The sequence below is a fragment of the Oncorhynchus nerka genome, linkage group LG28, assembly GCF_034236695.1.
Source record: "Oncorhynchus nerka isolate Pitt River linkage group LG28, Oner_Uvic_2.0, whole genome shotgun sequence".
NCBI classification, from domain to species: Eukaryota; Metazoa; Chordata; class Actinopteri; order Salmoniformes; family Salmonidae; genus Oncorhynchus; species Oncorhynchus nerka.
Window position 1 is genome coordinate 80,004,245 of NC_088423.1, and position 140,884 is coordinate 80,145,128.

At 43.3% G+C, this 140,884-nt stretch overlaps 6 protein-coding genes and 1 pseudogene across 7 annotated transcripts; 5 read left to right on the forward strand and 2 right to left on the reverse strand.

Annotated features, from left to right (window-relative positions):
- Positions 1–9,686: 9,686 nt before the first annotated feature.
- LOC115112829 (complexin-3-like) lies at positions 9,687–18,657 on the forward strand. The gene is made up of 3 exons (XM_029639825.2): positions 9,687–10,190; positions 14,244–14,331; positions 14,626–18,657. Exons 1-3 carry the CDS (start codon positions 10,033–10,035, stop codon positions 14,848–14,850), a joined length of 471 nt encoding a protein of 156 aa, XP_029495685.1. The 5' UTR covers positions 9,687–10,032; the 3' UTR covers positions 14,851–18,657.
- Positions 18,658–19,755: 1,098 nt separating this feature from the next.
- LOC115113750 (growth arrest-specific protein 1-like) lies at positions 19,756–21,927 on the forward strand. Its single transcript, XM_029641712.2, has one exon. The coding sequence runs from the start codon at positions 20,572–20,574 to the stop codon at positions 21,319–21,321; it is 750 nt and encodes a 249-aa protein (XP_029497572.1). The 5' UTR covers positions 19,756–20,571; the 3' UTR covers positions 21,322–21,927.
- Positions 21,928–26,395: 4,468 nt separating this feature from the next.
- On the reverse strand, positions 26,396–37,001 carry LOC115112769 (serine/threonine-protein kinase ULK3-like). Its single transcript, XM_065013162.1, has 16 exons — positions 36,865–37,001; positions 36,521–36,661; positions 36,213–36,333; positions 35,810–35,905; positions 35,321–35,464; positions 35,017–35,099; positions 34,463–34,618; positions 34,224–34,329; positions 33,990–34,030; positions 33,730–33,832; positions 33,314–33,378; positions 32,983–33,061; positions 31,943–31,983; positions 28,897–28,944; positions 28,700–28,763; positions 26,396–27,666 (listed from the first exon to the last, which is right to left on the reverse strand). The coding sequence occupies exons 1-16, from the start codon at positions 36,961–36,963 to the stop codon at positions 27,650–27,652; spliced, it is 1,404 nt and encodes a 467-aa protein (XP_064869234.1). The 5' UTR covers positions 36,964–37,001; the 3' UTR covers positions 26,396–27,649.
- Positions 37,002–37,749: 748 nt separating this feature from the next.
- Positions 37,750–50,719, forward strand: LOC115113751 (threonine--tRNA ligase 1, cytoplasmic-like). Of its 2 annotated transcripts, XM_029641713.2 has the most exons (19): positions 37,750–38,103; positions 38,455–38,544; positions 38,723–38,910; positions 39,158–39,281; positions 39,370–39,494; positions 39,645–39,762; positions 39,931–39,995; positions 42,285–42,363; positions 42,459–42,605; positions 44,060–44,158; positions 44,375–44,541; positions 44,858–45,020; positions 45,240–45,377; positions 45,517–45,594; positions 45,814–45,914; positions 46,264–46,368; positions 46,543–46,615; positions 49,622–49,736; positions 49,979–50,719. In XM_029641713.2, exons 1-19 carry the CDS (start codon positions 37,765–37,767, stop codon positions 50,125–50,127), a joined length of 2,463 nt encoding a protein of 820 aa, XP_029497573.1. In that variant the 5' UTR covers positions 37,750–37,764; the 3' UTR covers positions 50,128–50,719. The 2 variants fall into 2 exon arrangements, with proteins under 2 accessions (XP_029497573.1, XP_029497574.1); XM_029641714.2 differs by lacking the exons at positions 46,543–46,615; positions 49,622–49,736; positions 49,979–50,719 and having other exon boundaries at positions 46,241–46,328.
- Positions 50,720–50,894: 175 nt separating this feature from the next.
- Positions 50,895–56,553, forward strand: tm2d3 (TM2 domain containing 3). The gene is made up of 6 exons (XM_029641715.2): positions 50,895–51,036; positions 51,341–51,436; positions 51,566–51,726; positions 51,869–52,043; positions 53,782–53,857; positions 55,052–56,553. Exons 1-6 carry the CDS (start codon positions 50,931–50,933, stop codon positions 55,215–55,217), a joined length of 780 nt encoding a protein of 259 aa, XP_029497575.1. The 5' UTR covers positions 50,895–50,930; the 3' UTR covers positions 55,218–56,553.
- A 3,275-nt stretch (positions 56,554–59,828) lies between these two features.
- Positions 59,829–65,571, reverse strand: LOC115113753 (la-related protein 6-like). The gene is made up of 3 exons (XM_029641716.2): positions 64,742–65,571; positions 62,697–62,895; positions 59,829–62,067 (listed from the first exon to the last, which is right to left on the reverse strand). Exons 1-3 carry the CDS (start codon positions 65,470–65,472, stop codon positions 60,952–60,954), a joined length of 2,046 nt encoding a protein of 681 aa, XP_029497576.1. The 5' UTR covers positions 65,473–65,571; the 3' UTR covers positions 59,829–60,951.
- A 15,240-nt stretch (positions 65,572–80,811) lies between these two features.
- Positions 80,812–139,880, forward strand: LOC115113754 (leucine-rich repeat-containing protein 49-like; annotated as a pseudogene).
- Positions 139,881–140,884: the final 1,004 nt, after the last annotated feature.

Sequence of the window (140,884 nt, forward strand, 5' to 3'; positions counted from 1 at the left end):
AATCAAATAAAGATTCATATCCAATCGACATTATGATACCCATGGTTTTCTATTCATGTTAAAGCCTCCTGACCTCCACTACCATTTAAAATGTCTTCATACTCATGCTAAGCCCCAACATAATGTGTTGCTTATATGGTAGACAGTGATGTAAGTGGAAGGCCCAGTTTTAGCATCGTGACCCAGAATGTAGTTTAGCACCTAAAACACGAACCTAAGGCGTGTCAAACATGCTGTCCATGGGCTGTGTGCAGCCTGCCATGATGTAACACTAACACCAAGCAACACTTACCTCTTGGATTATTTCAGATTTAATGTTGGAGAAACAACACTCCACACAATGGAATTAGGTCATTCCTAGCATCAGATAGTTTTGTTCAAGCACCGCAGGTGAAAAGTGAGTGACCCTCTGGACAATTGCCTTCATAGAAATGGTCCCTTAGGCAAAGTAAGTGACAGCCCTGCACTAGCTGATGACTGCATATACTCATTTATGTAGAGCTCCAAGCAAATCTCCCTGAACCATTCTATTGTCTGCTGCTGCAGTCAGTAGTTACATGAGGATTTTAAGCCCTCGTCTGAGGAAACAAAGGTGTGACATCTGTTGAGGATCAGAAGGGATGGCTGACATACAGGAGTCTCTATCCCATCGTTTGGTAATCCTAAACACCACCACCACCTGACTAATCCGGAGAGATGGATAGCATGGTGCTCTCTGTCATGTTCACTCACACTAATCACTGGAAATGCTCAAGTCACATTTAGTGAGCAACACGTTTGCAGGTGATTTCCTACCTGGAGGATAAGGATACTCTGTGTGTGTATTTTCACTGAACTAAACCGTACCAGTTAATCAGAATATGGGAAGTCAGAGGGGAGATGGTTCCTTGGGTACGACATCTACCCCCTTCACACTGAACTGTGGTTATGTCTCAGAGGTCACAGCAACCAAGCCCCTCAGCTACAGCTCCATCCGCTACACTGTGACACACAAACACAGAAATAGGCTGATCCAGGCAGGCTGAGGCTGAGGCAGGGCCAGCTGTGCCCTCACCCAGACAGGCCCACGCAGTTCTGTTGGGGTTTGTGTGTAAAGTGCTTGTCCATGCGTGCTCATTATATAAGGGTTTGTGTGAGACATTTTCATTAACGCACTCATGGGTCACATCTATGCTTTGCATTTAGCTCCATTGGTCATTTTCACAGAACATTCAATCTAATGGAAACACTTGAGTAAATGAGGGATACAAAGTATATTGAAAGCAGGAGTGGTTCCTGAGTTAATTAAGCAATTAACGTCCCGTCATGCTTAGAGTCATGTATAAAAATGTTGGGCAGGCCATTATTTTGGGTACCATGGCTATGCCCCAATATAATGACAATCCCTCCATCCACAGGGCACGAGTGGTCACTGAATGGTTTGATGAGCATGAAAATTATTCAAACCATGCGCCATGTCCATCTCAGTCACCAGATCTAAACCAAATTGAACACTTATGGGAGATTCTGGAGCGGTGCCTGAGACAGCGTTTTCCACCACCATCAACAAAACACCCAACGATGGAATTTCTTGTGGAAGTATGGTGTCACATCCCTCCAATAGAGTTCCAGACACATGTAGAATCTATGTGAGTATATAGAATGTAGAAAAGCTGAAGCAACATGCTGTATCAATATCAGTATCCTCCTCCACGCACGCTCATGTGACATGGCCTGCAGTAGAATGGATGCCCCTGGAGACCCTCAAACACCCTGGTCCCACTGGTATCTGCAGTCTATATATTGTGCGTCTGTATAATTGACATAATGTATATTAATATGGGTCTGTATTGAACCTCCTTATCCAGGGCTGAATGGTGACTCATGACGAGCAGTGTGTGAGACAAGACGAGACCTGAGCTGTGAACAGAGAGCAGGTCCTAGGAGAACACTTGTGCTTAAATAAGAAACATCTCCTCACGGTGTCAATTCTTCTTACATTTTACACAGATTACAATTCGATCATACTTATTTGGAAAGTTATAATTCAATTTACTTTACAGTGCCTTGCGAAAGTATTCGGCCCCCTTGAACTTTGCGACCTTTTGCCACATTTCAGGCTTCAAACATAAAGATATAAAACTGTATTTTTTTTGTGAAGAATCAACAACAAATGGGACACAATCATGAAGTGGAACGACATTTATTGGATATTTCAAACTTTTTTAACAAATCAAAAACTGAAAAATTGGGCGTCCAAAATTATTCAGCCCCCTTAAGTTAATACTTTGTAGCGCCACCTTTTGCTGCGATTACAGCTGTAAGTCGCTTGGGGTATGTCTCTATCAGTTTTGCACATCGAGAGACTGAAATTTTTTCCCATTCCTCCTTGCAAAACAGCTCGAGCTCAGTGAGGTTGGATGGAGAGCATTTGTGAACAGCAGTTTTCAGTTCTTTCCACAGATTCTCGATTGGATTCAGGTCTGGACTTTGACTTGGCAATTCTAACACCTGGATATGTTTATTTTTGAACCATTCCATTGTAGATTTTGCTTAATGTTTTGGATCATTGTCTTGTTGGAAGACAAATCTCTGTGCCAGTCTCAGGTCTTTTGCAGACTCCATCAGGTTTTCTTCCAGAATGGTCCTGTATTTGGCTCCATCCATCTTCCCATCAATTTTAACCATCTTCCCTGTCCCTGCTGAAGAAAAGCAGGCCCAAACCATGATGCTGCCACCACCATGTTTGACAGTGGGGATGGTGTATTCAGGGTGATGAGCTGTGTTGCTTTTACGCCAAACATAACCTTTTGCATTGTTGCCAAAAAGTTCAATTTTGGTTTCATCTGACCAGAGCACCTTCTTCCACATGTTTGGTGTGTCTCCCAGGTGGCTTGTGGTAAAACTTTAAACAACACTTTTTATGGATATCTTTAAGAAATGGCTTTCTTCTTGCCACTCTTCCATAAAGGCCAGATTTGTGCAATATACGACTGATTGTTGTCCTATGGACAGAGTCTCCCACCTCAGCTGTAGATCTCTGCAGTTCATCCAGAGTGATCATGGGCCTCTTGGCTGCATCTCTGATCAGTCTTCTCCTTGTATGAGCTGAAAGTTTAGAGGGACGGCCAGGTCTTGGTAGATTTGCAGTGGTCTGATACTCCTTCCATCTCAATATTATCACTTGCACAGTGCTCCTTGGGATGTTTAAAGCTTGGGAAATCTTTTTGTATCCAAATCCGGCTTTAAACTTCTTCACAACAGTATCTCGGACCTGCCTGGTGTGTTCCTTGTTCTTCATGATGCTCTCTGCGCTTTTAACGGACCTCTGAGACTATCACAGTGCAGGTGCATTTATACGGAGACTTGATTACACACAGGTGGATTGTATTTATCATCATTAGTCATTTAGGTCAACATTGGATCATTCAGAGATCCTCACTGAACTTCTGGAGAGAGTTTGCTGCACTGAAAGTAAAGGGGCTGAATAATTTTGCACGCCCAATTCTTCAGTTTTTGATTATTTGTTAAAAAAGTTTGAAATATCCAATAAATGTCGTTCCACTTCATGATTGTGTCCCATTTGTTGTTGATTCTTCACAAAAAAATACAGTTTTATATCTTTATGTTTGAAGCCTGAAATGTGGAAAAAGGTGGCAAAGTTCAAGGGGGCCGAATACTTTCGCAAGGCACTGTATGTAGAGGAGGCTTTGAAGTTTGGCAGCCAGGAGATTTGAAACTACCCAGGTGGGTCTGTTAAACCAGTGACAGAGTGCATTGAGACATGATCAGTCTCTCCTAATCCATTGGAAAGTAGGGCATGCTTCTTGGTGTCAGGCGTGCTGCGCACATCATGATGCAAAAGTTGTTGATTGAAGATGCACCTCATACTGTATCTATGGAGAGTATACATTTCACATTTTGGGGATTTAAGACAATGAGAGGGTGGAGAAAGAGAGAAAGGAGGGAGAGAAGGGGGCAGAGAGACAGAGAGAGGGAGGGAGAGAAGTGTCACGGTCGTCATAAAGAGGAGACCAAGGCGCAGCGTCGTAAGCGAACATAACTTTTAAAGAGAGAGCACTGAACAGAACTAAACAAAACGAACCGTGAAGCAATATGGCTAGTGCAGAACAGGCAACTAAACATAGAATAACAATCCACAAAATAATCAAGGAATATGGCTACCTAAATATGGTTCCCAATCAGAGACAACGATAAACAGCTGCCTCTGATTGAGAACCAATCTAAGCAACCATAGACATATAAACCCCTAGACTAGAAAACCCCATAAACATATAAAAAACCCTACACAATACAAAAACGACACAAACCAACCTTGTCACACCCTGACCTAACCAAATAATAAAGAAAACAAAGATAACTAAGATCATGGCGTGACAGTACCCCCTCCCAAAGGTGCAGACACCCGGCCGCAAACCTAAACCTATATCGGAGGGTCTGGGTGGGCATCTAACCTTGGTGGCGGCTTTGGTTCTGGACGCCGCCCCCCTTCTTTACTCTGAGTCCGCTTTTGTATCACTGACCCGTGGATCATCGTCTGAGGCTCTGGACTGCGGATCCACGCCGTAGGCCCCGGGCTGGGGACCGTCGCTGCGTGGATCATCGCCGGATGTTCTGGACTGGGGACCGTCTCTGGAGACCCCGGACTGGGGACCGTCGCTGGAGACGCCGGACCAGGGACCGTCGTTGGAGGTTCCGGACCGGGGCCCGTCGTTGGAGGTTCCGGATTGTGGCCCGTCGTTGGAGGTTCAGGTCTGTGGCCCGTCGTTGGAGGTTCCGGTCTGTGAACTGTCGCCGGACGCTCTGGACTGGGTACTGTCGCCGGACGCTCTGGACTGGGTACTGTCGCAGGACGCTCTGGACTGGGTAATGTCGCCGGACGCTCTGGACTGCCGAGGCGCACTGGAGGCTTGGTGCGTGGTGCCGGAACTGGTGGTATCGGGCTGGAGACACGCACCTAAGAGCGGGTGCGAGGAGGAGGAACAGGGCGTACTGGACCCTGGAGGCGCACTGGAAGCCAGGTGCGTGGTGTCGGCACTGGTGGTACTCGGCTGGTGACACACCTCGGCTGGTGACACACACACACACAGGGCGAGTGCGGGGAGGAGGAACAGGACGTACTGGACTGTGGAGGCGTACTGGAGGTCTGGAGTGTAGAGCTATTACAACCCGTCCTGGCTGGATACTTATTTTTGCCCTGCAAATGCAGGGCGCTGGCTCAGGACGTACTGGGCTGTGTAGACTCACTGGAGACACAGTACGCAAAGCCGGCGCAGGATATCCTGGTCCAAGGAGGTACACTGGAGACCAGGAGCCGGCACACTCCTTCCTGGCTGGATGCCAATTCTAGCCCAGCCAATGCAAGGAGCTGGAATAGAGCGCCCCGGGCTAGAATAGCGCACTGGAGACACCGTGCGCTCCAACTCATAACACTGTGCCTGACCAGTAACACGCTCCCCACAGTAAGCACGAGGAGTTGGCCAGCTCCTCATATCGTCGCCGTTCCTCCCGTGCTATCTCCACCTGCCTCCATGGTAGGCGATCCTCTCCTGCCAGTATTTCCTCCCACGTCCAGGATCCTTTACCGTCCAGTACTTCGTCCCATGTCCATGCTGTCTGCTCCATCAAACGCTGCTCCTCCTTTTCATGCTGCTTGGTCCGTTTATGGTGGGTTGTTCTGTCACGGTCGTCATAAAGAGGAGACCAAGGCGCAGCGTGGTAAGCGAACATAACTCTTTAATTAAAGAGAGTACACTGAACAGAACTGAACAGAAGTAAACAAAACTAAACATAGAATAACAACCCACAAAATAACCAAATAATATGGCTACCAATCAGAGACAACGATAAACAGCTGCCTCTGATTGAGAACCAATCTAGGCAACCATAGACATATAAACCCCTAGACTAGAAAAACCCCATAAACATACAAAACCCCATAAACATACAAAACCCCATAGACAATACAAAAACAACACAAACCACCCTTGTCACACCCTGACCTAACCAAATAATAAAGAAAACAAAGATAACTAAGGTCAGGGTGTGACAAGAAGAGAGAGAAAGAGAAAGACAGGATCTGTTTCCAAATTTTTAAATAATATTGTCTTAATGACGACCCCTACAGTAGAGGCCTACAAACACACTTAGGTCTAGAAAAAGGACCCATTCTGATCTCTAATTGGCCTCATGAATTTGTAACACCATATCTTTTCCTGTACTGTGGTGTATGGAGATAGGTTAATGACCTGGCGGAGGGCATGGACAACTGTTTATTGAGGTTTGTGCAAATTCCTTTCAAATGCAATTACACACCAGTATGCCTGCAGGAGCTGCTTATCTCTCTCTCTCTCTCTCTTGCTCTCTTTCTCTCTATTTTGCTCTCTCTTTCCCTGAGCAGCAGACAACTGCCCACCCCCACTGCATATCAAATCAAATCACATTTTAGGTGTAGACCTTACAGTGGTGTAGACCTTACAGTGGTGTAGACCTTACAGTGGTGTAGACCTTACAGTGGTTAAGACCTTACAGTGGTGAAGACCTTACAGTGGTGTAGACCTTACAGTGGTGAAGACCTTACAGTGGTGAAGACCTTACAGTGGTGTAGACCTTACAGTGGTGAAGACCTTACAGTGGTGTAGACCTTACAGTGGTGAAGACCTTACAGTGGTGTAGACCTTACAGTGGTGAAGACCTTACAGTGGTGAAGACCTTACAGTGGTGTAGACCTTACAGTGGTGAAGACCTTACAGTGGTGTAGACCTTACAGTGGTGTAGACCTTACAGTGAAATGCTTACTTACGAGCCCCTAACCAACAATGCAGTTTAAAAAAAATGTGGATAAGAATAAGAGATAAAAGTAACAAGTAATTAAGCAGCAGTAAAATAACAATAGCGAGGCTATATACAGGGGGTTACGGGACAGAGTCGGGGGGCGTGTGGGGGGGGGGGGGGGGCAATGCAAATAGTCTGTGTAGCCATTTGATTAGATGTTCAGTAGTCTTATGGCTTGGGGGTAGAAGCTGTTTAGAAGCCTCTTGGACCTAGACTTTGCGCTCCAGTACCGCTTGCCGTGCGGTAGCAGAGAGAACAGTCTATGACTAGGGTGGCTGGAGTCTTTGACAATTTTGAGGGCCTTCCTCTGACACCTCCTTGTATAGAGGTGCTGGATAGCAGGAAGCTTGGCCCCAGTGATGTACTGGGCCGTTCGCACCACCCTCTGTAGTGCCTATAGTTTCCATACCAGGCAGTGATGCAACCAGTCAGGATGCTCTGTATGGTGCAGCTGTAGAACCTTTTGAGGATCTGAGGACCCATGCCAAATCTTTTCAGTCTCCTGAGCGGGAATAGATTTTGTCGTGCCCTCTTCATATGAGACACATGTTTATGTGCGCTCAGTGGAAAACAGATAATATTCCTTAATCCTCATAAATATTTTAATAAAAATAGTATTAGACTATACTACACAGGACAAATGAGTCAAAATAAATCATAAGTGATGTATAACTCGAAATAGGATTGCCTTATTTCATAAACTCAGCAAAAAAAGAAACGTCCCTTTTTCAGGACCCTGTCTTTCAAAGATAATTCGTAAAAATCCAAATAACTTCACAGATCTTCATTGTAAAGGATTTAAACACTGTTTCCCATGCATAAACAATTAATGAACATGCACCCATGGAATGGTTGTTAAGACACTAACAGCTTACAGATGGTAGGCAATTAAGGTCACAGTTATGAAAACTTAGGACACTAAAGTGGCCTTTCTACTGACTGAAAAACACCAAAAGAGAGATGCCCAGGATCCCTGCTCATCTGTGTGAACGTGCCTTAGGCAGGCTGCAAGGAGGTATGAGGACTGCAGATGTGGCCAGGGCAATAAATTGCAATGTCCATACTGTGAGACGCATAAGACAGCGCTACAGGACGGACAGCTGATTGTCCTCGCAGTAGCAGACCACGTGTAACGGTTGTCGTCTGGAGATAGAGAGGAGGACCAAGGTGCAGCGTGGTAAGTGTCCATATTTTAAATATTTTAATGAACACTGAAAACAAAACAATCAACGAACCGTCCTGTAAGGTGCACACAACACTAAACAGAAAATAACCACCCACAAAACAGGCTACCTAAATATGGTTCTCAATCAGGGACAACAATTGACAGCTGCCTCTGATTTTTTATTTTACCTTTATTTAACTAGGCAAGTCAGTTAAGAATAAATTCTTATTTTCAATGAAGGCCTAGGAACAGTGGGTTAACTGCCTATTCAGGGGCAGAACGACAGATTTGTACCTTGTCAGCTCGGGGATTTGAACTTGCAACCTTTCTGTTACTAGTCCAACACTCTAACCACTAGGCTACCCTGCCACCCCAATTGAGAACCATACCAGGCCAAACACAGAAATAGAGAATCATAGACAAACTAACATAGACAACCCACCCAACTCACTCCTTGACCATACTAAAACAAAAGACAAAACAAAGGAACTAAGGTCAGAACGTGACACCACGTGTAACAACACCTGCAACAGGATTGGTACATCCGAATGTCACACCTGCGGGACAGGTACAGGATGGCAACAACAACTGCCCGAGTTACACCAGGCACAAACCGACTGTCGCTGGACCAGACAGGAATGGAAAAAAGTGCTCTTCACTGACAAAGTGCGGTTTTGTCTCACCAGGGGTGATGGTCGGATTCGTGTTTATCGCCGAAGGAATGAGCGTTACACTGAGGCCTGTACTCTGGAGGGGGATAGATTTGGAGGTGGAGGGTCCGTCATGGTCTGGGGCGGTGTGTCACAGCATCATCAGACTGAGCTTGTTGTCATTGCAGGCAATCTCAATGCTGTGCATTACAGCGAAGACATCCTCCTCCCTCATGTGCTACCCTTCCTGCAGGCTCATCCTGACATGATCCTCCAGCATGACAATGCCACCAGCTGTACTGCTTGTTCTGTGCGTGATTTCCTCCAAGACAGGAATGTCAGTGTTCTGCTATGGCCAGTGAAGAGCTCAGATCTCAATCCCGTTGAGCAAGTCTGGGACCTTTTGGATTGGAGGGTAAGGGCTAGGGCCATTCCCCCCCAAAATGTCCGGGAACCTGCAGGTGCCTTAGTGGAAGAGTGGGGTAACATCTCACAGCAAGAACTGGCAAACATGGTGCAGTCCATGAGGAGGAGATGCACGGCAATACTTAATGCAGCTGGTGGCCACACCAGATACTGACTGTTACTTTTGATTTTGAACCTCCCCTTTGTTCAGGGACACATTATTCCATTTCTGTTAGTCACATGTCTGTGGAACTTGTTCAGTTTATGTCTCAATTGTTGAATCTTGTTATGTTCATACAAATATTTACACATGTTAAGTTTGTTGAAAATAAACACAGTTTTGCTGAGTTTATGACAAAAGTGCATTCGGAAACCCTTGGATTTTCACAACAACAAAAAAAGCGCACAAAATGACCCCAAAGACGCACTGGCATCAAAACCATACAAAACAACTAGTAGACACCGTAGTTGAATCGTCACGTGTGTCTGTCTCTGCCGTCCGTTGTGAACGTGAGGAGTGCGTGTCATACTCAATAGTGAGTTATAATAAGAAGGCGAATCACCGGAACCCACGTGTGGTGCTAGGTTGCATCGTGAAAGCACATTCGTAATCCAGCGATCCGTGGGATTGGGCAAAGGGGGTGGAGGTTGGGTTAGGAAAAAAACACGATTGGTAGAGTTGAGAGTAAAACTTGTTGGCTCAGATATTTGTGCAGCCACGTCCTCTCTCGCTAACCTCCCCACTCAACGCGGAGCTGTCCATTGGCACTTGTGCTGAAACGCGTCTATTCTCAATCGCTCACTGCGGTGCACGACGGAGTGTCGAGAGTAAAACATTTGGATGACTGTATTGGTTTTTTCCATATATTTTTGAGACACTTCGGTGGATATCCATTGATTTACTCAGCTTTCATCAAGAGCGCATCAAAGGTCCACGTTCTGACTCGGTCGGTTAACGGACTCTTAAGAGGGAGAAAGATGGCTTTTATGGTGAAACAAATGGTGGGAGGGCATGTGAAGAACCTGACCGGGGGTTTGACTGAGGAAAAGCCCGAAGGAGAGAAATCGGAAGCCGCAGCGGCAGGAATGACCCAGGAGGAATTTGAACAATATCAACAACAGTTAGAGGAGGAAAAGTAAGAACAAACCCAAGTTTATCGATCCATTTGAATAGCCTATATATTTTGAAAGGGTTGCGTACTATAAAGCAGCGTTTATTCTGTGTAATGTCCAATGTAAAGACGCTGCTGAGCGCGTTCCTTTACAAGACCCAGTGCGCCATGCACTATTTTACGCATCAGTGGGATCCACGGCGTGCTCTCGAGCTCACCACACAGCTGCTACACTCGATACATGAGTTTTCTTTCAGGTTTCAAGAATTAGACTATATGGGACGGTTTTCCATTGGAATTCTTGCAATAGCCTAATACAGAAACAAAAATGTGTCAGTAATCACAGTGAGTTTAATGCCCAATTATACTGTAAAACGGCTCGTTTCCCAATAGGCATATACTAATGCTTCAGGTTGATACGTGTCCTTAGATTCATTCTAGAACATAAATTCAGTTACCTTTATGTCCAATGTATCTCAAAATGTATTGAATATCATCCTCAATGAGCTCTCCAAATAGTTTTCCACATTTCTTGCATGTCCCTGTGATGTCGGCCTCCATCTTCATTTTGTTCACAAAGAGTAGACACCGCAACAGAATAAATGAGTCTGATGTGAGTATCTCTATTCGTGAAATGTATTTTTATCTGGGTATAACAAAGAAACCCATCGCCATAGCCATAGACTGTCCTCTGTCCATATCATAAAACATCTGATAATTTAATTGACTTTACTCCAAACTCCCCTATGTGAGAGGAGAATATGTCCTCAAGGTTTGAAACAGATGACTCTACAAAAGCTCATAGATCTGAAAAAATACAAAAAAACACACAAAAAATGTGTCTGATCATGTGCAGTGCCTCCACACACACCTGCATCTATATGTAAGGTATACTTCATTAAAAAGAAATGTGTTTTACTACAGAGCACTACCCTGGCTTACGGTCACATGGCTCCAGGCTCCAGGACAAACAGCCTGTTTACTGTTGACATGTCAGACATGGTGGAGCATCCACTGACTCCCCTCAATCCACAGCCCACTTTGACCTCAATCCCATACCATCATACATTACACTGGGTTTCAGGGGAGGTGAGCTATTATAATGTGGCTACCGCCATACAATAGATCATAGCACAAAGTCTGGTGTCATTTCTCTGTATAATCCAAGGAGAATAGGGTTGTTGGAATGGGGTTGTTTGTAGTGGCATGTCATATATAATCATGTTATCAGGCACAGGAGTCACAATGACATCCCCTGGTTATATGATGCCCTTGAGAGGAGAAGACACAAGACTCGTCATCTCAGTGCCATCAGGTGCTCTACCATTGGCTCTCACAAAGCACTGGTTTATGTGCTGCTGTGTGGTGGTTTACATGCTCATGTTCATTCACAGTGGGCAAGATAACAGTAATGCCACTGTGAATATACACTAAGTGAACAGAACATTAAGAACACCTGTTTCTTCCATGACATAGACTGAAAGCTATGATCCTTTATTGATGTGACTTGTTAAATCTACACCAATCAGTGTAGATGAAGGGGAGGAGACTGGTTAAATAAGGATGTTTAAGTATTGAGACAACTGAGACATGGATTGTGTATGTGTGCCATTCAGAGGGTGAAAGGGAATAACAAAATATTTAAGTGCCTTTGAATGGGGTATGGTAGTAGGTGCCAGGCGCACCAGTTTGTGTCAAGAACTGCAACACTGCTGGGTTTTTCACATTCAACAGTTTCCCGTGTGTATCAACAATGGTCCACCACCAAAAGGACATCCAGCCAACTGTGGGAAGCATCCCTGTGGAACACTTTCGATACCTTGTAGAGTCCATGCCCCGACACATTGAGGCTGTTCTGAGGGCAAAAGGGGGTGCAACTCAATATTAGGAAGATGTTCTTGATGTTTTTTACACTCAGTATATATCCCCTCAGGGCCAGCCCTAGCCTTTTGGGGGACCAAGGCGAGATTTGGTTGGGGGGGGCCATGAATTTTGCCATGAATTGTCCCCCCATTTTTCCATTAATTATTTATATGATATCTGAATGAGTGTCTAACAAAATTAATTGGGGCCTCCTGGAGGTCAGGCCCTTCGTGCCAGGTTGGTAATTCGGCCATGATTACTACAAGTTTAGATAGCTAGGTTGACTAATTTACCAATCTAAAACATATTAGCTGACATGGGCTAATTGAGTGACTGTCAGTGACTGACATAACAAGAGGTGACCACCTATGTTGCTTATGCCCAGGGCTGGCCCTGTATCCCCTGAATGATAGGGATATGGCCTTGTCATTGGCTATCCACATGTATCATGCCATTGTTTACAGTATTGTATGTATGCATTATGATTTCATGCTGTAATTCAGACCACACTGTTGGCATGATCACATAGGTCACATGACGTCACCTTGGTTCATGGAGTCTACTTCGGAATGTTTGGTGCGAGGTGTAGGTCTAGTCTTGTCTTTTGAAAGAGTTAAATCCTATTCAGGTGTTTATATCACATTTTCAGTGATTGTTTTAATCTGATTATTGGACAATTAGGGACCAAGATTATTTGAGTAATACTAAGAGGGCTACCATGGATAACACAAACTGTCTCTTGTCTGCCCTCTGCTGGAGTTACCAAATGGGTAGTATTGCAGTATTGCTGTACGTGGTGGTGAAGTATAAATATCTGATTTACATAAGACTTGCGGTATGATGATATTTGTATGGTGGTGTAGAGTGGTGTTGTCCTAGGTTCTGGATTGGGAGGGTGTATAGTTCTATAGAGTGGTGTTGTCCTAGGCTATGGATTGGGAGGGTTTAGAGTTCTGTAGAGTGGTGTTGTCCTAGGCTCTGGGTTGGGAGGGTGTAGAGTTCTGTAGAGTGGTGTCGTCCTATGCTCTGTGTTGGAAGGGTGTAGAGTTCTGTAGTGGTGTTGTCCTAGGTTCTGGGTTGGAAGGGTGTAGAGTTCTGTAGAGTCGTGTTGTCCTAGACTCTGGGTTGAGAGGGTGTAGAGTTCTGTAGAGTGGTGTCGTCCTAAGTTCTGGGTTGGAAGGGTGTAGAGTTCTGTAGAGTGGTGTTGTCCTAGACTCTGGGTTGAGAGGGTGTAGAGTTCTGTAGAGTGGTGTCGTCCTAAGTTCTGGGTTGGAAGGGTGTAGAGTTCTGTAGAGGGGTGTGATCCTAGGTTTCTGTGGGCTCACTAAGTTGCAGCTGTAGAAGTAGATGAGTGCTAGTCAGTCAGTGAGTCAATGCCGCTCTATATCCCAGAAGTCTGAATATAATTCCCCAGTAGAGCAGTGGACCGGCAGTAGACTGCATCTGGGTCTCACTGCAAGATCACAGCCTCTCTCTCTGTTGTTCTCCCTCTCTCTGCCTCCCTCCCTCCTCCTCTACCCCCAGGTGTTACTGCTGCTTGTCCACCTTCTGATGGCCTAGACTCTTGAGTCAGAGAGCAGCTCAGCAGAAGGCTCCCTGTGTTCTTTTGTTTCAGCCCTCACTATGAGATCCACAGTGGTATAAAAATCTATTATCGTCACATACACCAGATAGGTGCAGTGAAATGTGTTGTTTACAGGGTCTGGCATAGTAGTATGGCGTCCTGGAGCAAATTAGAGTTAAGTGCTTTGCTCAAGGGCACATCGGCAGATTTTTCACCTTATCGGCTCAGGTATTCGAAGCAGCGACCTTTTCATTACTGGCCCAACACTCTAACTGCGATGGCTGAGCTATGTGGTTAATAGTAACCAATGAATTTGTGCATTTGTGATACATCGCATTTCAAACAAATCTAACAACGTTCCATACTAAATATCATGACATGTTTATATTACAAAAAGCCTTATGGATGAATTAAATTATCATTATAGCATCTGTCCTCACATCGCCACTAATGCCGTTAAATCCTTTATCCTTCAGTCGAATTGTGGAGGTGGAATGAAGGAGGCATTTGTTATGAAGCATCAACTTGAGTAAGGACTCGAGATTATACCACCTTTGCAGATGTTGTGTGTGTGTATGTGTGTTTGTGTGATTACATGCAGCGACACTATTTAATCCGCTGTTAACCATTTTCTCTCTGGTTTTCCCCAGGCAGGAACGAGATGCTAGTTTTGCCCAGAAGAAAGCTGAGCGGGCAACAGTTAGAAGTCACTTCCGGGACAAATACAGACTGCCAAAGGTACATCCATTACTGATTCTGCATATTTCATTCAAGCATTTTCTTACTACATGTTATTGCAGTTATTACAGGGTCAGATCTAGGTTGTGTCCTTGAAGCAAAAACACCATCCAAATGTGCTCTGTTTGTACTCTCTTTATTTTCTCCCTATGTCTCAATCATCTAATTCCTCTCCCTTTCCTTTGCCCTCGCTCCCTACACCCTCTCCCACTGGTGTGTGTGTGTGTGTGTGTGTGTGTGTGTGTGTGTGTGTGTGTGTTTTGTGTGTCTGTCTCCACTGTGTGTGCGACCCAGAATGAGCTGGATGACACTCAGATCCAGCAGGCGGGGGATGACGTGGAGCTGCCCACAGAGCTAGCCAAGATGATCGCTGACGACAACAAGGAGGAGGAATCCAAAACGTCTGTCCTGGGCCAGCTGACCAACATCCAGAATGTGGACATGGACCAGCTGAAGGACAAGGCCCAGGCCACACTGGAAGACCTCAAACAGTCTGCTGAGAAGTGTAATCTCATGTGATCTGGCTGGCTGACTGAATTCCTGCTCTCTCTCTCCCTCCCTTACTCTCTTTATCTGTACAACAAAGGATCTATGTAAGATATCATGTGATCTATGATCATGTACAAACGTTGATAGTCATGTTGCTTTGAATACATACACATACAGTCAACACTGCCTCACACACACAAACATACTGCAGCAGCTTCTGGCCAAGGAATCGGAGTAAACACTGTCTAAGCTGTGGGGGAATCAGAGTAAACACTGTCTACGCTGTGGGAGAATCAGAGTAAACACTGTCTAAGCTGTGGGGGAATCAGAGTAAACACTGTCTAAGCTGTGGGAGAAACAGAGTAAACACTGTCTAAGCTGTGGGGGAATCAGAGTAAACACTGTCTAAGCTGTGGGGGAATCAGAGTAAACACTGTCTAAGCTGTGGGGGAATCAGAGTAAAAACTGTCTAAGCTGTGGGGGAATCAGAGTAAACACTGTCTAAGCTGTGGGAGAATCAGAGTAAACACTGTCTAAGCTGTGGGGGAATCAGAGTAAACACTGTCTAAGCTGTGGGGGAATCAGAGTAAACACTGTCTAAGCTGTGGGGGAAACAGAGTAAACACTGTCTAAGCTGTGGGGGAAACAGAGTAAACACTGTCTAAGCTGTGGGGGAAACAGAGTAAACACTGTCTAAACTGTGGGGGAATCATTGTAAACACTGTCTAAGCTGTGGGGGAATCAGAGTAAACACTGTCTACGCTGTGGGGGAAACAGAGTAAACACTGTCTACGCTGTGGGGGAAACAGAGTAAACACTGTCTAAGCTGTGGGGGAATCAGAGTAAACACTGTCTACGCTGTGGGGGAAACAGAGTAAACACTGTCTAAGCTGTGGGGGAAACAGAGTAAACACTGTCTAAGCTGTGGGGGAATCAGAGTAAACACTGTCTAAGCTGTGGGGGAATCAGAGTAAACACTGTCTAAACTGTGGGGGAAACAGAGTAAACACTGTCTACGCTGTGGGGGAAACAGAGTAAACACTGTCTAAACTGTGGGGGAATCATTGTAAACACTGTCTAAGCTGTGGGGGAATCAGAGTAAACACTGTCTAAACTGTGGAGGAAACAGAGTAAACACTGTCTAAGCTGTGGGGGAATCATTGTAAACACTGTCTTAAGCTGTGGAGGAATCAGAGTAAACACTGTCTTAAGCTGTGGAGGAATCAGAGTAATAGTCTTATGCCAAAGACCCTTTGCAGAAAACCATTTAGACAATGGCACAAAGTATATCAACTAGTCATATTAAGTGTGAGACTAAATCACACTTTCTTGTCTTGGGACCACATTCAGTACATTACAAACCAAGTGTCTGTTATATCTATTGCAGGTGTAAGTGTATTTGCAGTTAGCCTGTTCTGTAGTCCATCTAGTCTATGGTCATTAACTAGTTGGGGCCTTGTTAAGAGACAGCTCATCTAACCTTTCAAATCTGGCCTTTAACCTGTCCTCATATTGACCCCTGACCTCTCCATCTCAGTGCTGTTTTGTGCCGGTGGTTTGGTGTCGTTTAGCTGCTATGATATGTCAAGTGCTGTCTTCGAAAATGTCATCCTTTGGCTGAGTGCTGGTCATAGTGTTTAATAAGTACACAATACTATGAACATACAGTGGGGCAAAAAAGTATTTAGTCAGCCACCAATTGTGCAAGTTCTCCCACTTAAAAAGATGGGAGAGGCCTGTAATTTTCATCATAGGTACACTTCAACTATGACAGACAAAATGAGAAAAAAATATCCAGAAAATCACATTGTAGGATTTTTAATGAATTTATTTGCAAATTATGGTGGAAAATAAGTATTTGGTCAATAACAAAGTTTATCTCAATACTTTGTTATATACCCTTTGTTGGCAATGACAGAGGTCAAACGTTTTCTGTAAGTCTTCACAAGGTTTTCACACACTGTTGCTGGTATTTTAGCCCATTCCTCCATGCAGATCTCCTCTAGAGCAGTGATGTTTTGGGGCTGTTGCTGGGCAACACGGACTTTCAACTCCCTCCAAAGACTTTCTATGGGGTTGAGATCTGGAGACTGGCTAGGCCACTCCAGGACCTTGAAATGCTTCTTACGAAGCCACTCCTTCGTTGCCCGGGCAGGGTGTGTTTGGGATCATTGTCATGCTGAAAGACCCAGCCACGTTTCATCTTCAATGCCCTTGCTGATGGAAGGAGGTTTTCACTCAAAATCTCACGATACATGGCCCCATTCATTCTTTCCTTCACACGGATCAGTCGTCCTGGTCCCTTTGCAAAAAAACAGCCCCAAAGCATGATGTTTCCACCCCCATGCTTCACAGTAGGTATGGTGTTCTTTGGATGCAACTCAGCATTCTTTGTCCTCCAAACACGACGAGAAGAAAAGTTATATTTTGGTTTCATCTGACCATATGACATTCTCCCAATCTTCTTCTGGATCATCCAAATGCTCTCTAGCAAACTTCAGACGGGCCTGGACATGTACTGGCTTAAGCAGGGGGACACGTCTGGCACTGCAGGATTTGAGTCCCTGGCGGCTTGGTGTGTTACTGATGGAAGGCTTTGTTACTTTGGTCCCAGCTCTCTGCAGGTCATTCACTAGGTCCCCCCGTGTGGTTCTGGGATTTTTGCTCACTGTTCTTGTGATCATTTTGACCCCACAGGGTGAGATCTTGCATGGAGCCCCAGATCGAGGGAGATTATCAGTGGTCTTGTATGTCTTCCATTTCCTAATAATTGCTCCCACAGTTGATTTCTTCAAACCAAGCTGCTTACCTATTGCAGATTCAGTCTTCCCAGCCTGGTGCAGGTCTACAATTTTGTTTCTGGTGTCCTTTAACAGCTCTTTTGTCTTGGCCATAGTGGAGTTTGGAGTGTGACTGTTTGAGGTTGTGGACAGGTGTCTTTTATACTAATAACAAGTTCAAACAGGTGCCATTAATACAGGTAACGAGTGGAGGACAGATGAGCTTCTTAAAGAAGAAGTTACAGGTCTGTGAGAGCCAGAAATCTTGCTTGTTTGTAGGTGACCAAATACTTATTTTCCACCATAATTTGCAAATAAATTCATTAAAAATCCTACAATGTGATTTTTCTGGATTTTTTCCCTCATTTTGTCTGTCATAGTTGAAGTGTACCTATGATGAAAATTACAGGCCTCTCTCATGTTTTTAAGTGGGAGAACTTGCACAATTGGTGGCTGACTAAATACTTTTTTGCCCCACTGTATATGAACATAGAGTACTTGGTAGTTGTCTGAATTGTTGTTGTATCACTAAGTAAAGATGCAGGTGAGAGCGGGAGAGGGGTTTGTCAACCTTATTTAGTAATATACAATATATATTTATTTAATACAGTGGTTCATGTCTTGTAATAGTTGAACAGTCCTTTTGTGACATTACAAGTAATAGCATTAAGAAGAAAGGATGGTGAACATGCCTTAGTCGCTTGTTTTATGTGATAGCTACTTTGTGCATTCTTGTCAGTTCCATGAAGCAAAACAAACAAGTGTGAATATAATGAATTCTTACTCAAGTCTTGCAGAGCCTTGATCACCTATACATATCTCTCTGTGTGACCTGCAGTGGTACTTTAAAGCCAACAACAAGAGCTTCTTTCATTTCCAGTCACCCTATGGGGTGATTCAGGTTGATCTCATGATGATATTTCAGGAAGAGACGTGTTGTTCATGATGTTTCTGTTTCCTGTCCATTCTTTGCTTCTTTTACATCATCTTTGTTGTTCAGTGCTGTATGAAACGTATTGATTTTTGACTGACTGTTGAAACCATAATAAACAGATTTTTATGATGTATGCTTCATGTTTCTCCATTTGTTATCCAACCAGTCTGACCATCTGGTCAGAAACTCCAGGACGGAAGATTTCTAACATATAATTTACAGTAGCCATCGTTTGAGGCTATAAAACCAAAACCTAATGTCCTGAACACTAGGTGGAGACAAAAATACAACCTCATCGGAATGTTTGTTGATTAATGTTGAATTAATGACAAAACATAATTTAATCCAAAATCCATATTAGCCCCATATCAGATCAAGGTTTATTATCATGAAATTATTATCATTACAATACTGATAGGCCAAATGATTATGTCACAGTTGTTATAACCATTGTTATAACCACGTTCTTAAGTTAACCTTTATAATGATGTTATTATTTTTTTATTATAACCATTATTAGTGGCAACTTTACCTTCCAGTGAAGTCTGATAATAAGCTCAGCCATCTGGCCGAATCAAAGGCTCTTTGCAAAAGTGTACAGTGTTTTTCAGAGAGAAGCCAGCCAGCAACTGCTTTGTGACATTTCTAGACAGCCCGGGTGTCGTTACGGGTTTTTCCAATCGCTTTTTTCAAAACACGTTAGTTAGCATTTGAATAGCAGAGAAGCCTGAGCTATTGGTAGTTTTCAAGTGCGGTGTGAAAGGGGAGAGGTGTAAAATATATTGATGCTGAAACCCACCTCTATTGATAGGCGCAGGGCGTGAACAATCTTCAGCCTAGAAAGACACTGTGCCACTGCATGGCCAATCTGACACAATTGGGGTGAAACGGGCCAGAAAATACTATTCTCTTCCATTCTGTTCTATCAATCAGGGCTTAAAAACTCACTAGAAAGAAGAGCGAGAGGGAGAGGGAACAGGGCGACAATTAGTAGAACTTTAAGTGAAACCCTCACTGTGCGACGGTTTTCATAGAGGTTTCCCTCCTCGAGTTATCGTTAAAATGGAACAGATTTGTTTTTTCTGCACTTAAAAGTGGAGCAGTGGGTGCAGATGTGAGCTTCTAGCAATGGAATGCTTTCTGTCGACTGCTAGGGGGCTTGTGTGCCCCCACACTCAATACCTCCCCAAACGTTGACGTGTTTTGTAAAGGGGACCACACAGGTCGTGAGTTTCATTAAATTTATAAACATTTTATTTTTCCTGTATGACGAGCAGATTGCCAAAAACTACGTTGCTATAGAAATGAGTCCCACGAACTCCTCAATGACGACCAATCGTTGACCAGGATTGTAAATGGGAGAGGGGGAAGGAAAACTATCCTTTCTTTTTCTGGAAAAGGAGGGGTGTTGCGGGGAAAAGATTAACGAAGCGTGAAGCGTAACTGCAAGAGAGGGACAAAGACACATAGCGGGAGAAAATGCGACAGTGAGAAGAGGCAGTCCTAATGAATTCAACCAACATAGTATGGAATACAGAACACGGAAAATATGAACGTTTTTTAAAGCCAAGAAAGTTGGGCGTATTTTGAAAACAGGAGTAAAAAGAGTTATGCTTTCAAACGAGGGCATGAAATGTGGATAGTAGGTGTCCGAACTTTGGACAGCGCATATGGTCACTTTTTGTTCCTTTTTTACTGACACGACTGTGACAGTTTTGCGGAGGATATTGTTGCTTTGTGGGGTAGCTGAATCAATGCAAAGGATTTCAACATTTTTACTCATCCGTTCCAGACTGGATTCATTCACACTCATAAAACAGACTGTTATTCCACAACTGTCACGAGTGTATTGGAGAGACAGAGGGACATCTTTAGGTTTGTAGCTAGGCCTACTATACACATTTATGTTTGGACCATAAACGCCTCATACTAAATGGGTTTATTAGTTACATTACGTTTTAAATTCATCAAAGACTTGGCTGTCCCGCACTAACTGGAGAGAAATATGCGCATCGTCGAACTAGAGCTCTCTCCAGCATGAACAGTTGGTGCAGCGCTCTGGCGCTCTTCTCATCCGTGCTGTTGGCGCTAGATGCCCAGTTAATATGTTGGCAAGCCCTGCTCCGATGCCATGAGGAGGCAGACTGTGAGCTTGCATACAGCCAGTATCTAGCCGCCTGTGAAGGAAACATTAGAGGCACCAGGAGGCAATGCCCCAGCCACTGTATCAACGCGTTGATAAGACTGAATCACACCCGCAATGGACCTTACCTCGAGAGGTGTGACTGTGGTCAGGACATGGAGTGTAGGGATGCAAAGCGGGCGATTGAGCCATGCCTCCCCCGGAGGTATCCTGGAGACGCGGGGGGGATAGGATGCACAGAGGCCCGTCAACGCTGTGAGGAGGACACCGGCTGCCACTCCTCCCTGACAGCCTACTTGTCTTACTGTGGGCAACTCTTCAATGGCAGGAAATGCTCGTCCAGGTGCAAGGCCACAATACAACAGATGCTATTCATCCCAAATGGCATGCTACTAAACCAGTGTGTGTGCGACGGGGTGGAAAGGCCGTTCTGTGAGGTAGTCAAGGAGAACATGAGCAAACTTTGCCAGATTGGAGACCACAGTGTTATTTCAGACCAGGCAGATATGGACGATATGTATGAGGATGAAGACTATGAATCGAAAACAGAGGAGATATGTCCTCCTGACTCAAATTCTAGTTCCCTGCAGTTGTCGAGCTATATGGCCTTATTATGCATCACTCTTGCACGGATATTCTATTGAGAAATGAATGTGGTCTTTTGAAAGTGACCTGTTGTTGTGACAGGGATGGGTCCAATCTAATGAGCACGTGGGTTTGGTGTAGTGGAATACTATGTGCTCCTAGCTCCTATGGGCCTAATGGATTTTTCATATTTTTGATGTGATGCCTTAATCTGGGACACAATGATGGTCAGGACATTCAGACCACCAATTCAATTAGCAAACTAGGCCTAGGCTACTCATGGAATATCCTAGGTCGAAACTGTTCTGGAGTGTAAAGATCCATAAAGTGATTGTTTAAGGAGAAATGAACCAAACTTGACGTCATTGTAACAATACTCCTCATTGGGCATTGCATCCATTACTTCTGGGCTACCTTTTAAACTCTTGTGCCTATTTGTTTAGTTTCGTCTCAATGGTCCTTGGAGTGTGGCTTTATTAAGACTTAAGATAAACATTGGACCAGTCCAGTTTCTGTTTGCTTTCCTCTCTATTTTAGGGGCCTCTGCATTGTTGCAGCCATCACACTTCAAATATTTGTGGGGAACTGCCAGTGAACAGACAAGGGTTTAGAATCAAGTAGGCCTAGTTAAATTAACTGAAGTGCCTCTCCAGCAGCCCCCCTACCCCCCATGACACATCCCCCACTCTTGATAGTTTTATTTAAAATGTCCCCCCACTCTCCCCCTTTAGGGACCCCCTTTCTTTATTGAAAGCAAGAAGTCACCCATCTCCTTATAAACTGGCCTCTACAAGATGAATGTGGGCTTATGATAGACTTATATGGACAAAAGAAGAGGCACTAGTGTTTTTTCTCAGAAAAAAATGAAATACCAGTTTATTACTATGAACAGCAGTACATAAGCTACTTGTTAATAGGCCTAGTTTAATTTATTATGCATTTCATATAAAGTGTAATGGGTTCCTTTCCAGGACAGAAACATCCTTGACAGTTAGCCTAGATATTTAGTAAGAAGGGAAAAAGCTAAGAAGTTATTGTATTATTTTTTAATGAAGCTAATCCTTCCCGTGTCTTGTCATTATCTTTACAAGATGTCACTTGAAGTTTTTCTAAACTAATCTTTGTTTTTGTCATGATCGTCAATGTCATTTATTTTTTATTTCACCTTGTTGGGTAGATGCTGGTCCATAGGGAAATGTAACTGTCATGTTGATGTTAAATTATATATATATATATATATAAAAAATAAGGAATCTATCTTTTACATTTATATGTCATATATTAATGCTGTAAATTAGTGTCCAATTTGTCCGTTGTGACTTTGCAGTCAATACACCACCTCATGAATAATATGGCAGTTGTTTACATGTACAAAAACAATGTTTTTGAAACAATTCTGCAGGTAGATTTGTCATCTCAACCAGTGTGGAAAGAAATAATGGATACTTGTTATATATGGAAAATAATTTATGTAATAAAATGATTATGTGTGAGTCAAAAAGTCCAACTGTTTATTTGACATCCTGTATGTTATTCAAACGTAGGAATGTTTCCCAACCCCCAACTAAATAAAACATCACACCAAAACTATCAGACCTAAAGTATAGGCAAATGTAACTGCTGGAACTAGAGAAGAAGACTGGAATGTTCAATAAGGGAAAAATGTCATGTTGGATCAGGCTCCAAAGTCACGTGTCGCCTGAAAATGTGCCATTGCCAAGCAAAGCTAAAGGACTAGCAGACATTGAATCAGTTTGAATATCTACTGTGTTGATCTTTGAAATGATACACTTGCATTTCTGGTAGTCCTGGCAATAGCACCTTTTACATGAAAAGACAAAACAGGACCTCTCACTACTGTCTTCTCATATCATCCATCTTCTCTGGAATTTGTAAAAACATTTTAGAGACACGTATTTAGAACAGGGTGATTGCATCTAATTGAATGCCTCCGGTGGCTTCTGAAAAGTAACTGTGTGACTGCTGTGTACCCTTCATAATACCAGCATTGTGTAATACTTTAGGGATCAGGCCCAGTGTAACTGAAACCCAAGCAGGAATGTTAAGTGTCTGGCTGCACAATACATCTTATTTGGAAGAGAAGGCCAGGACTCTCTGTGCTCTTTGAGACATTTCAGGTTTAAGTTACTGCTTCCTTTGACACTGTCTTGGAAACTACCAGGTAAATTGTACCTAATTACTTGTGTGTAAATGGCACTTTCTGTGTCAGTGTTAAAAGGTCAGTCACGACTCTTGAGAATGCAGGATTGTGCATTTGGTCGTTTTGCCTTACAGTGCTTCTCAGTTCTCTTGGTCTTCAATGACCTTTTCAGAGAAATAACTATGGAAATATAGCACATTAATGAATGTATCATTTTTATAACACAGTGAGAATGCAATGGGTGTTTCTGTGTCTACTAATCTCCTAAATCCTGCTAATAACATTTTAGGTAGGTTAGTAGGTAAATATAAATCTTTGGCACAAATAGCTCATAGTAATAATTATTTATTTACAGGTCCTTAACAAACTGTATGGAAGTGTTATGTAATCTAAGTTTGAACGAGTCAAGATGTGGAATTTGAAGTCATGACAGGAAATCTGTTCAATTCATAGTTCCTTTGACAATAGACTGACCAAGTCGTCCCCTTCCCATCTTCACCTAAATCAAATTTGATTGGTCACATGCACAGAATACAACATGTGTAGACTTCACAGGGAAATGCTTACTTACGAGCAAGTATTTTGTTTAGAAAAGAATGTAATTCTCAACAGACTTTAGATTGTTAAAAAGTGCATTTAGAAGCGGAAGGGAGGGAAAGGGATTCTGTATAGTTGAGGTAAGACCCTCCTAACTTGGCTCAGCCAATCTGTCTAACCATCGCCATGCATCTCAAAGTTGTCCAACTCTAACTCACCCTCCTTCAAATCCCCCACTCAGCTTCTGGGAACAAAATCAAAACAAACAGAAGCAGGGGAGCCTTGGGGTGAGTGGGGGACGGCAGAGGGAGGATTTACAGAGGCTGCAGTGTGCTGGAGCCCATTTTCTAAATTATCTTTATTCAACGTTTCTCTGAAACAAACCCCTGCCTGCCCCCAGGTCTAGGAGAGGGGGTGACACAGGGATTTAGGGGAGAGTTTTGTCTCATCTGTACAATGTTCTATTCATGATAGCAGTCTACCCACAGTGAATGGTTGATGTGTGTGTGTTTGGGGGTTGGTAAATTGAGGGGTCTTTAGTTCCTTACGGATTAACCCCCCCCCCCTTATAACTTTAGCTGATGTCAATACAGCTCCACCGTCATCCCATTAGGAGTACCAACAGAGGCTGATAGAGACCCAGGAGAGGGGGAAAGGGTACAAGTGCTCATGATGGAGCTGAACTGAAATGGAGGCCAATTAAACCCACAATGCCACAGGGCTGTTGTTGGTTGGTAAGGGGGTCAGAGGGGTAAAAGGCATAGTGGTTGACTATTCAACATCCTCTTATAGAGTATACCTCCATCTCTACTGGTGCTCCTGCCAGTCCTCTACACGCCCAGCTACTCTGGACTACATTAGGGCTTCCTCGCCTTACGTTATGGAAATGAGCCAGCTGTGTCCTCAGGAGAGGGAACCAAATGGTGACTACATGGCCACGAGACAGCAGTGGGCCTCCAACAGGCAGTGACAGACTCACCAAGACATCCATGAAACCTTACACTCAGACCACAATGTTATTTGACCCGAACTACAAGTACAGTGCCTTCGGAAAAAGTATTCAGACCACATTACTTTTACCACATTTTGTTACGTTACAGCCTTATTCTAAAATGGATTTTAAAAAAAAATCCTCATCAATCTACACACAATATCTCATATTGACAAAGCAATTAAAAAAAAAAAATGTTGGTAATTTATTAAAAATAAACTCTGTCAGGTTGTATGGGGAGTGTTGCTGCACAGCTATTTTCAGGTCTCTCCAGAAATGTTCGATCAGGTTCAAGTCCAGGCTCTGGCTGGACCACACAAGGACATTCAGAGACTTGTCCAGAAGCCACTCCTGCATTGTTTTGGCTGTGTGCTTCGAGACGTTGTCCTGTTGGAAGGAACCTTCACCCCAGTCTGAGGTCCTAAGCGCTCATTCTGGAGCAGGTTTTCATCAAGGATCTCTCTGTACTTTGCTCTGTTCATATTTGTCTCGATCCTGACTAGGCTCCCAGTCGCTGCCTCTGAAAAACATCCCCAGCGCACGATTCTGCCACCACCATGCTTCACTGTAGGAGGTTTCCTCCAGACGTGACACTTGGCATTCAGGCCAAAGAGTTCAATCTTGGTTTAATCAGACCAGAGAATCTTGTTTCTCATTGTCTGAGAGTCTTTAGATGCCTTTTGACAAACTCCAAGCGGGCTGTCATGCGCCTTTTACTGAAGAGTGGCTTCCATCTGGCTACTCTACCATTCAGGCCTGATTGGTGGAGTGCTGCAGAGATGGTTGTCCTTCTGAAAGGTTCTCCCATCACTACAGAGGAACTCTAGAGCTCTGTCAGAGTGACCATCAGGTTCTTGGTCACCTCCCTGACCAACGCCCTTCTCCTCCGATTGCTCAGTTTGGCAGGGCGGCTAGCTCTAGGAAGGAGTCTTGGTGGTTCGAAACTTCTTCCATTTTAGAATGGAGGCCACTGTGTTCTTGGGGATCATCAAAGCTGCAGATTTTTTTTGGTACCCTTCCCCAGATCTGTGCCTTGACACAATCTTGTCTCGGAGCTCTATGAATTCCTTCGACCTCATAGCTTGGATTTTGCTCTGACATGCACTGTCAACTGTGGGACCTTATATAGACAGGTGTGTGCCTTTCCAAATAATGTCCAATCAATTAAATTTACCACAGGGTGACTCCAATCAAGTTGTAGAAACATCTCAAGGATGATCAATGGAAACAGGATGCACCTGAGCTCAATTGAGTCTCATAGCAAAGGGTCTGAATACATATGTAAATAAGCTATGTCTTTTTTTGTGTGTGTCCAAAATGTCTAAAAACCTGTTTTCACTGTCATTATGGGGTATTGTGTGTAGATTGCTGAGGATTTTTATTTAATCCATTTTAGAATAAGGCTGTAACATAACAAAATGTGGAAAAAATCAAGGGGTCTGAATACTTTCCAAAGGCACTTTAATTTATGAATACAGGCCATAACAACACATTACATACCAATTTTATTTCAATTGAATCAGCCTTTTACGGTAATAAATAATTTATAAAATCATACCCATACAAAATGTCTCAACAAAAACAATACACAATTGTCAGTTCTCAATTCGACAGACATTTCTTTCCAATCCCTTCCTTTTCAGTTACACCATTCCATTTACTGATTAAACAGCAGATCACCCCCTATGGTACAGTATATTCACAAATACTGAAAGTTCCCTTGAAAGTAGATTCATGCACACAACCTGGCTCACTGAAATCAAACAGAAAGGAAAAGACCCACAACAGCAGTAACTGTTAACCTGTCACCAAAAGTCCTTGGCAGGCTACTAAAGCAGGCTGAGTTGTGACGCACGCCTTGACTTCACAGTTGCTACTGTATGCCTTCATCCTGACCGGTGCCAACCCAAAAGTAAATTAAAGTCTACAGAGTAAATAAGGCTGCAGCCGCACCTCTCCAGTTTTCCTCTCATAGTGGTAGAGGCTGCTCCATCAGCAGAGAGAGCGTGGTGAGACTGTGGTCAGGCCACAGAAAATGGATTTAGTTTGTTTGTGTGTGTGTGTGTGTGTGTGTGTGCGCACGCGCGTGTGTATGTGGGGCGACAGATGCCAGAAGAGCTTTCCCAAATATGAATGATACATTTTGATAACTCCCATCAGTTACAGACTACAAACTTGCTATGCTGGGTAGCCATTCTGAGTTCAAGTCGCCATCTATTGTGCAACTACAAGCATTTGAGACTCATTATTACTCTTATTCATCCTGCAACATAACACAACAACATGATACAGCACTAGTTTATCATGACAGTACAGTATTAGCATACAAGCTGTCCAGCCTTTCCATATGAATGGTTAGGCAGGAGGGCTTTGAGGCTGAGCAGTGACTGGAGACTCTGACAGTCTTCTGTGTTGTGTTGGTGAGGGGGATGCAAGGCTGACAAGCTGCTAGTTGAAGTCCAGGCAGAGTAATAACAGGGTAGATTGACGCCATTGCCTCCATTTCCAGGCTTTCTCATGTTTGTTGGGAAACAACAGCCGTGCGATGATTGAGACTTACGAGTAGGGTGACGCGAGACTACTGAGGCCATGGCCACAGAGGCCTGAGGAATTCCTTAGCCTGACCCGTAGAGGTGCAGGGGTCTGGTGCTCCGCAGGCACGATGGCTCCTCTCTCTGGTTCCTACTGCCAGGCTGGCTCACTGCACACAGCATGCTGAGGAGGGCGAGCATCGACAGACAGATGTGTTAGAGACTGGATTATCATCATATAGACATGGCTTACCTCAGTACTGATCTGTAAGTAGATTTCTGTTGAGTAATTAAGATTTCCAATGTATTCAATACACATGGCAATAAAAAGGTATAATGGCTGTATTACTGTGCTGTATTATGGGACAAGCTCAGAGACTGAGGCTGTCTACCAAATGGCACCCTACATAGCTCACTACTTTTGACCGGGCTGAACTATGTATGGAATAGGGTGGAATTTAAGATACAGTTGAGAGCATTAGGCCTAGACTTTACTGCTTTGTTTGTAGTTAGCGTAGTAGTAGTAGTTTAAGGTCACCAGCCAGACAGTCTTGGGCATTGCTGTGACCCCTCCAGCTGGAGAGCTGCCAACATGACATGGCTGACTGTGGCCGCCGGTGTGTTAAAATAACAGCAACGTAACAAGCCATGTTTATGAAACCTGAATCTGTTCCAAATTCATTGAACCCCCTTTGCACATAATTCCTCTGGAATTTCTAACTCGAAACAGGATATTGTCTGGCTCTACTATATTTCAACTAACTCCCTCCCTCGCAGCTAGTGTGCGTGTTGTCCATGTGTGTGCGTTGTGCATTTGTGTGTGTTATGCATGTGTGTGTGTAGTGACTGGGGGGAGTTCTTCTTCTTGGTTCGATCCAAGTCTCGCTTTCACAAGGTGGGTTTTATAAGAGGTCAGAGAGCAGAGCAGCCCAGCGCTATGCAAGACTGAGCTGAAATCAAAGATCCAGACGCTCCCACGGGGAGGCCAGCATGGTAAGAGAGCGGCTTGTGTTTAACTAGTGGAAAAACCTCCACTGAAGGGAAATTTCATTACAGGTGGACATTTTTCACTTAACCCCTGGTATATCCCACTGACCAGTCTACATAGCTGCAAGCCCCTCTGCTGGGACGTTCTGTGACGCACACCCCTACACCAGCACGTACACAATATCTAAGGGGAAATGTGAATACTATGCTACCCTCACAGGGATACTCACAACTTATCACAGATTCTGATAGAGGCTCTCTGTCCATTGAGACATCTTTTTGGGTCTCCAGCATCTGAAAGACACACAAAAGATGATACGACTCAAAATCATGGACCAAAATGTTTGCTTGGGATTAAACACACTGAGATACAAATACAAACCTACAGGGTTTATATCTACTAAAGTCAAGTCATTGCCATTCTTACCTTGATCTGTTCTTTGAGGTATTCAGCTCTGGTCATTAGGCTCTTGATCTGCAAAGTGAGAGGTGGTGTTAAGTATGTAATCCATCTACAGTCATCCACATTCTCCTTTCTATAACGTCTGGTGATGATGATGAGGGTAGACCAAGGTGGATGGCCTCCTATAATGACCTTTTAAAAAACAGATCTGTTGTGGTAGAATAATCATCCTGACCGAGACAGAGGCGGCTGCATCCACCCAGACTCCCAACATTTTATATCATATTAACCTCAGCACCAAGGCTGTAATACTATCAAATCACACCCAAAGTAAGATTACAGATGTAAAATAAAATGTATTAACCTTCCAACTATTTCAAGGCTGGTGTTCTTACAGTTGAAGTCGGAAGTTTACATACAGCTTAGCCAAATACATTTAAACTCAGTTTTTCACAATTCCTGACATTCCATCCTAGTAAATATTCCCTGTCTTAGGTCAGTTAGGATCACCACTTTATTTGAGCTTTTATTTCTTTCATCAAGTTTACATTGCCTTTAAATTGTTTAACTTGGGTCAAACGTTTCGGGTAGCCTTCCACAAGCTTCCTACAATAAGTTGGGTGAATTTTGGCCCATTCCTCCCGACAGAGCTGGTGTAACTGAGTCAGGTTTGTAGGCCTCCTTGCTCGCACACACTTTCAGTTCTGCCCACAAATCTTCTATAGGATTGAGGTCAGGGCTTTGTGATGGCCACTCCAACACCTTGACTTTGTGGTCCTTACGCCATTTTTCCACAACTTTGGAAGTATGCTTGGGGTCACTGTCCATTTGGAAGACCCATTTGCGACCAAGTTTTAACTTCCTGACTGATGTCTTGAGATGTTGCTTCAATATATCCACATAATTTTCCTACCTCATGATGCCATCTATTTTGTGAAGTGCACCAGTCCCTCCTGCAGCAAAGCACCCCCACAACGTGTTCTTCGGCTTGCAAGCCTCCCCTTTCTCCTCCAAACATGACAATGGTCATTATGGCGATACAGTTCTATTTCTTTCCCATCAGACCAGAGGACATTTCCCCAAAAAGTACAATCTTTGTCCGCATGTGCAATTGCAAACCATAGTCTGGCTTTTTTATGGCAATGGCTTCTTCCTTGCTGAGCGGCCTTTCAGGTTATGTCGATAAAGGACTCGTTTTACTGTGGATATAGATACTTTGTACCGGTTTCCTCCAGCATCTTCACAAGGTCCTTAGCTGTTGTTCTGGGATTGATTTGCACTTTTCGCACCAAAGTACGTTCATCTCTAGGAGACAGAACGCATCTCCTTCCTGAGCGGTATGACGGCTGCATGGTGTTTATACTGGTGTACTATTGCTTGTACAGATGAACATGGTACCTTCAGGCATTTGGAAATTGCTCCCAAGGATGAACCTGACTTGTGGAGCTCTACAATTGATTTTCCCATGATGTCAAGCAAAGAGGCACTGAGTTTGAAGGTAGGCCTTGAAATACATCCACGGGTACACCTCCAATTGACTCAAATGATGTCAATTAGCCTATCAGAAGCTTCTAAAGCCATTACATAATTTTCCAAGCTGTTTAAAGGCACAGTCAAATTAATGTATGTAAACTTCTGACCCACTGGAATTGTGATACAGTGAATTATAAGTGAAATAATCTGTCTGTAAACTATTGTTGGAAAAATGACTGGCGTCATGCACAAAGTAGATGTCCTAACCGACTTGCCAAAACTATAGTTTGTTAACAAGAAATTTGTGGAGTGGTTGAAAAATGAGTTTTAATGACTCCAACCTAAGTGTATGTAAACTTCCGACTTCAACTGTATATGATAAGCCCAGGCATTTTGAACTGGGAATTACAGCCCTGAGTTAAGAAAGGCTGAACTGTGCTCAAGAGATGAACCAACACACATGGAGACCATTCCTAGCTGCAGTCAGGGCTCTTTGTGTTCTCACACACATGCTTTCGATCTGCAGTCCTCCCCAGCATTCGATTATTACAGCCGCATCTGAATTTACTTAAGCCAAGCGCCCATAAAACTTCAAATAGGGAGGTCTGTGAGCCCAGCTTTAAATCTCTCTCCCTCTGGGGTTTGTTGTTGAAACATTGTTGTGTGTTGTTGACCTGGTTCCTTGCAAAACAAATGCTCAAAACATGAAAGAATAACTTTCCTTCACCACTGAATATTAAATACAGTCAAACTAACTGAAGTAACTGTTGTAAGAGTATACCTCTCCAACTAAATGTCAAGGGAAAGGCTTGGCTATTTCACCTGACCATTGCTAGTGCAGTGGATACCATTATAGTGTCATATGACTGATATATATGTACACCAAACTGCAGTGTTACTGATCTATTACGTTCGTAGCTTTTATTCAGAGAAACATTCACGTGACTACCAGAGAATGCTCCTGGGTGTTGTGTCCCATATATAGCTGTGCTTGTTTGGTCTCAAAAGACCTGTGTGTGTGTATGTCATCAGGTGCTCTGTGCTGTTACGGCGAGCACGGAACCAGGTGCCTCCTCACCCCCTCACCTCACATTCTCACCTAAACCCTACCATCCACCTCACCCCCAGTAACTCACCTAAACCCTCTCATCCACCTCACCTCCAGTAACTCACCTCACATTCTCACCTAAACACTCTCATCCACCTCACCCCCAGTAACTCACCTAAACCCTCTCATCCACCTCACCTCCAGTAACTAACCTCATTCTCACCTAAACCCTCACCTCCAGTAACTCACCTCACATTCTCACCTAAACCCTCTCATCCATCTCACCTCCAGTAACTCACCTCACATTCTCACCTAAACCCTCTCATCCACCTCACCCCCAGTAACTCACCTCACATTCTCACCTAAACCCTCTCATCCACCTCACCCCCAGTAACTCACCTCACATTCTCACCTAAACCCTCTCATCCACCTCACCCCCAGTAACTCACCTCACATTCTCACCTAAACCCTCTCATCCACCTCACCCCCAGTAACTCACCTCACATTCTCACCTAAACCCTCTCATCCACCTCACCCCCAGTAACTCACCTCACCATGGAGCAGCTCTCTCCGGCACCCCTGGGCTTCAGCTGGAAGACAGACATAGAGGGGGAGGAGAGGGAGAAAGAGAAGGAAGGGTGGGTGGAGGGAATAGAAAGAGATGGATCACTGCTCTCCCAATCACCATGTTTGCACAAGAGTGGGTAATTTACATAGCCAGTTTGGTTGTGATAGCCCACTGAGGCTCAGGGGGAACCCTTGAAACTGAAGCAGCCCTTCTTCAATTAGCCTGCCTGAGGAGGAGGGGACAAATTCTCCAGCAGCAAGGCATTCTGGGAAGGGAACATAATCAACCATAGGCTATAGTGACACAAAAGGGACAATGTTTTCTCCCACTATCCCCTTGGTCTCACTGACGTGCCACGGTCCCGATCCCCCTGATCCATCAGATGATTTAATGACTCAAGCAGTTTCTTCTCTATTAAGACAATCGTTTTTATTTGTTTCCAGTGTGTAATAACATTGAGAAATGAACTGTTGGGCTCTCAATGGAAACCAGATGGCAGCGAGTGGCTCTATACCACACACAGGGCGCTGGCATCAGGTCTCATCCAAAGCTCAAAGCTACATCTGGCTCCAGCATCATCCCCATCCCGCCTGCCTGCCTCGCCTCCCTCCACCATTAGAACCATCTCCCAGATGAGGTTATGTAGAGTCAGGGCTAATAGAGACCAGCCTAGAGGAGTCTAGTTCACATACAGACACTGAGCCAGAGCGCCGAGGAGAGGAGACCATTATGGGCCACCACCTCTCTTTAATAACAATAACAGCCAGCCAAAGCTGAGGGCTGGGGACACAGCAGACACTCAGGGCAGGCTCTGCGGCAGTCTCTGATGTAATAGCCTCTTAATTCTGGAGATTGAATTACTATGTTACTCCCGGACTCCCTGCAGGGTTGTAAAATCACACCTGTGTTTGTTAGAGTCCATGCAGCAGACGCTGTATGTGGCATAGATGACTGACTCATTGTTTTCCACATCTAAAGGACTAATATAGTCTATGTGGGATTTTCAGTGAGCTGACCTTACCTGCCAGGGCTAGCAGTAGTTCTCCCAGACTCTGCTGGTACAGAGCCAGTGTATCATGGTCCTCTATCCCATTCTCTTCCTGGAATGGAATACAAGTGTGTTATGAAAAGGGAAGACGTCCCACTATTGCATAGCAGTCCACTCTCAAGAAAGCCCCCAGATCCCATAGCTACAGCCTTCACTATAGCAGCAGCCTTCAATCCATCCTGCTGTAGACAGCATCTACAAGCCACTACCACCCTCCCAGCTCTCTCACTCCTCTCTGGTAGTCTCCCCAGAGCTCCATCATCATGCCCTGCCCTGCTCATGGTACCCAGTCCCCTCAGCTTACCATGGCGATGGCTGTAGATGCCAGCTCCAGAGCAGCCAGCATCCGTGGTTGGTCTCGGGACATCTCTGAGAGGGGGACAGACAGAGAGTAAGGGTTGGACCGGAGGCCTTCTCAGAACATCTCCTCTAGGTACTTCAATACCCAGTTACACTTGATAACGTGCTCCTTCTGGGTCTTATGAATGTGTTATCAAGTCCTTACGAAGGTTCCCTTCAAATAAAGTAGGGTTTAAATTAGGTCCTCTATACAAGGGTCATGAAATATGGTATTTAAAAATATATATATATTTAACCTTTATTTAACCAGGTAGGCTAGTTGAGAACAAGTTCTCATTTGCAACTGCGACCTGGCCAAGATAAAGCAAAGCAGTGTGAACAGACCACATGATGTACAACGGGTAAAGTTAGCTGTATTACCTCTCAGGATGTCTCTGGTGGACTTGAACTGCTCAAAGCAGAGGCTGTTGTCTGCAGACACCAGAGCTTTCAGCTCCTCTGCCCTGGACACGTACTGACTAACCTGCAGGAACGGTTTATATTGCTGTCATTCACTTCATTCTATGATGTCATCCATAGCATGTGTTTTTCATCCATGCCATATGTTATTCAAATCATTTCAGTCCAGCCTTTGGGGTATGAAAATACAATAGACCAAATATACTGTGTGTACTCTGTACCTTTTGCCTAAGGGCATCTTTACGCAGTCTGTCTGTCTCATCTGGAAAGGGGAGAGAAGATACATTCCTTAGACAGTTACCAATAGTGTTCTGATTATGTAATCTCCAGTTCTGTGAGCTTGTATCACTTTTCAGTTGATGTTGGACTGTGGTACGGAATTAGACATTATATAGATGAGAGACCTGAGAGAAGTTGTTATTGTGGCAGGTAGGGGCTGTGCGTGTTGCTCTTACAGTGAATGGCGGGGACAAAGTGCTCTAGTGAGCTGCAGTACAGAGACAGAGCAGCTGATCTATCCCCCTCCTGGTCCTTCTGAACAGCTTTCAGGACCAGATCCTTCTGCAAGAGGAGACAGACAGCGAGTCACACCAATACTCCTAACTCTTTCTCACACACCTGCATGCACCCGCACACACACACACACACACACACACACACACACACACACACACACACACACACACACACACACACACACCCCCAGGCTCCCTGCGTTGGGCATGTGCTCGAGGTCCACCCAGGGGTGGGAGAAGAACTGAGTGAAGGTGAGGCGGGTGTCAGGGTCCCTGTCCAGCAGCCGCAGCAGTAAGTCCCTGCAGTTCCTGGACACTCTGGCCCCTGCAGGCAGCTGGGACACACAACATAACCAGAGGACCACAATGATTTTATAAGAAGTTGCAAAACATATATTGTGTTATCCTTGATGATTTTAAATGCAGCGTATCCACTTGTGGCTGGAGTTATATATATATATATTTTTTAATTGTCTAATAAATTATTTCTATCTTCCAACTAATTACACTCTGTCCTGACCACTGGATTGAGGAGGAGACTGTAGAACCTATTCTGGCACAGGAGTGTCCCTTCCAACAAGAAAGCACTGTGAGATAAGATTTATTGAGCAAGTGTGCCACCCTGCGGTGGCAAATATACTCACAGGGGAAAGAATGATTCTTCTAACAGCAGTCACAGAATGAACAATCATTGCTACCACACATTTCTTTAGATAGATGTAACAGAGCTTACCTCGATGGGCTTGTCACTGCGGATCTTCTCCTCCAGTTCAGCATAGGATCTGGAGGCAAATGGTGCCCGGCCAAATAGTGTCTCTACATACAGAAGTAAGAACAACAAATAAATGATAAGAGTAAGTGAGAAAGCAATATAAACTTAAACCATCTTTGGTATTCAAAGCAGTAACGTTGAAGTTTGATGTCACTGAGATGTCTGGTTTGTGCTTAAGAGAGCATAGAGTGTTCTTGAGGGGATAGTGTTCTATTTAATTGCACGGAGAGATGAGATAGTTATCCATTTAAATCTGTGCTCTTACCATACAGGATGACTCCCACAGACCAGAGGTCGACCCTGGAGTCATACTGCCGTCGACACACCATCTCAGGGGCCATGTAGAGAGGAGAGCCCCTCAGAGCACTCTGCTCATCCCACGGAGACATGTAACTCGCAAAGCCAAAATCTGACAACAGCATAGGGCAAAAATGTTTCAGTGCAAAGTGCACTAGACTAGCCTCAGTCAAGACTGTGATACACCTGGTAATACTTGTAGTAGCATTACAAAATCCTCTAATGCATGATTCAGTGGTGCAACTGTTGCATTCCATCATTTTAAACGTCACAACTGAAAAGTGCAGAGACGGTGCCACCAATAACCTCTGGCATATTGGCACTGCTATGATTTCGCAACTATGATTCATTCCACAGTTCCATGGTGATGAAATGCAAGAGATGAATAAAGATAGAAATGTGACCATAAGGAATACTGTATGTAAGTGTGATTGTGGCACTTGCCAGTGTGCTGTACCTGCTAGTTTAAGAACAGAACCATTGAGCAGAATGTTCTGGGGTTTCAGGTCCAGATGGGAGATGTTATGATTATGGAGAAACTGAAGAGCGCAGGCTGTTTTCAGACATGTAGCAAGAGAAGAGGGAGTAAGAGAGAGAGAGTGCCTTATTGCTGTTGGTCCCACCATTTTTTGTTATATGTATACTTTGACAATGTAAGTCATTTAACTTGGCAAGTCAATAAAGTCTTCTGAATTGAATTGATTTCAGTGGGAGAGAGGGAAAGAGAGAGAGATAGTGGGACAGAGAGAGAGAGAGAGAGAGAGTGGGAGAGAGAGAGAACTGCTCAACATCATTAAATAGTGCTCTAAAGAATGTAGGTTACTTATACCCAACGCACCACTGACTCTGGCGTGACTCACCTATCTGCTGCAGGAAGAGCCGAGCCACCCTCTCAGGTAGCAAGCGCCTACTGTGGATGAAACGGGACAGGTCCCCACCAGAACACCACTCCAGGATCAGATAGATGTTTTCACTGTCCCACTGACCAATGGCAGAGAACACGGTTAGACTCAATTCCCTCAGACAAGGATATGAAATGTAGCCTGCTGAGTCCCAGATCAGTTTGTGCTGTCTTGTCTGACAAGCAATGTGGGAGTCAGGTTAGCCTGTATGAAATGTACTTATATGAGTGGGAATGGGCTGATTAAATATTAAACTGATTGTAAACCTGGAAGTCCTTCAGCTGAACAATGTGAGGATGGCGAACAGTTTTCAGGATCTCTATCTCAGTCAGCAGGTTCTCCATAGACACCTTGTTCAGAGTCTTCTTCCCAACCACCTTCACTGCCACCACCTCCCGGTTGTCCCCCTGCACACACAGATCCAGTAGACTGAACAATGATCTAGTCTGGGACATGACATCAGTTTGGAAGCCAAGGCTACAGGGCAAGTCTCAAAACTCTTAATTTCTATTAAGGAAGTTGCTACTATTTACTTGTGTTGTTTATGCAAGTAGTTGGGCTTATAGGCTAGCTAGTAGCTAGCTAACTCGGTCTACAACGAATGGCGTACCTTTCTGTAAGCTTTGTAAACTGTCGCATAGGTGCCACTGCCCAGCCTCTCAGTGAGAATGAAATCAGCTAGTTTTGGTGGGGCGAAGCTCGAAGCCATGATGATGATGTTCACAGTTGCATCAAAGTTGCTGCAAAGTGCACTAGAACATATATAGAGGAAGTTAGTCTCTTTCATTCAAATATACCTACAAAATAAATGCTCAACGTTACATCTGACCAGACTGAAGTGAAACAGGAACGACAACAATAATGGCTGTTGCAGCTAGGTGCTAGCTTGTACAGTACTACATATCAATTGTTTTTGAACTCAGCCCGTCTTCTATACTTCTCAGAAATGTGTATATTTAGACAAATATTTACCGTCATTCATAAATACTGCCGAATTTGCAGAATGATTCTTCTTCTTCACAGTTGTATTGACAGACTACACCTATTGGTGTACAGGGTATTGACACCAAACATATTTAAATTTCGGAACTCCTTCAGTTACATTCAAATCACATCCATACACACACTCCAGTGCCTGTGAGTTGCAGAATGATAGTTTACATTGCTAGCTAGCTCCACTGTGAACGTGCTGTCGTCGTCAGCTGATCAAAACACGTCGATGCTCCAAACCATGGCACATTGTTCTACTGCCCTCTACCGGTTTGATATTTAATACTCGGCCTTATCTGTAAAGGCAGGCCAGAGAAGACAATCTCACATTTATTGAAATAGTAATCAGTAATTGCTACAGTAAAACTCTTACTATGTATGTGGCTTTTACAATAGCAGCATCAAGCCGACATTAACTGACTGTTCTAAATGTGAAAGTTACAACACAAAACTAAAGCTCAAGAGGGCGCTATGACTCCATTCCCTGTTGATGGTAGGAAGACCCTATTCCCAGTTGCTGATGAAAGAGAATAGTAATTTAAAGATGGCGGAGTGCATGGCAGCACGTTTGACCGCGCAAGAGGAGCAGATAGAGCTCCTCACTCGGGAATTTAACCTCCTACGAGACGGGCTAAATGGTGGTCCAGAGGTCGCCAGCATTATCGCCAGTTCTCCGGAGTTGGAGAGCTTACGGAGCGAGAATGAGAAGCTCAAATTTCGTCTCGTGCACCTCCGCCGGGGTCTCCAGGAAGAGCTCGCCCTGGAGGGACAGGGCAAGAGGGTCACAAACAAAGGCCAGGAGAAGAAGACGGGGAAAGAACAACAACAGCCAAAGAACCGCAATTATGATAATAATAAGGTAGCTAGCTAACCACCTTAGTGCATGTACATTGTGTGGCTGTTGTATGTAGCCTGTAGCTTCCATGGCCACAGTCATAATTATGCCTAAACCCCGCCCATTTATACAATTTATCTTAATTAACATTCGATTTTAAACCTAACCACGTTGCCAACCTTTTGCCTAACCCTCCCCTTGGTCTCGAAATTGGTTGACAGCTCTGTGTGTAGTCCCCTGAAAATGCTTATGGAATATAATATGAATATAAGACAAAAGATACTTGTGGTTTACACTAAGTGGAATGTCAATGACACTATTTGCATGTTTTTGCTCACCAATAAACCAAACTTTTGATTTTGCTCCTCTGTGCAGGCAGCAATCCATGAGACCAAACCTGTTGTTGATAAGAACAACAAGAAGGAGAAGCCAGAGAAAGCACAGGGAGGGTGCAGTGGCAGAGAGGTAATGATTAGGAACATTACCTCCCCAAAGGTTCAATATCCTTTACATCTATTCTAGAAGTCCCATGCATGCAATCAAGTGTTCCTTCAAAGTTGTGCAATATCCTTACCAATACCCAAATAATTCCCCCCAGCTTATTTCCCTAAATTCCTATAAATCACCATGTTACTCTTTCCAGCTGAAACCGTGGCCTGGCTACATCTCAGACCGCATGCGGCTGTATGAGGAACTGAAAAAGGAGAGCGATGCCCTGCTGGCCAGGAGAGCAGCAGACAGCCAGCCCATCACTGTGGAGCTGCCAGATGGATGCAGGGTGGAGGGTCAGGCCTGGGTCACTACCCCCTACCAGCTGGCCTGTGGCATCAGGTGAGGGATCTGGAGCTTATCTTGGACCATGATATCCCTGTCCCATATCTTTTTTTGTGCTGTGCAGTCAACTCATATGGCCATTGTCATGGCAAAAACGTCCATAGAAGTTGGCAGCATAGACAAATCTGGGACAAGGAGGATCATGATGTTACTGGGAGACATCAGTTGCACCCCTCTCTTTGCCATTGTTTGTAGCAACACATGAGAACTATGTGGTGATGGTGGTATATCGTATTTCTCTCAGTCAGGGCCTGGCTGACAATGCAGTGATTTCCCAGGTGAACGGGGACCTGTGGGACCTGGATAGACCTCTGGAGAAGAGCTGCTCACTGGAGATCCTGCGCTTTGACAATGACGATGCCCAGGCTGTGAGTATAATGTGCCCTCTGGGCTATCATACTCTCTATAGTCTTTGTTCTTGGAGGTAGTAACAGATGTTTCCGCTCCTTGTTTCAGGTGTACTGGCACTCCAGTGCTCACATCCTTGGTGAGGCCATGGAGCGTTTCTATGGAGGCTGTCTGTGTTATGGACCACCCATTGAGAATGGCTTCTACTATGACATGTTCCTCGATGGACCCCAGTAAGCATCTATCATTGTTAAGAAAAACAGGCTTCCAGTCTTCTTTGTAAAGTAATGAGCAGAAATGATACAGAGCTGGTGTAGTGAGTAGCCTATGACAGGTGTGTTGTTACGGAAGGTTCTGTTTGATCTGTGTCCTGTCCTGGCCAGGGGTGTGTCGAGTACAGAGTTTGAGTACCTGGAGGCGCTGTGCAAGTCTGTGGTGAAGGAGAAACAGCCCTTCGAGAGGCTGGAGGTCAGCAAGGAGACCCTACTGAAGATGTTCAAGGTGAGATGAGGACCTCTGCACTACATTGGCATCTCTCCACCCTCTGGTGAAAGATTGTAGCTCGATTATATAATGTGTTATAGAGGTTTCTTTTTCATTGGGGTTGTGAGTAGATTGGCAGCAATTGGTATTTATTTTTTTCCTATCTGTTTGCGTCCATATTTTCAGTACAACAAATTCAAGTGTCGCATTCTGAACGAGAAAGTCACCACACCCACTACAACAGTCTACAGGTAAGCAGCTCTTGATGTTTAGTTGTAAATCACTGAATATTATTTGGTGTACAGAAACTATTCAGAAGACTGGTTTAACATGTTGGTGAAGAACAAAAATAGGACTGCACTCCGGTAAATTAACTTACATTTTTATTGCTGCACGAATGTTTCGGGTATGAGCCCTTCAGCGTGCAAGGCAATTAGCAATCAATGTCACACCAAGAAGACCACACAGGTGGGCATAATTATAAATTCAGCCAGTATTGGCCCAATCAAGAGATTCCAGCAGAGGGAGCTGTGGGGGAAACATGACAATCAAATAGAGATCTATTGACATGCAATACAAATACATGATGTCATTACCTACATTTTTAGCATATTTATAACCTACTAGAAAAAAAACAAGAAAAAGACCATTCCTCATTAAAGGCCTGCTGGGGCAAGAGTGGCCAAGCTGTCTATCCAATATGTCTCTCATTGGAGAGGTAATTGATTTCTATCTCCTATCCTATGTGGCGCTTTCACCAATTCAATGCCCATATAAAGTAAGGCACTTAAGTTCATGATTATTGCTGTTGAAATTTCTGGCAACAGGTAATTATTTTTCCATCGTGGTTTCGAATGGAGCTCTCATGCTCACATATCATTGTCTTAAGTTCATGTTTGGTCTTACCCACAACATTAAAGTCACAGGAACACACTTAAGGAACACACTGCTTTTTTTATTAGGCAAATCTGACCGTACTAAACAATCCTGTAAATTTGAGTCTCTTATAGCCAAACCTCGGGCGGGATTCAAACTAGAGGTCGACCGATTAATCGGAATGGCCGATTTCAAGTTTTCATAACAATCGGAAATCTGTATTTTTGGGCACCGATTTGCCAATTTTTATTTATTTTTTTATACCTTTTACTTAACTCGGCAAGTCAGTTAAGAACACATTCTTATTTTCAATGATAACCCACCGTTTCTAGGCTAACTGCCTTGTTCAGGGGCAGAACGACAGATTTTCACCTTGTCAGCTCGGGGGATCCAATCTTGCAACCTTATAGTTAACGAGTCCAACGCAATAACGACCTGCCTCTCTCTCGTTGCACTCCACAAGGAGACTGCCTGGTACGCGAATGCAGTAAACCAAGTTAAGTTGCTAGCTAGCATTAAACTTATCTTGTAAAAAAAAAACAATCAATCATAATCACATGGTTGATATTGCTAGATATTATCTAGCGTGTCCTGCGTTGCATATAAGTATCTGACTGAGCGGTGGTAGGCAGAAGCAGGCGCGTAAACATTCATTCAAACAGCACTTTCGTGCGTTTTTCCAGCAGCTCTTCGTTGTGCGTCAAGCATTGCGCTGTTTATGACTTCAAGCCTATCAACTCCCGAGATGAGACTGGTGTAACGGAAGTGAAATGGCTAACTAGAGGGACGGAAGCTATACTGTTACACTGGCAATACTAAAGTGCCTGTAAGAACATCCAATAGTAAAAGGTTAATGAAATACAAATGGTATAGAGGGAAATAGTCCTATAATTCCTATAATAACTACAACCTAAAACTTCTTACCTGGGAATATTGAAGACTCATGTTAAAAGGAACCACCAGCTTTCATATGTTCTCATGTTCTGAGCAAGGAACTGAAATGTTAGCTTTCTTACATGGCACATGTTGCACTTTTACTTTCTTCTCCAACACTTTGTTTTTGCATTATTTAAACCAAATTGAACATGTTTCATTATTTATTTGAGGCTAAATTGATTTTATTGATGTATTATATTAAGTTCAAATAAGTGTTCATTCAGTAATGTTGTAATTGTCATTATTACAAATAAAATTAAAAAATTGTCCGATTAATCGGTATCGGCTTTTTTTGGTCCTCCAATAATCGTCATCGGCGTTGAAAAATCATAATCGGCCGACCTCTAATTCAAATGGCTTTACCAAAGCTAGGGTCGCTGCGTAATATATGCAAATGTCTATTAACCACTTCCTTGATCAACCTTGAAATGGGACTGAAGGTCAACACAAAATTTAAGAGGGAGGAGAGGGATTCCTTTGACGTGGTTGCAATAATGCATTCCATTCAGTTTGTCTTAACGGAATTGTCCAATAATTCTTCTTCATACCCTCTTGTTTTGAAATCCTTCACATAAATCTTTGTAATGTACATCAAATTCTAAATCGGTCACAAATGTGCCTAATGCGAGGGATTTGTCTATAATATATTATGGTAAACTGTTTTTTGAATGAATTTGAAGACCCTCACTGGTCCATGCCCTGCTAAAATTAGTTTTCTACTGTTTTAGATGTGGGCCTCTGATTGACCTGTGTCGTGGGCCCCATGTAAGACACACAGGAAAGATTAAAGCCTTGAAGATCTACAAGGTATGTGATGCACACACAGACTACAATATCCAATCACTTCTTAAGGTGAAAAACAGTGTCATAGTATCTCCACTCCATTCCTGTAATATTGACAGAACTCTTCTACGTACTGGGAGGGCCGTTCAGACATGGAGACCCTTCAGCGTATCTACGGCATCTCCTTCCCAGACTCCAAGATGCTGAAAGAGTGGGAACGCTTTCAGGAGGAGGCTAGGAACAGAGACCATCGGAAGATTGGAAAGGTTAGTCCTCACTGTGGGGGGGTCACTTTGGGGGTTGACTGAGGAAGACAACAAGTTGGTTTAGGTGTTTTGGTTTTCTGAACACAGCCATTGAAATAGACCCTCAATTAATATAATGATATATTATGTTCATAAATACTGAACAAAAATATAAATGCAACATGCAACAATTTCAAAGTTATTGTTGAATTACATTTCATATAAGGAAATCGGTCAATTGAATTAAATGAATTATGCCCTAATCTATGGATTTCACATGACTGGGCAGGGGCGCAGCCATTGGTGTGACTGGGAGGGCAGAGGTCCACGAACTGGCCCATCCAATCAAATTATTTTTTTCCCCCACAAAAGGGCTTCATTACAGACATACTTTTTGGGGATATTTTATTTCAACTCATGAAACATGGGACCAGCACTTTACATGTTGCGTTTTTATATTTTTGTTCACTTTTATCCAAAGTGAGTTACAGAACTGTCAACATTGAAAGTGACAAATCACTCTAATTTACTCTGTATTTTACAAACGGACCTAAAGGTGACAGCAAGCTTCAGTTCGGCTGGTGGCTAGACCTTCGCTTGGAAAATGAGAAAATAGTGGAAATAGTACTGTTTGGCCATTTTGAGACTCCGTAGCCAGTAAACACCTCCACATTTTCAGAATGAATCTAAGAAAACTAAAGAAATCTGTTATTCATTTTGACGTTTTTGCAGAGGAGATCTTGGTTGTGCAATTTTACATCTAACTAAGATGTTTTGGTGCAATGTTTCTCAATGAAAAAATTTACATAAAAACGAGTCATCTCTAGTTGAATGACGACAGACTTTATTGAAGAATCCCTAAAGTTGACCACTCATGGACGAAGGGACGTATACTTTGGCTTTCGAAGTTCGGCTGCCCTCGAAAAAATGTTGTGTGCCTGAACAGCCGAAAAAACCCGTACCGAACTCCAAAACTAACACAAACATAATATCTGTGTGGATGCTTTAAGCTCTGTGTGCTTACTGTTGTTGCTTGGTTGTTCCTGTGGGCGGTGCTGTGTGTCTAACTGCATGATGTATCAGTGAGTCATACTATGTGAGCTCCAGCTGGTCCTCAGGCAGGCTGGATCTATCCTCCCTGCGGGAGACACAGATGGCAGCAGCCCCACAGCCTGGGCACAACTGATTACAACACTGATCTCTATGTTAAACCATGGAGTCATTGGTGCTTTTATTTTCATTGTTGTTATCCAGGGGGACAAAGTCTAAAGTAAATTTTAAACATGTTACTCCTATGATGGTGTGATCCTTTTCGTTTAGAAGTAAAGGACATGTCTGTGGGTGTCGTTCATGGACAGATTTGCTGTCATTTGATTTAACATGTTCCCAACAGAGAGGAGGAGCTGCCTCACTATCTGTAACTGTCAATCTGTGAAGTCTTTAAGCTTCCTCTCTGTTTCTCTACTGTACAACAGGAACAGGAACTGTTTTTTTTCCATGACCTGAGCCCTGGCAGCTGCTTCTTCCTCCCGCGTGGAGCCTACCTGTACAACACACTCACTGACTTCATCAGGGTAAGACGAGACCAACCAGCCTCAACCACCTACACCTGGTCACAGCCAAAAGGCAGAGAAGCAATCTGTCCATCTTCTGCCAAGATACAACAATACCCACCTGTAGAATTTCCAATTACAGCATGTTCATGGACTACTTTGATGCTTTGTAACTGAAAGAATGCTGAAGTTAAGTACCACTCAGTCTTGCTGTGATCTGGTGAATGTACTTTGCAGGAGGAATACTGTAGAAGAGGTTTCCAGGAGGTGGCCTCTCCTAACATCTATAACAGTAAGCTGTGGGAGACTTCAGGCCACTGGCAGCACTACAGCGACAACATGTTCTCCTTCCCAGTGGAGCAGGACGTCTTTGCACTGAAGCCCATGAACTGTCCTGGACACTGGTAGGTACATTCGTTGGTTATTGGGACAATTTCCCGGACATGTGTCAAGCCTGGTCCTGGACAACAAAAAACTCTGTGGCCTTGTGGTTAGTGTCCTCTCTGAGATTGGAAGTTTCAGTTTAATCTCCGGCCAAGTTATACCAAAAACTGTAAAAATGGGACCCAATATGAAGGTATGATGGTTTATAAGGAAGGGACTATCCAAGCATTTATGTAACCTTAACTTCTCCCATTGCTTCAACTGCATATCTTCTCATCCATCACCCTCTTTTTCCGTCCACCTTCTCCTGGATCCTCCCATCCTCTTCTATCTCAGTCTGATGTTCAGCCACAGACCTCGGTCATGGAGGGAGCTGCCTCTGAGACTGGCTGATTTCGGGGTGCTCCATAGGAACGAGCTATCAGGGACACTGACCGGCCTTACGAGGGTGCGCCGCTTCCAACAGGATGACGCTCACATCTTCTGCACCATGGAACAGGTAGGTGACCAGACCAGCTATAGCTATTGAAGAGGAACATCTTATTAAAGTAGCTAGGTACCAGGGTTGGGGTCAATTTCAAATCGGGAAGTAAATGGACATTTCTGTTCCAATTTTCATAATTTTTTCTTGAAATGGAATTGACCCCATCCCTGCTGGGTACTTAACCTCCTTGCCATTCAGATGACCCCCTCTGTATTCCCTTTCTCTCTCCTGCAGATTGAGTCTGAGATGAAGGGCTGTCTGGACTTCCTCCGCTGTGTCTATGACGTCTTTGGCTTCTCTTTCCAGCTGCACCTTTCAACCCGTCCAGAGAAGTACCTAGGAGATATCGCTGTCTGGAACCAGGCTGAGAAGGTACAATTAAACATGCGTGTCCATAAAATATTCCTGAAATGTTGCATAAGGAAACACACTTTTAAAGAAAGAATGACTTGCACGAAATGACCCAGGATATACTTGAATTGTATGTTAATTGATTCCCTCTGTTTGAAAGCAACTGGAGAACAGCCTGAATGAGTTTGGGGAGCCATGGAAACTAAACCCCGGAGACGGTGCTTTCTATGGGCCCAAGGTTTGTATTACAGCACCTGATATTTCCTTGCTATACATTTTCTTCACCCTTGCAATTAAATAAGGTCTAGAATTCTCAGGAAATCAATGTAATTAAAGGTTTGTAGCTATTATAGCCATGGATATTTCCCTGATAGATATTGCATTCCCACTTCAATGAAATAAGGTCTAAAACTCTCAGGGAGGAAAACCATGTAATACTTTTGTTGTGCCATTTCAGATTGACATTAAGATCAAAGATGCTATTGGCCGGTATCATCAATGTGCAACCATTCAGCTGGACTTCCAGCTTCCTATCCGCTTTAACCTGACCTTTGTGGGGTGAGTGAGTCACCTAATCAAACTAGTCGTGACACAATGCTGAGTCTGTATCCTGTTATAGGAAGCAAGTTTAGTCATTAATCCCTCCTTCAGTACGAGTTCTCACCTGAATACTTTGTACTAGACAGTTGATTTAAAAGTCCTTTAAAGTTGGATTTTTAATTAGGTAGAGAACATTATGAAGCTGTAAATAACTGTATAAATTATATTCAAAAAGATGTTGGACCGGTAAGACATCTTGATGAGACTAACTTCTACAAATAAGGTAGAATAAATAATGGTTAAATGCGTAGTTATAATTGAGCATGAAGTGGTGCTTCATATAGATGTTGAATCCTGTGACATGCAGAAAGGACGGGGATGACAAAGCGAGACCGGTCATCATCCACCGGGCCATTCTGGGCTCTGTGGAGAGGATGATAGCCATCCTCACTGAGAACTACGCTGGGAAATGGTGAGTAGCAAAGAGGACCAATGAATTTGTTGAGTGTTACATAAAATGCAATCATAGACTGGAAAATAAGTCAGATAGATATAGATGTTTTTTCTGCTCTTAAATGTCTTCACTATGTGTATATATAGTGTTTTGATTTGCTACTTATGCAGCCATATTGTGTTTCTTCTCCAGGCCTCTCTGGCTGTCCCCACGTCAGGTGATGTTTGTGCCTGTCAACCCTACCTGTGAAGAATATGCCAAGAGGGTAATCCGAGCCTTCTATTTCTCAAACTTGTCTTCCTTTCATATTTCTACAGTTTATGATCAGGGCCGGATTAAGAAATCATAGGCCCTCCCCCTTCCCGGCACACAATTTTCTGTAAACAAATCTGTGTACCAAGATGCAAATTGAATGTGTGGTAAATTTAGTGTTGAAGAAAAAGCCTCTTTATAATAGTCATAACGTTTGTCATGTGGCATAGGCTACAGTTGAGCAGAGGCGTTTTTAGGATTTCCACACAGTGACATTATTTTTTTATCAGGGTCTGAAAAAAATCTGCCTTTTACATGACAGAAGACAACTGAATCTTTTTTAATACCACACAAATGACCAAAATGAGTGGCTACTCTGACAAACTGAGATCATGCCGGTCTTGAATTCAAACAATAACCCAGGCCAATGAAGCGACACACAGATTGTATAATATTAGGAGGAAATAAATAAATAAAGTAGGCTTCTAAATAACATATCCAGTGACTCAACTAATGAAGATTAAACCATAAGCTACTCACAGTGATTGGCTATTGCCATGACGAGCACCGGCTATCTCAAGATGAGCTACTTTGAAAAACAGTGCTGCTGTTCGCAAACAATTAGCAGTTGAGAATAATTTGTTTGTATTGGTTCTACAGATTAGTCTTCTCTTTTCACCAGTAGGCAAACTATGTTTTTCCAGCAATTGTATTTTGAAATCTGCAAAAGGCAAACCGACAGCTGCAACCAACCATAAAAATATAATCTATAGATGGCAGTTCCCATTAGTCAGAACTGGCATCCATTGCTAGTGCACCCATGAGTTTAACAGTCAAATTGCCAGGGTAAGAGGTTATAAACCCCTTCTATGGATTATGTCTATGGCCACAATGCAAAAAGCTGTATATTTGGTGCGCATGCTGACCAAACTGCAGAATTCCTGACTGTAGGCATACCAGTAAATACCAAAATAAAGGAAACACTTCAGTAAACAAGAGATTCATAGTATATGATATGGTTTGGGGTGCAGTTTCTTTTTCATGGTTTATGTCCACTTGTAAAATCTATGCCAAGGCACATTGAAGCTGTTCTGGCAGCTTATGGTGGCGCAACACACTTATTAAGACACTTTATGTTGGTGTTTCCTTTATTTTGGCAGATACCTGAATGTACATGTGATAAAAATAAATCCTGTTATTTTTTTAAACTATTGATCCTCTATGGCTGAATTATGCTCTGTGGTGTATTTTAAAACATTGAGAGCAGCTCCTGTGGTTGGATAAAGTATAATTTAAAGAAAAAAAATAGCGGCGTGGACCAGTCAGTATCTGGTATGTGTAACTGACAGTTAGACTTACAGGTTATGTCGTTGTCTTTTGTTTGAATTGTTGATAATTCTGACTAAAACTACAGAATAAAGCCGCCAGTTAAAATCAAGGAACGGTTGTGCTCGTGGTTACTGAAGGGAGCTACAGTATGACCACCATTTGCCTCATCCAGTGCGACATCTCCTTTGCATAGAGTTAATCAGGCAGTTGATTGTGGCCTGTGGAATGTTGTCTCAGTCCTCTTCAATGGCTGTGAGAAGTTGCTGGATGTTGGCCAGAACTGGAACACTGTCGTACACGTAGATCCAGAGCATCTCAAACATGCTCAGTGTGTGAGTATGCAGGCCATGGAAAGCCTTTAGTCCCCAGCACAAGGTGGACCTGTGTAATGATCATGCTGTTTAATCAGCTTCTGTCAGGTGGATCAATTATCTTGGCAAAGGATGAATACTAACAGGGATGTACACAATTTGAGAAACTTTTTGTGCGTATGGAAACTGTCTTGATCTTTTATTTCAGCTCGTGAACATGGGACCAACACTTTATATGTTGCGTTTGATATTTTTCTTCAGTGTAATATTATTATTTTTAAATGCCTCTTACAGGCTTGGGCCCAGCCCTGACTCACCCAATTGACCAGTCACATTTATTTATGCAGTTACCCAATAAAGGCAGGGGCCCCCAGTTACCCACATGGGCCCCTTACCTCCTCTCCTTCCCCGTCTGTCAGAGCGGCAGCAGCAGGCTGTCAACACTTATTGAGAGCGGGCTGATGAGTCCTATTGTGGTTGGCGGTTGTAGTAAATATATTTTTTAAATGATGCATGTATAATATACAAGACCATGGTGCTTGCCTACGGAGCTGTGAGGGGAACGGCACCTCAGTACCTCCAGGCTCTGATCAGGCCCTACACCCAAACAAGGGCACTGCGTTCATCCACCTCTTGCCTGCTCGCCTCCCTACCACTGAGGAAGTACAGTTCCTGCTCAGCCCAGTCAAAACTGTTCGCTGCTCTGGCCCCCCAATGGTGGAACGAACTCCCTCACGACGCCAGGACAGCGGCGTCAATCACCACCTTCCGGAGACACCTGAAACCCCACCTCTTCAAGGAATACCTAGGATAGGATAAAGTAATCCTTCTCCCCCCCCCCCCCCTTAAAGATTTAGATGCACTATTGTAAAGTGGCTGTTCCACTGGATGTCATAAGGTGAACGCACCAATTTGTAAGTCGCTCTGGATAAGAGCGTCTGCTAAATGACTTAAATGTAAATGTAATATACTCAGTATATTTTCTTAGTTTTTTGTTTAAAAAAATATTTGCCTCTTTCTTTTTTACCTTTATTTAACCAGGCAAGTCAGTTAAGAACAAATTCTTATTTTCAATGACGGCCTAGGAACAGCGGGTTAACTGCCTGTTCAGGGGTGGAGCGACAGATTTGTACCTTGTCAGCTCGGGGGTTTGAACTTGACACCTTCCGGTTACTAGTCCAACGCACTAACCACTAGGCCCCCATGGGCCTGGGCCCAGGGGCTTCAGCGCCGGGAAGCCCCTGAATTAAGCTGGCCCTGTTCATGATGCTGCACATTCATCATTGTCTATCATTATATGAACCTGCATGTCTGTTGCCAGTTCCATTTTATCAGTTCATCTTTGTCATTTTTTACTGAGTGGTAATTCTGTCCTTCAGATGTGTAAACAGTTTGTGGAGGCTGAATTCATGGCAGACGCTGATCTCGACTCCAGTTGCCTCTTAAACAAGAAGATCCGCAATGCCCAGTTAGCCCAGTACAACTTCATCCTGGGTAAGAAGGATTACTATAGTAGATTTTTTTTTTAGGCATTCATATATTCATGACTTTCACTATCACAATGTTTCCTAGTAAATCCCCTCATATTTTCAGATTTCTTTCAGCTGCCAAAAACATGATTTGTATTCATCACTACTGAAATGTTGTTGAAAATGCGAATGTGTTAGGGCAGCTGTGTGTGTTGTGATTTGGCAGTGTGGGGACTATGAGCTACTTTGTGCTTTGTGTCTTGGCAGTGGTCGGTGAGAAAGAGAAGCTGACTAACAGCGTGAACGTACGTACGAGGGACAACAAGGTTCATGGAGAGCTGTCTGTCTCTGAGGTGCTGGCTCGCCTGACCCTGTTGAAAGAGTCACGCTGCCGGAACGCTGAGGAGGAGTTCTGAGGAGAGAGAATTTTCTTTCACAAAAGAATAACAAATGCAAGAGGTCTGTGTTAGAAGTATAAAGATGGAAAGGGGTAGATTAAATGTATTGATATGTTTGAAAATATAATATATTTTCTACTCACTCGACAGACCCTTTCTGTATTGTGGGTAGTTTAATATGTATGTTTCTTTGATTGTCTAATCAATTTGAAAGAATAGTGCAGGAAGTGAGAAACGATATTGGGGATCATGTATTTGGTACAGTAGTGCAGGGTTTCCTAAACGTGTTTTTTTGCCATAGCACCACACAACCAATTTATCAATTTATTTGAATCAGCTGTGGCAAAAACCAAAAAGTGCACCCATAGGGGGGCCCCAGCACAGAGTTTGGGAAACCCTGCAATAGTGTATGAAAGACCATGCAATAATCTATATATTTTTTAATACTAATCTGAAGGATAGAATGTGGATGAAAGAAGATGTCATGAGAATATTATTTATTGGGTTGTTGAAAGAAGGTTGCAATGTAAGCCAAATAACACTTTTGGGAAATATTAAATAAAATCATGATGTAGCTCTGTCCTCTTGTTGGAATAAAATACTGCCTCAACGTTTTGCCTCCCCTTCATTATCTTATTATTCATTGGAGATGAAAGTAATTTTTATCATTATTCTTCATCTGACAAAAAAACACATTTGACCCTGTTGAGGTCTCTGCTCTTGAATAATCTTGATGTCAAGAAGTAAATTCATGCGTCCCCTTTAAATTGCCCACATTTGTGGGTGGGTCATTGGTATTGAAGTTGATTTACGTTAGCACAATGGCTACAGTCAGTCAGATTTGGTCATTTGAGAGAAGACGCTGCCTAAAAGCCCATGGACTCATAATATTGTTATTTTTGGATCCATGTTTGCAATGTGTAAATGGTAAGGCTATGTATATCCCAGGGCTAGGCTTCATCTGGGATTATTATTTTTTCGATGCTAGTTAGCTAGCACAGTGGTTAGCTGGCGTAAGGCATTACATTAGCTAGCTAATAAGAACGTATGGCTAACATCCACACAATGGTAGACCGCAGGTCTATACAGACGCCTGACAGACAATTTACTGATCCTACTGTAATTTATCTGGCAAACTAGCTAATGTACAATTGCTCCAGCAAGCTGTGTTTATTACCTTGTTAGCTATAACTGCTAGCTACATGATGCGCCAACCCCCTCTGTCTTCCAGGGTACCTGAGCTCCCCACACGTGGGCCAGGAGCCCCCTTACAGTCGAGATGCTCAGCCAGTCATCACCAGCCCGGTGGTTCCTGCTCCATCATCTGGTAAAATCTCCTCCCCGGCCTCGACCCATGGGGTGTTTTTATCATGTTGACACTGACAGCGCCTCTTTGGTATGCTGTTACTGAATGAAGTCCATGGGACAACCTATAATCTTGTGAATTATTTTGCAGCATCTCCAACTGATTCAGACAGCTATGCTTCCAAATGCCCCAGTGGGGGTCAATGCAACAGACTGCCTGCTGACTGCATCAACTGCAGCTATCACCACAACTGTAGCTATGGCAAACCAGCGTCTTTCTCTTGCAAGGCCAAGAGAGGAGTCCACTGCACAGTGAGTTCATTTCGCCAGTTGGACACAGATTGTTCTTGACAAAGAACAAGGAGCTCCATTTACAAAGAAAGTATGTAATTGTAGCACTTTGTCATTGTGCTGTTGATGCTTCAGTATGCTGTTTATTATTCTCTGCTTGCAGGTGGAGTCGGGGAAGCAGCAGACCAACTTCTCCCTGTCCATCACGTGCCAGTTCTGCTGGCAGCTGGACCTGTCTCAGTACAGGTGCTCCAACTCAACCAGCTGTATGACCGTTGCCTGTCCTCGCAAACGCTACAACGCCACCTGCCAAGTACTGGACCACGTTCACTGCTTAGGTATACACTTACTGTACAGTGTGTCTGGTTCATTATTATTCAGATACATACACACCCCTCCATATGTATTTGAACAGTGATAAATTAAATAAAAAATGCTCTATACTCCAGCATTTTGGATTTGAGATCAAGTGTTTCATGAGGCAACAGTCCAGAAGTATGTCACCTGTTATTTGAGGGTATTTTAATACGTATGTTTTACCATTTATAAATGAAAGCACATTATGTATGTAGTCCCACCCATGTGAAGTCATAAGTATTTTGAGAAAAATGAAGTATTTGATCCCATATTCTTTGCATGCAATGACTACATCAAGCTTGTGACTCTACAAACCCCTTGGATGCATTTATAGTTTATTTTGGTAGTGTTCTGGGTTATATTTTGTCGAAAAGTAACAATGGTGAACGATCATTTTCTTTGTAGATAAGATACTTCTGAACACAGTTAATCCTGATAATGCCATTAAGAAAAATCATGAATGAATCATGAATAATGAGTGCGATGCCATTCAGAGACAATAAAATGTGCCAACCTTTACCAATAACAGGAGAGAATAGTATTTTTCGGGGGGTATGCTCTTTGTGTCTCTAACCTTCTCACTCATCATTATTCATGATTGAGTCAAGATTATCTATAATCATGTTAGCATCCACATGAATGTAGAAGTGTTCAGAAACATCTTCTATTCTTACTTACAATAAAAGTGACTCCAAAATGGCACAAGACATTATTCACCATTCAGTTCCTGTTGGGCAAAACAAACGGCAAATGCATCCAACAAGATGTAGAGTCACAAGCTTGATGTAGTTTTGGCGTGCAAGGAATATGGAGCCAAATTCTAAACTTTTGACTACACTATAAGTTAATTTGTCAAAAATCCTTTGACTTCTTCAAATGGGGGGACTAGTTACAGGAAGCGCTTTAAGACCGATATGTATGAAAATACCCTCAAATAAAACATTCTATCTAAAATGCGCTAAATGCTTCACTGTCCAAATGTGTATGGAGGGAGTGTATACTGTCCAAATGTGTATGGAGGGGAGTGTATACTGTCCAAATGTGTATGGAGGGGAGTGTATACTGTCCAAATGTGTATGGAGGGGAGTGTATACTGTCCAAATGTGTATGGAGGGGAGTGTATACTGTCCAAATGTGTATGGAGGGGAGTGTATACTGTCCAAATGTGTATGGAGGGGAGTGTATACTGTCCAAATGTGTATGGAGGGGAGTGTATACTGTCCAAATGTATATGGAGTGGAGTGTATACTGTCCAAATGTGTATGGAGGGAGTGTATACTGTCCAAATGTGTATGGAGGGGAGTGTATACTGTCCAAATGTATATGGAGGGGAGTGTATACTGTCCAAATGTGTATGGAGTGGAGTGTATACTGTCCAAATGTGTATGGAGGGGAGTGTATACTGTCCAAATGTGTATGGAGGGGAGTGTATACTGTCCAAATGTGTATGGAGGGGAGTGTATACTGTCCAAATGTGTATGGAGGGGAGTGTATACTGTCCAAATGTGTATGGAGGGAAGTGTATCCTGTCCAAATGTGTATGGAGGGGAGTGTATACTGTCCAAATGTGTATGGAGGGAGTGTATACTGTCCAAATGTGTATGGAGGGGAGTGTATACTGTCCAAATGCTTATGGAGGGGAATGTATACTGTCCAAATGCGTATGGAGGTGAGTGTATACTGTGCAGTGCATTCATTAAAACTGTCTTTTGTTCTCAGGTAAAAGAGTATTTCATAAACGTTTGTACTGCAACTGGACAGGTGGGTACAAGTGGTCGACAGCACTGGCACTCAGGTAAGACTCCTGCACAAGCACACCGTTAAGGGCAGGCTGAAACAAAAAAATGAATTATCTGGTTGAAAACAGCCTGTGTGGCATCGATGTTAGTCAGAAGCATTTATTTTGGTGCCAAAACTGACTACAAAGTGTAAATAGGACAACATTTTAAGTCAGTATTTTACAAAACTGAGATTTACGGAATCGAGAACAACAGCGTTTTCCTTGGGTTGGGTTTAGATTTCAATTCTGTCCACACAGGACCGCTGTCTGGCATGGCTTGCAGTACTCAAATCATCCAGAGTATAGGTACACGTGTGCTGCAGTGCACGCTACCCAATCGTAGCAGCAGAATCGAACTACAGCCCTGCCCATTTCTTTACAGTCAGCAGAACTATCAATAATTTACAGTGTTGTGTTGAAAGAACAAGGCTTGTTCATTATAAACTAATGTTTATACGTTTGTGAACTAATGTTAGCATCACAAACACAACTGTCATCAAAGATACTCTAGAAAGGAGGAAATGCATAATGCACTGAGCTTGGAATTCTTGACCAATCACGTTATTGTTGTAATGCTGTGTTACGCTGTTGTTAAGCCGTTCGTCACGCAATCCTTTGTTGAAAGTATAGTGGCTGTTTGGGATATTTTAGCTACGGTGACTGTAGCGGGACAAACAACAATAGCGGCCAGGGTACGATATATCTAACAGAACCACATCCCCAAAACACATATTATTTCATAATGAGTAGCAGAGAAACCCAGGGGAAATCGGTGAGTTCAGCCCCCCTTTAAGACCACCCCACCTGTGTTATAGATTTCTAATAGTTTCTTTGGGTTTCTTATACTTTGAATCTTTTATAAAACATCTTCATCCTTGAAAAATATTCATGAAAATCGTCTCATTTGTAAAGTAAATGAGTGACTTGGGAGCACAACAGTCACTCATCTCTTAAGGACAAAAAAAGCCATGATGATGAAGGTTAAAAACAGCGAGTGTCCGTCCTACCGCCTCTGACAACAGAACATCAGCCGTCATTTTATTTTAATTTCCAGACGATTGTACACATCGACTTGCCACCCTTTGTCAACACCAAGCAGGCTTACGGCTGACATTCAATGGTGCGCCTTCCCGCTTAGATGTCTTTGTCTTCTATGCTCTTCACTGTTACCAGTAGAATCCCAGTTGTTATTGTTGTTTCTATCTGCAGCATTACACTAGGTGGATTTGGGGCTGACCGGTTCTATCTAGGCCAGTGGAGAGAGGGTCTGGGCAAGCTGTTCAGCTTCGGTGGCCTGGGCATCTGGACCCTGATTGATGTGCTGCTGATTGGAGCGGGCTATGTGGGGCCAGCCGATGGCTCCCTCTACATCTGAGACCTGTGATTGATGCCCACTCCACAGGCATGATGGTTGTAGGGTTGATACCCTCTCTCATTTCAGTTTAGACTGTCTGACTGTAAAGATCCACTCCATGGAGATGCCATCCCATTATCACACCATCTGCTTGCCTGAACTCCCACTGTCTGCAAAGACTGACTTCTTGTCCCATCTGCCACCAGTGCAGCTTCACGGTCAGCCTTGTCAGGTCCGCCTCTAGATCATCAAGCCCAAGCGTCCTTCACTGATATACTGTAATACAAGCTGCACTGAGCATCGTTTTGGAGTTATTTGATTAATGGTGGTTAGAGTTGGTCAGGCTGATATGGACTGACTGGAGAATGGAAGGTAGGCACAGTTGAGCAGTACTTACTCACTGCATGGTCATGCATAGGAGACCATTAACCATGGCTATTGAACACAAAATGGAGTTATTATTATAATACCGATAACAGAAACAAAAGGTGCTTGGAAGAAAAGCAAAGTTTTTCTTCCCTGCAGTTTTTGTAAAAGCATGTGGCACCTGCTAAGTGTGATGGACGGTTATGTGCATCGGTGGATAGCAGATCAACCTTTGTGTTCTCTCTGCAAACCAACTAGAAAAAAATACTTGAACGGTTATTTTCTTTGGAGTGTTTCATTGCAACATGAATGTCAGGTTGCTTGGTTGAAAATGTGGTTGGGATATAGATTTGGGGAAATGACATGGTGGTTATTATGGCTGGGGCTTATATTGTGTATTTATATTTATTGCATTGTGGATGTGCAGCACCAGGAGGCTGTTGAGGTGAGGATGGCTCATAGTAATGACTGGAACGGGGTGAATGGAATGGCATTAAACACATGGAAACCATGTGTTTGATGTATTTGATACTATTCCGCCCCACACATTACCATGAGCACGTCCTCCCCAATTAAGGCGCCACCAACCTTCTGTGATGTGCATATGTCAGATTTCAGCATTACATGGCATTGCACTACAGCTCTGCATGCCCAAAACACACAATCTGTTCTCGTAAAGCTGTGCAGGCTTCAACTAGGTCGCGAACTGGTTCAGAATGGTTTTAGTACTAGTTTTCAAAGTACTTGTACAACACTTTTTGTTCTTCATGTAGCTTTCATGATATTATTGTTCATCGCTCAATCGCCCAGCCCAAATGGTTACGATATGTAGCCTCCCATATCCAGAGCTTGAGTACGTGTGCTGCACAAACTGGTAACCTATACTTCTGGTGAAAATGTGTTCATGTTCTGGATTTTTTTTAAACAATTGGAACACTGTAATGACAAAGATGTTTAAGAAAATTGTAAATATTAAACATGTGAAATGTTATTGAGCTTTGTGTCTTATTGTGTTAGTATTGTCTAGTATTATAAGCATACTTGAATAAACAAAATCATCTGGTCTGTAATTTCCATGATGATTGACTTTCATCTCTGTGCTTTTTCACACAGTAAAATGCCCTGCCTCATTGTAATGATACTGTGGCACATCTTTGATACAGAAAGAGAAGCTCACTCCCGTAATTCAACATCTCACTGACTAATGGTTATGTGAATACATACACCATATTACATACAATACCTTCTGCATTGGTCCTAGCATTGCTAGCATGTGTTAGCGCTTCTCATTGGCTGTTCTGCAGTAATTGTCTGTATACGCTCCTCACTCCCACATCACTTACTGTTATGTACCACCTCCAACAGAATGTGTTTGGCCCATTAATGTTTGAGCCGAATCGACTGACCGCCACCTCTACATTTTGGCTGGCCAGGCTAACCAGTTAGAATAATAAATGCCAGTCATCCTCAGTATGCCACATATCTCACTGAGCATGAATACAACCTGCAAGAAATAGTTTCATATTGGGTTATGTATTGTTAACCAAACACTTATCTCAACGAGTAGCATCTCAAAATACAACAGAAATAGAAGCACCATATCACCTAGTCATTTCCGATAAAAACATAAAAATACTGTCCAATCGATGATAAGAATCATGGATGCTATACTAGACAATCAGTGCTGAACAGAACAGGGTGATTCTTTAATTAAATAAAAGTCTTACTGGGTTAATTGACATTTATGGAAACATATTGTGAATATCATTACTCCTATGAGTACATGTGAGTTCTCTTAAGTAATAGGACAGCCATTTGCATGTTCAAATCCATTGAGAGTTAACAATGCTAGATGAATCAGAACACAACTTGCATTGTAGTGAAATCCCCTATGATTAGTTTAGAATTGCTAATCGTGAGTGATGAAGACAAAAGATTGTTCATTCATTCCCGTCTTATGCAATAAACAATTAGTTTGGCATCATTTCACTGGATCTCCCAGTAACAGCAGTAGGCTACTGGTTCCTAGGATGTTATACAGCATACTGAACAAAAATATAAACGCAACATGTAAAGTGTTGGTCCCATGTTTCATGAGCTGAAATAAAAGTTCCCAGAAATGTTCCATAGGCACAAAAAGCTTATTTCGCCCAAATGTTGTGCACATCCTTGTTAGTGAGCATTTCTTCTTTGCTAAGATAATTAATCCACCTGACAGGTGTGGCATATCAAAAATCTACTTAAACAGTATGATCATTACACGGTGTGCCTTGTGCTGGGGACAAAAGGCCACTCTAAAATGTTTAGTTTTGTCACACAGCACAATGCCACAGATGTCTCAACTTATGGAGTGTGCAATTGACATGCTCACTACAGGAATGTCCACGAGAGCTGTTGCCAGATCATTGAATGTTCATTTCTCTACCATAAGCCGTCTCCAATGTCATTTTATAGAATTTGGAAGTACGTCCAATAGGCCTCAACCGCAGACCACATGTATAGCGTTGTGTGGGCCAGCAGTTTACTGATGTCAACGTTGTGAACAGAGTGCCTCATGGTGGAGTTATGGAATGGCCAGACAACACAATTGCATTTTACCAATGACCATTTGAATGCACAGAGATCCTATAAAGAGATACTGAGGCCCATTGTCGTACCATTCATCTGCCGCCATCAACTCATGTTTCAGCATAATGCACCTCCCCATGTCGCAAGGGTCTGTAGGTTTTAGGTTTTATTTATTCGCACCAAAGAAAAGCGAAAGACAAAACAGTACCAATAAAAACTGGTAAAAATGGTGTGCAGGTGCAGTTAAAGCCAAAAAGAGCTTGTTAACCACACCACAAATATAAGTTCAAAAAAAAAGTTTGTTCAATCAGTTAAGCCAAGTATATGAATTATAATTGTACATAATATACTCAGTAACCAAGAAAAAGTGTGATTATGTGAGTTAGGCTACATAGAGGTATTATTTGGTAGTTTGGTTCATCAGGCTGACCAGATGAGGTTTTGGCAGTGTGAAGAAAAGAATGAGTATGGTACCTCAGTTAATTCTCTATCATATACAATGTGAGGTGTGGCAGTGGGGAGGGTGAAGGTTATTGCAGTGTCGTGTTATATAGACATAAAGATTGATTTCAGAATGAACCTAGATGAATCCATTGAAGGGTTTAGGTAAACTGTCTGGGAGGTACACAATTCCTGGAAGCTGAAAATGTCCCAATTCTTCCATGGCATGAATACTGAGACATATCACCCATTGAGCATGTTTGGGATGATCTGGATTGACGTGTACGACAGCGTGTTCAAATTCCCGCCAATATACAGCAATTTCGCACAGCCATTGAAGAGGATTGGGACAATATTCCACAATCAACAGCCTGATCAACTGTACGTGAAAGAGGAGTCTCGCTGGAGGAAAATGGTGGTCCCACCAGATACTGACTGGTTTTCTGATGCACGCCCCTAATTTAAAATGTTAAGTTCTGTGACCAACAGATGCATATCTGTATTCCCAATCACGTGAAATCCATACATTAGGGCCTAATGAATGCATTTCAATTGACTGATTATGAACTGTAACTGTTTAATCTTTTTATCACTAGTTCTGACTTCCAATAGTCATACAGTAATAAGTTGATACATGTAGTATCTGTACCCTGATGAAGCTGGATGACATCTGATTTCATAGCATCTCAGCGAGATACTGGATTTGCTTCAGACCTTTATGGTTGCTAAGGAACATTTGAAAGCAATACCAATTAGATCCAGCTATGTAACAGACCTGAAAAATAGCCTGTGTTATAAAATCTGACTGCAATCTGTAAATTACCCAATTTTGCAGAGAACACTGGTATTGATAACTCCAAGCTTTCTTCCAGCTCATGCACTTACATTTACATTTAAGTCATTTAGCAGACGCTCTTATCCAGAGCGACTTACAAATTGGTGCATTCACCTTATGACATCCAGTGGAGCAGCCACTTTACAATAGTGCATCTAAATCTTTTAAGGGGGGGGGGGTGAGAAGGATTACTTTCCTATCCTATCATCTGTGCAGTCAATCTCATGTGATAATGGTGGATCATTGTGGAATGTAGCCAATAAGCCACTTTTGTCAGTCTTTTGCATGTGATGGGTATTCATTTAAATCTTACACAATCGTGTAAGCTAATAAACACTTGACCTTGCGTTAGGAAGGGGCATCAATCCAATTCGGCCTGTGTCCCTAATCGAAAGGAAATTAAAATGTTGCCACAAGCCAAATGCAATTTTAGTGATTTATTTTGTACAATAAAGAAAATGCACTGCACATTACCCCAGCTCAGATGTCAAGGCAAGCGTTCAAGAGCATCTGCATTTTGCACACTCAAACCTGAACATTGCATCACTCATATACCCCACTACCAGCATGCTACACACTGATTAACCCAACGTAGCAGGCATAAAAGCAATGCCTGAAACCAGATCCCCTACATACTGGATCTTGACAAGAAAAAAATTAAATTAAATAAAATAAGTGTCAGGGGAGTTTCTCTTCTACACTGTTCAACCAATCCAGTACATGTGAAGGAGTTAAGATGGAGTGGCATCTTGTTAACATCCAAAAGCGGAAGTTGTGTCACAGGCCCTTTCCATTTCGCCTGGAAACCAGAACATCCAGTTGTTGGGGACTCGGCAAAGGCTATACACTGATAGAAACAGATTCCAGCCAAGGAAGGGCTCCCCCCCCCCCAGTATTTTTCATTTTTGCAGAGCTAGGAGTGGAAGCAAGTTAGGCATCCAGGAAACATAACTCAATTAAAAAGGGGAAAATAAAAAAGTAGTCCATGTGAACTGTTCAACCTTCTGGCAGGGAAAGTATGGCCACAGTTTAAGGAGCAAATAACATTGATACTCACAATAGACAAATATAGCAAAAGGCATATGGCGATATCCACACCATGTGCCCATAACACTGTTCACACCATCCATACAAAATGTTATGAGATTTTACACACATACTTTAAGACTGAGGACACTGGAAACTTTCCAATAAAAAAAAAAAGTAAAATAGGATTACCGGAGTACATCTCCGCCCACCCCATGCACAACTCCTCAGATGGCAATGGAGGTGTCAAATACAGTACTCAACTTTGAATTTCATAAACTCAAAATATATCTCAAATATTTCATAAATTAGGCATCACCATGTTTTTAAACAAAATATTGTATAAAAGTATAACAAATACTGACAAAACTCCAAACTATAACAGAACAAATCTACGATCATTCAAATGTGGGGTGGGGGATGAAGAATGTCAATGTAGTGGCCAAAGGACTGGGTCAAATCTCATCGCTGTACTCAGTGTACTTCTTTAGAACTGGGGGCATAGGGGGGGTCTGAGTGTCAGGTTTGGGTAGAAGCAGTCTTCTCTCCCATCTCAGCAACACCAATGGACACACCACAGTGAAAACCACGTGTTCCATCAGGCCCACGCGGTAGACGCATTACACCTGGCGGAAGCCCGTCTGCGCCCTGGATCTTTCGACCCAGCATGGGGCTCCCTACTGGGCTGCTCTCCTGGGAGGCCACCTGCCTGCGCCTCTGGACCCAGGGGCTACCGGACGGCGTCAGGCTGCTGTCTGAGGAGTAGTCCGCCCAACGTCGCCCAGCCTCAGGGCTTAGTCTGCCCTCACTGGCCAAAGGAGACTTATGGGAGTGGGGAGACTTGCGTTGGGAGCATGGGCTGGCCCGGGGGCTCGACCAGGGGCTGGTGCGTGGGGACACAGCTGGGCTCAGGTGATTGTTCTGGAAGGCGGCACCCCCTCCAGTGGGACTTAGCTTATTGACAGAGCAGGATTTGCGGGCCAGTCTGGGGGAGGTGGGGTTGCTTTCAGTATCTGAGGAGCTACAGGCAGAGTCGTCGAGATACTGAAGCTCCCGTACCCGACTGTTGAGTGAGTGGCTCTTCCTCATTCCTCCTCCCTCGTCGCACTGACGCTGATCTTTGGGCACCTTCTTCTTGGGAGGCTTGGTGCCGATCAGGACCACCTTCAACCCCAGAGACCCTGTCCCTTCATCGCGGACCACAGCCTCGTTGGCTTTGACTGCAGCCTCCACCTCCTCATACTCCACGATGGCACACTCCTCAGTGCCCAGCTGTGTGTAGCGGCCACTCAGCTTCTTCAGGTCGGCTGGCAGGTCCTTGCCAGGCTTCAGCACCCTCACAGAGGCAATGGCTCCATATGTTCCAAACGCTTTCAGCAGCAGCTTCATCAGTTGTTCCTGTTGGGTAGTGCCGCCCTCACGCCCATCGCCATCCACACCCTCCATCGCAACCCCCAGCTCTGGCCAGCTCTGCAGCTCGCTGAGTAGCAGCATGCGGCTTGGCAGAGACTCGCTGGAAAAAACGGGCACTGTTGATCTGCGACGCACTTTGCGCCCCTCATCGTTTAGCTCAAGTATTGTCGAGTGGCGCAGAGCATATGCAGTTGTTCTCCAGTCTCGTGTCAAGTGCTTCACCTGGGAAGAAAATAACTTTGTTAGAGATGATCGGAAGCAAAAGTCAGTACTTTTACAGGCAGCATCCTGTATGATAGAACTTTCTTGGTTTTATCATACAGCCTGAAAACTAAAAAGCCTTTGTTCTGATAGCAGTATGATAACATAAGCAGCCACAGATCCAGAATGAGATTCTATTTCTATGTAATCAACAGCTATCAAAAGGCAAATCAAGTTACTGGCTACTACAGAAGTGTTTAACAGTTCCTAAAATAAAAAAAATTAAAATGTAAATACAGCAACATAGTGCCATTATTGTTAGCTCCTCTTAGAAACGAAATAAACATTTACAGTATTCATGCAGCTGTGAACATTAGAAATTAAACCAGTAGAGGACAGAAACAGATCTTATTCTTGGAAGTGTATACTAAAAAAGGAAACCGCTAAAATCTGAGTATGTTTGAGCCTCATTTACACCAGATGGTCCCGCCTCCAACCCATGTGAGAAAGCACTTCCTAGCCCCAACGGCTTGCCATATTGACACTAGGAACAGCTGTTGCGTTCAGTTATACGAGACCCCAGGGTATTCAATTGATATTCCAATTTCAAAATCAAGAAACCAAACTGTCAGCAGGAGATCAAACATTACCTTCTTGAAGGAGGTGAGCAGTTTGACACTGACGAAGCCCAGCTTGTTGCGTCGGACGTGTTTGAGCAGGAAGGCATCGTGTTCCAAGTTCTCATCCGACAGGTAGTACTCGATCTGGGCCACCAGCTTCTGGGTCAGCTCTGGGTCTGGGGGCTGCCAGCTCTCCTCCTCCAGCTCCCCACCACTCGTGCCAGCGCCACTGAGAAAGAAAACAGTTAACATGCCAGTTCACAAAGACAAGGCAGGAGCTTAACCGATTTGGCAGGAGAACTGATCAAAACAGCCTCAGTCATTACCCATAGACACATCCTTGAAAGCACTGCCATCTTGACTCTTTCCTCATTTCATTTTCAGATTCCTCCTGTGACAGTAATGACAGGCTGCCTAACCACAGTGTGACCGCAACACCACAGGGTGTCCCGCCAACATGAACAGAAATCATTAAGACCTCTCCATCTGAAGAGTGCAGAGTCACTGATCTCCACACTACATCCCACAGGGACAGGGCTATTTACCATATCAGCCAGATTTTAAAATCAAACAATGCAGTCATTTACTGCCTACAACACCAAATCAAAGGTTTAATCAAAGCTCTATTGACAGAGGGCTTTAAAACTTGCACAGGTATGCCAGGCTGGCATCTCCGGCTGTGATAAGAGTGAAGTTCTGAATGACACTACTGTGTGGATGAGTCATCCTCCTCACACAGCGATCCCATCCCACAGGCTAGGCAAGCCACTGGTCGAACACCCCAGACAGAACAGACAACGTAATGATCACAGCATCCAACCCACTGTTTTAAAGTCAGGGGAAGCCCTGCGCAACACCTCCCCCGCACACAACACCACTGTAAAGGGACCAATTATCGTAGACAGAGTTATCCTCTGCGATTCTCCCCTGCCACAATCAACTGGTCAATAGTATCAACGAGTAGTTCACTGGTTACAAAAGTATCACGTGAAAACTAATGTTCCATGCCCCCAAACAAGTGCAACATTGTTGCAAGTGAGGAACACCGCAAGACTGACTGATTATTGGCTGACCTGGCTAAGAATATTCATTCATTTCAGACTACCTAAATTAAACATACCAACCACGTAGCCTATACATTAGCACTGGGTCACAGGAATTTACAAGGGCAAAAATAGTCAGCCTGGTCTCAGACTAGATGTCACATAGTAAATGTAAATCCGAACATGCAATTTAGTAGAATATGTTTCGTTTGGTTAAGACAGAAGGCTAGTTAAGGCAAAAATCGAAATTATGGTGATTAGTCTGCAAATCTCTAGCAATCCAAAGGTTGTGTGTTAGAATTTAATCACGGATTACTACTTTCCATGATAGCTAATCCTTCCTCTTTAGGACTGGCGTTGGGAAACACTGGGTTAGAGTACACCCAACAGTATGCATTTGCATTGTAGCCCCAGGACAAGCAGACCTGATTCTACTTGTCATTAATCAGGCCCTCAGAGGCTACAACAGAAATGTGTGCTGGGGGGTACTATAGAACTGGAGTTGGAAACCACTGCTTACCCACCTAGTTAACATTAACAACAAAAAACAGAAAAATAAACGTGGAATTTGAAACATGTCACATTTTGCAAATTCGTAATATTGTAAGAATTAATCATTCCTAACATGTCATACAAAATGGATGATGACATCCACAAATAAATACATACCATACGAAACGTTACACTAATAGGAGTGTCCAGGATTTACTTTTACTATGTTACGTCTACCCCCGAGTCCAGGTTGAAATAGCAGGGGATGACGCAGGGGAATTAGCGCAATGAGTGTAAAGGTGCCATCCAAATCGGCCTCGGTCTTTTAAATCAATGGGATTACAATGCCCGTCTACAGGTGGTTAGAAGCTGTCTGGCAATTACCATAGCCATTCACTGTGGAATTGAAGTTCACACTAAAATAACACAAAATAAAGTATTGCAGTATTTTAGCCTACGGGGTTAATTGCAATAACAAACAATCAGATAACGTTAAAAATGAGGATAGTCAGACATGCCATTAGAAGACCAAGCATTTACCTGGATTTATCATGTCTTCCAAATTCGTCTTCACTACAGCTGCCTCCGAGAAAATCGAGATTGTTTGAGGACACCTCTTCCTCTGGTTCCTCGTCGTCTGCCGCCTGAATAGCCACTGTTATCGTCACTTGAGTCCCCATCTCTTGCAGGTGTTGATCCACAATTATCACCTCGTCGATTTCCCGTCCCGCTGACGAACCTGATACAGATTCGATATGTTTCCGAAACTCCATGGTGGCACTCGTCATTTTACCCGAAATAAATGCGTTTTCTCCCGGTTTGTTCACTTTCTCCTCGGCTACACCAGTGGTAGTGCTTTCCTGAATGCCTTTATTCCTTGTACTACAACAATTGAAGTCTGCAGAACACGGGGCACATACACCTCGAGGCCTTTGACACCCACACCGGTGGATGGTCAAGGAAGTCCCGAAGATGCGCTCCACAGCTGGCCAGAGCCCCCAAATTCTACCCCACGGAGAACCCTGGGGTGGCGTGGAGTTAGCAGCTAACGAGACGCAGCTAGGAGCTGGGGAGACGGAGGGGATAGAGCCGTCTTGTATTGCTACTTCCTGATATGTAAGAAGCGATCTGCTTTTGAAACGAGCTCTGGGATTGGGCCATGTCATCTTTCCGCACTCATCCCCAACCCACCAGCAAAACCCAAGATGAAGCCAAGAGGGAGGGAGGAGAAAATGAAGACAACGGATAAATGCGTTTACCAATGCTTGCATTTTTGTGTATTTTACCCTTTGTCACTATTTCTAGTTAAGAAATGGCTGCTATTTCACACGTGTCCTAAATAGGGGGAAGTAGAAGTGTAAATTACACGTGCTGTTCTGCAATTGGGGAAATTGCAATGCACCAATCATGAAGGCTGACCCATTTCTCTGAACCTGCAAATTGGATAATAGGCTTTTAGCGTTAGAGCGCAGGGGTTGTTGAGGGATTTGCTGTGGGGAAGGACACAAATAAATGACACCAGTGTATACAGCGTCATGAGGCATTAGTGTCAGCAGTGGCTTTTACTATGAGATGATGTGTAGGCCTATAAAAAAGTAGCCCTTTGCAACAAAATTATTAACACAGATTTGAAGATGTCAGGATTTGGCATTGGTAATGCTAATGATCCAATTCATGGTCTGTTATCTCCAAGCCTACACCCCATTGGCCCAAACCTTTAGTGCGCTTATGACACTCGCTGACTGTTTTTAATTGTAGGTGTGTATCATATCCTACATGGACTCGTAAATCATCACCCACACCACAACTGCTACACCATTGCTAATACTGTTGCCAAGCCTGAGATTACTTGATGTTTTTTCCACCCTGTTGGCAAGAGTTGTACAGCTGGTGGACTGACTCATACTCAGAACCACATGTCCTGCTGCAGCAGTGCTGTACCTCCCAGTGCCACAAGCCAGTAGCAGACATCAATCAGATAATGGCCCTGCAGGAAGATGTTCCAACCAACCCTTCAACAGCTTATCTGTCAGGTGTCTGCAGCAGGAAACAACCCCAATAGAGACATGGGTTGCATCCCAAATGGCACCATATTTCCTTTAAAGTGCACTACAATTGACCAGGGCCCATAGGGAATAGGCTGCTATTTGGGACACCTTTGGCAGGAGTAAGCTGATTTGCTGTAAACTGAGCTGAGTTAAAATGAGCTGAGTTAAAATGAGCACCCCTCTCTTGATCAGAGAGCTGGTATTTCCTCTTTGTTCAGACTGAATGCAATTGTGACTACTATTCGCCTGCACTTAACATTCAACAACAAGGGTGTACTTTTGTAATCCTTCTCGCTACTACAAATATCTTACATATGTTGATTTATGTTTTTGTCTGTATGATTTTGTCCATTCTGGACATCTGGATAGAAAAATCAAATCAAATTTGATTTGTCACATACACATGGTTAGCAGATGTTAATGCGAGTGTAGCGAAATGCTTGTGCTTCTAGTTCCGACAATGCAGTAATAACCAACAAGTAATCTAACTAAACAATTCCAAAACTACTGTCTTATACACACAAGTGTAAGGGGATAAAGAATATGTACATAAAGATATATGAATGAGTGATGGTACAGAGCGGCATAGGCAAGATACAGTAGATGGTATCGAGTACAGTATATACATATGAGATGAGTATGTAAACAAAGTGGCATAGTTAAAGTGGCTAGTGATACATGTATTACATAAAGATGCAGTAGATGATATAGAGTACAGTATATACGTATACATATGAGATGAATAATGTAGGGTATGTAAACATTATATTAGGCAGCATTGTTTAAAGTGGCTAGTGATATATTTTACATCATTTCCCATCAATTCCCATTATTAAAGTGGCTGGAGTTGAGTCAGTGTGTTGGCAGCAGCCACTCAATGTTAGTGGTGGCTGTTTAACAGTCTGATGGCCTTGAGATAGAAGCTGTTTTTCAGTCTCTCTGTCCCAGCTTTGATGCACCTGTACTGACCTCGCCTTCTGGATGATAGCGGGGTGAACAGGCAGTGGCTCGGGTGGTTGTTGTCCTTGATGATCTTTATGGCCTTCCTGTAACATCGGGTGGTGTAGGTGTCCTGGAGGGCAGGTAGTTTGCCCCCGGCGATGCGTTGTACAGACCTCACTACCCTCTGGAGAGCCTTACGGTTGTGGGCGAGAAATCTTTACAAGGTTTAATTTACCATCTACACATTAGTTATATCTGATATGTGTTATTCCTGAGTCCCAGTTGTGAAGAATCTGAAAGGAAGTATATAAATCATTAATCATGAGATTCTTAGGAACATTGTGAAATGTTTTGCTTTTTGAGCTTGTGAATGTGATGCAATCTTTCACAAAATCATCTGATACATGATTGGGCAATCCTGCCTTGAATGAAAGACATTTGGAGTAAAGTTGAAGGAAAATATGCATGTATGTCTTTCCAAATATACATGCCCTGGTGATAATAGAGAATCCTTTGTGAGTCTGTCCTAGGTGACTGTCAGAAGGTGTGTGTTTCTCATCCATGCAGACATGTACGTAAGCTATTACTGTATGTGGAACAAACTGACACTGTGGGTCCAGACTCCAGCACCTTTCTTTGACAGAAAATCTCTATTGTTCACAGTCTGTAAATGCTCTGTGCTGTAACCTACAGTATATAACTCACTACTGATATTGAAGGGTTTGCTTAATGCTATAGTCAACAAAAAATACAATGTTTCTTTCTTTTGTCTTATTCAGGATTCTATTACTCCCTAAAGGATTCTAGATCTTATGTTTTTCGATTTACAGATGAGTGCAGCATTTTACTTCTGCTCCACATCACTCCCTCATTCTGAGCCAGACAAGATATTTATAGACCTCTGTACCCCAGAGAGCTCTGACTGGCCAAGTCCCCATGCATAATACATAACGACAGACAATTTACATTGATCCCTGTGTCTTAGTGGTATGTTTTTTATTGGCAATTGTGAGATATATATCACATTCATATAATCCACTTTATCATGCCCTTATAAAATGGCTGCAGAAGTGGTTGATTGCGGAACCATAATTATGAGCTTTGATGTGGGACAATTTGTCATGTATTGTCATGTTATGTCTTGTCCCTGTTCTTTCTCTTCTCTTCGTTTCCCCCTGCTGGTCGTATTAGGTTACTTTCTCTCCCTCTATCTCTCTCTCTCTCTCTATGGTCCTTTCCTGCTCCCAGCTGTTCCTCATTCTCCTAACGACCTCGTTTACTCTCTCACACCTGTCCCCTCTTTTCCCTCTGATTAAGTCTCTATTTCTCTCTCTGTTTCTGCTTCTGTCTTTGTCGGATTCTCGTTTGCTTTGCCCTTGTCCCGTCCTGTCGTAAGCTGCCTCTTCATTAGATGCTGCGTGTGAGCAGGTGTCTCTGTCCTCTACGGTCCGCGCCTACCCGGAGGGACCTGCAGCCTGTTGCCGCTAGCCCTGCTATTCTCCTCTACTGCTAGAAGGGGACTCTCCTGTAAAGATTGAGGATTTATGTTTTCCCTGTTTGGACATTAAAAGACTCTGTTTCTGTTAAACCACTTTTGGGTCCTCACTCACCTGCATAACACAATTATCTCTGAAGTATGCTGACCATTATTTTTTGTGTATGTGGTAAATAAATTATTACAAAAGTGACATTGTGTCACAACAGAAGTAGCTAGGTCAATTGTGGAAGAACTGTCATTTATATAGAGCATTCCATTATTTGCTTGTCACATAAGATTACAACATCATCTCCCACAATTGTATCAGTTTTATGAATAGATGATCCTTGTTATGAGCATGTGTGTGGGATGTCTCTTTGATGAGTCTGAGTGAGAGTCCTTTCCTAGCACTTATATTTTCCAGCTGAGACAGTATAACCAAAGCTTTATAACAATGAGAGGGTCACCAGTGGAGAGTGTTTTTCTTTAAAAAAGTGTTTATGAATGCATCAATAATGATGTAAGAGGACATGGCTCTGAAATCTACCGAGGTAAAGACCGTTTCATGTTGGATATTCGCCTGTAGTTTTCCTTACCTCCACCAACAGCAGTTAGGGACCGTCAACATAGTGATAAATCAAATTGTTCAAAATTCAATATCTCTTTAACCATTACTCCTAACACTTTCAAAACTGGTTGTAGCTAACCCGTGGCATAGATGCACATTGCACACCCTTTAGTTTGTCCATTTTTTTCTCACATGGTTTTACATACATTTTTCAAAATGTAGAATTTCAATAGCTCCTTGGTCATGTGACCTAGTGACTTCAAACAAGGTTCAGAATGTCCACTCAGTGGGCCTACACATTGCACACCCATTAGTTTGTCCATTTTCATCTCACGTGGTTTTACATGAATTTTTCAACATTTAGAATTTCAATAGCTCCTTGGTCATGTGACCTAATGTCCGCTGACTACCCTTCTATATTGCACACTCTTGTTTGTGTACTGTAAAATCACTCGGCGTAACGTACATTTTTCATAGTTTCACATTTGCAATAGCTCCTTGTTCATGTCAATTACACACCTAAGAAGCATACAGTGGATATACACCCATATTGCATAACCTCTAGTCATGTATCTTCTATATTGTTGTACATTATTATTAGTTTGACAATTAGGGAGTTCAGTCCAGTGTTGTGTTTACCCATTTCTTTAATATTTATCTACAATACTTGGTAGTTCTAAGTACTTATTTCCCCTGTTTTAAATGTTTTTTCCCACAGTATTTAACAGTGGTACACAATAGGAGAGAGACAGATAATATCTCCTTTCGTCGTTAATATCAACCATAAAGGAAAAGGGCAAAGTACGAGAGTCATGTTATTAATTGTCCAAAGCAGGGATGGAGAGGGAGCTAGTGAGGTAGACTGCAGTGGGTTTGCTGGTCAATACATATACTGAACATGTAACCACAGTATTGTTGGCCAGTAAATCAATGAATACAAATATAATATTGACAAATTAAACAAATTGTAGACCTTTAATCTTTTCCAACATGCCAACAGACACTTAACTTCAATTAAGTATGAAACATTTCACCGTGTTAACTTTCTCTGTATCCCTGGTTGATGTACATGTCAGAGCCTCTTCAGTGTGGATGGGGTATATCATACATTTTCAACAACAAAGACTGCACTTCCAGTTTGTGTTCTATACTCTGTTGAACTCTTGTCTTCATTCCTAGTTACAGCACATGGAACCTCAGTTGGCATGCCAAACATTCAATCAAAACAAAACAAAGTGTAACACGTTGTAAATAATATCAAATATCAATGCAGTATGACAAATTAGCCATCCATTGTGTTATATTATAAATTGTCTTACATGCCGTCACTGTTGTCAAAATATTATAAACATGTTAAATAAAGTTACTAACCCAGTCAGTCTTTGGGCCACATCCAGGTTCTTTATCAGTGACACACATGAAGCAGTTGTTGGCTTTGCTGAACTCTGAAATCATAGGCATGAAGTGAACATATGGCTGTCCCACACAACAACACAAAAAATAAAGAATTTACATTTACTTTGAATTAAATGTCATTAACAGACATTTTTAGTATATCCTCAGTCATTTCTTTTCTCAGTTGCTCCATGTGTTTTTGAAGGTTCCATATCAATTTGGGAGGGGATGTTGGGGAAGTTCTGTGCAACTTCCTTAGCCATCTACACCCAAAAAATAAAATAGAGTTTTTTACCTAATTGTCACATAACAGCTAACCATTCATTATTGAAAATATAACTATCAAACCTGCTTTACAAAGACCCCACAGCTGAAGGTGTCCTGCTGCATGGTGTGAGTTATTACTTACTCTCCTTTACACTTTATGTCCACTCAGTCGTCTTTTCCATGGCAGGATCTTCTCATTTTGAAGTATTCTCTTTTTTAATGTAAAAATAATAGAATTATGATTAGTTATAGGCAAATGAATACACAAGCCAAATTGATATGCTGTTTTCCTTATCACTATAATCTAGTAGTAATTTATTAGTAGATGTAATTTCCTTTATGCCCCATCCTACACACAGCCTAAATTATAGGCACTGAACCATTCTCAGGACAATAAAAGTAGCATATAGGATCCAATCCTATCACAGAGTGAATAAATGTACAGTTGTGGCCAAAAGTTTTGAGAATGACACAAATATTAATTTTCACAAAGTCTGCTGCCTCAGTTTGTATGATGGCAATTTGCATATACTCCAGAATGTTATGAAGAGTGATCAGATGAATTGCAATTAATTGCAAAGTCCCTCTTTGCTATGCAAATGAACTGAATCCCCCCAAAACATTTCCACTGCATTTCAGCCCTGCCACAAAAGGACCAGCTGACATCATGTCTGTGATTCTCTCGTTAACACAGGTGTGAGTGTTGAGGAGGACAAGGCTGGAGATCACTCTGTCATGCTGATTTAGTTCGAATAACAGACTGGAAGCTTCAAAAGGAGGGTGGTGCTTGGAATCATTGTTCTTCCTCTGTCAATCATGGTTACCTGCAAGGAAACACGTGCCATCATCATTGCTTTGCACAAAAAGGGCTTCACAGGCAAGGATATTGCTGCCAGTAAGATTGCACCTAAATAAACCATTTATCAGATCATCAAGAACTTCAAGGAGTGCGGTTCAATTGTTGTGAAGAAGACTTCAGGGCACCCAAGAAAGTCCAGCAGCACCAGGACTGTCTCCTAAAGTTGATTCAGCTACGGGATCGGGGCACCACCAGTACAGAGCTTGCTCGGGAATGGCAGCAGGCAGGTGTGAGTGCATCTGCACGCACAGTGAGGCAACAACTTTTGGAGGATGGCCTGGTGTCAAGAAGGGCAGCATAGAAGCCACCTCTCCAGGAAAAACATTCTGCAAAAGGTACAGGGATCGGACTGCTGAGGACCGGGGTACTGTCATTTTCTCTGATGAATCCCCTTTCCGATTGTTTGGGTCATCCGGAAAAAAGCTTGTCCAGAGAAGACAAGGTGAGTGCTACCATCAGTCCTGTGTCATGCCAACAGTAAAGCATCCTGAGACCATTCATGTGTGGAGTTGCTTCTCAGCCAAGGGAGTGGGCTCACTCACAATTTTGCCTAAGAACACAGCCATGAATAAAGAATGTAACCTACACGTCCTCCAAGAGCAACTTCTCCCAACCATCCATGAACAGTTTGGTGATGAACAATATATTTTCCAGCATAATGGAGCACCTTGCCATAAGGCAAAAGTGATAACTAAGTGGCTCGGGAAACCAAACATCGATATTTTGGGTCCATGACCAGGAAACTCCCCAGACCTTAATCCCATTGAGAATTTGTGGTCAATTCTCAAGAGGCTGGTGGACAAACAAAAACCCACAAATTCTGACAAACTCATTGATCATGCAAGAATGGGCTGCCATCAGTCAGGACGTGGCCCAGAAGTTAATTGACAGCATGCCAGGGCGGATTGCAGAGGTCTTGAAAAAAAAGGGTCAACACTGCAAATATTGACTCTTTGCATCAACTTCATGTAATTGTCAATAAAAGCCTTTGACACTTATGAAATGCTTGTAATTATACTTCAGTATTCCATAGTAACATCTGACAAAAATATCTAAAGACACTGAAGCAGCAAACTTTGTGGAAATTAATATTTGTGTCATTCTCAAAATGTTTGGCTACAACGTTTTGGCCACGATTCTAGATTTAATTTTGGATTGGAGATGCTTAATATGAGTCTGGAAGGAGAGTTTACAGTCTAATCAGACACCTAGGTATTTGAGGTTGCCCACATATTATAAGTCAGAACCGTCCAGAGTAGTGATGCTATGCGGGTGGGAAGATGCGGGCAGCGATCGGTTGAAGAGCATGCATTTAGTTTTACTATCATTTAAGAGCAGTTGGAGGCCACGGAAGGAGAGTTTTATGGCATTGAAGCTCATTTGGAGGTTAGTTAACACAGTGTCCAAAGAAGGGCCAGAAGTATACAGAATGGTGTCGTTTGCGTAGAGGTGGATCAGAGAATCACCAGCCGCAAGAGCTACATCATTGATGTATACAGAGAAGAGAGTCGGCCCGAGAATTGAACCCTGTGGCATCCCCATAGAGACTGCCAGAGGTCCGGACAACAGGTCCTCCCATTTGACACACTAAATTCTATCTGAGAAGTAGTTGGTGAACTAGGCGAGACAGTCATTTGAGAAACCAAGGCTGTTCAGTCTGCCGATAAGAATGCTGTGATTGACAGAGTCGAAAGCCTTGGCCAGATCGATGGATACGGCTGCACAGTATTGTCTTTTGTCGATGGCGATTATGATATTGTTTAAGACCTTGAGCGTGGCTGAGGTGCACGCATGACCAGCTTGGAAACCAGATTGCATAGCGGAGAAGGTACTGTGGAATTCGAAATGGTGATCTGTTTGTTAACTTGGCTTTCAAAGACCTTAGAAAGGCAGGGTAGGATAGATATAGGTCTGTAACAGTTTGGGTGTAGAGTGTCTCCCCCTTTGAAGAGGGGGATGACCGCGGCAGCTTTCCAATCTTTGGGGATCTCAGACAATACGAAAGAGAGGTTGAACAGGCTAGTAATAGGGGTTGCAACAATTGTGGCGGGTAATTTTAGAAAGAGAGGGTTCAGATTGCCTAGCCCAGCTGATTTGTAGGGGTCCAGTTTTTGTTGCTCTTTCCTAACATCAGCTATCTGGATTTGGGTGAAGGAGAAATGGGGGAGGTTTGGGCAAGTTGCTGTGGGGGGTGCAAAGCTGTTGACCGGGGTAGGGGGAGCCAGGTGGAAACCAAGCCCAGCCTTAGAAAAATGCTTATTGAAATTCTCGATAATCATAGATTTATCGAAGGTGACAGTGTTTCCTAGCCTCAGTGCAGTGGGCAGCTGGGAGGCGGTGCTCTTATTCTCCATGGACCTTTTTTTTTTTTGAGTTTGTGTTACAGGATGCAAATTTCTGTTTGAAAAAGCTAGCCTTGCTTTCTTAACTGCATGTATATATTGGTTCCTAACTTCCCTGAAAAGTTGCATATCACGGGAGCTATTCGATGCTAATTCAGTACACCACAGGATGTTTTTGTGCTGGTCAAGGGCAGTCAGGTCTGGAGTGAACCAAGGGCTATATCTGTTCCTGGTTCTACATTTTTTGAACGGGGTATGCTTATTTAAGATGGTGAGGAAAGCACTTTTAAAGAATAACCAGGCATCCTCTACTGACGGAATTAGGTCAATATCTTTCCAGGATACCCGGGCCAGGTCGATTAGAAAGGCCTGCTCGCTGAAGTGTTTAAGGGAGCGTTTGACTGTGATGAGGGGTGGTCGTTTGACTGCGGACCCATTACTGACGCAGGCAATGAGGCAGTGATCGCTGAGATCCTGGAGGAAGACAGCAGAGGTGTATTTAGAGGACAGGTTGGTCAGGATGAAATCTATGAGGGTGCCCGAGTTTACGGATTTGGGGTTGTACCTGATAGGTTCCATGATAATTTGGGTGAGATTGAGGGCATCTAGCTTAGATTGTAGGACGGCCGAGGTGTTAAGTATGTCCCAGTTTAGGTCACCTAACATTACAAACTCTGAAGATAGATCGGGGGCAATCAATTCACATATGGTGTCCAGGGTGCAGCTGGGGGCTGAGGAGGGTCTGTAACAAGCGGCAACTTATTTCTTGAAAGGTGGATTTTTAAAAGTAGAAGCTCAAACTGTTTGGGCACAGACCTGGATAGCATGACAGAACTCTGCAGGCTGTCTCTGCAGTAGATTGGGCACAGACCTGGATAGCATGACAGAACTCTGCAGGCTGTCTCTGCAGTAGATTGGGCACAGACCTGGATAGCATGACAGAACTCTGCAGGCTGTCTCTGCAGTAGATTGCACCCTCTTTGGCAGTTCTGTCTTGGCGGAAAATGTATACACATACATGAAGGCATTTTTCAGCTATGATTTTACCACTCAGAATCCAGAATGGATGTGACAATGGAGCCAGCACAGGATGTAATACACCCTTACAACAATCACCTTTTTGTTCTTCTTGACTTGTTATCTGGTAAACTGCTACTTTGTGTCAAGAAAAGAGCCTCAATTAGGGGTTAGTGTACTCCAGTAAAAAAGGGCTGGTTTAGATGAAAAACTATTGCCCTGTGTCCCTGTTCATATATGGGCATGAGAGACTCGTCACTGGTAGAATTGAGTTGGCACTTTACTGGCCCAAACACCCATAGACCCACAAGGTCAGTAATTAGTCATACATTTTTTTTTTGCATTGATGAATTTTGTCTTCTAACTGTCCAAGAATAAGATCCAAAGTGTTAGGAAATATTTGTTCCCATAAATACAAAGGAGGATGTCTCTCCTCATACCTCACTTTAGTCAGACTGCCAGACTGTGCACCACTGAGCCAATCAGGAGAGAATACATACAGGTCAAAGGTGCCGATTGAGAGTCAAGGGGTGTGTCTGTGCCTTTTGGATTACTCTCTCTTTACAGAGAACCCCTGTGGTTCAAGTCTGCTCTGCACATGTCTGAAAGTGACAGAGCCAGCAGCCAAGAGTTTTTCACAGTATGGAATAAAAAAGTATTACACTTATGAATGTATGTAAAATGTATTAGATCCAGTACAATGGAATAACTAAGACCTGAATTTGAATGCAGCGTGTTCCGATTCCTCCTTCTCTTTCTGTCCAGCAGGGTCAACCAAAAGCACTTATACTGGGGAAGCAATATAGAAATGTATTGATCCCTGATTTTACTATTAAATGACCCATATTACAACCCTCATACCTCTTCACAAAAATGTACCTAAATCAATTTTGGAAAAAGGAATTTACTCACAAAAGATGTTTGGAATTTATTTTCCCAGTTAGAAACAGTAGGCCATGCATCAAATAACTATTTTCATCAGAAAAAACGAACCCTCAAATATGCAATATTGCATTTTGTAAGTTGTCTGCAGGTGGCTTGTTGTGAATGCACTCAAATATCAAGTCATTATCAGGTTATGTAAACTGCATTCTAATACTCAACGTAGAAGGATTTGTCTTAATGTACAGTATATGAAAGTGATGCTATAAAAAGGAATCTTTCACGTTTTCACTGACAAATCACTGCCTATTACTGTGATTAAAAAGAGCATATGAAACATAGTTTTTCATGAGGCCTACCTGTGTGCCTTCCTTTAAACACCTCTGTTCGAACACCTCTCCTGTCCTTGATCCATTCCACATACAGCCATTTGCGGATCTTTTCAGTGTCCATGGGAAAGATAGTTATTGCGAGGATGGAACATTTGTTGACTTAAAGTTTTTTTTAAACGCCCATGTAAAATGAAGGCCTGCAAAGCTTACAGGTTTAAGTCTAATAGCATGAGATGAAAGTACAAACATCATAGTGTGCAATGTGTAGACCTACTGAGTGGACATTCTGAACCTTGTTTGAAGTCACCAGGTCACATGACCAAGGAGCTATTGAAACTTTACATTTGGAAAAATTCATGTAAAATCTTGTGAGATGACAATTGACAAACTAAAGGGTGTGCAATATAGAAGGGTAGTCAGTGGACATTCTGAACCTTGTTTGAAGTAAGTGTGTCACATGACCAAGGAGCTATTGAAATTTGAATGTAAAAAAGGTTTGTACTTTGTTCACGCTCTAACTAATTCAACTAGGAATACAAGAGCTGCTCACATTTCTACATGTTTATTAGCTTTGGAAAGCAAATTAGTGTCTAAATCATGAAAATAAGACCTGTGCAATGTTGTGCGTAATTTTTCCAACATCATGACACTTATTTGGAGTCTGTGGCTCAAGTGGTTTGAAAGCGCGAATATCCGTTGAATATCGAACTTGAAACTGTCTTTACCTCGGTCTGAAATCTGTTTTTTGGATTACTTCCTTACTTGTATCGCTCATGCAAATGAATAATGGAGGCTGTTAGGTGCGTGATAGCCTAACCTTGCCTGAAACCGGAGACCTATGGTTTAGCTCAGCAGGCTAACACATTCTTGTCAAATTGGTGGCGTGACCCAGATTTTAAAATTTTAATTTTATTAACAACAAATCAATACATAAAGCACATGAGGGAACACAAGCATACATAGATAACAAACAATGGACAATCGAGCTAGGGGGTACAATATCACATTACAATTACACAAGGACCTTAAGGGACATGCATATACTTACAATTCTAACAGCTTTTTTGTTAATAGAGCATTTAACCGTCTTAAAATACAGTTCAATTTATTTTTGTAGGGTACGAAAATGTGGTTTTCTGTTTGTAAATTTACATTTGTGTATATGAAATTTGGCCAAAAGAATAATGAAATTAATTACATAAAAATGTTTCAGCTTATTTCTATTGTATGTAAAGAATCCAAACAGTACATCTCTCCACAATAGTGTAAAATCTTCATAAATGTGTTCAGTTATAAACCTACTGATGTCTTGCCACAGTTTTCTTACATGCATACAATGCCAAAAAAGATGCAACACTGTTTCTGGGTGGTCATTACAAAAGGAGCCATTTGAGTTGATGTTGTCCTTAAACTTCTTCATATAGTGGTTGGCAGGATAATATTTATGAATAATGTTAAAGGAAACTTCCTTAAATTTATTAACAAGTAGGTATGTGTGTGGCAATATCCAAACTTTTTTCCAAGAGATATTATCAATAAATCCATTCCAATAAGGCATGACATAAGGTATAGATACAACATCCTGCTGAAACAAGGTTCGTATCGCTCTGTTCTTGAATGGACCAAAAGAGAAACAAATCTTTCCTACTGATGAGTCAACAGGGTCAATAGAAGGTAGGCTCTGAGGGTCAGGTCTTGACACGTTCCTGAATAACATAGCAACACCTGAGGGAATGGCATCTAAAACAATTGCAAAATCTTTAGGTGTTACAGGGACCTTGTAAAGTGATAAGAATTCTTTATAACTTAAAAGACCCTATTTACCAGTTGGCTCACCAATAATATTATTTGGAACCAATATTCTAAAAACAAAGACAATATACATTTACATTTACTTTAAGCATTTACCAGTTGGTGCTTCACCTTAAGACATAGTGGAACAGCCACTTTACAATAGTGCATCTAAATATTTTATTTCTTTATCCTATCCTAGGTATTCCTGAACCTCCGGAATATGATTGACTAAAAATTGGGGGCAAAGAAGTTTTGACTTTTTTCCTCAAACAATATATCCCTTGTTTGGGTGTATTCAGAGCCTGGAGGTACTAATTCCCCTCACATCTGCACCATGGTCTTGGAGAAAAATGGAGAGAGCGGAGGAGCGGGGTGTGTTATTCCATATAAATATCTGTGTGGAAAAAATTGAAATTAAGAACCATGACAAGAAAACCTGCCGATGAAAAGCAGAAAGTTTCACTGGAACTTTGTCAATATTATAATTGCAAAACAACATGAAGTTAAGACCACCAAAAGTAGAGAAGACATGATGAGGAATAAAATTCCAGATAGAAGTGGGTCTTCTTAGGAATTGTTTTATCCAATTGATCTTAAAAGTATTATTTAAAATTCAGTCCACCAAGTGTTCATTACAACAGTTTTCCTAATGTAATGGGTATGGTTTCTCCAAAGAAAGTTGAAAAGCATCTGGTCTATCTCCTTGCTTATTTTACTGTCAAGATATAAAGATAGAGTGCCATATGTTAGTCTAGAGATACCTTCAGCCTTGGTTATTAGGACTCTACCTTTTAAAGATAAGTCCCTCTGTAGCCATTGATTTAGCTTCTTTTAGGGTTTTTTAATAAGAGGGTTAAAATTTAGTAAGCCTCTAGACTTCTTATCCTTTGTAATGGTTATGCCTAAATATGTAAGTTCTTCTTTTACTGGAATACCATAATATGAAGGTGTCACACAATCTTTGACAGCCATGAGTTCACATTTCTTAATGTTAAGATATAGACCAGACGCTTTGGAAAAGGATTGTATCACATTGATCGATATGGGAATTTGGTTAGCGTCTTTCAGGAAAAGTGTAGTATCGTCAGCCAGCTGGCTTATAATAATTTCTTTACCAGCTATGGAAATACCTTGTACAGGACTATTATTTAAAGAATTTGCAAGAAGTTGGGTGATTAATAAAAAAAAAGGTACGGAGAGATAGGACAACCTTGCCTAATTCCTCTCTTTAACTCAAATCTAGGTGAGGTGCCATATTTTAAACTTTCTGCTTTTCATCGGCAGGTTTTCTTGTTATGGTCCTTAATTTATAAACACAATTCTTCTCCACACAGATATTATATATGGAATAATCGGGATATATTGTATAAAAATACCTCTCTGTTTTTAGAATATTGGTTCCGAAATAATATCCTATTGGTGAGCCAACTGGTAAATGCAGAGGGTCTTTTACTCAGTTATAAAGAATTCTTATCACTTTACAAGGTCCCTGTAACACCTAAAGATTTTGCAATTGTTTTAGATGCCATTCCCTCAGGTGTTGCTATGTTATTCAGGAACATGTCAAGACCTGACCCTCAGAGCCTACCTTCTATTGACCCTGTTGACTCATCAGTAGGAAAGATTTTTTCTATTTTGGTCCATTCAACAACAGAGTGATACGATCCTTGTTTCAGCAGGATGTTGTATCTATACCTTATGTCATGCCTTATTGGAATGGATTTATTGATCATATCTGTTGGAAAAAAGTTTGGATGTTGCCACACACATACCTACTTGTTAACAAAATTAAGGAAGTTTCCTTTAAAATTATTCATAAATATTATCCTGCCAACCACTATATGAAGAAGTTTAAGGAAAACATCAACTCAAATTGCTCCTTTTGTAATGACCACCCAGAAACAGTTTTGCATCTTTTTTGGCATTGTATGCATGTAAGAAAACTGTGGCAAGACATCAGTAGGTTTATAATTGAACACATTTATGAAGATTTTACACTATTGTGGAGAGATGTACTGTTTGGATTCTTTACATACAATAGAAATAAGCGGAATCATTTTTATGTAATTAATTTCATTATTCTTTTGGCCAAATTTCATATACACAAATGTAAATTTACAAACAGAAAACCACATTTTCGTACCCTACAAAAATAAATTGAACTGTATTTTAAGACGGTTAAATGCTCTACTAACAAAAAAGCTGTTAGAATTGTAAGTATATGCATGTCCCTTAAGGTCCTTGTGTAATTGTAATGTGATATTGTACCCCCTAGCTCGATTGTCTATTGTTTGTAATCTATGTATGCTTGTGTTCCCTCATGTGCTTTATGTATTGATTTGTTATTAATATATATATATATATATATATATATATATATATTTTAAAAAAAACCTTGCCTGAGACTTGATAAAAGGTAGCGTTAACCTAAGACCTAGGCTTTAGCTCCGGGGATAACAGTATAGTGGAATGCAGAGTAGAAGACATGTAAAAAGTCGATTAGGCAGAAGTTGGATTTTCAGTACTAACCAAATGAACAATAATGATCTATTCCATTCTATTCTATTTCATTTCATATTATACCGGTTATTCTACAAGAGGAACCTTTCATTTCTAGGGTTGTTGGCGGAATGTCTTATATTGAGACAGGATGTGGCGTAACCAATTTAGACGTGGTGTCGTTTCCATAGAAACGATGGCCGTTGCCAGGGAAGTGAGTGCTGCGTCAGTGTCATGATGAGCCATTTTTACATTTTAAAAGATTAAACATTGACGGTAAACAACCAACAAAACTGTTTAGTTAGCCACATTATAGCAAGCTGACTGGCTAGCAACATGGTAACACTAGCAAAAATGCGGCCACAAAGACAACAGACCAACAACAATACAGCCATTATAGAAAGGTGTCTTTCTCCCACGGTAAGAACGACGTGTCCACAATAAATAATCTTTACTTCCTCTCTGTCTTTATAAGGCAAGAGTTAGCAAGCTAGTTAGCTTATCCAGAAAGGTAATGCAACTCTGTAACAGTCACATAAATGAGCAAGATTGCTATCTATCTAGCTGACGTTACAGTGGCTGGGTTGCATGTTGTTGCTCCACAAATGAATGAATATTATCAAGTGGTCTTGGCTTTGTTGTTGTCACCCTATTGTTACAATTGCCAGTCTTATGTTGCCTCATCCTTATCTGTCATTCCCCACAGGTCAACAGCTATAAACTGCACTTTACAGCAGTGAACTCTCAAATAGAGAGAAATGTTCAGAGACCAGTGAGTTTGCGTTTGTAGGGAGATCCAGAGTGAGGAGTTGTGTTTATACTCATGTCCCCATTCCCCAAATGATATTTTTAATGAGACAATGCATGAACATGGAAAGCATGACATTGTGTCTTGAGTGCCTTTTAATTATCATCATTCTATATTTCTAAGTCATTAAATGTTTTATTTGACAGCTGGACGTCCGATGGTCTAAAGACTTTACAAAAGAGATAAACATGGACACCATGAAAATGATTCCACCAAGACAAGGTACCACCTGACTAAATTACAAGACACTGTGACCTGTCTCTGTCTTACCATTTACTTTTCTCTCCAGACAGCAGGCCTAATGCACACAGTGGCCGTGGCAGGCCCTGTGCCAGCGTTTGTCAGTGAGTTTATGGGCCCTGAGTGTCCCCTCCTACTCCCAGCTGCTGCTCTACCCAGTGGGCTGACTGGGGACCCGGGGCCACAGCCACACAGAGTGAAGCCTAGGAGAGCAACCCACAGTGCAGGGGCCATCTACTCCCACAGTACCTCACCCCTCACCCTGCCAACTGGTGAGTGGCCGCCCTCAGGATCCTCCCCCTCTCTTCAGCAGTGCCAGCCCCCCTGCTTTTTTTCATGGATCAAAGGCAGTCTAATGGAACATTCTGCTCTGTGCTCAAGTTAAACATTTCTGGACATGTAAATCCTGATTATTATGAAAAATGCTTTTCTGAACAAATGTGTCTTTGTAACAGGACCAGGTGATGCCATAACATTGAGTGAGAATTCTCTCTCTGGTTTTCCAATTGCCTTTCGTTCCTGTGATGATTGTGCTTTGAGTCCTGAGTGAATAGATTTGGACAGGTAGGCTAAAACACTCATGGCTTTGTTTGTTCAGTGGTCTTTGTTGAGTTTCTCAGTACACTGTCATGCAATAGAATGCTACTTTTGCAATTGCTTGGATTAACCAGTAGGGTGCAGCAAAGTCCCTCATAAAGATGATCCTGCCCTCTGACAAGTGCATGTCAACATTGCAGGCATAAAAGAAACACCTGAAACTAGATCCTCTACATACTGGTCTTGATGAGAAGAAGAAAAACTGTCGGGGGAAGTTCTCTTCTGCACTATTCAAGCAATCCAGTAAATTTGGAGGAGGAGTTAAGATGGAGTGTGGCTGGGCACGTTCAGCAGGATTGAACGTTTTAGAACATTCAGATAGAAATAGGCTATGTAGATCAAACTTGCATCTCTGATATGTAGAATAAGGAATCACATCAGCTCTATTCACGGCATTTCTATCTGCAACGTTCGAGAACGTTTGGCAACTGAACAAGTCCTGTCACAGGCTCTCTTTCCAATTCCCCTGAAAACCGGATCATCCGTTTGTTGGGGACTCGGCAGAGACTAGTCAACAATAAACCATATCCATAGCCTCATCCACTTAGAATAATGAGATATCCTGAACCCTGCGTGCCAGTGTTGGCAGACAGTGTGGTATCAAGTGGCATGTACCTTCTTTACTGTGAGCCCTCTCTCCTCTGCATCATAACAAGATAATACAGGGTCATCCTCTCACAGAGTGGTGTTGTTGACAATGCTTTTGTGTTTTGAGTGTCAGGCGTTGTCTGGAGGAGTGTCCCCTGCTGGAGGGCATGGGTAGGCTGCGGCTGCTTATCTTTCAGCACAACCTCATCACGCACATCCACAATCTGTCTCATCTGCGGCACCTGGCCTTCCTAGACCTGTATGACAACCACATCTCCCAGATGTCTGGCATCTCAGCCCTGGCCTCTCTCAGAGTGCTTATGCTGGGTAAGAACAGGTTTGTGTTACGTCTCTCCAGCATACAAACAGAAAAATAGGATAGGAGCTCCCACTCATTTCAGTGCTTTTACAGTGCATGGTTTGAAGGACAGTTTGAAGGACAGATGAGAAAAATACTTTTACCCCTTTTTCTCCCCAAATTCGTGATATCCAATTGGTATTTACAGTCTTGTCCCATTGCTGCAACTCCCATACGGACTCGGGAAAGGCGAAGGTCGAGAGCCATGCGTCCTCTGAAACACAACCCAACCAAGCCGCAATGCTTCTTGACACAATGCCTGCTTAACCCGGAAGCCAGCCACATCAATGTGTCGGAGGAAACACCTTACACCTGGCGACCGTGTCAGTGTGCATGCGCCCGGCCCACCACAGGAATCGCTAGAGCGAGGTGGGACCAGGACATCCCTGCCAGCCAAACTCTCTCCCTAACCGGGATCCCATCGCTGAGGTCTGGTTTTGTTCCAGAATCTGTAAAACCTGACATTTGTCTTTTTAGAACCCACTTTCAGAACAGTCCGCGAATTTCTCCCCAAATTCGTGATATCCAATTGGTATTTACAGTCTTGTCCCATTGCTGCAACTCCCATACGGACTCGGGAAAGGCGAAGGTCGAGAGCCATGTAAAGCAAAGCATACCACAGATTTAGGTTTCTGATAGAATTTCCAGGGGACTGTAACCTAACTTCCCTAAGTTACGGTTTGGTCTGTATAGACAATTCTGGACGACAGGACAGTGGAAAACAGTCAACTTCCCATCAGTAGAAAATAAATTCCTACCTCTCTTTGACAATCCCATTTCCTGTGCCTGGTAACCATTCAGTTAGCAGATGGGATACCAGCTCTTTGTCATAGTAACGTTGTGTTATAGGAGAGATATCTTGTATAGAATACCAGAGAGGATGATGTTAATATTATTGTCTGTTTAATGTTTTGCAGAATCCAGAGGATATGCAGTCTGGATAACCTGACTAAACTAGATATTCTGGATTTGCATGGCAATCAGGTACCATGTTTCAAACCTTTAGAAAATTATAACTTCACTTACATTCCTTTTTGTTCTCTAAATATACACCCACATGCATTTATTGTCTGTGATGTTGTTTGCAATACTGTGACCATTGGGGGACTGTGATATTTAGCTGTGAGGTTCAGTAAGAGCAGAGAGGCACTACCACCTCCCCCATACTGCAGGTTGGTTACTACGTCACTGACTCTGGGCCCCTACAGTTAAGCTCAAGCAGGCTTGGCTGCAGGAAAGCAAACGCATTAGTTCCTGTTGTGAGGCTTTTGAGTACATTCTATATTCAGTCGTGTGAAGGCAGTGAGTTATATTTGTACTTTTAGTTGAAACTCAGTGCTCTCTCAGCCATTGTTACTTGAGTACTTTACCAAATTAAAACATATTTAGGAGCTTACTCCCACACATCCCAGTCTTGCTCTGGGTTACCTTACAGTTCTTCTTCAATTACTGTAATTTCTCTAACAGGCAAGGCTATTTCTGTTCCTTTTACAATGAAGGAAAACTTGATAAAGCTGTTCTACAACTCATGAATGGTAAGTTGAGCGAAGGCCGATTTGATGAGCTTTTCTCCTTAGATAGGCCTACAGTATGATCTGGCTGCTGTCACAACGTATTAAAAGCCTGTGAAGAGAGGGGATCACAGTAATGCTGGTGTCAAATCAGGATTTTGCCAGCACCTGTAAAAAGAGGATAGGATTGAAAAGTAATCTGTCCGCAGTGCTGGTTGTTTGAAAGGTGCTGCCAGTATATCGCCCACATTGCTCCAGTGAAAGTCAACCCAAAGTCCCTGTGAGACTCCTCTCTCTGACTCCGGCTGCTCTTTTTCATGTGTCTCATCCTCTCATTCCCAATTAAACATTGGTTTCTGTTAATCTACCCAGCAGCCGTTGTTTTCCAGTGACTTCTGACCACGAAACATACTGTGTCTTCCTCTTTCCCTTACCACATTTGTACTTCCCAAAGCACAGCAGTGTTTAAGTCACCTATGTATGACCACAAATAAGGGATCATTTCTGCCCTTATTTCAAATTACCCCTGCCTGGCCTCTCGTTTTACCCAGAAGGGAGATGTGCTCTGGGGATAAGAAGTTGTCGTATTTCCAGTTTGTTGGAAATGTTCAAGAGGAATATCCTCTTTGGGAAGGAAGGACATTCAAGCCCATTGACCAGGTCCTGGAGTTAGAGGATGACATCATATTGTTAAATAACCTGTCCTTCCATTGGTTGAGTGATGGATTGTGCTCACAATATGATCCTCTGTATCTAGTACTATCTAGTACTTCCGGCGCCGACAGAGATGGCCGCCTCGCTTCGCGTTCCTAGGAAACTATGCAGGTTTTTGTTTTTTTACGTGTTATTTCTTACATTAGTACCCCAGGTCATCTTAGGTTTCATTACATACAGTCGAGAAGAACTACTGAATATAAGATCAGCGTCAACTCACCATCAGTACGACCAAGAATATGTTTTCCGCGACGCGGATCCTGTGTTCTGCCTTACAAACAGGACAACGGAATGGATCGCATGCAGCGACCCAAGAAAACGACTCCGAAAAAGAGGGAAACGTAGCGGTCTTCTGGTCAGACTCCGGACAAGGGCACATCGCGCACCACTCCCCAGCATTCTTCTTGCCAATGTCCAGTCTCTTGACAACAAGGTTGATGAAATCCGAGCAAGGGTAGCATTCCAGAGGGACATCAGAGACTGCAATGTTCTCTGCTTCACGGAAACATGGCTTACTGGGAAGACGCTATCCGATGCGGTGCAGCCAACGGGTTTCTCCACGCATCGCGCCGACAGAAACAAACATCTTTCTGGTAAAAAGAGCGGCGGGGGCGTATGCCTCATGACTAACGAGACATGGTGTGATGAAGGAAACATACAGGAACTCAAATCCTTCTGTTCACCTGATTTAGAATTCCTCACAATCAAATGTAGACCGCATTATCTTCCAAGAGAATTCTCTTCGATTATAATCACAGCCGTATATATCCCCCCAAGCAGACACATCGATGGCTCTGAACAAACTTTATTTAACTCTTTGCAAACTGGAAACCATTTATCCGGAGGCTGCATTCATTGTAGCTGGGGATTTTAACAAAGCTAATCTGAAAACAAGACTCCCTAAATTTTATCAGCATATCGATTGCGCAACCAGGGGTGGTAAAACCTTGGATCATTGTTACTCTAACTTCCGCGACGCATATAAGGCCCTGCCCCGCCCCCTTTCGGAAAAGCTGACCACGACTCCATTTTGTTGATCCCTGCCTACAGGCAGAAACTTAAACAAGAGGCTCCCACGCTGAGGTCTGTCCAACGCTGGTCAGACCAAGCTGACTCCACACTCCAAGACTGCTTCCATCACGTGGACTGGGACATGTTTCGTATTGCGTCAGATGAAAATATTGACGAATACGCTGATTCGGTGTGCGAGTTCATTAGAACGTGCGTCGAAGATGTCGTTCCCATAGCAACGATAAAAACATTCCCAAACCAGAAACCGTGGATTGATGGCAGCATTCGCGTGAAACTGAAAGCGCGAACCACTGCTTTTAATCAGGGCAAGGTGTCTGGTAACATGTCCGAATATAAACAATGCAGCTATTCCCTCCGCAAGGCTATTAAACAAGCTAAGCGTCAGTACAGAGACAAAGTGGAATCTCAATTCAATGGCTCAGACACAAGAGGCATGTGGCAGGGTCTACAGTCAATCACGGACTACAAGAAGAAACCCAGCCCAGTCACGGACCAGGATGTCTTGCTCCCAGGCAGACTAAATAACTTTTTGCCCGCTTTGAGGACAATACAGTGCCACTGACACGGCCTGCAACGAAAACATGCGGTCTCTCCTTCACTGCAGCCGAGGTGAGTAAGACATTTAAACGTGTTAACCCTCGCAAGGCTGCAGGCCCAGACGGCATCCCCAGCCGCGCCCTCAGAGCATGCGCAGACCAGCTGGCCGGTGTGTTTACGGACATATTCAATCAATCCCTATACCAGTCTGCTGTTCCCACATGCTTCAAGAGGGCCACCATTGTTCCTGTTCCCAAGAAAGCTAAGGTAACTGAGCTAAACGACTACCGCCCGTAGCACTCACTTCCGTCATCATGAAGTGCTTTGAGAGACTAGTCAAGGACCATATCACCTCCACCCTACCTGACACCCTAGACCCACTCCAATTTGCTTACCGCCCAAATAGGTCCACAGACGATGCAATCTCAACCACACTGCACACTGCCTAACCCACCTGGACAAGAGGAATACCTATGTGAGAATGCTGTTCATCGACTACAGCTCGGCATTCAACACCATAGTACCCTCCAAGCTCGTCATCAAGCTCGAGACCCTGGGTCTCGACCCCGCCCTGTGCAACTGGGTACTGGACTTCCTGACGGGCCGCCCCCAGGTGGTGAGGGTAGGCAACAACATCTCCTCCCCGCTGATCCTCAACACGGGGCCCCACAAGGGTGCGTTCTGAGCCCTCTCCTGTACTCCCTGTTCACCCACGACTGCGTGGCCACGCACGCCTCCAACTCAATCATCAAGTTTGCGGACGACACAACAGTGGTAGGCTTGATTACCAACAACGACGAGACGGCCTACAGGGAGGAGGTGAGGGCCCTCGGAGTGTGGTGTCAGGAAAATAACCTCACACTCAACGTCAACAAAACTAAGGAGATGATTGTGGACTTCAGGAAACAGCAGAGGGAACACCCCCTATCCACATCGATGGAACAGTAGTGGAGAGGGTAGCAAGTTTTAAGTTCCTCGGCATACACATCACAGACAAACTGAATTGGTCCACTCACACTGACAGCGTCGTGAAGAAGGCGCAGCAGCGCCTCTTCAACCTCAGGAGGCTGAAGAAATTCGGCTTGTCACCAAAAGCACTCACAAACTTCTACAGATGCACAATCGAGAGCATCCTGGCGGGCTGTATCACCGCCTGGTACGGCAACTGCTCCGCCCTCAACCGTAAGGCTCTCCAGAGGGTAGTGAGGTCTGCACAACGCATCACCGGGGCAAACTACCTGCCCTCCAGGACACCTACACCACCCGATGTTACAGGAAGGCCATAAAGATCATCAAGGACATCAACCACCCGAACCACTGCCTGTTCACCCCGCTATCATCCAGAAGGCGAGGTCAGTACAGGTGCATCAAAGCTGGGACTGAGAGACTGAAAAACAGCTTCTATCTCAAGGCTATCAGACTGTTAAACAGCCACCATTGAGTGGCTGCTGCCAACACACTGTCATTGACACTGACCCAACTCCAGCCACTTTAATAATGGGAATTGATGGGAAATGATGTAAATATATCACTAGCCACTTTAAACAATGCTACCTTATATAATGTTACTTACCCTACATTATTCATCTCATATGCATACGTATATACTGTACTCTACATCATCGACTGCATCCTTATGTAATACATGTATCACTAGCCACTTTAACTATGCCACTTTGTTTACTTTGTCTACATACTCATCTCATATGTATATACTGTACTCGATACCATCTACTGTATGCTGCTCTGTACCATCACTCACTCATATATCCTTATGTACATATTCTTTATCCCCTTACACTGTGTATAAGACAGTAGTTTTAGAATTGTTAGTTAGATTACTTGTTGGTTATCACTGCATTGTCGGAACTAGAAACACAAGCATTTCGCTACACTCGCATTAACATCTGCTAACCATGTGTATGTGACAAATACAATTTGATTTGATTTGATTTAGTTGACACTAGCGATAACGGCTGCTATTCAATGAGGACAAGGCTACAACATTTTTTATCCCTTGAGAGTTTTTGAATGGCACTACATTTATTGTATCAGGAATGCAAGGAGTAGCAGTATATGATGTCTACAATGAATTACATTAGAAATTCAGAATCATTCATCAAACAGACAATATTTAACTTCATTATGAAACTATTTGAAACTTACAATGCACTTTGCCATTTTTATTTTAAGACATATAAAGGACAGATGTGACCCTGCCTGCAGAGCAAATGTCCCTATAGGACATTAAGACTTCAACAGTGCCCTGACCTCTCATGTTCCTCCTCTTTAAAATGAGCGCGGAAACACTGTAACATATTTTGGATGCGTGATCCACCCCAACAGAAAGCAGTTCTACAGTTATCTGTAACATAACCCAGTTAAATATTTTCAGATGAGATGATCTAATCTGCCCTGACGAGAGATGTAAAATTACTGTTCAGTGAAAGATACAGCCAGTGTGGAGTGGACCCTCTGGCTTTTTTTAGCTTTGCAGAGGATGATGTCCCAGTCCCAGCCAGGGCTGAGATGAGTTTAGCCATGTTCTGACTTGTGTTAAAGTGGACTTGAGACAGAGAGAATGCTTTTCATTGGAGCCATGGTGGAACTGTGAATCAAAGAGAACACCACTGGGAAGCCTCAGTTGGAGTGGAACATTACCTCACTCTGTTGTATTTGTCAGCAGTCATAACAAAAGTTGTTTCAATCTCAACGTCTCTTGCCTTTCTCTCTGGTCTCTGTCCAATAACAACAGTATTATGAGAGGCATTTGGGGGACTTAATACACCTGGGCCTATTGTCAGAACTCCATAACTGAGATACCACCTCTACTATTCACTACTGGCAGCTGGACAACATACTGTACAAATAGACAGCTATAATAAAATGTATTTATAATCAATCAAATGTATTTATAAATCCCTTCTTACATCAGCTGATGTCACAAAGTGCTGTACAGAAACCCAGCCTAAAACCCCAAACAGCAAGCAATGCAGGTGTAGAAGCACGGTGGCTAGGAAAAACTCCCTAGAAAGGCCCGAACATAGGAAGAAACCTAGAGAGGAACCAGGCTATGAGGGGTGGCCAGTCCACTTCTGGCTGTGCCTTCCAAATAATATAAAAAATGGAAAATGAACAAATGTACAGAAAGATCAGTGCGAAGGCCAAATTACAGAGGAAGAACTTTTTGAGGCTATTAAATCCTTTCAGTCTGGAAAAACCCCAGGGCTTGATGGCATACCGGTAGAGGTATATCATGTATTTTTTTATATACTAAAAGCTCCATTGTTAGATTGTTTTAACTACTCCTGTAGAAATGGTAGTCTATCAGGTACTCAGCAGGAAGGTCTGATTTCTCTATTATTAAAACAAGACCCAGATGGCAAATATAAAGATCCAGTCTATCTAAAAAAAACTGGAGGCCCCTTACACTTCAATGTTGTGATCCAAAAATACTAGCAAAATGCATAGCACTCAGAATTAAATGGGTTTTACCAGGTATTGTTCATCCTGATCAGACAGGTTTCTTACATGGACGACACATTGGAGATAATATACGACAACTAATAGAAGTAATAGAATATCATGAAACATATAAGAAGCCAGGAATGGTATTTATAGCAGATTTTGAAAAGGCATTTGATAAAGTAAGACTGGATTTTATTTATAAAAATCAATTTCGGTAATTCTCTTATAAAATGGGTAAAAATAATGTATAGCAACCCCAGGTGTAAAATAGCAAATAACGGCTACTTCTCAGAGAGTTTTGAATTGTCAAGAGGAGTTAAACAAGGGTGTCCGCTGTCACCATATCTATTCGTTATGGCCATCGAAATGCTAGCTATTAAAATCAGATTCAAAAACAACATTAGAGGATTAGAAATCCAAGGCTTAAAAACAAAGGCGTCCATGTGTGCCGATGACTCAAGTTTTATATCAAGTCCGCAAGCTGATCCCTGCAATGTGTCATTGAAGATCTAGATAACTTTTGTGTACTCTCTGGACTAAAACCTAATTATGATTAGTGTACAATATTACGTATTGGATCTTTAAAAAATAACACTTTTACATTACCCTGCAGTTTACCTATAAAATGGGCTGATGGTGAAGTAGACATACTCGGTATTCATATCACAACAGCTATAAATAAGCTCTCCACAATGAATTTCAATAGAAAACTTGTAAAAATAGACAAGATCCTGCAACCATGGAGAGGTAAATACCTGTCTATTTATGGAAAAATTGCCTTGATTAACTCCTTAGTCATATCTCAGTTTACTCACTTACTTATGGCGCTGCCTACTCCTGATGATTCGTTTTTCAAATCATATGAGCCAAAAATATTTTGCTTTATCTGGGACGCTAAACCAGACAAAATAAAACGTGCCTATCTATATAATGAATATGAATTGGGTGGGTTGAGATTATTAAATATAAAAACACTAAACCTCTCTCTAAAAGCTTCACTAATTCAAAAGTTTTATTTGAACCCTAAATGGTTCTCAAGTAGATTACTAAGAAAAGCTCATCCATTGTTTAAAAATGGCCTTTTTGCCTTTGTGCTGATTGTCATGTCTCATTTTCGATTAATTGAAATTATACTTTTTTCAAAGTATCTCTCTTTTTCAATCAAGCATTGCAGAGCTGGCTACAATTTTAATTTAATCCCCCTGAAAAGACATGACAAATATGACAACAAATATTATGGATGAACTCTAATGTGCTGGTTGATAAAATACCTGTATTTATGCGAAAGATGTTTGAAAAGGGTATTTTGTTCTTAAATGATATTGTAAATTGGAATGGTAGAGTTATGTCCTTCATGGAGTTATCAGAATTGTACGGAAGGGTCTGCTCAATCCAAGAGTACAACCAATTGATTACAGCATTGCCCCAAAAATGGAGGAGGCAGGTGGCAGCAGGAGCAGGTAGGGAACTTGTCTGTCTGCCTAATATAAAGGATCAAAACTAGCGAAGGAATAAAAATAGCATAAATAGGAAAGTATACCAGTTTAATTTGAGGACCAGGATGTTGACAACTGTGCCAAACAGATTGCAAAATAGTTGGGAAGAGATTTTTGACGTACTGATTCCATGGTATGAGTTGATATATAAAACAATGCAATATTCTAGACTTCGTGCTTTTCAGCTAAAATGATTATATAGAATTCTTGCCACCAACAAAATGTTGAATATTTGGGGCATAAAATCATCGAAGCCCTGCAGATTTTGTTGTGAGGATACAGAATCAATAGATTCTGGTCTCAGGTTCAGGAATGGCTGAAAATGCATAGCATTGATCTAAAATGGACCCTAGAAATAGTACTAATAGTACTAATAGTTAGGAGATCTGGAGAGACCGGGTCAGTCAATTACTAATATACTAATACTCTTAGTAAATGTATGTATCTTCAACTCGCAGGCTGTGGATTCTATTTGATTAGATAGATTGAAATTGTATGTTAAACATCACAGCATAGTTGGAAGATATGTGTTGCTTAGAAACCCGAAGTGGGTGGCCAGCAGAGATAGATGGGATGGGCTGAGGGAAGCTGAGGGTTGGAATGTGGAATTGGAGACAACTGGGGGTGGAGTTGCTGTGTGAGAGATAGAATGATGGTCAAAGATAAAAGTTAAGTGGCAGTGTTTTTACAACTAATGCCGGTTTGCCTGAGGCTGATGCCGTGCAGGTGTTTGTACACATGCATATACACACACTCCCATTCAAATAAACACATAGAAGAACACACACATACATGTAATAATGCCAGACATGCACACAAACATACAGTTGGCATTGCTGTTATGATTTTAGTTGTCCTTGATGTCCTTTGTTTTAAATACTTTTTTTTTGCATTGTTTTTTGCTGTTTTCTTCTGTCTTCTCCTTTTTTCTCTTTAGTTCATTCTCTTGGTTGTTGGTTCATTGGAGGGTTCTTGGGGGTGGGGATTGGAATTCATTTAATTTAATTTTTCTTCCTGGGGGGGACTGGGAGGGATCTCGAATGGTTGAGGAACAGCTATTGGGGATCTTGGAGGGGTCTGATTCACGTTTTTTGGCCTGGATTGGTCAACATGCCCTTGAGCAGGGCATTGACCCTGGATGCTTCTGTGTGTCGCTCTGAATGGGCATTTGTTGGATGACTGGTATGATGTAGTTGTTGAGTGGCTTCGTGGCTTCACTGCAAGTATATTGTATATTTCGAATATTCAATAAATAAAATGTTTTAAAAAATGTTTTTAAATGGAGCACTATAGGAGAAAGCCCTGCCTCCAGCTGTTTGCTTAGAAATTCTAGGGACAGTAAGGAGGCCTGCGTCTTGTGACCGTAGCGTATGTGTAGGTATGTACGGCAGGACCAAATCGGAAAGATAGTCAGGAGCAAACCCATGTAATGCTTTGTTGGTTAGCAGTAAAACCTTGAAATGAGCCCTAGCCTTAACAGGAAGCCAGTATAGAGAGGCTAGCACTGGAGTAATATGATCAAATTTTTTGGTTCTAGTCAAGATTCTAGCAGCCGTTGAAGTTTATTTAGTGCTTTATCCAGGCTTTATCCGGGTAGCCAGAAAGTAGAGCATTGCAGTAGTCTAACCTGGAAGTGACAAAAGCATGGATGAATTCTTCTGCATAATTTTTGGATAGAAAGTTTAAGATTCTTGCAATGTTACATAGATGGAAAAACATAGCATAGCACTGTTGCACTGGCCTTAGAGTGCTTCGGCTATGAAAGCACTGTCTGGTCAAGCTATGAATGAGGAGAGTCAGAGAGAAGAGTGTGCCTCAGTATCACTCATGAAAGGGCTTTAGATGTGGAGAGCAGGCTGTCACCCCCCTCCCTCCCCTAAATGGAAGGGAAAAGTAGAGGCCCTTTTAGCTAGAGCTCTATGCAGCTTCTGTCCTTTAAATGATGTTCACTGTTCATTTAAAGATTCTGCCCTAAGCTAACAACCATACTCAGTCTGTCTTGATTCATGTCTACTTGCATCAAGCTCACTGCAGGAGCCTTTCAACCTTTGACCCCGGAGTAACATGCAGTGTATCATCATCATCATCATCAAGGGAAAGGGAACCCCCACAGCCAGCCCCTCAGTAGTAGTTAGTTCTGGCTTGTATCCCACATGGCATCCTATTCCCTATGTAGTGCACTACTTTTGACAAGTGCCATATGAGCCCTTGTCAAAGGTAGTGCATTACATAGGGAATAGGGTGCCATTTGGGAAGCATCCCTGACCTCTTCCTGAAATGGAGAGGACACAGGTCTGAGTGGCACACACCTCACAGCCCCACACTCAGACTGACAGACAGGCAGCAACCGGGGAATCCCCTGGGCCCTGAAGTAGTTTGTTTCATTTTGACAAGAGGCCCTACAGTTCCCCCTCAACCAGAATGAGGCCAGGGCCACATTTCACTACTACTGACCCTTTTGGATTTTGGATGCCTTTTGGACTCATGGTTCAAAGAGAATACCGACTTTGTTTTCACATCGAAATTGAGGGTTGAGGGTTGAATTGGATGGTAACATTGTATGTTAAAAATTCAAAGATAGGTATAATTTAAGGTGTAATTTATTTTGGGCTGTTTTTAGCAGAGAATATGGAATGGCCTTAGGCTAGTAAATCAGGGTACACAGGTGTCTGCTCTACTCCGCTGTACTCAAGTTTTATTTTGCACAACAAACAGAACTGGCATGTCTCATCATTTGATTTAGACAACACAGAGCATATTCTCAACACTGAAAATCACCCTTATGGCCCCTATCACCTCCCCAATATATTTACAACAGCACAGCCTCAAGACAAGCCCCTGAAGGTGTGAGTCTAGTCTTTCATTCGTCATGACTTAAGAGAACATTTCACCAGTTTATCACAGTGATGTTTCTGTCTGTGTTTCCCTGTGCCTTCAGATCTCCCAGATAGGGAACCTCTCCCACCTGTCTGAGCTGCGCGTGTTGAACTTGGCAGGGAACTGCATCTCCAGGGTGGACAACCTGCAGGGCCTGGACTCACTGACCGAGATCAACCTGAGACGCAACTGCATCTCCACTGTGGTGAGGGAGAGGAGAGGCCAATGGGGACAGCTAGTCTTACTTGGAAAAATAAATTGCAGACAAAATACTTTACAATTTACACTACTGTTCAAAAGTTTGGGGTCACTTAGAAATGTCCTTGTTTTCCATGAAAGCATGCATGAAATGAGTTGCAAAATTAATAGGAAATATAGTCAAGACATTGACAAGGTTATAAATAATGATTTTTAACTGAAATAATAATTGTGTCCTTCAAACTTTGCTTTCGTCAAAGAATCCTCCATTTGCAGCAATTACAGCCTTGCAGACCTTTGACATTCTAGTTATCACTTTGTTGAGGTAATCTGAAGAGATTTCACCCCATGCTTGCGTGTACTATTTAATGAAGCTGCCAGTTGAGGACTTGTGAGGCATCTGTTTCTCAAACTAGACACTCTAAACTACTTGTCCTCTTGCTCAGTTGTGCACCGGGGCCTCCCACTCCTCTTTCTATTCTGGTTAGCACCAGTTTGCGCTGTTCTGTGAAGGGAGTAGTACACAGCGTTGTACGATATCTTCAGTTTCTTTGCAGATTCTCGCATGGAATAGCCTTCATTTCTCAGAACAAGACTGACGAGTTTCAGAAGAAAGTGCTTTGTTTCTGGCAATTTTGAGCCTGTAATCGGTCACACAAATGCTGATGCTCCAGTAGTCTAAGCTAGTCTAAAGAAGGAGTGTTTTAATGCTTCTTTAACCAGGACAACAGTTTTCAGCTGTACTAACATAATTGCAAAAGGGTTTTCTAATGATCAATTAGCCTTTTAAAATTATAAACTTGGATTAGCTAACACAACGTGCCATTGGAACTGTCACGACTTCCGCCAAAGTCGGTTCCTCTCCTTGTTCAGGCGGCGTTTGCGGTCGACGTCACCGGTCTTCTAGCCATCGCCGATCCACCTTTCATTTTCCATTTGTTTTGTCTTGTTTTCCCGCATACTTGGTTTACATTCCCTCATTACTTGACGTGCATATAACCCTCCGTTCCCCCCATGTCTATGTAAAGTGTATGTGCACTTCAGACTGGTTTGCTACGGCTTATTTCAACCTGTATTTTGTTGTTCTGGGTGCAGTTTGTTTTGCTCATTAAACTGCTCCGGTTGTTACCCAGTTCTGCTCTCCTGCGCTTGACTACCCTGCAGCCAGTTACGCACCTCTTACAGGAACACAGGAGTGGTGGTTGCTGATAATGGGCCTCTGTACGCCTATGTAGATATTCCATTAAAAATCAGCCATTTCCAGCTACAATAGTCATTTACAACATTAACAATGTCTACACTGTATTTTTGATCAATTTAATGTTATTTTAATGGACAAAAAATGTGCTTTTCTTTCAAAAACAAGTACCTTTCTAAGTGACTCTAAACTTTTGAACGGTAGTGTATATATATTTAAAAACATTAACTTGTGTGTGTGTGTGTGTACATCTATCAGTTACACATACATGTCAGTATATACACACAACATAGCATACATACTGAGAGCTGCTGGGTTTTGAAATCTGAGGGGCCACAGGCTGGGGTTGGTGGAGGGACTGCAGGCATGACATACTGAAGGGGCTACTGACTGGCTGATGGTAGAGCAGAGCCCTGGCTGTTCTGAACTGAAGCAGCTGGATCGTGTCTAATCCTTTGGGCTCACACTAATGCACTGTGCAGATGTAATGGCTCAGGCCTATAGTGATTCAGATCTGTGCTAAGATCGCAAACAGCTTGGCCCTTCTATCATCACAGTAATGGTTGAAGATGGTTCCCCCCACTCTGCAATATACTGTGCAAGAACAGTATGCTGCTGTGTTGCTAGTGCTGCCAATTAAACAGATGCACACATCTAACTGTCGTGGTATGATATTTACACACTCATTGGTATACAGCTGATGGCTTAAGCTAGTCCTCAAGGTGTTGCCAGTGTCTGCCCCCCTACCTTCTCACACATTGAGATGATCATTTTTATCATTTTCTTCTTAGATGATAATGTTAGCTGCAGATTATTTTTTCATCTTGTTATCATCCTCTGCTGCTGGCACAAGCCTTTGCATGTTTTCCTTATTTTGATGTTTGTCTTGGTATCACATTTAGAAGAATTTCTGTTTCATGTCTCACCAAGAAAAAACAAAAGTGAAGTAGCATACTTTTCCTCCTGTCATTCATCTACGGTGGTTACCAAGGGGAAATAGCTAGCTCATTAACACCTCCTCATGCTGACTCCAGTGGAAATTAAATAGGATATTTTTGAAACAGAAATTCCCTCCCCCTAAGTTTCTATAGTATAGTATTTCTGATCAACAGAGGAGCACAAACAGGCCTAAACAGGTCCTTCATTTGTATACAAGTCTGACACCCTCAAACCCTTCCCTCACTTGGTATGTTGGAAAATTCAACAAGCTCTCAGTCTCACGTCAGAATTAGACGGGGGGGGGGGGGCTGTTCCCCAATACTGGAGGGGGCCCCGAGTGAATTTTTGGGGGGATTAAGGTTTATATAATTGGATTTAAACATTCAACCTACTTTTGTACCTGAGGCAGATGTTTACTCCCATCTCCCATCCCTGTCCACAACGCCTTAGCAAAACCGAAAGGTAACAGCGCTCATGGTTGCCTCTAGTGGCCAGTTTCTATGTCATCTCCCGACATCATCAGACATGGATGGACGTCTAATCCTGACTTGTATCACGTGACCAGGCTGGAAAAATTGTTTAAAAAAACAGAAATGTCACATCTTATCAACTACAGCTTCTGTTTACTCACTTAGAAGTTTTGCTGAAATTACCTTTAATAATCGGATATAATGTTTTATTGGCCTCACTGGAAAAAATTCTACCCTCCAGCATTTTTCTCAAGGCTCTTTCATTATCCGGATTGCAGGCGCAAACTAAACACAGATACTTTCAGGTGTCTTAAAAGGTTTTCCTTTTCATTCTAGAGAGGAATAGAGTGGATATTTGGAAAGGACTTGAAGGGAAAGACAAATACATTGAAGTGCACTTTTCCAAACAGGTTTAAACCTACACTTAAACATTGGGCTCAATTACATGGAAGGCCAGTATTTTAGACATTCTGTATGTATAACCCTTTGGGTACTGTGCTACATAGAGTACATGTCTGAAACGTTTGTTTACCCTAGAAAACCATCCTAAATGACACCTAAAATGGAACAGTTTGGAGATGATGGTAACAGAGTAACACTTGTTTGTGATGAATGGGTGAGATACTGTTCTGTATGGTTTTAGTCTGTATATTGTATGCACTCTCTAAAAGACAAGTAACTTAAGCAACCTCAGCCATTGAATGACCAGGTCACCAGTAGCACTTACTAAGGATCTCTCTCTCTCTCACACACACACACACGTTTGTTGGCGCTTCTCTTTGTAGTGTTGTTGCGTGCAGCAGAGACAGAGGTTATGAGAGGCTGTGTTGGCACAGTAATGGTTTTAGGGGAGCTCCTCAGTGTGTGAGAAAATCTAACATACATCAGCTGTCAGCATAGCTGGGGTGGAGCTGAGCTGTAGAGGTGAAGCCAAGGACACGCAGGAGAGAGACGGACACCAGGTTCAGACACACCTCGTCTCTGGTCCCCTGCTGTTAGAAGATGAGATAGACAGTGGTGGACAGACAGTGGGCTTTTTTTATGCACCACATCAGCCCAGTGATGACATCACTCTGTCTGAGACTGTGTCTAAATATAGACTCAGCCACGGTCGGAGCTGGAAGTGCTGTTGCACTGACGGAGAAGCAGAGGTGAATATTCAGTCTGGGAAGCAGGTGTATGTGTGGTAGACTATGTGCTCATACTGTGGTATGAATTGCATTTTCAGCATGCAGAAATGTATGTTATAAGGATTCATTGCAGCGTTCTCCTCAAAGCCTACTATGTGACACTGAGACACTGTGAGTGGGAGCGCACAGTCAACTAATGTCTTTATTTCAGGAGCAGAGCGTTCCTGTCACTATGGGGATGCAGCAGCAGACAGTACTGTTAATGTGTGTTCTCAAGTAGCAGTAGAGAAATGTTCCTATAAAAGCAGTGTTGCAAATGGCAGAGGTTACAGCCTCCCTCGCACCTGTCTCTGCAGCCGTCTTCATCGACCTGGCCAAGGCTTTCGACTCTGTCAATCACCGTATTCTTATCGGCAGACTCGACAGCCTTGGTTTCTCAAATGACTGCCTCGCCTGGTTCACCAACTACATCTCAGACAGAGTTCAGTGTGTCAAATCAGAGAGCCTGTTGTCCGGACATCTGGCAGTCTCTATAGGGGTGCCACAGGGTTAAATTCTCAGGCTGACTCTTTTCTCTGTATATATCAATGATGTCGCTCTTGCTGCAGGTGATTCTTTAATCCACCTCTACGCAGACGACACCATTCTGTATACATCTGGTCCTTCTTTGGACACTATGTTAACAAACCTCCAAACGAGCTTCAATGCCATACAACACTCCTTCTGTGGCCTCCAACTGCTCTTAAACGCTAGTAAAACTAAATGCATGATCTTCAACCGATTGCTGCCCGCACCCTCCTGCCCGTCTAGCATCACTACTCTGGACGGTTCTGACTTAGAGTATGTGGACAACTATAAATACCTAGGTGTTTGGCTAGACTGTAAACTCTCATTCCAGACTCATATCATCTCCAATCCAAAATTAAATCTAGAATCAGCTTCCTATTTCCTTCACTCATGCTGCCAAACATACCTTCGTAAAACTGACTACCCTGCCGATCATTGACTTCGGCGATGTCATTTACAAGATAGCCTCCAACACTCTACTCAGCAAATTGGATGCAGTCTATCACAGGGCCATCCGTTTTGTCACCAAAGCCCCATATACTACCCACCATTGCGACCTGTATGCTCTCGTTGGCTGGTCCTCGCTACATATTCGTCGCCAAACCCACTGGCTCCAGGTCATCTATACGTTTTTGCTAGGTAAAGCTCTGCCTTATCTCAGCTCACTGGTCACCATAGCAACACCCACCCGTAGCACGCGCTCCAGCAGGTATATTTCACTGGTCATCCCCAAAGCCAACACCTCTTTGGCCGCCTTTCCTTCCAGTTCTCTGCTGCCAATGACTGGAACGAATTGCAAAAAAAAAATCACTGAAGTTGTAGACTTATATCTCCCTCACTAACTTCAAGCATCAGCTGTCAGAGCAGCTTACCGATCGCTGCAGCTGTACACAGCCAACCTGTAAATAGCCCATCCAACCAACTACCTACCTCATCTCTTTATTGAAAAAAAATCAATTTCTGCTCTTTTGCACACCAGTATTTCTACTTGCACATCCTCATCTGCACATCTATCACTCCAGTGTTAATTGCTCAATTGTAATTACTTCGCCACTATGGCCTATTTATTGCCTTACCTCCTTACTTCATTTGCACACACTGTATACAGACTTTCTATTGTGTTATTGACTGTATGTTTGTTTATCCCATGTGTAACTGTGTTGCTGTTTTTGTCGCACTGCTTTGCTTTATCTTGGCCAGGTCGCAGTTGTAAATGAGAACTTGTTCTCAACTGGCCTGCCTTGTATAAATAAATAAAGGTGAAATTAAATAAATAAATACCAAATAATTCTACACACAATACCCCATAATGACAATGCCAAAACAGGTTTTTAGAAATGTTTGCAAATTTTGTCAAAATAAAAACAGATAGCTTATTTACATAAGTATTCAAACCCTTTGCTATAAGACTCGAAATTCAGCTCAGGTGCATCCTGTTTCCATTGATCATCCTTGAGATGTTTCTATAACTTAATTGTGGTAAATTCAATTGATTGGACATGATTTGGAAAGGCTCACACCTGTCTATATAAGGTCCCACAGTTGACAGTGCATGTCAGAGCAAAAACCAAGCCACGAGGTCGAGGGAATGTCCGTAGAGCTCCGAGAAAACATTTTGTAGAGGCACAGATCTAGGGAAGGGTAACAAAAGATGTCTGCAGCATTGAAGGTCCCCAAGAACACAGTGGCCTCCATTCTTTTTTTCAAATTTTTTTACCTTTATTTAACTAGGCAAGTCAGTTAATAACAAATTCTTATTTTCAATGACAGCCTAGGAACAGTGGGTTAACTGCCTGTTCAGGGGCAGAACGACTTGTACCTTGTCAGCTCAGGGATTTGAACTTGCAACCTTCAGGTTTGGAAGGTTGCAAGTAGTTTGGAACCACCAAGACTTCCTAGAGCTGGCCGCCCGGCCAAACTGAGCAATTGGGGGAGAAGGACCTTGGCCAAGGAGGTGACCAAGAACCAGATGGTAACTCTGACAGAGCTCCAGAGTTCCTCTGTGGAGATGCAAGAACCTTCCAGAAGGACAACCATCTCTGCAGCACTCCACCAATCAGGCATTTCTGGAATAGTGACCAGACGGAAGCCACTCAGTAAAAGGCACATGACAGCCCGCTTGGAGTTTGCCAAAAGGCACCTAAAGGACTCAGACCATGAGAAACAAGATTGAACTCTTTGGCCTGAATGCCAAGTGTCACGTCTGGAAGAAACCTGGCACCATCCCTACGGTGAAGCATGCGGCAGGGACTGGGAGACTAGTCAGGATCGAGGGAAAGATGAACGGAGCAAAGTACAGAGAGATCCAAGACAACGCAGGAGTGGCTTTGGGACAAGTCTCTGAATGTCCTTTGAGTGGCCCAGCCGGAGCCCAGACTTAAACCTGATCGAACATCTCTGGAGAGACCTGAAAATAGATGTGCAGCGACGCTCCCCATCCAACCTGACAGAGCTTGAGGGGATCTGCAGAGAAGAATGGGAGAAACTCCCCAAATACAGGTGTGCCAAGCTTGTAGCATCATACCCCAAAATACTTGGGCTGCCAAAGGTGATTCAACAAGGTACTGAGTAAAGGGTCTGAATACTTACGTAAATGTGATGTTGAAAAATGTTAATACATTTGCAAAATTGTCTAAAAGACAGTTTTTGCTTTGTCATTATGGGTTATTGTGTGTAGATTGATGAGGGGAAAATAACACTAATACATTTTAGAATAAAGCTGTAACAACAAAATGTGGAAAAAGTCAGCACCGTAGCTGAGCAGGATTGTGCAGCAACAGGCCATACGGGGGGACGAGGAGAGTTTGGTTCTATTCTGTGCCTGGCCCTGTTTAGTTTGTTTCATCCTCATTAGCTGCAGCTTTAGAAGCCTTCTCCTGCATTTGCCATTAATCTTTTTCCAAGGGAAACATGCATTTTGATAATGATTGAGTGTTAGAGCCCAGAGGGTATGAACATAACGTAAACAAAAGGAATATGAGTATCAGACTTTTGAATTATATTAATGTTTAAATCAATCGGACCCCATGCAAGCTTTGCCCTTCATGTGGTAGAGTGGAATGAGAGATTAAGGCATGTTGAGGTCTGTCCTTTATTATTTTGACATTAATGTTTCGCTTGGATGTTAACGCAGTGTCTATCTCATGGGCTTCTAGTGTACTTTACTATCTGGGTCATATGCTTACAGCATGAGCTATTCATAAGTAATATTGATCTATGAGAACTCAGCTGCCTTAACATACTGGACAAATGATTTAGACTAATTCACAGTACTGTATATTATTTAGTGTATTATATATTTTATTGGTGTGGTCAGTACTAGTTTTGTCTGTTTATTGCACCAGGCACACATTTGAATCTAACATGCACTATTAATGTTATTTTTTCTAAGCTGTGCCCTTGGATTTGGTCCAGTGTTCTGGTTGCAGGCAGCTAGCCTGACAGTTAGCTGTTGGGCTGCTACTAGTGATGGTGAAGGAAATCATTGTGTTATGGGATTTCAATACTGATGTCTGCAAAAGGATAGACCAACCCACAATGTATTTATGCACTTCTGTAGATCACTTGCTCTGACCCAAATGATAAAAGATCCCACCAGGGTATGTGAAACAGTGCAAAGTACGATTGACTTAAATATTAGTCTGATAAGTTCTAAATATTGCAGAGTGGAGTAATAGTCTATTTTTAAAAATATATATTTAAGTGTCACAACTGTTAGAATCAGAGGACTCAAAAAATACTGTGTTGAACTGTTTAGGGAGCAAGTTGGTAAAATTGACTGGTCACCTGTGCTCGATAGTGTAGGGGTAGACAGTGCCTGGGAAGCCTTTAAATGTAGATTCCTTGATGTTCACCACATGTGATGGCTCCCATTAGACATCTGAGTAAAGCAGAGAATAAGGCCTTTAAGAAATGTAAGAACTCTCAAGAGCAACCTGATTTGGTCCTATATAAACACCACAGAAATGAAGCACAGAGCAGGATGGATGAAGCTAAGAGGGGTTACTTTGCTGATAAAAATCATTGAGAACAAATAACCCTAAAAATCTTTGGAAATCATTTAAGGAATTAGGCTGTAGTAGTACCACCAAAAACAAGCTAAACAGTATTGGACTGAACATCAGGGGGGAGATGGTATATGCAGAGGTTGCCAATTAATTTGTCACGCTGGTGTAAAGGATTTGGAGACAGGCGCAGGAATACATCATTCGGGTCTTTAATACACCCAAAACAAACACGTATACAAAACACTGGGATGTACCCAAACAAAAGAGCGAGGGTAAAGCTCATAGAACGACACAAGACCGGTAATACACAATGCACAAAACACAGGCTAAGACAACACATAGGTACTCACACAACCAACGGATATAGGAACCATAATCGACAGCCCAATGGGGAAACAAAGGGCACATTTATACAAACACAATCAGTGAGGAATTGGAACCAGGTGTGCGTAATGACACAGTTCAGTACAGCCTAGAAGGCCGGTGACATCGACCTCCGGAACTGGTGAACAGAATGAGCAGCAGTACCGGGGGGATCCGTGACATAATTCAACTCTTTTTTTTATTTTTTTACTTCTGTTGCCAGCAAGCTAGTTAGCAAGCTGCCCACCAGTTTGAATGGAAACGACCAAGTCAAGAAGTATTATTCCGAGTTAGGGGTTCAACCAAACTCTTTCCTTATTTTGCAAATGTAGCAACATACAAAATAGCCAGTATACTAGCAGAGCTTAAATACTCCAAAGATAATATTCCTGCAAGGTTTCTTAGAGATTCTGCTGAGCAAATTGCCCCTTATATTACGCATATTGTTAATCTCTCTCTTGAACAAGGCATCTTTCGCAGGGACATGAAACAAGCTAAAGTTATACCTCTGTATAAGAAGGGGATAAAGTCTGACCCTGAGAATTATAGGCCTGTATCTATCCTTAGTATAACACCAAATATCCTGGAGAGAGTTGTACTGTACATAAGCAAATTTATGAATATGTCAAGAAACAGTCTAATGTATGATTTTCAGTCGGGTTTTATAAGAACATACTCCACTGATTCATGTCTACTTTACTTGACTGACTTCATCAGGAAAGCGATTGATGAGGGAAATCTGTGTGGAATGGTACTGCTGGACCTACAGAAGGCCTTTGATACAGTTAACCACTGTCTCCTAATCTCCAAACTGGAAGCATATTTGTCAAGTAGGGAGAAGGTAGTAGAGGTTAATAGTTTGCTGTCTCAGGCAAAACGAATGAGTTGTGGCGTTCGGCAGGGGAGTGTGCTTGGGCTCTACTGTTTTTACTGTATATAAACGATATGAAAGATGCTTGTTCTTGCCGTCTTTTCCTTTATGCGAATGACTCTACACCTCTGTTGTCTCACAAAAGTAAAAAAATGTTGGAGAGCATACTTAGCACAGCGCTTACTAGCATGAGCAAATAGCTTATTATCTCCAAGCTATCTCTGCACTTAGGTAAAACTGAGGCAATTATTTTGGGGTCCAGACCGAAATTGTGTAGATCCTCTGAAATCAGAGTGGAGTTAGGGGGTGAGGTCCTGACTACTAAAACCTCTGTTAGCTACCTGGGATGGAAGCTTGGGAGGTGTGAACATGGCCACTAAAGTGCTAGGGAAGGTTAATGCCAAGACTAAGTTTTTGGCTAGAATGTCTAAGCTGCTTGATAAGGACTCCATTAGAGTGCTAGACACTGCCCCCATTCAATGCAGTTTTGACTATGCGAGTACTTCCTGGTTTGGGGGCTTATCTAAGCTTATGAAGGGGAAGCTCCAGATAGCCCACAATACGCTGATCAGGATAGTATTGAAGGTGAGTCCACATATTCACATAGGCAGGAGCTGCATTCAGGAACTCAACTGTCTGCCTGTTGAGGCTAAGGTGTCCCAGATAAGACTGGTTTTGGTTTACAGGAGTATTTATGGTTCTGCACCCAGATATCTAAATGACTTTTCCCATGTTAGGGATGCACACAATCACAGCACCAGATCAGGTGTTGCTAATGTGTGCTTATACAGGTTCAGGAGTAATGCTGGGAAAGGTACTTTCTTGTATACTGGAGCCTGAGAGTGGACTGAGTTGTCTCTGCCCATAAAACAAGGTCCTCTCTGGGCAGCTCTGAAAAATAAAGTAAAAAACTGTTTGATGTCTTCTGTGCCCAGTTATGTTGTAACTGCAATGATGAGATGGATGTTTTTCTTCTTTGTTTTTATGTTTTATTATCTTGCTGTCATACTTTGTTCAACCGTGTTCGATCTTTCCTAGCCATCTTGTTTCAAGAGGACCACAATGAAAATAAGTCCCAGACTTTATTGTGTGTTATCCTCCATGATTTTACTCATGTGCATGTATGGGTTTGTCAAGTTTTGTGTGTACTTGTTTTTTAAATGGTCAAATTAATAAACTAAACTAAATGACCAAGCCCCACAGATCTGATTCATGTAACAGAGAGCATGGATATGACTTTAGAGGTCAGCATGGCCATTACACAATATTGTGCTCTAGTCCAGTGGCTGACCAGTTGGCCCTCGGCATAGTGAGAGCTGTAGTAGACGACCAGGTATAGTAGACTGATCAGAGGGAATCCACCATAACTGGGCATTACGTCTTTCACCCACACAGATGAAAGGAGTGCCTCCATTAGGCTAATCTGGCAGGTGGGCGTTTGGGTTGTTAGAATGGGGGGGGGGGGGGGTGCGTGCAAGTGAGCGTGTGTGGATGAGTATTGTGGTAGTGTAGTGGGAGTTTATGTGGATGAGTATTGTGGTAGTGTAGAGGGAGTTTATGTGGATGAGTATTGTGGTAGTGTAGAGGGTGTGTATGTGGATGAGTATTGTGGTAGTGTAGAGGGAGTTTATGTGGATGGCTGCTAGGTTAAGCTCTTGTTGTCTGAGGAATGGCAGAGAGACAGGCATTGCTGGTGGAGTCTGTACAGTAGCTGTATGTGAGGTATTGTGTGTCTGCAGTATGGGCTGACAGCGCTTTAAGTCCCTCCTGGCAGTGTCCACACACACGCACACACACACCTCTCAACTAGCCTACCTGGTTAAATAAAGGTGAAATAAAATTTAAAAATTAAAAAAAACGCATCCCAGCGCAGATCATTCATCCTCAGAGACACACTACAGCAGTGCAGGAGAAGGCTTCGAAAGTTGCAGCTAATGAGGTTGCCCTGCCCTACTGCGAGGCTGAACACGTCATCCCCACTGCCATCCCCCTGTCCTACCCTCTGTAGCTGGCTGTGACATTGCCTGTGCCTCTGTTTCCTCATCAGCCAGCCAGCCTGCTGGTCCTCCTCACATCCTCCCATCCTCCCCCAGACTCCCTCCTCCATTGATCCTGAAACAGCCTGATGGTAAAACAGATTCCATGACAACGGCACCACTGGAGACTTTAATCTATTCCTGTTGAATTCATAATTTGCCCATATCGCTGTCGCCTTCCCTTTGTTCTTCTGCTGCTGCTGGGCTGTGTCTCTGTGTGTCTCTGTGTGTTTCTGTGTGCCAGTAGCCCCCTTTTCTCTCTCTTTCTCTCTCTCTTCTATAAGCAGAGTGAGTGAGCGAGTTCCTGCAGCAGGGGATCACTGCATTAGCGCACTCTCCTGTTCTCTCCCTCCCCTTCTCCTTGCTCTCCCCCTCCCCTCCCTGTGCAGCCGCGGCAGTGTGCCTGCGCGCGCAGGGCGGATGGGGCTGTATGCCGGAGCTGGGAGCTGCAAGGTGACTGAGGGAATGGAGAGGGATGGGAAGATCTGAGCCACGCTGTGACTGTGCAGTGCCCCACCGCTACCACAACGCAAGACCCTCTAGAGCACCCTCTCCTCTCTTCATCCCCCTCTTTCTCTCCCTCTCTTTGTCTAGACAGAGGTAGACCAGCTGCCCTGCCTCCAGCGCCTCTTTCTCAGCTGCAACAGCATCACCAGGTAAGATCTGCTGCTACTGCTGCTACTGCTTAACCCCCTCCTCTCCACAGAGCACAGTTTCTGGCAGGTTCCCCTCCCAGCCAGCTCCCTATAGCTCAGGGCTAGGTCTGGCCTCTGCTGCAGAGGAGGACCCATACTGCCTGGTCTCTCTCTCTCTCTGAGCACACACTGAATGACTGCTGAGGTGGGCAGTCTCTCCCTTCCCAAGTGGCTAATAACCTACTGTACTGCTGGGGTGGGCAGTCTCTCCCTACCCCAGTGACTAACAAACTACTATACTGCTGGGTTGCTAAGAGATGGTGTGTCGGCATGTCTCATGAATGGAAAGTCTGTTTTGTTACTGTAGAGAGAGTTTTCAAACCCCTGTTCTTTTTTCCTTGTGTGGTTTGTGGCTCTGCCTTTTACCTCCCTTAGCCTTCTATAAATAGTGGAGTTGTCATTGAGTTCAGTCAGGAGGACAGGGGCTGAATGCTGAAGTAGCACTGTCTCTGCCTGTGAAAACGGTCCTGTGAAGTCCTGATTTAATAAGACAGTGTTGCCAGTCCAGAGGGCCACAGTTGACTCCTGATGTGATTAATTTCTCATGGCAGCTCTTGCTAGCCCACTCTGTTTTAGGCAGGAAATAAATAATTTAAAGCCTGCCTTGCCCAAACATAAAGCTTATATAAATCAATAATGATGGCAAAATACAACATCTAGTCTGGCTTGCATTTGAGCATCTGTCAGAGCCTTTTGATTTAAATCGTCTGAGAAATGTAGGCTACTATGCACAGTGAAGTCCTGGTGGATAACACGTGCCTTTATTTGACGTCTGCATAGCTGTAGCTGAGGGAGAAGCCATCCCAGGCTCAGCAAAGCCTTTGGTTGAAGCGATCATTATCACAATTAGGCCAATCAGAAGTTCTCTGTGCAAACAGTGCCGAGAACACTATTTATATTCACATGGTGAACCAACTGTACTGTTTACATTACATTTCCATATTTGTCATTGAGCAGACATTCTTATTCAGAGTGATTTACAGGAGCAATTAGGATTAGGTGTCTTGCTCAAAGGGACAGCGACCGATTATTTTCACCTAGTCAGCTCAGGGATTTGAACCAGCGACCATTCGTTCAGTGGCCCAACGCTCCTAACCGCTAGGTCACCTGCCACCCTAGTTAGCTTGGCTACCTACCACCCTGTTTAGCCTAGTTATTCTCTTCCCATCTAAAACTCTGTTCACCCAGCCCCAAGCCATGTCTGTTACTTTCAATGCCTTCTTCCACTGCCAGCCCCAGGCCCAATTAGCACGTTTCCATGTTTTATTTTTGTTGAGTTCTGGGCCCTGGGTATTCAAAAAGGGTCTTAGGGTAGGAGAGCTAATATTGGATCCATTTTGCCATAATAAGATTATATGGACTAGGGGGACCTGATCCTAGATCAGCATTCCTAATCTGAGACGCTTTGTGAATACGGGCCCTGTTCCCTGGTGTTATTGTCGACCTATGGATTATAAGGTTAATTCAACAAAAATAGAGGTTGGGGGAGCTTTTCTAAGTGAATTACTCATCATATTAACATATAGTTGCATCAGTGCCTGGTATGGCAACAGCTCGGTATCCGACCGTAAGGTTTACAGCCCAGTACATCACTGGGGCCAAGCTTCCTGCCATCCAGGACACATACATACATACAGTGCCTTGCGAAAGTATTCGGCCCCCTTGAACTTTGCGACCTTTTGCCACATTTCAGGCTTCAAACATAAAGATATAAAACTGTATTTTTTTGTGAAGAATCAACAACAAGTGGGACACAATCATGAAGTGGAACGACATTTATTGGATATTTCAAACTTTTTTAACAAATCAAAAACTGAAAAATTGGGCGTGCAAAATTATTCAGCCCCTTTACTTTCAGTGCAGCAAACTCTCTCCAGAAGTTCAGTGAGGATCTCCGAATGATCCAATATTGACCTAAATGACTAATGATGATCAATACAATCCACCTGTGTGTAATCAAGTCTCCGTATAAATGCACCTGCACTGTGATAGTCTCAGAGGTCTGTTAAAAGCGCAGAGAGCATCATGAAGAACAAGGAACACACCAGGCATGTCCGAGATACTGTTGTGAAGAAGTTTAAAGCCGGATTTGGATACAAAAATATTTCCCAAGCTTTAAACATCCCAAGGAGCACTGTGCAAGCGATAATATTGAAATGGAAGGAGTATCAGACCACTGCAAATCTACCAAGACCTGGCCGTCCCTCTAAACTTTCAGCTCATACAAGGAGAAGACTGATCAGAGATGCAGCCAAGAGGCCCATGATCACTCTGGATGAACTGCAGAGATCTACAGCTGAGGTGGGAGACTCTGTCCATAGGACAACAATCAGTCGTATATTGCACAAATCTGGCCTTTATGGAAGAGTGGCAAGAAGAAAGCCATTTCTTAAAGATATCCATAAAAAGTGTCGTTTAAAGTTTGCCACAAGCCACCTGGGAGACACACCAAACATGTGGAAGAAGGTGCTCTGGTCAGATGAAACCAAAATTGAACTTTTTGGCAACAATGCAAAACGTTATGTTTGGCGTAAAAGCAACACAGCTCATCACCCTGAACACAACATCCCCACTGTCAAACATGGCGGTGGCAGCATCATGGTTTGGGCCTGCTTTTCTTCAGCAGGGACAGGGAAGATGGTTAAAATTGATGGGAAGATGGATGGAGCCAAATACAGGACCATTCTGGAAGAAAACCTGATGGAGTCTGCAAAAGACCTGAGACTGGGACGGAGATTTGTCTTCCAACAAGACAATGATCCAAAACATAAAGCAAAATCTACAATGGAATGGTTCAAAAATAAACATATCCAGGTGTTAGAATGGCCAAGTCAAAGTCCAGACCTGAATCCAATCGAGAATCTGTGGAAAGAACTGAAAACTGCTGTTCACAAATGCTCTCCATCCAACCTCACTGAGCTCGAGCTGTTTTGCAAGGAGGAATGGGAAAAAAATTCAGTCTCTCGATGTGCAAAACTGATAGAGACATACCCCAAGCGACTTACAGCTGTAATCGCAGCAAAAGGTGGCGCTACAAAGTATTAACTTAAGGGGGCTGAATAATTTTGAAATGGATTCTTCACAAAAAAATACAGTTTTATATCTTTATGTTTGAAGCCTGAAATGTGGCAAAAGGTCGCAAAGTTCAAGGGGGCCGAATACTTTCGCAAGGCACTGTACATATATATACAACTATATATATAGTTGAAGTCGGAAGTTTACATACACCTTAGCCATATACATTTTCACAATTCCTGACATTTAATCCTAGTAAAAATTCCCTTTCTTAGGTCAGTTAGGATCACCACTTTATTCACCACTCCAATACCTTGACATTGTTGTCCTTAAGCCATTTTGCCACAACTTTGGAAGTATGCTTGGGGTCATTGTCCATTTGGAAGACCCATTTGGAAGACCCATTTGCGACCAAGCTTTAACTTCTTGACTGATGTCTTGAGATGTTGGTTCAATATATCCACATAATTTTCATTCTCATGATGCCATCTATTTTGTGAAGTGCACCAGTCCCTCCTGCAGCAACACACCCCCACAACATGATGCTGCCACCCCCGTGCTTCACGGTTGGGATGGTGTTCTTCGGCTTGCAAGCATCCCCCTTTTTCCTTCAAGCATAACGATGGTCATTATGTCCAAACAGTTCTATTTTTGTTTCATCAGACCAGAGGACATTTCTCCAAAAAGTACGATCTTTGTCCCCATGTGCAGTTGCAAAGTGTAGTCTGGCTTTTTTATGGCGGTTTTGGAGCACTGGCTTCTTCCTTGCTGAGTGGATGTCGATATAGGACTTATTTTATTGTGGATATAGATACTTTTGTGCCTGTTTCCTCCAGCATCTTCACAAGGTCCTTTGCTGTTGTTCTGGGATTGATTTGCACTTTTCGCACCAAAGTACGTTCATCTCTAGGAGACAGAACGCGTCTCCTTCCTGAGTGGTATGACGGCTGCGTGGTCCCATGGTGTTTATACTTGCGTACTATTGTTTGTGCAGATGCACTTGGTACCTTCAGGCGTTTGGAAATTGCTCCCAAGGATGAAACAGACTTGTGGAGGTCTACCATTTTTTTCTGAGGTCTTGGCTGATTTATTTTTATTTCCCATGATGTCAAGCAAAGAGGCACTGAGTTTGAAGGTAGGCCTTGAAATACATCCACATGTACACCTCCAATTGACTCAAATTATGTCAATTAGCCTATCAGAAGCTTCTAAAGCCATGACATAATTTTCTGGAATTGTCCAAGCTGTTTAAAGACACTGTCAACTTTAAACTTCTGACCCACTGGAATTGTGATACAGTGAATTATAAGTGAAATAATCTTTCTGTAAACAATTTTTTGAAAAAATGACTTGTGTCATGCACAAAGTAGATGTCCTAACCGACTTGCCAAAACTATAGTTTGTTAAAAATAAATTTGTGGAGTGCTTGAAAAATGAGTTTTAGTGACTCCAACCTAAATGTATGTAAACTTCCGACTTCAACTGTATATAACCTACTGTTCAAAAGTTTGTGGTCTTTTTGAAAGAGAAGCACATTTTTGGTCCATTAACATAACATCAAATTGATCAGAAATACAGTGCAGACATTGTTAATGTTGTAAACGACTATTGTAGTTGGAAACGGTCAGATTTTTTAATGGAATATCTACATAGGCGTACAGAGGCCAATTGTCAGCAAACATCACTCCTGTGTTCCAATGGCACGTTATGTTAGCTAATTCAAGTTTATAATTTTAAAAGGCTAATTGATCATTAGAAAACCCTTTTGCAATTATGTTAGCACAGCTAAAAATTACTGTGCTAATTAATGAAGCAATTAAACTGGCCTTTAGACTAGTTGAGTATCTGGAGCATCAGCATTTGTGGGTTCGATTACAAGCTCAAAAATGGCCAGAAACAAAGAACTTTCTTCTGAAACTCGTCAGTCTATTCTTGTTCTAAGAAATGAAGGCTATTCCATCTTCAAGAAACTGAAGATCTCGTACAACACGCTGTACTCCCTTCACAATTACAGCGCAAACTGTCTCTAACCAGAATAGAAATAGGAGTGGGAGGCCCCAGTGCACAACTGAGCAAGAGTACAAGTACATTAGAGTGTCTAGTTTGAGAAACAGAAACAGACGCCTCACAAGTCCTCAACTGGCAGCTTCATTAAATAGTACCCACAAAACACCAGTCTCAACGTCAACAGTGAAGAGTCACTCCGGGATTCTGGCCTTCTAGGCAGAGTTCGTCTGTCCAGTGTCTGTGTTCTTTTGCCCATTTTAATCTTTTATTTTTCTTGGCCAGTCTAAGATATGGCTTTTTCTTTGCAACTCTGCCTAGAAAAGCCAGCATCCTGGAGGTACCTCTTCACTGTTGACGTTGCGGGTACCATTTAATGAAGCTGCCTGTTGAGGACTTGTGAGGCATCTGTTTCTCAAACTAGACACTCTAATGTACTTGTCCTCTTGCTCAGTTGTGCACCAGGGTTAACTAACACAATGTGCCGTTGGAACACAGGATGGTCGCTGATAATGGGCCTCTGTACGCCTATGTAGATATTCCATTAAAAATCTGCGAAAAATTGTCATTTACAACATTAACAATGTCTACACTATTTCTGATCAATTTCATGTTTTTTTAATGGACAAAAAATGTGCTTTTCTTTCAAAAACAAGGACATTTCTTAGTGACCGCAAACTTTTGAACAGTAGTGTATATACATTTTTTTACTTAACCTTTATTTAATTAGGCAAGTCAGTTAAGAACAAATGATTATTTATAATGGCGGCCTACACCGGCCAAGACCGGACGATGCTGGGCCAATTGTGCGCCGCCCTATGGGACTCCCAATCACGGCCGGTTGCGATCCAGCCTGAATTCGAACCAGGGTGTCTGTATTGACGCCTCAAGCACTGAGATGTAGTGCCTTAGACCGCTGTGCCACTCGGGAACCCAAAAAATATACTAGGCGGTGTCAGAGGAATGCCTAAAAAATTGTCAAAGACTCCAGTCACCCAAGTCATAGACTGTTCTTTCTGCTACCACACGGCAAGAGGTACTGGAGTGCCAAGTCTAGGTCCAAAAGGCTCCTTAACAGCTTCTACCCCCAAGCCACAAGACTGCTGAACAATTAATTAAATGGCCACCCGGACTATTTTCTTGACACACCCCCTTTGTTTTTACACTGCTGCTACTCGCTGTTTATTATCAATGCATAGTCACTTTACCCCTACGTACACGTACAAATTAACTTGACTAACATGTGCCCCCGCACATTGACTCGGTACTGGTATCCTGTGTATATATAGCCTCATTGTTGTTATTTTATTGTTACTTTAAAAAATGTTTACTTTAGTTTATTTAGTAAATATTTTCTTAACTCTATTTTCTTAAAACTGCATTGTTTGTTAAGTGCTTGTAAGTAAGCATTTCACGGTAAAGTCTACACCTGTTGTATTCGGCGCATGTGACAAATAAAATTGGATTTTATATTGTATTTATCCCATTGATAGTTGTTAATGACCTTTGTGGTGTGTGTTTTCTCTCTCTGTGTGTAGTTTTGATGAGCTAGCCTGCCTGGGAGAGTCGTGCTCCCTTTCTGAGCTCACCCTGGATGGGAACCCAGTAGCCCTGGAGACATGGTACAAGCAGGCCGCCTTGCGCTGTGTGCTTCAACTCAGACAGCTGGACATGAAACGTGTCACGGTAAGACATACGCTCGGTGCAACAATTTACAGAATCCTTGAAACTACCACATGCTTGATATCCATAGGGATAAAAGCTGAATTGCCCGTCAAACATGATGTCATTGTATTCACACTACATACGAGGCACTTGAGTTCAGAGGTTCATGCATTTGAAAGCTGTTAAGCAGGCAGGCAACACCCAGGTCTGAGCTTGTAGACTACATGATCCCTGAAGTACCACACACACACCTTACCCTTAGAATATGGAGGTAATGGCCTGCAGCCAATAGGATGGGCAAGTCCTCCTGAGATCAGAATCTGATTTGCACAACTTTCCACAGATGAGCACTCGCTCTATGTGACTGGTAGTAACATAGTTTGAGATATAACATACTTGCTGTCAGTGCCAAGGCAGGCAGATATAATTTATGAGTAAAATAAGGGTTAAAGCTGGCTGCAGATGTGGAGGAGCTGAACTCCTCTTGCTTTGAGACAGAAAATAATCCATAGATGCCAGGAAACTGTTACCTTTGCTCCTTGTGGGATATCTGTGTCAATACAACAGACTGGGTTTGTTCAGGGGGAAATGAACAGTGTTAATGACAAATATTCAGCGCTATTTCACCTAATAATCTAGTCTACTAATTAGTGGGAAAGGATGACAATGCATTATTGATACTATTACACATAGCCTAGTTGTGACAGCACTTAAGGTCCTCTGCTCGTCCTCTGCTCAAACTGATTTGAGCCCTTATTGCATGGAACTTCCATCTCATATTGCTCAAATAAACAGTAAACCTGGTTTAAAAAACAGATAAAGCAACACCTCACGGCACAACGCCTCTCCTCTATTTGACCTAGATATTTTGTGTGTATTCATTGATATGTAGGCTACGTGTGCCTTTATATATTTTTTAATGTAGTTCTGTCCTTAAGCTGTTCTTATCTATTGATGTTCTGTATTATGGCATTCTGTATTATGTTTCATGTTTTGTGTGGATCCCAGGAAGAGTAGCTGCTGCTTTTGCAACAGCTAATGCGGATTCTAATAAAATACAAAAATACAACATTTCACATACTGATTTAACTTTTTTGTTACAAAGTATTTTTGATAAAAGGCCTTCCCCTTATAGAAAAAAACATTATGCAAAGGGTATGAAAGATAGCACTTTGATTCTGGAGCCATGGCAGCATTTTCAGTGAACCATATCAAGGAATCCTTTCTCAGCCGAATCCTCACAGAGTAGCCAGCGCTAAACATCCCCTAGAGCTCAGCTGGCAGTCTCATATTGTCTCTGCTGGTGCATTGCATGCTGGGATCTCTGCCTGGCACACCCAAACAGCTGGGCTCAGTTCAGATGAGGCTGCAGCCGAATATTAGAGAGACAGATAATCCTGTGATGCAGCAGGAGATGTTGTCTCTCCAACTGGTCCTTCCTGCAGAGGGAAAATCTGCAGCCAACATATCAGACATTATTCTGACTGTGCCTCCGTCTTATGTTGAATAATTCAGACTCGTCCATGAATGGTGCGACACCCTGATTGTGTTATTGACCCTCTTTTCTGCAGGAGGAGGAGCGACGTATGGCCTGCGTCACGGCCCGGAAGGAGGATGAGAAGAAGAGGGAGAGTCACAAGCAGGCCATGCACAAGGTACCTTACCTTATGTTGACTCTGTACATATTTGTGTTTAACATACTGCACTATACTGTTACTATCGCAGATATCTCGCCATGTTGACTGAACAATATGTTCTTCTGTTCTGACATATATACAACTGATGTTAGCTGGCTGATTGTCACATAAGAGGAAAAATTCCACAACGATAAAGTGGAATTCAAATAATGTCACAGGTCATTGATACGTACTGAGCAGAATAGCTGGTGAGAGTTTAAGTCATTAACCAAATATTTCAAATATTTTGTGGCATTTAACGTGTTATATAAGCTTTTCTGCCGGATGCATGTCAACAACATAATTAAGCCATACAGATTTCATTTGTGGAAAGTGCTTATTTGGACAGTAACCAAACTCCTTGGCCCTCAATGCTGTTTGTTCAAATGTTTTTACCTCCAAAACATTTCCTGTTTATTCATATGAATAGCCAAAACTAGTCACAATATGAACATGCTTATCGTCTGCTAGCCATTAGGGTTTATTATGAGTACAATAAGATGTTAGGTGTGCTTTTGTTTAAACACATTGCACATGTAACATACACTGCATAACCCCTTGTAGACAGTGGATGAGGATGACTAATGTTGTAGGAGTTACACTATAAGTGCATTATTTAAGGAGAGTGCAAGAGGGCCGTTTTTGATGTTGAACAATGTATTAAATCATTTATATCAACTTGTATGATATGCTGTCATATGTCTGTAAGCAATTTCTGTTGATGCTGAGGTCCCGGTAAGCAGTTATACCTAAAGCGCTCTGAGGGCTGCTCCTCAATGGCCACTTAATTCTTAACTACTTGAAATGCACTGTGGTGTTTGCTTGTCATGTAAAGAGGAGTCATCTGCTTTGCATTAACCGCCCAACCATGAGTTGATCAATGGGAGCATTATAGTAGGGAGAGGAAGGCTCAACCCACTATACCCCAGTAACCCTGCATATATGTAGCTTGGCGTGGTGTCTTCTGTTTAGAAAAAAAGTTATTTTTCCAAGGGGGCTCAAATAACAGTGACTGTAGCTACAAGTTTTTCAATCCACTTCAATAGTCATTTGTCTTTTTCCTCCATTATCTTTTCCATAAGTGTTCCTCACAATAACTGTTCTAACTACAGGGTTTCTAAGTGCTCAGTTCCTTTTGAATAATATCAGATCCCACCAACCTTTGTTTGAGACTGGTTATGATTTCAGTTCAAATGACCAAAACATGCTTGTTCAATCATTGTCTATCTGTACTGCACCTCTGTGTTAGAGAATGCATACTGTACTGTATCTATACTGAACAAAAATATAAACGCAACGTGCAACAATTTCTACGATTTTACTGAGTTACAGTTCATATAAGGAAATCAGTCAAATGAAATGAATTCATTAGACTCTAATCTATGGATTTCACATGACTGGGCAGGGGCGCAGCCATGGGTGGGCCTGGGAGGGCATAGGCCCACCCACAGGGGATCCAGTCCCAGCCAATCAGAATGAGTTTTTCCCTTAATAATAATGACTTTATTACAGACAGAAATACTAATCCGTTTCATTATCTGTCCGGGGTAGGTTTCGGGTCGAGAGCCAGACCCTGTCCCCCGGTACAAATACGGGGGCCTCACTGCGGTGGTGGTCAGCACTCCTCTTCTGCCGTCCACTGGCTTGTTTGAGGGATTCCTGGACGGCCCTCCAGGTCTCCTTGGAGCGATGCACCCACTCCTCCACCGCAGGAGCCTCGGTCTGACTCGGATGCCAAGGTGCCCGGACCGGCTGGTAGCCCAACACACACTGGAACGGAGATAGTTTTGTCGAGGAGTGACGGAGTGGGTTTTGGGCCAACTCCGCCCATGGGACGTACCTAGACCACTCGCTGGGCCGGTCCTGGCAATACGACCGCAGAAACCTACCCACCTCCTGGTTCACTCTCTCCACCTGCCCATTACTCTCAGGGTGATAACCGGAGGTCAGGCTGACCGAGACCCCCAGACTCTCCATGAACGCCATCCATACCCGGGACGTGAACTGGGGACCCCGATCAGAGACGATGTCCTCCGGCACCTCCGCAGTCTGTAGGGCTGTAGGGAGACCGGGCAACGGGAGGAGATGGCAGGACTTAGAGAACCGATCCACAATCACCAAAACCGTTGTGTTCCCCTGAGACGGGGGTGAAATCAACTGATAGGTGAGACCATGGCCGTTGTGGAACGGGGAGGGGTTGTAAATTCCCTCTAGGAAGGTGCCTAGGAGCCTTACTCTGGGTGCACACCAAACAGGAAGAGACATAAACCCTAACGTCCCTAGCCAAGGTGGGCCACCAATACTTCTCCCGGAGGCCCCGCACTGTCCTCACCACCCCAGGGTGACCCGAGGAGGGTAGGGTGTGAGCCCACCGAATCAGTTGGTCCCAAACACCAAGCGGCACGTACTTACGCCCAGCCGGACACTGAGGAGGCGCAGGCTCCGCCCGTAACGCCCGCTCGATGTCAGAGTCCACCTCCCATACCACTGGTGCCATCAGTCTTGAGGCGGAAAGGATGGGAGTAGGTTCGGTGGACCTATCCTCCGTATCATAAAGGCGGGACAGTGCGTCAGCCTTTACGTTCTGGGAGCCTGGTCTATACGACAGAGTAAACCGGAATCGGGTGAAGAACATGGCCCACCTTGCCTGACGTGGATTCAGTCTCCTAGCTGCCTGAATATACTCCAGATTCTGGTGGTCGGTCCAGATGAGAAAGGGGTGCTTAGCCCCCTCAAGCCAGTGTCTCCACACCCCACATCATAGTTACGCTCCGCTGGACTGAGCTTCCTCGAAAAGAAAGGGCAGGGGCGGAGTTTTGGTGGCGTACCCGAGCGCTGTGATAGCACAGCACCCACCCCAGCCTCGGACGCGTCCACCTCCACTATGAATGCTAGAGAGGGGTGCATCCGTGAACCCTGGTCTGGACTCTCCACCGATGTGGCACCGATGGAAACTCCCAGACACCTTCCAGAACACTCCCCTGACCACCCCTGGAGAACCCTCTGTCTCCACGAAATCTTGGGATTGTGACTAGCCAGCCAGGGAATCCCCAGCACCACTGGAAACGCAGGCGAATCGATAATGAAGAGACTTATACGCTCCCTATGATTCCCCTGCGATGGCGAGTCCGCAATCCATAAGGTTCCCAGCTGGACCTGAATCGACTAGTGCCTTATGCTGGGAAGAGGGGAAAAAATCAAGGAAAGAAATAAAGACAAACAAGTGACCAACAGGGGGTTCTGGGTGAGTTTGGTGCTGACTCACCTGGGTTGACCGAGAAGCGTTCCGCCTGCCATCTCGACTCCCAGACGGGCCCCCCCCAGCACCGATCGGCCGTGTGTCCTCTCCGACCACAGCTGGTGCAGGGGGAGCCTCCTCCTCCGGTACACCTCGGCATGGCCCCTCCCAACTCCATAGGAATGGGAGCGGGGGCGCTGGTTGGTGGAACGCATAGGACCCTCTCCGAACGCCCGCGTGCAGCCAGCAGATTGTCCAGCCGGATAGACATGTCAATAAATTAATCTAGGGAGAGAGCGTGTCCCGACACGCTAGCTCCCTGCGGACGTCCTCCCGGAGACTACACCTGTAGTGGTCTATAAGGGCCCTGTCGTTCCACCCAGGCCCAGCGGCCAAGATCCGGAACTCCAAGGCGTAATCCTGGGCGCTCCTCTTCTCCTGCCTAAGGTGGAACAGTCGCCCTCCCGCCGCTCGAACTCCTGACACCCCGCCGCCGCTCCATCATAATCCCTAGGGAGCGCAAGACGGAGAGCGCTGGAGCCGGGGGATGGGGAGAGAGGAGAAGGGGAAACCGAAGGTGGAGAGAGGAGACCACTCCTCTCCCATCGGTCCATTCTCTCCATCATCTGGTCCATCGCGGATCCGATCCGATTGATGACGGTGGTGTGGTGGAGGACACGTTCCTCCATCGATGGGAGGGGGTTGGCAGCTGCTCCTACTGACTCCATTCAATCGGTGTGGGATTCTGTAACGTCCGGGGTGTAGTGGAGGAAGAAGTCAGACGCAGGAAACAGAGGGTTCAGAGTAGCACTACTTCTTTATTCACCACACAGGTGAAAACGACGCCACTCAAACAAATGCCCCAAAACACAGAGGAACTAAACAGTCCTGAATAACACACGTACACGAACAACCGTGACTTACAGGCATGTACACGAGTACACATAAAACAATCCCGCACACCCAGCAGGCGGGCCGGCTGGATAATAAAGCCCAACTAATTAACCTAACTAAACACAGGTGTAAGTAATAAACAGACAAGGAGGGGGAGAAAAAGATCAGTGGCACCCGAACAGGAAGGGGAGCCACCTTCGGCAGGAGTCGTGACAGTTGTTTAATCAGCTTCTTGATATGCCACACCTGTCATGTGGATGGATTATCTAGTAAAGGAGAAATGCTCACTAACAGGGTAATGGAACATTTCTGGGATCTTTTATTTCAGATCATGAAACACTTCACATGTTGCGTTTATATTTTTGCTCATTATATACTGTATATTGATGTGTGTGTTCCTGCCTTCCTGCTGCATTGACTGATACTGAGAGATCAGCAAGAGGTCTAGAGGAAGTTTAATTGCCTGTGTGTAATCCAAGCTAATTGAGCTAATCCAGCTAATTGAGCTAGTTGAGGAAATAATGATAAATGAAATGCTCCGTGAGGGTTCATGTAGTCTCAGAATGATCCACTATCAATCCTGTTTGCCAGCTGTCCTCTGTGTGTGGGAATGGAGCATTCCATTCCATACCTGTGCGTATCAAAACTGATCTGAATAAAGGCAACAACAAAAAAATGAAATCAAGGAGAAAGCGAGAGAGAGAGCTGCATTCTTCCTTGTTGCAGGGTGGGGGTGGCACAGAAGTACTGCTGCTGCCTCTGCTACAGTCAACACGGATTCTGCTGCTGCAGTAATGCTGAGACAGTTGTTGAGAGATATGGGGCATATACAGTACAGCACACACAAATTGTACCTTGTTATTACAGACAGAGCCTTTGTAACTGTAACTGAGACTAGGTATTGGTAAGATAGGCATGTTTGTAAGTAATGTAAGCTAAGTGACAGTCTATCAGTTAGAATAACATTTGAAGATAAACAGTACATGTGTATTTGTGTTCATAGAGTCCTGCACATGTTGCGCCTCAGCAGTTCTACACTCAACTTGGACTCAAGTCTCAGGACTCCTCAGTGACAAGCAAGGTAGGTAGAATGTCTTTGTCTGTAGCAGGAGAGAGATTTCAGTTTCATAATATCATCCTGTCCTCTGTGTGCCCTGCTGAGGACCAATGCCAACTGAACCCTGCTCTGTTCCTTGTGTGTGCGCGCATGTTTGTGCATGCATGTGTGCTTGTGCATGTGTGTGTGCGTGTGATCGTGTGTGTGCCTGTCTGCGTGCGTTTATGTGTATGTGCAGGAAAAGCGGCGTCTGGCCATCCGTAATGCAGCACTGCAGTGGGAGGGGGTCAGGGCCTGCCTGGAGCACCCGGCTCAGAACGGAGCCAAGGAGGAAGTCAGTCCTGAAGCAAGCCCCGCCCACAGTCCCGCCCAGACCAATGGCCTTGCACTGGAACCTTCTCCGGATGAGCAGCTCAGGTAACGTTAGGGGGGAGGGGCCGTGCATAGGGGTGGCACTTTGGGCTCTGGAAGACAGTAGTTATAGTTGCAGGACTGTTATAGAGGTAAACATAATATGTTTTCTGTTCTGCCAGACGGGTGAGTCCGGTGTCGGCTCTGGACAGGCCAACAGGGGGCAGTGAGACCCGGATACGCTCCACCAGTCGCCCCAACAGTCCTCGAGACCCCAAGTTAGTACTACACCACATCCAGGAATACATACACATCACAGGAGGTTGGTGGCAACTTAATTGGGGAGGACTGGCTTGTGGTAATGGCGTGAGCGGCATAGGTGGAATGGTATCAAATACATCAATCACATGGTTTCCATGTGTTTGATGCCATTCCATTTGCTGCGTTCCAGCCATTATTATGAGCCGTCCTCCCCTCAGCAGCCTCCACTGATACGCGTACTCACAGGGGATAGGATATTGGAATGTAAACATTCTTCCAATGCAATAAAACATGGTCCCGTTATAATTGTTCACACATTATAATTATTTCAAGTTTAGCCAATAAAACTGTATGGTTGGAACACATTTGAGGATTTTGTTTCATTCTCCTGGGTTCCATATGTGTCAGATGACTGGTGTCTACCACAGGTGGCTTGTGGCACCTTAACTGGGGAGGACGGTTCATTGTAATGGCTGGAATGAAATTAATGGAATAATATCAAACACATGGTTTCTATATGTTTTAATACCTTTCCATTCCAGCCATTATTATGAGCCGTCCTCCCTTCACCAGCCTCCTGTTGACTGTCTACACTATACACTAACATACAAAAGGATATCCCTCATCTATAATGGTTCCCTGCATAGAGACATTCCCTCTGCTTTACACACTCAACATTTCACCCTCTAACACTCGTTAGTCGTTACACTGATGATTTTCCCAAAACTGCACAGGGCCCCATTACTTAGTTAGCTAACTTTTTTGTGGGGTTTAGAGGGTGAGACCTTGTTCTCCATATGGCCATTCCCCCAGCCTGGCCTGACCAGGCTTAGCCCCCGTGCTGCAGGCCCTAACTCCTCCTGGAGGGACTGTATACCAGTCCCGTGAGTTATAAGGGGTCAGGCTGAGATGGATGCTGTGGCAGTGTCAACCACTATTATTACATGTTGCTTTCTTCCTCCGGGATATGAAAATGTCCCGGAAGCGCAATCCTTCATGGCCCTAATTCACTTATAGGATCTCTTATAGCAGTTTGTGTCGCGAAAGGGGTCAAGGCTAGGGCTCAAGTGATTCACCATACGGTGTGATGTGGTCTACTTATCTGTAACGTTAACCATTTTTTTTTATTGTTGTGTGCAATGGGATAAAAGAGAATAACCATTTTATGATGTTTCACATCTATAACCTCGTACTGTCCTTTGTCTAAGTGCAGTTTGTCAGCTCTCTGTCTGTTTCATGTAGTTGATGTATGTTTGTGAGCTTGGTATTCACTCCTTTGGGTGTCTTACAGTAAATATGCCCATGGGAATGTTCCTATTCCTGAAAGTATAAAACAGGAGATGATGGACTGAGCAGTGATTTATAGATGTGATGTTCTACAGGTATGACCCTCTGACATCTCATGGTAAGAATGATTTGCTTTATCTCCGGATTGATAGTATGTCCTGGTCCGGTATATTCCTCCTTAATCCTTAAAAGACAGACAGGGTTCTTCATTCCCACACGCTGGGCAGAGCTGCAGAGCTGGGCCTGTCTCTCTATGTCCTCCACATCTGGTTCTGCTCTGGGACTGGGGAGGGGGGCAGGGGGACCCCCTGGTGTGGAGGGTTTTCCTCTCTGAGAGATGGAGGGCCTGGAGGCTGCCCTCTGCTCTGTCCCCACATTGCTTCTGAGAAAGAATAACCGCTGGCGTCCGCATAATTAGATCCATTAGCTCTGGATATGCTATTTGTTGCTCCCTGGGTGTGACCGGCAATGTTCACATTCATCACAGAAAAATCAGCGTGTGACAGTTCACACGTTACTGCTGCTGCCATATGAAGACACATGGATCATCATCTTTATAAGAGCATGTGAGAGAGGGCCAGCTAAAGTCCTGCTGAATAATTAACAACCACATAAAGATAAATAGATGCGATGCAGGTTTAGTTGAATCGTTTGATTTTACTTCCCTTGAGAAACTAGCTTAAAGGAATGTGCCCAGTGAAAGTCATGCACCTCATAACTTCAGAACACTTGTCACTGCAAAATGGTGATGTTTGGCACACACAGAGGCATGAACCTTGGCTAACCTTGTGCAATTATACCTAGTTGGCTAGAATTGGTGTATTAATGCTATAAGTGTTTATCAGTATAGTCAATGGCCTTTTCAAGCTCCCTTTTCCACACCAAGCTGGAGTGGTAAATGATATGGGTTGACTGAAATGGGCCCCTGCCCCTCAGCAGGTAAAAGGAAGCATATGTTGTCATCTCTCTTTGGCATTAGCAGCCCGACCTGAGCTGGAGAAGAATTAAGACAGGAGCAAATGTTGACAGTGCGTTTAGAATGGAGGAAGGAGGGAACCCCTTTTAGTGTGTCAGGATGAGAGATGGAGTAGGAGAATGGTTGTCTCTGTGAGTGCTTAGCAAATTTTGTGTGTGTGTGTGAATGTCTGTTCGTGAGTGTGTGTGTTAGCGTGTGTGCATGCAGAAACAAGTTTGTGTGTGTGTGTGTGTGTGTGTGTGTGTACGCGTGGGTGTGCCCTTGCCTGTCCGACTGCTGGATAGTAGCCTCTGTTTTATATTCCTTTGTGAGCAGACTGGAGGAACATTTATTCGTTCTCGGTTCCCTTGAGATATGACAGGAGGGAAGAGTTATTACCCAGAAATCCAATATTGGGGCTGGCCAGAGAGTTAGAGAGGAGACGTCAGTGCCCACATGCTATGTATATATTCATTAATACAGCGGCACGCTGGGTCTCCAAGCAGGTGGAGGGGCAAGCACATCAATCTTCATGTTCTACTTATGATGGGAGAAGGAAGTCTGGGAATGAGCGAGAGAATCTGATGTCACCACCACTCAGAAACACTTCAATAAACCATAACACTTCATTCAATAAATGTTACATCTACATCATGCCGAAGACATACAGAAATAGCCTGGTTCCAGATCTTACTCTACATCATGCCGAAGATATACAGAAATAGCCTGGTTCCAGATCTTACTCTACATCATGCCGAAGACATACAGAAATAGCCTGGTTCCAGATCTTACTCTACATCATGCCGAAGACATACAGAAATAGCCTGGTTCCAGATCTTACTCTACATCATGCCGAAGATATACAGAAATAGCGTAGTTCCAGATCTTACTCTACATCATTCCAGGAGAGACATACAGAAATAGCCTGGTTCCAGATCTTACTCTACATCATGCCGAAGATATACAGAAATAGCGTAGTTCCAGATCTTACTCTACATCATTCCAGGAGAGACATACAGAAATAGCCTGGTTCCAGATCTTACTCTACATCATGCCAGGAGAGACATACAGAAATAGCCTGGTTCCAGATCTTACTCTACATCATGCCGAAGATATACAGAAATAGCGTAGTTCCAGATCTTACTCTACATCATGCCAGGAGAGACATACAGAAATAGCCTGGTTCCAGATCTTACTCTACATCATGCCAGGAGAGACATACAGAAATAGCCTGGTTCCAGATCTTACTCTACATCATGCCAGGAGAGACATACAGAAATAGCCTGGTTCCAGATCTTACTCTACATCATGCCAGGAGAGACATACAGAAATAGCCTGGTTCCAGATCTTACTCTACATCATGCCAGGAGAGACATACAGAAATAGCCTGGTTCCAGATCTTACTCTACATCATGCCAGGAGAGACATACAGAAATAGCCTGGTTCCAGATCTTACTCTACATCATGCCAGGAGAGACATACAGAAATAGCCTGGTTCCAGATCTTTCTCTACATCATGCCAGGAGAGACATACAGAAATAGCCTGGTTCCAGATCTTACTCTACATCATGCCAGGAGAGACATACAGAAATAGCCTGGTTCCAGATCTTACTCTACATCATGCCAGGAGAGACATACAGAAATAGCCTGGTTCCAGATCTTACTCTACATCATGCCAGGAGAGACATACATAAATAGCCTAGTTCCAGATCATACTCTACATCATGCCAAGAGAGACATACAGAAATAGCCTGGTTCCAGATCTTACTCTACATCATGCCAGGAGAGACATACAGAAATAACCTGGTTCCAGATCTGTGTCTACATCATGCCAAGAGAGACATACAGAAATAGCCTGGTTCCAGATCTGTGTCTACATCATGCCAGGAGAGACATACAGAAATAGCCTGGTTCCAGATCTGTGTCTACATCATGCCAGGAGAGACATACATAAATAGCCTGGTTCCAGATCTGTGTCTACATCATGCCAGGAGAGACATACATAAATAGCCTGGTTCCAGATCTGTGTCTACATCATGCCAGGAGAGACATACATAAATAGCCTGGTTCCAGATCTGTGTCTACATCATGCCAGGAGAGACATACATAAATAGCCTGGTTCCAGATCTGTGTCTACATCATGCCAGGAGAGACATACATAAATAGCCTGGTTCCAGATCTGTGTCTACATCATGCCAGGAGAGACATACATAAATAGCCTGGTTCCAGATCTGTGTCTACATCATGCCAGGAGAGACATACATAAATAGCCTGGTTCCAGATCTTACTCTACATCATGCCAGGAGAGACATACAGAAATAGCCTGGTTCCAGATCTTACTCTACATCATGCCAGGAGAGACATACAGAAATAGCCTGGTTCCAGATCTTACTCTACATCATGCCAGGAGAGACATACATAAATAGCCTGGTTCCAGATCTTACTCTACATCATGCCAGGAGAGACATACAGAAATAGCCTAGTTCCAGATCATACTCTACATCATGCCAAGAGAGACATACAGAAATAGCCTGGTTCCAGATCTTACTCTACATCATGCCAGGAGAGACATACAGAAATAGCCTGGTTCCAGATCTTACTCTACATCATGCCAGGAGAGACATACAGAAATAACCTGGTTCCAGATCTTACTCTACATCATGCCAGGAGAGACATACAGAAATAGCCTAGTTCCAGACCTGTGTCTACATCATGCCAGGAGAGACATACAGAAATAGCCTAGTTCCAGATCTGTGTCTACATCATGCCAGGAGAGACATACAGAAATAGCCTGGTTCCAGATCTGTGTCTACATCATGCCAGGAGAGACATACATAAATAGCCTGGTTCCAGATCTGTGTCTACATCATGCCAGGAGAGTCATACATAAATAGCCTGGTTCCAGATCTGTGTCTACATCATGCCAGGAGAGACATACAGAAATAGCCTGGTTCCAGATCTGTGTCTACATCATGCCAGGAGAGACATACAGAAATAGCCTGGTTCCAGATCTGTGTCAGCTCTAGCCAACTCCTCTGACTATTATGTTCATGCTTTATTGCAGACACTGTACAGACCTGCTACCATGCTAATAGAGAAATTGCTTGAACAATTACATTTTTCTTTCAGTTTAGAACATTTTGAAAGGTTCTTCTCACATCATGACAAGCTAAATAACCATGCTCCTTATGTGGTGCTATCATAGCTAGACACATGTAGGCTCATGGCAGACATCGTTTTGAAGCTCCTGCTGGATTAGGTCCAGATAATTGAAATGCTGAACACATCAGGAAATGTTTTCCACAGTTAGACTTTCCTCAGTTTGATCATCTTTGTGTCTCCTCTTCCTCTTAAGTGTTTCAGGAGGGGATTTGGAGGCACCTGGCAGTCTATCAAGAGTGATTACCAGGAACAATACATGGCACAGTGCAGAGTGGGCTGATGGCATGCTTCCAGACTTCCCCAGAAAGGGATGAAAAGTTACCATCACTCTTCTTTACTCTATCTACATATTACCCAGAGTCTCCTTTCTCTCGCTCTCTCTCTCTCTGTCTGTCTTTCTTTCTTTCTCTCTCGCTCTCGTCTCTGTCTCTCTCTCTATCTCACTATCCCTCTCTGTCTGTCCAACAGCTTTTGATTTAGTACCTTTGGCAAAGCCACCTCTAAGAGGTGTGGCGTGTCCTGAAGATTAGCACCGTCTTTCACTTGTCTGGTCTATCGCTGGCCCAGACTTCCGCTCTGCTCCGTGGGGCCTGGGTCTCCCAGTGTGTGTGTGCGTGTGTTTGTGTGCATGAGGAGCCCTCCAGCTAGTAGCTCCCTGGACGAGATACTTTCCTCCGTGTGGCCAGTAGTACCCCCTTGCTCTTACATCACCAGTCATCACCCCTCACGTTCCTCGCCTGCCCCTCGGTGTCAGACGCGGCGCTTCCTTGAAACGCGACACTGTTTGATTAAGATTGGGTTTTTCACCCACCGCATGGTGGGTCGTCTTAGATTAGCAACACGGCCTGCTAGAAAAATTGTTCTCCATGATTGAGTCAGACGCTAGTCCGTCAGTCACTGCTGGATTTTTGGAATCGGCTCGTACTGAATGTTAGGATTATCTGGAGGTTAATTAGCTAATGTAATTCCTGGGTTGTTTTGTTAAGGTTGGGTTTTCTCCCAGGTTATTAAAACTCTGAGGGGAAATGGACTATTACAGCAGGTGTTAATGACTGAACTCTGAGGCAGCCATGGGCAGTTTACTGACTCTTATTCATTCACTCACACACACACACGCTTGCACACACACACACACACACACACACACACACACACACACACACACACACACACACACACACAGGTGGTCCTATAGAGACACAGTAGTCATGGTGGCCAATACATAGCTTAGCTTCACTGTAGCTATGTGACCTTTAACCCTGGTGTCCTGAATCTCTCTGGCTCACATTCACCTTTCTTTCTCCTAGGGCTAGAGTCAACTCTAGACCTGTAACCCTGCAGCTTGTTAACAAACTGCTCTCTTGTGTCCCTCTACAACCACAGCCTTGATAGTGGTCTTTAGAATGTCCTGTCATGGTTATTACATGATAATCACAAGTCAATCAACATTTTAATCTCTCCTCTGTTCCAATACACCTTCATTTGTGCCAGAATCTTCCCACTTCAGCACTCTCTTTCTGGGTCAGCACACCTGTCTGACCATCTTTGTATCATCTCTTCTTCCTGTTCTTGCTCACAGTACAAAGCCTCTCTTACATGTTCTCAGACCACTCTCCTTGATTCCTCTCTGTTCTTTGTCTCTGCTTACCTGGACAGCATCTTGCCAGGTCTTAGATGCACTAAAAGGTGCAGCAGACAGAGATATGAGAGGAGGGTAGGAGTCGGTCCTCAGTCCTCTAGAGAGAGAGAAGTGACCTCCAGGGGATCAGGTTTGGTGTGTGACAACAACGATGGCTTCTTAAAGAAGCCTTGTTTCACTCCCCTGACTCTGTAACAATCAGCCCAACAAGACTTGGCCTATAGGATTACAGCTCCAATAGTGTCAGGATTAGTCCTCCCTTGTGTTTTCTTTTCCCATGATCAGCGGCGTTACATTCTAATGGGTGTGAAATATGAATAGACTGATTAGGTTGTTGGTGGGTGAACTCTAATGGCTGGTGTGGACGGCTGGTCCGTGGAGCTATATGATCCTCTGGTATGCAGCAGGTCCCCTGAGTGTCAGCAGACTGGGAGGCAGGGAGAGAAGGCAGAGAGACACAGGGCAGCTAGTGAGGCTCCAACAGGGACAGAGAGATCATGTCTCCCTGAGACTCATCCTGATTCTCTACTCTCACGACTCCTTATCAGGGAAGGGCACTTCAACTGTTGTCACAGAGAATGGAGAGCAATTAGTCAGCATTGAAGACAAATGTTACATTCACTTAACTCTGATAACCCCTCTCACTGCTGTTTCTTTCCCCTCCACTGATTGGCCCACTTCTTCAGACACATGTAAACTGAGATATCTTTTTCTTAATGATAGTCCAGAGGATCCTGGAAACTTGTGACTGTGCCAGGTGGGTAGAGAGTTGGCCAGGTGGGTATTACTTAATGTACCTAGGGAGCCACCATGTTTCAAATTACCGGGGGGGGGACTGGGTACCCTCCTTAACAAATCAGGTGCCCATCCTCACAGGTGTGTGTCCTGACTGTCTGTTTCTCTGTGTGTTCCAGGCTCCTTGAGGCAGGGGGTGCCAGCCTGCAGAGCCTCTCCCTGTCAGACAGCCACCTGGCGGAGCTGGATGGGGAAACACTGCGCCTGTTCGGCCTCGGGGCCCTGGAGGCCCTGGAGAGAGGCTGGGGGGTCCAGACTGCAGGGGCCGTCACTGTCATAGCCTTCCGCTACATCCACTTTGATGCGATCGTGCCAACACTGCCACGCATAAGGGTCAAGTTCCCCAACCTATCTGTGAGAACACATTTACTACAAATTACATACTGTTCAATAAAGAGTCTTCTCATTGGCTAGTCATATTCTCACCGTGGTAACACATGGTCTCTTTTGGAGTTCTAAACTGAGGGTTCTCATTAGCCAATAGGATACTGATATGGCCACTCATTGACTGGTTTCCTGACTTATTATGGTATCCTTCCATACAGCACCTGATTTTCCTGGAGACCAACGTCTACCGTCTTCCCCAGCTGGCTGCTCTGGCCCAGGTGAGACGTCTGGACCAGCTGACCATCCACCCAGAGGGGAACCCTGTAGTCAGCCTTTCCCTGTGGAGATCCTTCCTCATCTACCGCCTGCATCACTTCAACCTGCACAAGATCAACAACCTGGAGGTCAGGTCCACCTACACACTCAGAAAAAATCTAACATGTTTTGTCTTTCAGCATCTTTGTGCTATAATGTTCTGAACAACGTGTTAGCTGATGCCCTTTTTATTTTCCCTTGTGTGTGTGTGCATGTGTGTGTATGTGTGTGTATTTATATTGGGTGTGTGTGTGCATCAGGTGACCATGAATGAAGTGATCTCTGCAGAGCGTCTGTTTGGGACGCTGGGTCATATCGCTGCCACCGAGACACCACGCTGCCGCCTGCTAGTACTGCTGGAGGAGTCCAGGTGAGCTCCCTACCCACAGTGCATGGTAACTGGCACTGACTGACACACACAGGCCGTGTCTGAATTTTATATATATATATATTTTTTTTTCTCACCTTTATTTAACCAGGTAGGCCAGTTGAGAACAAGTTCTCATTTACAACTGTGACCTGGCCACGATAAAGCAAAGTGATAGATGTGCAGATGATGATGTGCAAGTAGAGATACTGGGGTGTAAAAGGGTAAGTAATAATATGGGGATGAGGTAGTCGGGTGTGCTATTTACAGATTGGCTATGTACAGGTACAGTGATCGGTAAGCTGCTCTGACGGCTGATGCTTAACGTTAGATAGGGAGATATAAGACTCCAGCTTCAGAGATTTTTTCAATTTGTTCCAGTCATTGGCAGCAGAGTACTGGAAGGAAAGGCGGCCAAAGGAAGTGTTGGCTTTGGGGATGACAAGTGCAATATTCCTGCTGGAGCGCATGCTACGGGTGGGTGTTGCTATGGTGACCAGTGAGCTGAGATAAGGCGGGGCTTTACCTAGCAAAGACTTATTGATGACCTGGAGCCAGTGGGTTTGTGGACGGATATGCAGTGAGGGCCAGCCAACGAGATCATACAGGTCGCAATGGTGGGTAGCATATGGGGCTTTGGTGACTAAACAGTTGGCCCTGTGATAGACTACATCCAGTTTGCTGAGTAGAGTGTTAGGGGTTATTTTGTAAATGACATCGCCGAAGTCAAGGATTAGTAGGATAGTCAGTTTTACGAAGGTATGTTTGGCAGCATGAGTAAGTCGCTCTGGATAAGAGCGTCTGCTAAATGACTTAAATGTTAAATGTAAATGAGTGAAGGAGGCTTTATTGCGAAATAGGAAGCTGATTCTAGATTTAATTTTGAATTGCAGATGCTTAATGTGAGTCTGGAAGGAGAGTTTACAGTCTAACCAGACACCTAGGTATTTGTAGATGTCAGAACCGTCCAGTGTAGTGATGCTAGTCGGGCGGGAGGGTGCGGGCAGCAATCGTTTGAAGATCATGCACTTAGTTTTACTTGCATTTAAAAGCAGTTGGAGGCCATGGAAGGAGTGTTGTATGGTGTTGAAGCTCGTTTGGAGGTTTGTTAACACAGTGTCCAAAGAAGGGCCAGATGTATGCAGAATGGTGTCGTCAGAGGTGGATCAGAGAATCACCTGCAGCAAGAGTGACATCATTGATATATACAGAGAAAAGAATCATCCCGAGAATTGAGACCTGTGGCACACCCATAGAGACTGCCAGATGTCCGGACAACAGGCCCTCCGATTTGACACACTGAGCTCTATTTGAGAAGTAGTTGGTGAACCAGGCGAGGCAGTCATTTGAGAAGCCAAGGCTATTGAGTCTGCCGATAAGAATGTGGTGATTGACAGAGTCGAAAGCCTTGGCCAGGTAGATGAAGACGGCTGCACAGTACTGTCTTTTATCGATGGCGGTTATGATATCGTTTAGGACCTTGAGTGTGGCTAAGGTGCACCCTTGACCAGCTTGTGCAAGGTGCTGCAGGGGTGCTGAGATGTTGGCCGGAATACCCATACTTGCATCCTGAATAGTAGGCCGTTAGAGTATGCAAAAAATAAAAAGTATGCGTCATTTTGAAAATCGAGTATACTTTAAATGCCCGGATGCCATGCTCTTTTCAGCTTTAACAACAGCTAATCAATTAGATATGGGGAAATGCTACCGAAATCAATGAATAACGGCAAACAACGCAATCCTCATGTCGCGGTCTCAGTATGCGAAAATAGAGTATGTGAATTTCCAAAAATCGATTATGGTTTAAATGCCAGGATGTTATACTTCTTTTGGTTCTTCATCTAGTAGAATTAGATGAACACTTTTCCATAATGCATTGGAAGAGGTGGGCTGGGAGCCCTAGTTCTCTTCAAGTAGCCATACAACAAGACTAGGCTACTTCATTGGGAAGATGCCGAATAGCGAAACTTCTGCAGTGGTGTTCAAATGTAAGCTAAGTCATTTTTCTTCTCCTTAAAATTAGTATTGCATACATCTTTGAAAACAGAAGTAGTTTTTATTTTATATTTTTTTTAAGTGGCTTTCTGTTTTTTCATTGAAAAGTGTTTATTGTTCTCTTGACCTTCGTCAGAGCTTTTAAACTAAATATTAAACCATCTTTTGATTTGTTAATGTGTCGGCACCGTGGACTCAGGATGTGGCTGCGGTATTGATGTCATGTTAGTCATGCCTTTTGGTTAAACACTTTAATGGTTTTAGTTTTGTAGGCGTGGCTACCTATTTAATTATTTCATTTATGGATCATTCCCAATGATAAGTGCTTTAGTTTATTATGCTGCTGTCCAACGGTTCTGAATTTGCGACGCACCCAACAGTTTTCTGTGCAATAGTCTTTTGATTTGAACATTTGAAAAGTTTCTGTGTGTGTACTAAGCTATTTAATTTAACTTATATATGTTACAGCACTTTAGTTTCACTAATAAATATGTTGAAATTTAACCAAATGATCTGTTTCTGTCTTCTTTTTAAATAGGATAGATGGGCTATAAGGACTACAGTAGAGGTCCAATTTGATAGTCTGCCTGTAACCAGCCTGAGTAGGCCTATAACTCCATTCATATTCTACAGTACATGCTAAATAGTATCCAACGATGAGTACATAGTATGCAGTTTAAGTATGTAGTATGTAAGTATGAGTATTTGGATATGGCCACAGTTTGGTACCTGGTACACCTGGTACCTGGCACTGACTAACACACAGCGCTCACTCAGGTTACCAAACAAAAACATTTGCTACACTTTAATTACGTGTGTTCACTGTAACCTAGAGAACCTGTCTGAGTGTGTTTTTGAGTTTGTGTACTGTGTGGGTGTGTGCTTGTGTGTGTGTCTGTGTGTACGTATGTTAATGAGTCTGCGTGTGAAGGATAGACAAAGCCTGACATCAAGGAGACTTAGGGAGTTGGTTGGAAGCAGGGTCCCAGTGGTAGGGTGGGTAGCTGGCATCTTCCTCACGTTCTCATTCCTCTCCCCAGCCAACAGCTCTTAAACTATATCACTTGGTCACTGAAACACCGCCAAGCAAAGCAAAACATGCCATTGAACTGAAGGGGTCACGCCTCCTCAGCCCTGCTGTAGTGGCGTCTCTCTTAGTGCCCCGAGCAGAGCCCTGTCTGTCAGGAGAATACTATTAAAAGTTAATTGGCAAACAAAAGGCCAACTGCCATTCTGCTGGCTTCCAGTTCCTCTTTAATAACTCACACTCACTGACGCCCGATATAGAAAACACAATAATATATGCCATTTAGCCAACGCTTTAATCCAAAACAATTTACAGTCATACATTTTTACATATGGGTGTACCTGAGAATCAAACCCACTACTCAGGTGTTACAAGCACCATGCTCTACCAAGTGAGCTACAAAGGACCACTGCATAGATTTGTCAAATAAATATTTGATATGTATAGGACGTTTGATAACATGAACTTTGACCTTTCCAAAAATACTAGTTGAAATGAACTTGATCTTATAAAGAGAGTTTTTATAGACTGGTTCAGGGCAGATGAAGAAACAATTGATGTGATGGCCACTCCATGGAGATCAAACATGTAGCCTAAGGTTATTCATATCATAAATCTCCCTACTTCCCTGTTGGCTTGAATTAATTCCACTCTATGAATCACAATACACTTGGTACACTGCAAAATAGGTTCTGAGAAGTTGAATGAGTGCCAGAGCATTTTGTGTGTAATGTGTATCTGACTAATATATTAGTCTTTGAATGTCTTTGAATGTGTATTTATGTATGCATGTGTGTGTGCCGCAGGTATGTGTAATGTACTGTAAATGTACTGTATATCTCTGTCTGTGTGAGGCCTTGAGATGACAGGCCAGGGCTGGTCTGTCCCTAGCAGCTGCCATTTTTAGCGTTTGCTGTGAGAAATGGACGAGCATGGCAGTTAGTTCACTTCCCTAGTGTGTCCCTTCAGGTTCACTCTGTATGATTACCCACAACACCCCTGGGCCTTCTAGAGCGGAGCATGGAAGAAATGTCTGAGTATCAAACAATACTTTACTTTGAGCTGCCTTATGGAATTCATCCTTTTCCCCCCAACTGAGCCCACTGACCTACTCTGCAGCAGCCCTAACCTTTTAAGTGCTGTAATGTGTGTGTATTTGATTAAGGTTTAACCTTCCATATAAAATAATGTCTAAACTTTCCCCTCTCAGCCTCTGCACAGTGCACAGTGCTCTCACACTACTTCCTGTAGTTTGGTTCTTCCAGTGTATGTATAATTAAGATGGGAGTTCACTACAGTCATCAGTGAATGGTTTCAGATCCAGTACAGACATGTATAACCCCGAGCTATACATTATACAGTCATAGTTAGGTTTGGACAATCCATGAGGGAACACATATGGTCATGGGTAGGGCAGATATTGCTGTGAAGGTAGCCAGAGCAAAGGCTATGATGGCTATAATGCTTTTGGTGTATTGCGGTTGAGGACCAAGTCATAATCAAAAGTCCTTGAACATGGGTGAAGGCCAAAAGGCCTGAAGATAGGCCATTTTTGGGGGAGGACAGCTTGTCCTGTTGTATGAACCATGATGTGATAGTTTTGACATTCATGTCTGTGATACAATACTAATTACTGGAGGCCAGAAAGGAGTCCTGAACCCAATGTAGGAGTGGTTCATCCTTCTTCTCAGTGAATTCAGTTGATGGTGTGGGCTGTTATACTGGGGTGTTTGCGTTCAACCTCCACTCTACTGTACAGTATCATTATACAGTAGAGTACATGCTCAGCTATGCTGAATGGGGCCTGTTTGATAGATACACACCACTCAGTTGATCCTCTGCCCACCTATACATACAGTGTTCAGGCTCTCTGTCTCCGACACAAGCACTCACACTTATCCCAGTAGGTATTTTAGCCTGCAGCCTCCGTCTCAATGACTATTCCAGAGTTCTGGCACCAGCGTTTGGAACATGTTGGTGCAGTGCTGAATTTCATGAGATGAATAATGATGGACAGGGACGTTTGATGTAGCTAACATCCTTTATTAATGTTCTCATCCTGGTTACATCTGTACCAATCCTGCTGCTGAAAACTATACGACTGACAAAGAACTGATTTAAAAATGTATGTAGAAGCACTTTATCATTCCCAATTCATTGTTCGTAAAGTAATTGTTTGGCTTGGCTTCCATGGAATTCATGTCGGCACGACTGTAATAGTATCTGATACCAGTCTTGACAGATGTGTTAATGCGGAGCACTGAGTGAATGTCATTACTATTTGTCGAAACGTGTATTGTGATACTTTGTTATTCCCTTCTTTGACGATGGCACTGCCCCTGGCAGTGGATGCCCCTATTGGATGCCCTGATGCCCCAGACATGTCTAACTCACCTGTCCCCTTTGCATAGCCGCTGGAAGTAGGGGTGCTGCAGCACCCGCTGAAAAATCTGATTTAAAAAAAAAACATTAATTAAGAAAAACATTCTTTTTTGAACAAACATTTTTTTCACAGAAGTAGTGCACTGGGCCTTTACTAGTATTAGCGGACCGATATAGACATCTGTAGCGTGGGCAAAACCATTTTTTTCAGCACTTCCGCTTTGGAAATTAAGGTAGTATAATTAAGAACAGTATCTTGCAGGATTCAATAGTTGGAATTGTAAGACTTGTTGCCCTTTCCCTTTCTCTATGATGTCATTCTAATAGAATCCAGAATGAACAAAACACTGTCCTCAAACATTTACATCAAATGGTGAAAGGTTATGGGTAAGGACACAAAACATCCACATCAAATTAAAGATTTTGTACATTACTGTATAGTACATAGGCTGGTCATCTAGGTTTGTACCTGTAGACTTTCCATCACCGTGAAGAAGAACAATGCACAATACAGTAATTGAGTACATTGACACATCAAGTGGTTTGTGATGATATGATGTGATGATGTGGCTCAGTTGGTAGCGCATGGTGCTTGCAATGCTAGGATTGTGGGTTTGATTCCCACGGGACTAGTATCAAAAAATATGTACATGTATATATTTGCAAAGTATTTCAAGAAACTGGAAAACATATATCAAGCATGTATTTTTATATTCCACAAGCATTTTCAGATTAACTGTTTTGTACAGATAATCATCAGACTCAAGTTACAAATGCTGGTAAACACTCAAATACATTTAGGGTAAAAAAATTCACAAAAGGAGTGTGCTGGGCCTTTGCTGGTCTTGTATTAGCGGACCGATATGGACGTAAAAGACAACACAGCACCCCCACCCCCAAAACTACTTCTGCCTTGTCTCAATCTCTCTCTCTCTCTTTCTCTCCCTCCTTCCCTGCCTCTCTCTCTCTAGGAAGCGTCAGCTGCAGTTTCTGTTGGAGGGGCGTGGGCGCCGTGCAGGCTTGAGCCCAGAGGAGCTGCGTGACAACGGCAAGCTGCTGGGAGAGGGCCTGAGCAGAGCCCTGTTCAACTACCCCAGTAGAGACTGCTGCAGTGTGGGAGCGGAGAGCCCAGAGGTCAGCACTCTCAGACTATCACTCTGTCTGTAGCCTGGTCCCAGTGGTGATGACTGCAGTAGCAGAGTGGAAGCAGCCAGTCTAGCCTGGTGGTCCCAGATCTTTTCCATCACAAAGAGATCTGGGACCAGGATAGACTGGCTGCACTCACTCTGCTACTGTAGACATCACCACTACCTGTCACTGTATACCTGATGCTTCATACTGTAGCAGCTTTATTGAGGGCATGTTTCATACATTTACAGCTGTGATCCTTGAGCCGTGAAACACCTGATTTAGCCAATAAAAGTATTGAAGACAGTGGCTCTCCTGGAGAAGGATTGAGGATCACTGATTTACAATGTAACATGATTACTATCCAATAGGATGATCAATGGAGACTTCCTCTCATCAGTGTCAAAGCTAACAGTCCTCTGTTCCCTGGATCTCCTCAGGAGGGTGCTATGGAGTCGTCATCGGAGCGCCACGCCGTGATGGAACAGTACATACAGGCTCAGGTCCAGAGGGCATCTGACACCAACCTGAAGGGGGAGTCCCTCCACAAACTGTGGCCCTCCATGTTCATGGAGATGGTGAGAGACTATGTGCTGGAGATGAGGGACCGACCAACCTTCCGTCAGGCCTGCCTCAACAGGCTCTCCACACAGGGAAAGTGAGAGGGTGAGGGGTATAGACCTGGTAAACCTCCATAAGACCTACAGTACAGCAAACCGGACACATACTGGAAACAGCTACAGCATACTGGACACATACTAGAAACAGCTACAGCATACTGGACACATACTAGAAACAGGTACAGCATACTGGACACATACTAGAAACAGCTACATCATACTGGACACATACTAGAAACAGCTACATCATACTGGACACATACTAGAAACAGCTACATCATACTGGACACATACTAGAAACAGCTACATCATACTGGACACATACTGGAAACAGCTACAGCATACTGGACACATACTAGAAACAGGTACAGCATACTGGACACATACTGGAAACAGGTACAGCATACTGGACACATACTAGAATCAGGTACAGCATACTGGACACATACTAGAATCAGGTACAGCATACTGGACACACTGAAAACAGGTACAGCATACTGGACACATACTGGAAACAGGTACAGCATACTGGACACATACTGGAAACAGGTACAGCATACTGGACACATACTAGAAACAGGTACAGCATACTGGACACATACTGGAAACAGGTACAGCATACTGGACACATACTAGAAACAGGTACAGCATACTGGACACATACTAGAAACAGGTACAGCATACTGGACACATACTAGAAACAGGTACAGCATACTGGACACATACTAGAAACAGCTACATCATACTGGACACATACTAGAAACAGCTACAGCATACTGGACACATACTGGAAACAGCTACAGCATACTGGACACATACTAGAAACAGGTACAGCATACTGGACACATACTAGAAACAGGTACATCATACTGGACACATACTGGAAACAGGTCAGCATACTGGACACACTGGAAACAGGTACAGCATACTGGACACATACTGGAAACAGGTCAGCATACTGGACACACTGGAAACAGGTACAGCATACTGGACACATACTGGAAACAGGCACAGCATACTGGACACATACTAGAAACAGGTACAGCATACTGGACACATACTAGAAACACCTACAGCATACTGGACCCATACTAGAAACAGGTACAGCATACTGGACACATACTGGAAACAGGTACAGCATACTGGACACATACTAGAAACAGGTACAGCATACTGGAAACAGGTGCAGCATACTGGACACATACTGGAAACAGGTCAGCATACTGGAAACAGGTAGAGCATACTGGACACATACTAGAAACAGGTACAGCATACTGGACACATACTGGAAACAGGTACAGCATACTGGACACATACTAGAAACAGCTACAGCATACTGGACACATACTAGAAACGGGTACAGCATACTGGACACATACTAGAAACAGGTACAGCATACTGGACACATACTGGAAACAGGTACAGCATACTGGACACATACTAGAAACAGGTACAGCATATTGGACACATACTAGAAACAGGTACAGCATACTGGACACATACTGGAAACAGGTCAGCATACTGGACACATACTAGAAACAGCTACTGGACACATACTAGAAACAGGTACAGCATACTGGACACATACTGGAAACAGGTACAGCATACTGGACACATACTAGAAACAGGTACAGCATACTGGACACATACTGGAAACAGGTACAGCATACTGGACACACTGGAAACAGGTCAGCATACTGGACACATACTGGAAACAGGTACAGCATACTGGACACATACTAGAAACAGGTACAGCATACTGGACACATACTGGAAACAGGTACAGCATACTGGACACATACTAGAAACAGCTACAGCATACTGGACACATACTAGAAACAGGTACAGCATACTGGACACATACTGGAAACAGGTACAGCATACTGGACACATACTAGAAACAGGTACAGCATAATGGAAACAGGTACAGCATACTGGAAGATGGATGTGGATTTTTCTTTTAAAGGCAACTTTGGGGGGGGGTTCTCACCAGCTGGGCCTCATAGACTTGAATGCACATTATCATGGAAAAAGACAATATTGATATTTGTTCTATACTCTGTTCTTCCTATTCAACTTGATTCCAGGATGCACGGAGCTATAGAGCTATATACTTGAGAAAGTCATTGTGAGCGTGCATTGTCATCCCTAAAGAGAAACATGCTTTGCACTTTAAAGCCTTCATAAAGATCCTGTTCTGGAGCCTTCATCTCCAGCTGAAGATTACAATGAGTGTGTCTCATAGAGCCTAGAATGATTGTGTCATGATAATTCTCTTCTTAATGTTACTCTCTCTCTCTGCCTGGCGTGATGACAAGGGCACAAAATACACGTTTTCTTTTCGGACCACTAATTTTCTGTATTGTACTTAGAAATAAAATATTCCCTAACACTTAACTGTTCCATGTTTATTGCTCCTGTAGTGTCTCTGTTGATCAAGAAACCATGCTGCAGGAAATGTATTCTCCATCCATCAATCATCAAATTACTCAGAGCTAATATTTTGACTGAATCAGACAGACGATTTTGCACAAAAACATATAATCAAAAGTTTTTGTTTTGTTATATTTATATCTTTTGAGCATTAAACCCTAAGTATGTTATACTATATTATACCATCTCTGGCTCCTCTGATCTCTGACTATTAACTGAATTGTTTTGAAGAACAGCACTATATCCAGCCACCTCCTAATACATTAGACTGAGCCATGTGCAAATGCTGTTCCACAGTACCTCAGTGTCCCTCCCTGTGCATGCTCTACCCTGCACTGGGACATCCAGGGGCAATGGAGAGGGTCCTCTCTCTCCTGTTGAACTCAGAAAGGAATGTTCTTGCAGGCTTCGATAGAGCAGACTGGTTTACTACCAGCTGTTCCTGGTCCCCTCACTCACTACAACTACTCTGTAGGGAGGCTGGGCTCTCCACGCTGCCTGTGCTGTCAATGGTTTACAGTCAAGGCTTTCCAAAGTCAACTCCAGAAACGTGTGGCACTAAACAGGATTGGTGAAAAGGGAAACTGGAGCTTTGCCGGAGTGGGAGAGTTCAGAATTGAAGATATCAGAAATGTTTTTCTGAATTGAATGTTCGATGTGCAACTGAATAAACAGAAGCATCTTGGGGAGAGGCAACTGTGTTTCAAGTGTAAGGACTACTGCTCTCAGACAGTGTAATGTCCTACTGCTCTCAGACAGTGTAATGTCCTACTGCTCTCAGACAGTGTAATGTCCTACTGCTCTCAGACAGTGTAATGTCCTACTGCTCTCAGACAGTGTAATGTCCTACTGCTCTCAGACAGTGTAATGTCCTACTGCTCTTAGACAGTGTAATGTCCTACTGCTCTCGGACAGTGTAGGGTCCTACTGCTCTCAGACAGAGTAATGGTTTTATGTGCATTATAGTC

What these genes read in the sequence shown, in the direction of transcription:
- LOC115112769 (XM_065013162.1), bottom strand. Translation starts at nt 36,963, where the DNA reads ATGGCTTCGAGCTTCGCCCCACCAAAACTAGCTGATTTCATTCTCACT. An exon ending in CAGGGAGCCTGGGGGTGTGT is followed by an intron (nt 34,330 to 34,462) that starts GTGTGTGTGTGT and finishes CTCCTCTTGCAG; the next exon opens with AAGGATCTGGTCCTGAAAGC. An exon ending in CTTTGTCCCCGCCATTCACT is followed by an intron (nt 34,031 to 34,223) that starts GTAAGAGCAACA and finishes TCCCCTTTCCAG; the next exon opens with ATGAGACAGACAGACTGCGT.
- LOC115112829 (XM_029639825.2), top strand. Translation starts at nt 10,033, where the DNA reads ATGGCTTTTATGGTGAAACAAATGGTGGGAGGGCATGTGAAGAACCTG. An exon ending in CAACAGTTAGAGGAGGAAAA is followed by an intron (nt 10,191 to 14,243) that starts GTAAGAACAAAC and finishes GGTTTTCCCCAG; the next exon opens with GCAGGAACGAGATGCTAGTT. An exon ending in ACAAATACAGACTGCCAAAG is followed by an intron (nt 14,332 to 14,625) that starts GTACATCCATTA and finishes TGTGCGACCCAG; the next exon opens with AATGAGCTGGATGACACTCA.
- LOC115113751 (XM_029641713.2), top strand. Translation starts at nt 37,765, where the DNA reads ATGAAAGAGAATAGTAATTTAAAGATGGCGGAGTGCATGGCAGCACGT. An exon ending in ACCATCGGAAGATTGGAAAG is followed by an intron (nt 42,606 to 44,059) that starts GTTAGTCCTCAC and finishes ACTGTACAACAG; the next exon opens with GAACAGGAACTGTTTTTTTT. An exon ending in CACTCACTGACTTCATCAGG is followed by an intron (nt 44,159 to 44,374) that starts GTAAGACGAGAC and finishes TGTACTTTGCAG; the next exon opens with GAGGAATACTGTAGAAGAGG.
- tm2d3 (XM_029641715.2), top strand. Translation starts at nt 50,931, where the DNA reads ATGGCTACAGTCAGTCAGATTTGGTCATTTGAGAGAAGACGCTGCCTA. An exon ending in GGTTCCTGCTCCATCATCTG is followed by an intron (nt 51,437 to 51,565) that starts GTAAAATCTCCT and finishes ATTATTTTGCAG; the next exon opens with CATCTCCAACTGATTCAGAC. An exon ending in GGACCACGTTCACTGCTTAG is followed by an intron (nt 52,044 to 53,781) that starts GTATACACTTAC and finishes TTTTGTTCTCAG; the next exon opens with GTAAAAGAGTATTTCATAAA.
- LOC115113750 (XM_029641712.2), top strand. Translation starts at nt 20,572, where the DNA reads ATGAACAGTTGGTGCAGCGCTCTGGCGCTCTTCTCATCCGTGCTGTTG.
- LOC115113753 (XM_029641716.2), bottom strand. Translation starts at nt 65,472, where the DNA reads ATGCAAGCATTGGTAAACGCATTTATCCGTTGTCTTCATTTTCTCCTC. An exon ending in GGAAGACATGATAAATCCAG is followed by an intron (nt 62,896 to 64,741) that starts GTAAATGCTTGG and finishes TTTCTTTCTCAG; the next exon opens with TGGCGCTGGCACGAGTGGTG. An exon ending in TGCTCACCTCCTTCAAGAAG is followed by an intron (nt 62,068 to 62,696) that starts GTAATGTTTGAT and finishes TTTTCTTCCCAG; the next exon opens with GTGAAGCACTTGACACGAGA.